The sequence below is a fragment of the Coturnix japonica genome, chromosome 2 (assembly GCF_054131305.1).
Source record: "Coturnix japonica strain WE chromosome 2, WE-NBRP24, whole genome shotgun sequence".
In the NCBI taxonomy this organism is placed as follows: domain Eukaryota; kingdom Metazoa; phylum Chordata; class Aves; order Galliformes; family Phasianidae; genus Coturnix; species Coturnix japonica.
In genome coordinates this window covers 77321667-77431457 of record NC_140664.1, presented here as the reverse complement: position 1 = coordinate 77431457, position 109791 = coordinate 77321667, and the positions used below count along the sequence as shown (strand labels likewise).

General features: G+C 43.9%; 1 protein-coding gene across 2 annotated transcripts; it reads right to left on the bottom strand.

The window, feature by feature from the left end:
• Positions 1-17176: 17176 nt before the first annotated feature.
• On the bottom strand, positions 17177-107019 carry BCL2 (BCL2 apoptosis regulator). Of its 2 annotated transcripts, none has more exons than XM_015854617.3 (3): positions 106660-107019; positions 105051-106368; positions 17177-21986 (listed from the first exon to the last, which is right to left on the bottom strand). In XM_015854617.3, exons 2-3 carry the CDS (start codon positions 105615-105617, stop codon positions 21852-21854), a joined length of 702 nt encoding a protein of 233 aa, XP_015710103.1. In that variant the 5' UTR covers positions 105618-106368; positions 106660-107019; the 3' UTR covers positions 17177-21851. The 2 variants fall into 2 exon arrangements, with proteins under 2 accessions (XP_015710103.1, XP_015710101.1); XM_015854615.3 differs by having other exon boundaries at positions 105051-106499; positions 106660-106952.
• Positions 107020-109791: the final 2772 nt, after the last annotated feature.

Sequence of the window (109791 nt, the reverse complement as noted above, 5' to 3'; positions counted from 1 at the left end):
AGTGGTAGGAATATATGTTTCTAAAGATAATAAAAATAAAATATAAAAAAATATATAATAAAAAAGATAAAAAAATAAGAAATAGAAAGCTCATGGAAGGATTGGATACAGTACTGGCTGAATTTAGATGGAAACCATCAAAGAAAAGAAAGCTTTCATTGTTTCTTCTTAACTTCTTGCAGGAAAAGTACCCTCTTGTATGCAAAGAAACAATTCTGTATCAAGGATATACCTGATTGTGCCATCAGTTTCTCCTTTTAATAGAAATAGGTCTTGTGGATGAATTTTGGCTGACTGCTGAGTCCGGAGGGAGTAATTTACAGAAAATGAAGTGTGAAACATTTTGATTTTTTTCTAGTGATTTACTGTAGTAGGTAACATCTGTGTCTTGGATCAATGCAGTCCTGGATGTTTGCTCAAAGAAAAAAAAATAAAAAAAAAGAAGAAAAACCCAACCAATCCATCCAAGAAAAGCACCCAATGATAACAACCCTGACAACCAAACTAGACCTAAGGTATAAGGTGCCACAACCAGGTCTCCGTGGGGAGATTTCTCCATCTAGACAGTGGGACAGTGGTTCAGTTTGACGGGAACACTGAGCTCCTGAGATCAGCAGGACTAAAATTAGCTTTGGAAATTTTTTTCCTACCCTCTCTCAGTGTTGCTTTCACACTAAGTCTGTTGTTTGCTGTTAGAAACAAGAAGGAAAGAATTTGAGTTGAAGGCTTTCTTTTATTGCTTTTTCTTCCTTGGAATGATTTTGAAATCTCTAGTCTTTTGGATGGAGGTAAATTGAATTTTGAAACAAAGTAATTTGTTATGTGTTGGTCAGTTTCTTCTGTCATGGAGAGAAAAACAGCACAACACCAAGTACTGCTTCAGCAAAAGGAATCCTTACTGTATGCTACTACAAATCCTTCTTATTAAAGCATAGCAAACCACTGTAAGGCTTCTTTTATTTCTGTGTAAGGTAGCCTATAACTTGTTTGGTTGGTGGCTGTTTCTTTCCATGGGCTAAGTCCTTCCCAAAGTCTGCTGAGCAGTTACTTATTTCTGATTTAAAGATCTTGCAGTATGGCCTTCAGAAAGATGGGATTTTGCCACACAATCTAGACTCTGGCTGGGGAATAGGCTGCTTCTGGAACACATCCAAAACACATTGCAGGCTGTGAGGGTGAAGCCTTGAATCCCAGAAGGATGTCATCTATGGGCCCCTTCTTATTTATATCAGCTTGAACTATGGAGCTATAACATCAGCATCTGTAACACTCTGCATCATTACAGCTGTCATTGTCATGCTGACTTTCCTCAAGTCCTGCTGTTACTGGCCACCCAAGCTGCATCTGAAAACTTCATCATTCGTTTTCTTCTTTCCTGTTCTTACACTCAAATGCAAGCCATCATTCCTATTTGCAAATAATGAGCAAAATCAAAATGGCTTTTGAAATCTGAGATTGGTTATGCTAAATTTTTTTCTCCTTTCTGAGGAGTCCTTTATCAAGAATTACATCTATGTTGTGCTGATCTTAAAAGAATCAATCATAGCATCAAGCTTAGGTTGGAAGGGACCATAAAGCCCACTGTCATGCTATAACATGATAGAAAGTAGAGTAATAATACTAGGGCGGCAAAGTCTTTGGCTGCAGCAAACAAGGATGAGCCCAAATGCATCAGCTATGGAGACAGAAATGAAGGAAAAGAGCTGCTTATCTTCAGAAGGCTTCAGGTAGGACAAACTATCTCAGCTCCTTCAACCTGTCTTCCCAGGAGAGATGCTCCAGGCCTCTGAGCATCCTAGTGGCCTCCTCTGGACCCACTCCAACAGCTCCACATCTTTCTTGTGTGGGGGACTCAGCCCTGCCTGCAGCATTCCAGATGGGGTCTCACAAGGGAAAAACAGATCAGCAATCTCACAGAAGCTGCAATCCCATACACCATTTTCTTTAATAGTTTACAGTTTAAATGTAAAAATATTTCAGGACTGAAATTTGGTTTTCAAAGACACTTAGAACCTGCCCAGATCCATGCCTTGCTCTAGAAGTCACACTGATATAGCTTGATGAAGAGCCTCTGTCTTTACCTGTCTGGAGATCTCTTGTCCTGGGCATGTTTCTGGGTGCCAGCTTGTAAATCACATGAAATTATAGCAATAGGAGCTTTCTGGGAGCTCAAGCCACTTCACTGTCTGCTGGCATGAACACATTACATTCCAGACTTCTATATGAAAGTATTTATATTAGTAAAATATTTGTGAAGTTTTATTAACATGGTAGGAGCTTCTTTCCTCTTTTACAAGAGGTAAGAATTATGAGCAGTCTGCCTTCTCTCTCATTTTATCTGCTCTCCCATCTAGTGTTTTTCTTTTCTCATCTGAACACAGATAAAATCCAATAACAGCGGAGATTTGTTTTGTGGTCAAAACGATCAGGATTGGAGTCAACACTCCTGGCAGCCATTGGAAAGGGTTCTTGTCCGTAGAAAATTTATGAAGGCGCAGAGATGCTGTGTGCAATAATGTAGCCTTAAAAGGTATCCAAACATTTTGTTCCCGATCAAAACACACAATGCTGTGGGACTGAGCTATTTACATCTGGACTGCCTGGGGCTGTAACGTTGGCAAATGTCTACACGGTGTTAAAAAGGGGGGGAAAGAGGCATTAAACTTAGGTATCCAGTTCACACCGATTGTCGTTGTTCTCTTTTGACCTCCTGAAAAAGAAATGCAACAGTGGCATCCTGTGGCCTGAGCCGTTAATGACAGGTGTGCCTGTTGTGGGGCAGCATCTGCACTGAGTTCCCCCTTCACTGAGTGGGAAACGGAACGAGTTATTTCTAGAAGGCTTTAAAAGAAATCTGTCTGTAGTATTTCCTGCATCTACACTGTATGCTTGCAGTCTGAAGGAAGAAGCTGAAATCTGCCCGTGTTTTTCACTGAAGGCTTTCCTCTGACTGGGAGATCTAATCACCAATTTATCTTACACTCTTATCTTCCCAGCAAACACTTGGGGTGCTCGGGACAGAGGATGCCTTCAGTTGTTCACCTAGGAGACAGACTGCTGGGCTACAGTCTCGTTCTGCTTTCCTCAGAGAAAGGAATAGGCTGAGAGTGCCTTGTTTGCAACTAACCCACTGTTCAGTGCACTATACTGGGTCTGTAAACGAGTATTTCAGGGAAGCCCAATCAAAAGACCAGCTAGAGTAGTTTTTACTTGCATCTGCATTGTATCCAAGTGCTCACTCCCACCTAGCATGTGTGTGCGTATGTGGGTCTCTCGTGCTTTTTAAAGCCCCAGCCTTTACTTGTTTAACTTGGACGGGCTGCAATTTGCTTACCTCCTTACCAGCAGATATTGGCAGCCACAATCAGCAGGCATTCTAAAAGCTTGTGCGCCTGCCAGAAGGCGCTTTAATAAGGAACATGCAGCCTCACCTGCACTCCTGTGGAGGACTGCCAGGGAAGCTGCTGAGAGTCTCATCTCTCCCTCTTCTCTCCATGGTTTTTCTATCATTTCCCTCTGGGAAAAGAAGATGTTAAGCTGGTGTCTTTAAATCCTCTTAGTTTCTACTTCCTACCTTCAAATTTAGAGGCGTAAATGTTACCAAATGCTCCGCACTGGGACAAAAAATAAGGGAAAAGCAGACCTCACCAGCAAATGAAACTATTTTGATCATTTATATTTTGCTTTTTCCTTTGTCCAGAAGGCTCCAGCCCTGTATGTTCTTGTGAGAAGCAAAACACAGGGGACAGGAAAGGACATCCCTGGATGTCTGTGTGCAGAAGAACCTGTGAGCGTTAAGCTTCCCATTGTGCAGGAAAGTCACTGTGATTCCCTTCTTGGTAATGTCGGAGTGGGAGGTTGGGGAACCAGAACAGCAGTGGGCAGGGGTTTAATTGCTGCCTTTAATCATGAACTTGCACTCATAAGTTTTTCACAGAACTGCTTAGCTGAGCTTGCACCACAGTTTCTCACCAGTATTTATCCCTGGTCTGTCTCTTAAAACATTCACATGCCTGAAAACAAACAAATGGTAAGTCTTGCTGTGGCTCCAGTAATGTTAAACTGTGCTCCTTTTTGTCAGTTAAACTGACAATGAAGATAAGAGAAGCCGGTGTTGGTATCATCTGTTGCATAACAAACCACTCTTGACAAAAGAAGCAGCCTCCTGTCAAACGAATTTCCTTTATAACTGCCAAGGGGACTATTTTTAGTTTCATCTGCCATTCTTTACTCCTTAATCGTCTGTTTTGCTTTTTCAGTTTTTGTCTGTTTTCCTCTTTCCCATCAGCTCTGATACCAGGTGATAATTTGCTTCAGAGAAGCCGCTGGGCTCTCTTCTGTGCTGAAGGCCTGTTCCTGGGACTGGGTGCTGTGAGTACATGTGCACTCAGTTCTGCTGCCTTGCTTCTGCATCCAGGGCAGCTCTTGGGAGGGAATATTCAGAGGAAGATGAGTAAAAATCCAGACTAGGGGTTTCAAAGACAAGCAAGTAAGTTAAATCATCGTTTTTCGGGGCCGAGACCCTGTTCAGAAAACACTGTAAATTGAATGAGGGGAGTCACAAATAGTGTTTAAACAACATCACAGGCAGAAAACTCTTCATATTCCATTAGCAAAGCAGGGCTGAGCCTGGCTTTTCTACTGGAGATAAAACTGAAGTGCTTTGGGAATTATGGTGTTTATTCCATAGGTCTTGACTCTGTAGTACTGGCTGTGTTCCCTTACGGTCTGTTTGACCCGCGACATGTTGTTAGTCCTTTGAGAAGCAAGATGATTCTTGTCTTCTGGCTGAGATATAAAACAGAAGTCCTGCCTATCTGTAATCTATTAGAGATTTTGTGGTGCTGTTTGCAAAAGTAGGAGCATCTTAAGGCTTTGATTGTTCTGGAAATAACACCGCTTTGCGCAGGTTCACATCATAGTTAAGTCAATCTGAATCAAGTAATCGTCATCCTCTCCAGCCCCCTTCTAAAGCCTGGTTCATGTGGGTTATTTCATACCTTCTCCCTCCATGGTGTTTCTGTAAGGTGAAAGTTGCTATAATACTCATTTTATAGCTGGAGTTGAAGAGCCCAGAGGTATGTGAATAGCCTTAAGTCAACTAGGAGGTATGGCAGCATATTTATGTCTCTGTCCTCCAAGCGAACAAAACAGCCTTGAAATTAGTGTACTAACATGACCCAGGAAAGTGACACAGACATTATGAAGAAGGAATTGCCAGAAAAATGATCAAACGTTCTAACCAGAAGTTCTTCCTTAACAAATGAGAGTTTTCAGATGCTATGCAGTGCTTGCAAAAGATGCATTTTGAGAAAATGAAATAAAACTTGTTGGATTAAAACAAAGCAAGTAAGGTGTATGATCAAAATGTTCCAACTTATCTCTTTTTCCTCAATGGAAAAAAAAAAAAAAAAAAAAAAAAAAAGAAAGAAAGAAAGAAAAGAAAAGAAGAAGAAAAGCTGCTGAAGAGAAAAGCAAATCAGGTACCTGATTTCTTAGACAGAATGAGAATACAAATATATTTTTTATGGGAGGAAAAAAAAAAGTACATTGCATCTTCTTCTTTGTGCTTTCCCCTCTCTAGTCTTAGTCTATTCTTCTTTGTTTTGGAATGAATATACCTGACTATTACAAGAGTGGCCAGTTTCCACATACCAAAACCTTGGACAACACTCTTTAGCCAAGTAAAGTAAGAGAGAGTTGGGAAAAGTTCATGTGGCTGATGACAACAGCTTCTTATGTGACTGGCTGCTTTGCTGTCTGACAGGATTAGACAAGGATATCCTCAGCAGTCTTTGCTGGCTCACCTCCTCCCACTGCATGGGTTTGGATTACGCAGTAGCCCCCAAATTAGCGCACCCACTCTGCAAGTCACCTGGTGAGATCCCACCCTGTGCATAGCAGAGTCATTTGGGTATCTCAGGGCTTAAAATCTGAACTACCTCTTGCCATAGAGTACATCTCTAAGCAGTCTATTGGCTAACATAAAACTGTTCCTACTGCTCTTTTCCTCTTTGTTCCATTCCTTTTATCAATGTAACCTTTTAGTTTCTCTCAGCTTTATTTTTGATTCTGCAGTCTTCAGTGCCCTGAATTAGGTTTTGTTTCAGTGGCTGGAAGTGGAGGAAGCACTCGTAGCGAGGCTGATTTCTTAATTTTGAAAATGCTTGAAAGTCTGCCAGTGAGCTGTCAGGTTAGTGATGGCTTGTGACATATCAAAGCAGACAAGTGAAGGTTCATAATAATTCAAGATCTGTTAAAAACAGCATTGAAATGTGGTTAGCAGCGAGAGCTTTTTAAAGAGAAAATAATTACTGTGGGTGTTCAGAGTCGTAAGTATATTTCAACCGTTGCACTGTAAAAGGTCTATCATTTTAGCTGCATGTATCTTGTATATCATTTGGATTTTGCCACTCTCACTCCGATTTTTAGTGTTTTCATCCCAATTTATCTGTCTCATTCCTTGCCCTGGTGCCTGGAGGGAACACTGCTCTTACATGTCTGTACAAGGAGAATCCAGGTTTCCATGCCACCTGTGTATGCGCAGTCTTTCTTCAACCATTTACCGCATTGTTCAGTAGTTCCATTTTCTGCCTCTGCAGCCTTTTGTCATTCCACACAAAGGAGAGGTCGTGTTTTCTCCTGGATCAGTGGCGTGAGAAGTAGCAAGAAACTTCTTGGCCAAGAGCCTAAAAAAAATCATGTAGTTTCCATTGAGTGAAGAGGGTCTGACCTTCAGAATTTCTCACAGCAGGCTAAGAGGTTTTGAGCAAAGATGTCCAGAGGAAACGAGAATTCTGCTTTCAAAATGGATATGAAATGAGAAAGCCAAAGTAAAAGACAAATTTTCCTCTTATACTGTGTAAAGGGCCTCTGCGCTGAAGACATCACCAGCTGAATGCATATAAGAAGTCGCCAGCAATCATTAAGCTCAATTAATCTTATTCTTGCACGCATGATAACAGCTGTGGATTATTTAAACAAAGCAATGGTGGGCAAGCAGGAGAGGGAAACTGAAGAAAAGAGGTTCTGCTGTAAACACTCGTACCACCATCACCCAAACTACACTGTAATATAGAAACTGGGTCAGAGACACCCTTCCCCCTCCAGGCTGTCAAAGTTATTTGAGCTTCTATTGAAACCATCACAATAGAAGAGTTTGGCTCATGCATTCACTGAGCAAAACTGATTTGTGTTTCTTGGTTCAGAAAAAGCTGCTGGGTAATTTTCCATGCAAGTACAATGCAGCAGTTCAGCTGATCCCCGAAAGCTGATTTCTTGGTGATTTGCCTTTCATTTAATAAGGCTCTTCAGCTTTTATTTAGTCTTTCTAAATTCACATGGTGAATCTTTGTTTGGAAGCCTTAAACCTCTCTCTTGCCTGTGTCAAGTTTAGGAACTGCACTGGTAGCCTTCATTCAAAGTTCAGAAGATTGCTGTAAGTCTATTGAGATGCCTCTTGCTCTGTTTTCTTACTGGCGATATAAGTCTAAGTTAATTGGTTTATTTGCTTGTAGGATAATTGAATTAAAATGTATTGTTTAGGAAGCATGGCTTGATTAGATACAAACACAGCTCTTTTGGACTCTTCTCACTCCCCTTTTTAATCCTGTATTTAAGTCTTTCATCCTAGTTTACAGCTGTCCTATTAGCAGTCTCAGCCTTCTGGTGCACTCCGTCTGCTCTGGTTTTTGTGTGTTTTGTTTTTTTGGCTTCTTTCAGGGAGTTTCAGTGGCTTCCTCTTGTCCTGAGAAGAAAACTAGCTGACTTTTTGCTGACAGGCTACAGAGGTTGCCAGCAAGCACAGGGCCTGGGAGTTACGCTATTAAAGTGGCATTATTTGGCGGTGCTCATAAGCCCTTATTCCAAAGGCGTCACAAGTGAAGTGAAATAACAGAGTTAACTAGGTGAAATAAAGCTCCAGTGTTTGAGCCTGTTTTCCAATGCTCAGTTAATATGTTCTCTAATTTCACTTCCCCTCCCTGCTGCCCTGAGAGTGCACTTTCACCAAATGAGCACATGGACTATCACTCTTCTTTCTCCTTATACAAAATGCCATTTGGTTCTTGAAAATCACTGGACGCAATGGACAGTGTTGCTGGGAGGTGTCTGTGTGGCCTGCTTGGACATGGAGCCAAAAGGGCTGTTTAGGCTGTGGCTGCAAGGAGCTGTGCACTCAAAGTAGCTGTGGTGTGTTGTATTGTTGAGCGATGTGCTGTGATGTTCTCAGGAGGTGTGTTGGGACTGCCGAGACAGCAGAAGAAGGAACATCATTTCCTTGAGTACACTTTCCAGATGAGAAGCTGGTCAGTATGAAGCAGCAGTGAGAACTGTTCTATCCATTCACATCCAGCTGCTTCTGAGTCTTCATAGTATTGTGTACGGTAACAAAAGAGTGAGAAAAAGTCCCCCGGTCTGTATGCTAGTTTCAGTGGTGAATGTCTCGAACTAGCCTTCTCCAGCAAGCACACTTACTGGAGCTACCACTGTCCATATGCCTTCCTCACTATCAAGAAGAGAAACAGAAATTCTTGCCATCCCTCCCAGCTGCCCAAATGAATAAACTAAAGAAGTGATTTGAGAAGAATCTCAAGCAGGGGAGCCATTTGCACCCCGAGGTTCGACAGCAGAATGCCTTCTGTTGTTATCAAGGCTTATCACTCTCTCTGGCAAATGCTCTATCTCTAACGATCAAGTCTGTGCAGATGACATACTTCTTTGACAGGACAATATTTCTCAATAATTTAGTAGCATCGCACGCTCACAAAAATAGAGTTATAATTAGCTCTCATCCCTAAAATTGGAAGAGCTTTTCAGTTTGGTGGAGGCTGCTGGCCAACTCTCTTATCTAATTGGATGAAGTTCCTACTTTCTCCCATTTGTATGATGTCTGCTTTTACACAAACTCATTAAGTGCAGCTGTACTCGAAGTTTATAACAACAGCCCCAGTGAAGCCTAGGCAGAAGTTTAATAGCAGATCTGTTCTCTCTTTTTCATCTGGTCTCAGTCCATTCAGATGGTTGATGTATGCCCAAATATCTTTCCCTAGCACCTAATTCTGCCCCATCCAGCTTTTAATTATGAATTATCTCAACAATTAGAAACCAGACAAATTATGTTCGATTCCTCTGTCTGTTTTGAAACCTAACAATTTACAGCTTGCTTGAAGGAAAATACATTTTAAGGCTTTTTTTTGTTGTTGTTGTTTTTCTATGCATATAAAAGTGGTGTGGTTTTTTTCCCCTTTTATTTTAGAGCTGGTGTTAAGGGGCAATCAAATAATCACTACATCATTTGTTAAATCTTCAGCAGCATTGAGCTGGCTGTACAGGTAGAAATCAGCACCAGAGTTAGTGCTTTTGCATTTAGACTTTTTTTTTCCTTTCTTTTTTTTTTTCCCCCTATATATATATAGGGGGAAATATATATATATATCAATATATATCAATATATATTTGCTTTTATCAGGATGACTGCATTTTTCTCAAGTGTAACTATGAATTTGGATTTTCTGGAACTCTGTTTTCCAGAACTTGATTCTTTTCTTCCTTTGTGGCCTTTAGTACAAGCTTACTTTACTCTGCAATTCTGATATAGCAGTTTTAGTAGTTTCAGAACCTCCATAGATTTATACTTTTACTTCCACTAGAGTGCTATTCCAACGTTTTCTGGGGAGCTTCCAGCTGTGTAATATCCTTCCCCTATCATGTACCATAAGAGAGAAGGAAAAGAAGCTCAACAAGACACCAGTGGGAGGGTTCTTAGGCTTGGGACTCCCTCCTAAGCCAAATTCAACAGAGAGGAAAAATTCCGTCTGCTGGTGTCCCACTTCCTTGCATTTGTATTCCCTACAAGTTATAGCGCTCTTCCAGATCAGAAGGTCATCAAAGGCTTGGCCTGTACGAGCTTCACAACACCCTTAGCTCTTTCCAGGATCTAAAGTTGCAAACATCTTGCAAAATCGAAGCCCAGAAGGAGTAGGGAGGAAAGAGGAAGGAGGAAACCCCTCATCTGCATGACTGAGTCCTGCTTGAATTCACTCTGTGCTGTAGTTGTCTCTTGGATCATGTAGTTATAAAAAGATAGACATTTTGTTTCTTTCCAGAGCATGAGAAATGAACAGTGTTGTAACCGAGTCCAAGGTCACTGCTATCAATAAACCTTTATGGCGAAGTGGATGTGTTCAGATTCATTATTCTTTTCACTGGTGACACCAACAGGTGGTTTAATTGATTGTTTTAAGATAAAACTTAACATCAGCATGAGTCATAAACAGCTTTGACTGGTAAGTGTCTATACTAGAGAAATGAAATCTGCCAACATCTCTTTTTTTTGTACAGTTGGTTTTGTCTGTAGACTATTATGTGCTCAGATCGTTTTTGGACAAATATAAGATACAAGCATCCCTATTTAGTGTCCTGTCCCTTTTGTGGTTTTTATATGGGGCTGCTACCTCCAGCATCAATAAGGTAAGCTTCCCTCTGATTCATAAGCAAGGGCATTTAGGCCTCTTCTAACAAGCAGAGAACATTTTTATAATTGACCTCTAGCACCCTGTTGTCTTTGAAACATGTGGGCTTATTTTTCTAGGAAATACTTTATGCATTAAAGGGAATTTTATAACACCAGGACATTTGTTTTGCCAGCTACAGTCGTCATAGGCACATCATGAAAATGACAGCATTAGCTGCTCTGTGCTGTCTAATTTTGTAATGTTTTGACAGAATTTAGGATGTGAATGTATGTTTGTGCTACTAGTCATTGGTGAATCATAGCACTTAATTGGAAGGGTCAACAAGATCAACAGATGTGGTCTTCGGGAAATAAAAATGTCTTCTTTCATTTGTGATTTTGAGCTTGTTTGTACACTGCTTTTGTTGGAAGAAGGCTCAGTCGACGGAGATTAAGGAAAAAGAAGTGAGTTATTTTCCCAGCACTTGAGTGAGTGGTGATGGTTGTTGGAGAATGTGATGACAGAAGAGAAGTGGGTTTTAATTTTGTTTTTGAAGTGGGTGGGGGGTGGGCAAATGGATGCTTAAGACATATTAATGAAGTTATGCTGACAACTGTTAAGTGTGAAGTCTGTCATGTATCTCCTTGCAATGAATGTGTCTTTATGAGCAAGCTGCGTTACAGACATCTGTGCAATTGTCAGCTGTGAGTAAAGGAAAGGATGATTCGGCAGTGGACACACAGTTGAAAATGAAGGACAGGTATTTGTTTGTGTGGGTGTGTATACTTCTGCTTGCCAAAAGTGACATATTTTTGACTGTCTGTTCTTCCCAAGTAGTTAATAAGTGGAAAAAAATGAGTTGAGCCAGGGATGTTTTTAATTTTTATTTTGTTGATTTTTTTTTATTTTTTTTTTCAATTTCTCCTGTAGCAGAGAATTTGAACGATTTGGGGGCAATTGGATCATGCCTTTCATAGTCACTTTCTGAAGACGCATGAAGATGTGAGCTCCAGAATGAGTTGGGAAAGCTTCGGGTAAAATATCACTAGCCAAGCGTGCAAAATAAGTGAAGAAATTGGTAATGCTTAGACCTAAGCACATCTGTGTTTGCACAAACTCTGCTCACTTGCAGTGCATGTAGCAGCTGTGTGTTATGTTCCATTTTTCCAGCACCTTTGTGACTGTATCTTGGTGAGGTTCTCAAAGGGACTTAGGCGTATTGTAAAGGGACAGATGTGTTTTTGCCAGAGTAAGGGAGGAGCAGGACTTGGGATTGTTCCCTGACTCTTTCCAACTGTTTCCTGACTTTTTCCAGCTACAGAGCCCTCCCCCATGGTCAATTTGAGCTTAAGAAAAGCAAAAATATTCGAAGAAAGACATTTGCCTTTCTTAGGTAGTGGAATAACCTTGTGTAACAAACAGTTAAATCTGTTCTGCTGCTACCGGTGGTTCCATTTCAAGTGCATGCAGTAGGTCTTACCCCAGCTAATGCTGATGGGGGCTTTGCAGTAGATAATGGTGGGAATAGTTCTTGAGTTAGATGCATGCTTGGAGAAATGTGTGACGTGAAGAGGAGCCTGGATCCACCTGAAACTCTGAGACTGTCTCATCTCTTTCTGGAGGTAGCTGTATCCTTTTGTTTCTTTTCTTTCCTATATGTGCTTCTTGAGAATCTTGAGCATCTCTGGCTTTGCCTTACTTTCCCCCTCCATCTTGCTGGAGAATAAGAAAGCAGACACAAAGGAACAAGGCTGAAATCTAATTTCACACCTGGAAGCTGTGACCAGGACATAACTGGAAGCAGTGCTGCCTCAGTTAAAGATTGATACTTTTTGTCCCTAATGCAAATACTGGGAGAATGTAAAGGAGTGCTGATGTAGGTGGTCAGCAGCTGGCGTGAAGGGTTTATTAGATACCTTGTCTGTGGGGAGGAGGAGCCAGGAGGAGCTAAAATTCAGCCCCTTTGTTTAAAATACATCTGTTTCTTTCTCATACTCACATTTTTTACGTGTCTAATAACCAGCTTCTTATAGAGCTGTGCTGGAGGAGGCCGTGTGTTCTGCTAGCACTAAATGAATTACCTAATGAGAAGAATGTTTGCAAAGCAGCAACAGCTGCTTTTTTAAGAGCAAAAAAATCCCTCTAACATTTCAAAACCGTAGCAAGAACAGTGATTTTTTTTTAAGACCTGGATGAAAGGAAATCAGTAATGTGTAGGGGGTGCTGAGTGGACCAGACACCTCACCTGCTTTATTCCTAGGTGCAGAGGGAATTTGGAGTTAGACGCCAGATGGAAGGCAAGCTCAGAACCACATGAACTACAAGCCTGTTTCCTTCAGCAACATTAATTTACAGTCTCATGAGAGAACACCTTGGTTTTCTGCCAGTTTTGGCTTCAAGCAGAGTTGTGAGAGGACAGAACAGAGCAGTCAGCAGTCCCTTTCAGGCCACACCGTCTGCGCACTGAAGCAGACGGCACAGGCTGTTAACAGGGCTCTGCTGAAAGAATTACAGAAAGCGTCTGTGCTCCAGTCCCTGGTGAAAATCATCCAAGTACATTAATTATGATGCGGTACCCTGGCTTCTCCTCTGCCTGCCGGGCATTTTACAGGGTGCTGGCATCTTTATGCTACAAAAGCTTGCTTGCCAAAACTATTGCATTGGGTTGTTTGATGTGTTTTGCATTGCTGGTTCCTGCTCTTGGGTTCTTTGTTGTTGAGTGGATGAGGAGCAGTTTGGGAAGAGACTTTAAAGTCATCGTGATTTGCCTTTAACAGTGCTATGAGATCACATCACTTGGGATCACAGTATTGTGATGCAGCCTGGCCTTTTGGAGTGACGCTGCCTTGAGGGAAGTGAGTGGAAATACACTGTAAAGTTTATTTCCAAAATGCCTTATCATGTGTTAGGGCATCTCATGTGATCCTTTGGTTTACTTTCCAATCTCACACTGTTTCCTTTCCAAACTACCCAGAAGTCATCATTATTATTATTATTTTACTACTTATGTTCATATGCATAGGACATGCAGCTCTGTGCATGCAGATTTCTTATTGCATTTTGGTAGCACAGTAAATCTAAGTTGAGGGTTCGTGGTACTCGACCAAAAAAAGCAGTTTTTGAAGAAATGTGATGTGTTTGTGTGGCATGCAAGAATATAAGTGCACTGCACAACCTATTGCCCCAGTGTAACCCCTGCTGGCTCAAGTTGACCAATTATTTCTAATTTTCTGCTGTAGAGATTTACGATGAATGGGATGCAGCCTGTTTGTGTCATTCTAACTAGATGATGCTGAATCAGGTGGAATTCATCTTCCTCTAGCCAGACTAAATACCTTATGTGTTATGTATGAACTGCGTGCTGCTTTGACAGAAACAGAATCACATGTCTTTTTGTAATCAGGACAAACCTTGAACATATACCAACCACTTTCTGTCACCTGTGGCTTTCCAAGGCTTTGCACCAGTTCTGGGCTCCAGATGTACATTTTTGTCTGCAAGACCATGACTTGCTGGAGTAAGTGTTGATTTCAGTGTTTCTCACAGTAATCAAGACACTGCGTTCCCACTGCTGTGGTCCTGTGTGCAGTGGGAGTTTTGGAGGACACATTTAGGAGAAGGCATATCAATACATTTCTCAAGCATATCCAAGTGGCAGAGTGGCAACTCAATATATTTTTAATGAGTTGCTTGGGTTGGCTTCAGAGCAGGTTTCCCATTGAAGGTGAAGAGGCGTCTTCTGGTTGGACTTAGCTAGGAACACCACTCAGTATTCAGAATCATAGAATATCCTGAGTTGAAAAGGACCCATAAGGATCATCGAGCCAAACACCCGGCTCCACAGGATAAAAACGAGTGTGCTTGTACCTTGGGAAGTCTGATATAATAATAATAAAAAAAGATACTGATGGTTTTACTAACTTCTTGTGTTTTTATCCTCTTAAGGTTTTTTAGAGCCATTCTGAATGTTCTTAGTGCTCACACTCAGTTTTAGCAAGCTGCAGTAAACTAAGAACCACATGATCTTTTCTTGTTTGTTTGTGCAAGTCAGTTTGTTGCAGTGCACAGATCTTGACTACTTGGTCTTTTGCCCTGAGTAAGGTCTCCTCAGAGGGACTTTTTGATACCAAATGTTACTTATGAGCAGAAGGCTAACTCCTGTTAGGGTCAGATGTAAGATGAAATTCAAATGGCAAGCAGTTATCCAGCAGCCATTCACACTGGAATAAATTTCATTCTCATTAAATATTGAATAAGCTCGAGAGACAACAGCAGGAACTACTGGTACTACCAGGCTGAGAGCCTGCTGTCTCAGAGGGACTGCAGCACATGGCCAGCAGTGGAACTTCTCTGATGATTTACAGTGCTTGAAACCATTGGTGTATATTTTGGAAAGGGAGGCCGGCAAAAGCTTGCTTTGAAAATGCTCCTACCAGTGTAATTTCCAGGTTGCCAAACCCCTCCCCAGCTATCAGGTCTGATGTTCATTTTGTCTTTATTCTGACCTTTTCTGTTCTTCTGTGCACACTGTGCTTTGTTCCAGTAATGAGGCAGGCATTTACTCACAGGTGCTCGCCTTCCAGCTTTTTACAATAACTGGAATAATCTAAACAGGCAGAAAGAAGAGACTCACTAAAGTAATTTACCTGGGCTTTCTAACTTAGTTTAACCTCCTCAAAGGGACTTCAGCACATGTTCCTTCCTTAGGTTTTAGCTTGAAATAAGACAGTGCTGAGGATACCTTCCTCCAAGTCCCTTCAGTCTTCTTTCAGTCTCAAACAATAGTCAGGGAAGAAATAGCAGTGCATGCAGAACTGCAGATCTGCTTGCCTCCTGACTTGTAAAGCAATTTGCAACCTCGTTCTCTGCTCAGCAGTTCAGTCCTGGAGCCAGGAGGGCAGAATCTATTGCATTCTTCTGCTGTGGCTTCTTTCAGAAAGCTTCAAGTTGTTTTCTTACACCTTCTCTGTCCTCGAGGATGCAGACATAAGGGTAGATGTTTGTGCATGTGTGTCTGAATTGTTCTTGAAAGGGATTAAACTACTAACTTGAGCCACTCACTAGCTGGGCACGCATGACAGCGCACTGAGCATGCTGGGCTGCAAACCCCCCTCAAGTAGTTGGGTACATTCCTAGAGTTAAATACTCATTAACAAATTCAGCTATTATTTTGTATGTGAACTACAGCCACAGAATGTGTGCCGCAACATCTGTGAACTAAGGGTCAGAGTAGCTGAACACCTCCCTGTATCTAAACAGGACTGTGACAAACCTGCAGCAGTAATGAAGATGTTTTATTTTCCTCTCATCCCTCTTGAGATTTGATGATATGCTTTTACAGCTCCTTTCCACTAGGATGGAAAGTAGTTCTGGTAAAGAAATAGAAGAGTCTCATGGCACTTTTAACAAGACGTTGGAAACATGAGACAGAGCGGGTGGCAGCGTCCTCAGGGTCTCCTTAATAGATGATATGTCTGTGTACTATATTTCACACAGCGGCAGCTAATCAAACCTGGGTTACTGTATCTTGAGGCACAGACACCTTTGATGAATGTCGGGGAGTACTGACTGATTGTAGCTTTTTCTGGAGCTTTTTTTTGCTGTCTTCAATCAGCAGCTTCATGAGGTTGTGTCCACAGATGTGATATTGGCTGCTCTTTTTTGGGATCAAGAGAAAGAAGAAAAGTAGTAACAGAACCTAACAGCCTGAGTGAAAGTGAAACCCTGTCCTTTGTCAGCTGCCAGCAGCACAGATACTTCTGATGCATGTCTTTAGTGCATAATTGACACTGTATTCAGAGGGTGCCCACTGGTGCTCTTCCAAGCACTGCCCATAGTAAATCCCATTTAGAAGTGATTTTGTCCCAAAGTATCATTCGAAGCTCAAAGTCCTGGTGAACCTTCCTGAAAGGAGTGACATGAGGTGACAGACTCACTAAATCCGTGGTTCCAGCCAGCATGAACCACAGTAAAGGAAAAGATTAGACTATGTCAGCCTGCAGATAATCTCAGTCAAGGCACTGACTTGCAGCCCTGCAGCTCTGAGTGTTGTAGTGAGTGTGACGGGGTGCTATGAGAGGGAGTTATAGCTAAGGAACATGAAGCACCCAATTAACCAGTCTGTTAATGATCAAAGCAAGCTGAGAGCTCTTCCATCTTCCATCATGACAGTCCAGGCAGACCAAGGACCCACCTGAACTACTCTGAATATCAACTCTCCCCTGACCTTATGGGCAGCCCCTGGACAGAAATACATTAGACCATCAAAGGTGAATGTTATAAATACATTCATAAATACATTCCTGCACATCTATTAAACATTTTGATATTAGCTCGAAAAATACCACAGCATTAAAAAAATAAAAATGTAAAGTTTTGCTTATATTCCTCTGTTGCATAAACCTCAAAGATGTACAGTTTGTCATGTCTGCTGCCATGGAGTTTAGCAAGGATCTTGTTTGTTTTTAGGAAAGCTCTAACTCGGTTGCATTCCCAGTTCCAGGGAGAGCTTTGCAAAATCATCGGATATTTGAGATTCAGAGAACACATGTGGGTAAGCTGTACTTCAACACTGTCACTGTAGCCTGAAGATGTTAACATAGAGCAGAATGTCAACGGAACAAGCAGGAAGGAAACGCCATGTTTCACTGACAAAACTGCCCTCATAACTACTGGAGCCGTGTTTTATCAACCAATCCTAAACAAGTCAAATGCAAAACAAGTAACTCACAGTGTGCTTTATTATTTTTTCACAATATTAACTAGACAGACATGGAAAGTTTAATGGCAGCATGTTCTTATAACATTTTAAAGACAAAGAACGACATAATCATATTAAATGATGATAAACTGACAAACTACGTTACCGTACATACATCATCCAAAGGTACTGGATAAACGATATCTGCTTATGTACATTTATGCTGGTGATAATTAAAATTCAAATATTCAGAAGAAAAAGAAAAAAAAATATGCTAATTAAATTATAAAAATATACATTTTTTTTTCCTGTGGAATTCTTAATGCTGTATAAGTTGCCAAGAAAGGTTTCATTGTGTGATGAAGCTGCATTAACTTAGTATAGGAGTGTGATTTAAAAGAAATACAGATTAAACTGGCTCCTTTGTCTTCCTTTTGTTTAGCCTTGTTTGAAAGAGAGATAGGAATGAAAAACAAAGCTGGGCTTTTGCAACGAGAAAGAATTTTTATACTCATAAATCAAAAGATGTTTAAATTTTCATATACTACCGAGCCATTAACTTGTAATACAAATGAATCATTTTGCTAGCTTGTTTAAAGACAGAGAGAGGAAAAAAGACAGGCTTTAAACATGCTACTTCACTACACTTATAATCAATAGGAGTTCTAGGCTTGTGCAGTCGGATGCAGGTGCATGGCTAAGCATAGTGTCATGCTTTAGGCTCAAAGCAGGTAGTCCTTATGCGTATCTGACTCCCACTGACTCAGCTTGGGAGACTGTATGCTTGGGTGTCCTGGATCTGTATTCTTTGAACCGTACCACATCAACGTTTCCTTTGCACATCTGGTTTCAAAGAAACACTTTTCCATCATTGTTCTCTATTAGTGCAATCCTATTCAGGCTGCGTAATCTCAAATCGCAACGGCAAACAAATGAGCTTTTGTAATGAGTGGGTACTTGTAGAATAATTTAAAAACAATTCTGTAGCTGAACATTCTTAGTAATTGCAGTCACATCACAGTGCACGGGTTTGTAGCTGGTTTTAGTTAGAACTTATTTTCAGGCCATCTTGGGTGGATTCCTGCATCGTCTGAAACTTGAGATTTTCTTACACACCAGTGTCATTCTCCACATCTTCCAGCCCCCTTCCCTATCTGTATATTATTCTCCATTACCCCCCAAGCCCTGTTCCTCCTTTGCTAGATCCAGTGCTTGTTCTATTAAGAAACATCCTCTGTGTCAGCTCTGATTCCAGAACACTGAACTTGCAGATTATTTTCCTCATTTTTCCATTTATTCCCAAGATACTGATCTGTAACAGATCTTAAGGGACTGCACAGATACTTTTTTTTTTTCCTTTCCCCAGGAACAAAACATTTTCCTTCATTATTTTCTTAATAAATGAAGCGGAAAAGAATTAATGACAAATAAATTAAACACAGCCAAATCAAGCATTACTTTCAAATTCCTAAGGATTTTCTGTTACGCAAAAGACTGCCTTCAGCATTAATGAAGTTTTATACTGAAAAATGATCGTGGTGAGTCTGTAATGGGTTACTCTGCCCTTGCATCACCCTTTTTCAAGGGAAAGAATGAAAGATGAACCAATTCCTTCTAACAGTCGCCTCTAAGCAGGGAGATATTTTGGTGATCTCTTTGCTTCTCTCTATTTCTTGGTGTCTTCCTTTGTTGTCCTCTGGTCTTCCACACCTAACCATCCTCAGAAACCTCCCTCTTTTCTTCACTTTCTGCTTTGATGGCTTGGATACACTGGGAACAACCAGGTGTGTGTGTTCACATAGTGACAGAGGATGAATTTTCACTGAAGTGTAGTCTTTGAGCATGCAATTGTCTATAAGGCAATTTGTGGGGGGAAAAAAACCAAACCTCTATGGGAAGATGTGATGAGGAATATAAAAGACAGGAATTATTGCAAAAGAAATGCAAGAGTGAGAGGAGAGGATTTTATTAAAGAAGTTCAAGCTTTTATATACATTCAATGTTTCTACTATGTTTCTTAATAAATGTATTATCAACTACCGTTATACCTAATGCAGCCACAATACTGTACTATTCTGCAGTCAGGATGGGAAAACTCCGTTAGCTCTTTAATAAAATAAAATCATCAACAGTCATTGTGACTCTTCTTTTTGCCTGGCATTAACCAATACACTGGGTAGTCCAGTGAGTAGACACAACAGAACACAAAATCCTCAATATTCATTTAAATGTGTATCATCACGTGTCGTCTTCATATTATTTCTAAAGCAGCTTTAAAAAACTTTTGCCATTGGAAGGTATTAAAAATAAAACCCATTCAAATTATCCTGGTAGTATAGCAGCACTGGAATTGATAGTTACTCTTTTACTACTTTTGACAATGTAAACCTTTAATAAAATAAACAATTTTGAAACAATTTGAGGTCTAATAGTTCATGAACTTTAATGGGCGTATGGGCATAAATTGAAACAAAGACTAGCTTGTGAAATGAAACATCAGCTCGATAGCAGCCAATTCCAGTTTTGAAATCAGCTTCAGACACGTTCAGCTTCGCAGCTGAAAAAAAAAAAACAAAGCCCACACTCGATCCACAATACTTGGTTGCTCCCAATTCAAATATTTCTCATATGAATCCTGCACACATATGCCCACTTCTGACAGAAGCTCCAAAAACACTGCAGGTGCATCTGATTCTATGACATTTTTTCTTTTCTTTAAAATCGATCCTAGTTTTAGTCCCACTTCTGTGATCTTTGAAACACCTCCTTTGTATGTTTCTATGAAATTACAAGTAATTTCAAAGTGGAAAGGTAAGCTCGTTCCATCTTTGCTCACACAAAGTGTAGGTGCCATGACTAAATAGCAGTAAAAATGCTGAGATGTACAACTCTTAAAACAAACAAACAAACAAAAAAAAGCAGCTTTGAAGACACAACATCAACTACAGCCTTAACATTGAACATCTTACATTCCCAAGTTAATGGAGATATTTTGCATATAATGCCACAAAGTTATCCATCTGAAATTCTGAGGTTGAATCTACAGTTTATTCACTGTATTTTATTTTACTTTTTTCACCCCTTATTAGCACTTCTGCGCTGTACGGTACATTACATTCAGAGCTTTAAAACCTTTTCTTTCTATCTCTGAATGTCCATTTACCCACAAATCCCGGGTTTCAAAAGTTTCGTAGAAAAAATAGGAGCGTTTGATTGAAGATGGCGATGTCCATTCAACAGAGCAGTCCATGCAACACACTGGGATTCTTCTGCTTCGTCAGCAATTCCGGCCCCCTCCGAGCACATGGAAAGCCCTGCTTTGACATACATCAACACACCTGGTCTTAGGACACAGGTCTGCTTATAAAAGTGTATACTGAGTATTCTGCATTAACTGTACTTGCGTTGCATTTCTAACAGGGGCAGATGGCTTCACCCTCCCCTTTTTCCTCCACCCTGTTTTCGCTTGAAATGACAGTAGGCACCTGTGAGATCGAGGTGTCAGAGAGTCTCTGTCCAGATAGAGGAGTTTCTTCTTCATCTTTTCTTCAGTAGACAGTCTTAGGAAATTATTAGCATGAAATAATTTTGAGGGCAAGGGGCAGGAGGATAAAGCTCACTTTCTTTCTGTGTTATGAAAATGAACTTGATTTTGGTGTCTGGTTTGAGAAACGAGGATAGTCAGAGCTAATTTGTAACTCAGCTGAGGTCTGTTTCTTGCCAAATAGAATTAAAATCTTTTTCAACTTTCAGGGATTTGGAGACCACATTTAATTGGTTTCAAACCCCCAGAGGAACTCTGTAAGTAAACAGGATTAGTTGCAGATATGAGCCCTAAAGTGGGACGCAGGTCAGGTCTTCAGACTCCAGCTCTGCTCTGTAGAAGCAGGCACTTAAGGTCTCCTGATGTTTCTGTGTCAGTAGCCGTGAAAACTTTTTACTGCTGAGAAAATCATTGGAACAGTAATTTCCTGCAAGCCCCAAAGATTAAACTTCACACATCCATAAAGAAAAGCATTTGAGCTGACACATAGTAGGGTATAGGATGATGCTATCATGACTATGATGCGATGGCACGACTGGTAACTTGAAAACGCATGTCTACAAGGCAGAGGCAATTGCATTTCAAGCTGTAGGGATAGCCAAGTGTCCTTCAAGAAGTCACCATTTTGACTGCATGCGTGTACCATGTTGAGCTCGCAGGCAGGACGGGATTAGAACTTTGTTCACATTGACCTTTTCTTTCAGAGCCCTCTCGGCCATCCCAAAAATTGCAAGGAGATCTATACAATTACACAGCCATTAGCAGCTCAAGTAACTGCCTTCCTAAGTGTAAGCAGGTAGGTCTTTGTCAGTATACTTGCTCTTTCCAGATAAAATGATCCAGACAACTGCATCAATTAAAAAAAAAAGAACCTAAAATGCTTTGGGGCTCTTTAAAGTTAAGAATAACAACATGATGTGATGACAGATACAACTTGCAGAGTTTCTGAAAATAGCAGGTTAAAATGTAAATATATTTTAATAAATAATTTTCCTGCAATGTAAAAATAAATGATATTTCCTTTGGCAGTAATAGCTGATTTAATCTTTAGCCAGGAAGTTGTTTTGCTCATAAAATACCATTGTGCTACAGAAAAAAAATATTATTTTGCTGTTTTGAAAGACTTTTGTAATCCACGATAAACTGGGTGACTCTACTTGTGTCCAAGATAAGCGCCAAGAGTGATGCAAGCTCCCACCAGAACCAGGCTCAGGATGGTCTTCAGAGAGATCCAGGAGAAATCGAACAAAGGCCTCATACTGTTGCCGTACAATTCCACGAAGGCATCCTAGAAAGGGAAATAAAGGAACATCAGAATCACAGTAACTCTTGCAGGGAGGTAGGAGAGCTTCTTCACATGTAGTGGTCATTCAGCAATCACTTTGGTAGAAAAAAACCCCACAACACATCAACGTATGAAAACAGTGATTTGGGAGCTATGTTTTTGTGCAGTGCTTAGCACAAAGTTCTCCTGCCTATTTCTTCACAAACATTGCTGTAATTACTTACAGTCTGTTTTAGGCATGGCCTGTCCAACAGCAAATACAGTAACGGCATTTTTTAAACAGGAGCTAACTCCCTTGTGGCTCCCTTTTGTGTATATACAAAAACACATGAAGGATGGAATGGAAGAGATTGGAACTTCATTCTCCAAACCTTTTGCTTCCACTGGACAAAGGACATCTATTTTGTTGACTAATATTTATTGTGTTCCTTAGGGATAGGGTTCAGAAGACTCCACACAGCCGTCATTGAGATGTTTCTTCTGTGTGAGTTGAAGCTGTTAGGGTGCAGTTCTGTGTTACGCTATTGCTGGCCTTTTATGACTGTCACCAAAAGGGCTGACACCTCAGCCCCGTGTTCCTGATAGCCATTCCTCTGATATAGCAGTGGTCTGTTTTTGTGCTCCACAAATACAATGGGATTTTGACTGGGCTAGTGATCAGATCGGTAACACTCTGTGCTTAATGTGTTTCTTTCAAGCTGCCTGCCATTCTTTACAAACATGAAACCTGAGAACACTCAGAGAGGTAAACCACACTGTGCTGCATGAAAGCAACGAATAATGAAGCTGAATGGCTTAAAAAAAAAAAGGGGGTGGGGGGGGGGGGAGGGTGTAGAAAAAATAGCAGAGTTTAGGACAACTCTATCCTTGTGCAACCAATTAAGGTCTGCACCCAAACCACAGAGATAAACCCATCAGACAGATATCCATTGTGGGGTTTACATCATTCTCTATTATCCTAGGCTTCCAAATTTTTGTAAAAGCAAACATTCTCTACTTATGTTATGTTGCCTTTAGACATTTTGCAATGTTACTATGCTAGGCGGTAACCTGCCTTCTGAAAATGCATACATGTCACGGATCACAGCAAGAACAAAGAGTAACAGGTCTCTGCCCTTCATAGAAACCTTTCAGCCAGATGCATTTCCCATAAATCACACATTAAATAGCCTTCCTCATTAGCCCATTCTAGATATTGTTAAAATAAGTGCATTTATGGTTATACCACGAGAGGGCGTGTAAGGGTTTTTTATATCGTGCCATTTTGACTCCTGTTCACTAGACCAAGTGAGACGCAAATAAATAAAACATTTGTAATCTCCAAATGTGTTTTTATATTAAGTAATATTGGCTCGTGTTGTAGGTAAGAGTGAATGTGTCAGTAACAGAATAGCTAAGGGGTTTGCCCAACAGGTTGACCCAAATTGTCTTCCTCCTGATATTTCTCAATGCTTCTTCCTCCAGGCAATCATTTTCAAACTTGAGTATCCAAGACTATATTCTTAAGTGAAGGCAGTTTAACCTTTGGGGCCAATGTCTTAACGCAAATTGTTCTTCCCTGAGAAAATTCAGCAACTTTTGCATAGCTGTGTTGTGTTTGAAATAGACATTGCCAAACCTTGGCCTCAATATTCTTCTGTGCTGATGAAGAGCCGAGAAGTACAGAGTTTGCTGAGCAGTTCTTTGGACAGCTTCCTTTATTTCTCCTTAAGGCTATGAAGTAACACAATATCCTAAAATGTTACAGACTGGGCTAAATCCTGTTGCCGCCAGTGCAGACTCACTGACTTCCATGGGAGCTTTGTCTGGATAGAGAGTTCACGATCATGCCTTATAAAAATACAAGAAGGGTGAAGTTCAAAACTTGCTGATATTATAATAGGTGGAAAACACAGGAAACGAAAAAAAAAAAAATACCATGGAAATGCAAGTCGTGAAAATATCTTAATGTTACATTTCCATGGTTTCTTTCTGTGGGCTGAGTCTCACTTCTGTATAGTTATGACAGCCAACGCACACCCAGTATCAATTGCAAAATGAGCATATTTTGTGCCTTTCTACCCACGCTCAGCAACATTCAGCCCAGTTTGCCAGAGAGGCCATTGCTAACAATTCAGTAGAACCCCTAGCATTCCCTATGAGGATGGATAGAGGGTTACAGTAGAACTTGAAGACAAGGCAGACCTATGGTATAACGTATGGTTCAAAAGAGGAACACCAAGAAAAAATGTGTAGCATGCAGTACTATTTTTGCTGAGATTATACAACAATAACATGAACCCAGCTTAATGGTGTCTGCACTATATATTACAAGTAGCTCTTTATGATCATTCTCCCTCCCCTTCTCAAACATCCTGATTAGACCTATTTCCGAAGCTTGTTTGAACAGCCTGTCACTATTTGTTTAAGTTTCAAACCTGTTTTAAATAAACACATGTCCATTTTATGTACTAAAACAAGGAGAGGGGGAGGGACCCATTACTGAAAACTATTTCAGCACAAGGAGAACCCTAAACAGAATCCTGACTGTTTCATAGGATTTGTCTTCTATAAACCCACGTGTTTGTCACTGGATTTTTGTCACCTAAATCGGTCTGTTTAAAATAAGAGAATCTCACTAAAACAAATAAGCTTAACAAAATTGCCTCAAACACTTGATGTCGTTTGAAAAACACTCTTTATAATGAAAGCAAGGGTCCCCTTGGCAAATGGACCGAGGCAAGTTTTGGCTTGGTGAGGCCTTCTGGAAATCTCACACGGTTGGAAACAAAAGGGCTGTAGGCCTTTAAGGCCTAACTATTTAAAATTTAATGGAATGTTATATCCTGGATGTAAAATTGTATCAGGGCAGTTAAAAATTATATGGAAAAGAGCTCTTCATTCAGACCTGTAAGTTGCTTGAAAGTAATTTCTTTAGAAGCTTTTATGAAGTCAAGTAAGCTTGTCATTCATTTATGGCCTATATTCACGTTGACCATTTCAGCACAGCAAGAACGATGGAAGCAGTAAAGAGAAGAACATTCTGCCTGAGCTCCTCATGGTCCCCATGCACCAAGGTGCACGCCTCACCCATCTGGGTTTATATGGTGGGCCAGGGGTAGGCCAGGAGCCCCACTACCCACTGAGATGCCCACGGGGACAGTAGGTCCTGTTCAGGCCCTGGTGGAGTTTGTCACCATGGAAGATAAGGAGGCACGATGGTGATGATGGTGTCCTGAGTGGTGCCCTGGCTCAAACCAGCGGCTCCCAATCGCACTACCTCTCTTGTCTGCTGGCCCAAATTTGGCAGTACTGATTCAAGAAACAAATATAATCTTTAACTACAGAAACATTTGTTACTGGCATTTGGATTTGATTTAGTCTCGGTCCTTTTGCAGCTCAGCCTCCATCCCTGTTCGAGAGGCAAGGCCTATCCTCAAGGCTGCAGAGGAGTCAGTACTTCCCATATGCTGAGCCCAGCACTGCATCATTGGCACGAGTGTTCCCCCCAACAATGCCAAGGGAAAAGCCAACCTCAGCATGGCATTTATGCATTTATGGCTGAGGGGGTGGTAGGGAGAGCAAACATGAGGAAGTAAAGACTTCCTTTTTCTACCTGAATCAAACAGCTGTTGAGGAAGTGACTTTATTTCCCTCGTTATCATTGGTTTGACAGGATATCCTCTTGAGCCACATTGTACTGAATGAAGAGCTGGTGAGCCTTCCATTTTACTGAGCGGGAACTGGCTTGCAGCTATTCTCTGCTGCCCTCTCTTTGACTCCAAAACAAACAAACAAACAAACACCAGCTCCAGACTTTTGAAGAAACCTGCCCAGGTCTGAATGACACCGTGCTGCCATCTGTCATGATGGGAGAGGGAATGACATCCGCTCCAATGCCATGATTTAGCAGCTGAATGACTTTTCTCTCACTCCTGCCTCAGTATGAGCAACATAAATTCTCATTAAAGCCTTCATTCCTGCATGGTAATTCATTTCAGAGGTGATTTGGGGAGGGAGTGAGCGAAGAGAGCTGCTCAAATCGTCTGATGTTGTGTTATGCAATGAAACCTCATTAAAATGTCATCTTGAAGCTAAATGAGAAAAGTTCTTGGAACATTTAAAAAAAAAAAAAAAAAAAAAAGCAGACAAATCTATAGCTGTTCTTCTCTTGAAGAGATCACGAGTCCTCTATGGAAACCCAAGCACTGAGGAGATGCAAATCAGGGCAGCTGAGCCCCTGGTGGTGTTGCGCCAAGGCACAGCGTTTCATAAGGCTGGTGTCGTTAGAAAGGCCAGTGTCTTTGTACACCTGGGAGTGTTGACATGCTGGCACTTCAACCAGGTCTACTTCATCAAACTATAACGTGCAGGAAGGGAAGGTGTCACAAACCATCCCACTGACTGCTGGCAGAGTACCTGCCCACTGCCTCGGCTTTGGCGCTGGTACACCTGATCAAATCCTTATACGGGTGGTTTTTTTTAACCCCTCACCTTTTCCTGTGGTAGAAATGGATCTATTCTGGATTCTCTGTTTTCACAATACCCTACACAGTCCTAGAGCTGCAGCTTCAATTAGTTTGCATCTGCACACCCTTTTGTTTCTCCAGTGATATCTGAGGTTTGTGACTTTGGACAAAACTGGTTCTCGTCATAGTGTTCTCAACGTATCTTCTTCATTCTGTGTTCTTGTCATTTGTTTAAATACTTACGCTGATGACCCTATGTACTGGGGCATGTCCTGCTACCCTTGTTAATGCCAGGCTCTCAGTGAAGTATATGTAAATTCAGATCAATGGAAATACTATTTGCACGGGGCTGACTAAACATAGCACTCAGATGGATACATTTATGGGGTAAGGAATAATCGCGGTTACATTTCTTCATACGAACTGACGCATGCGCTTAGAAATACATAAATAAATCTGACTGGTTATTGCAATGGGGGTGACTGTTCCAGTTCATGCTGCTGGAAAGTGAAGCTGTTGGCAGATAGATTTCCTCCACAGCTGACAGAGATGAAGGATAAACCTACGCTGTGGGGAATGGTCAAGCCATTTCTCTTTAAATATGGGTTTAGGAAGGTGTGGATCATTCAGCTTGCATGGAAAGCCATGCAGTGTTCAGACGAGGCTGCATTCTTGTTAAACCAAATCAGCATGAGAAATGTTTCAGCAATTTTGTCTTGGCGTCTCTGCTTAATTCAGTTAGACGTGGCTCTGCACTATGCAAAAGCCCAGACCTAGGGGAGGTTGCCTGGTTTTCTTACTCCTGGAAAGGGCCACACTAAAGTGAAGTGTTTCTGGCATCAGCTGTGCAATGTCACTGCAGCAGTTCATTGGTGGTATTTAATGGGTGCCACTTATGGGGGAGCAATAGTAGCATTAAGGAAAGAAAGAAGGCGAGGAGGCAGTCTGGAGAAAATCTTCCATGTTCAAACAACACAAACAAAGCTGCTCTGCTCAGTCCTTGACAAGTTCTTTTCTGAAGGTTGGTAAGCCCATTTAACCCATCATCTTCTATTTTTAACACTGATATATAGCAGCCTTAGTTTTTACTTTTGGAGTTATACTTGGGCTGAATGGTAGAAGCTGTATATAATTCATACATAGAAGGAAATTGCATGTATTTTCACATATCTCAGTTGCACTAAGAACCATTCAGTTTTAGGCCACCTTCTTCTTCTTCCAGACAAATTCAGCAAACCATTTCTAAGGAGTTTACATTCACATACAGAGGTGGACTTAGGAAATGCCACAGAGATTTGTGGATCACTTTGGAGAACAAAGCAAGCATCGCAGGGTTGGTAAGGGAGCTGTATGGGAAACTGTTAATCACAGCCTGAACTTCTGATTGACCACCTGAGGCAAGTGTTGGGCCAGCTGCAGGAGCACAGGTGAAGGTAATTCAGCTGTGCTCACAGAAGGGGTGGAGCTTGACTCCACCTCTCCTAGATTTCATTTAAGGGCTGACCACCACTAAGGCAGCATCTCTTTCTGGAGACTGCTGCTTTGAGGAGTTCTGGTGACAAGCCTCAATGTTTTCCACCTTGACTGAAGGCCTCAGGGTTGGTGAGTTTTTCCTATAGATAACCTCTGTCTGTCTATTTACCACTATTCTTGCACTATTCCTATACTGTGATGGAATGGTTTCAAGATACAGCAGGGGAAGTTCAGTCTGGACATTAGGAAATATTGCTTCTCAGAAAGGGTGGTCAGGCACTGGAATGGACTGCACAGGGAGGTGGTGGAGTCACCGACCCTGGGGGTGTTCAAGGAATGACTGGATGTTGCGCTGAGGGACGTGGTTTAGTGGGAGCTATTGGAAATAGGTGAATGGTTGGACTGGATGATCTTTTAGGTCTTTTCCAACCTTGGTGGTTCCATGATTCTATGATTCTATTCCAACTGTACATTACTTTTCTTGTGTTATTCCAATTGTATGGGGAGCTCATGCTCTAACATCACAAGCTTGATGTTCCTTGGGGTCCCTTCCAACCCAAACCATTCTATGGCTCTGTGTACACTTTGCAAAGAAACACAGTGTATTGGGACCATTGTCACAGCTTTAGAATGACACTAAAGCAAAAATAATGACAAAATGGGTCTGAAAGACGACAGGCCCAATTCTCTCAAAGTCTTGTCTGAACTCTCAATAATTTACTCTTAATGTGAGTACCTAATTTAAAAGCCCAAATTTGACAATTTGGTTCTGGCAGGTATTTTGCTAATAAAGGAAAATATGTACATGTGCACACCATTGTGTTCCCCACATGCTCCAGCTGCCAGTATCTGTCACTCTCAGGATGCAGCAAAAGAGTTAAATCATGTAACAGTCTGAGAAATGGGAACTGAAAGTAGCTGCTTGTAGAAATGCTCAAAGTGCTTTGGCACAGCTTTTGTCATCAGCCCACCGCTTTGGCAACAGAGGGCTTTGTTTAATACATTTATCCTGCAGTGCAGCGAAAGGGCTTGAGGCACAGGTATTAGCCGAGGTAAACAGGGAAAAGAAAGACAGAAAGAACAAGGGTTTGCCAAGGCAGGGCTCTCTCGGAGTGGTCTCTGCCAGGACAGGCAGTGCATGTGAATGTGGAGGGTGGAATCGAACTAGTCTGAGCAGGTTGTGCCATCAGCTGAGCCACGAGGGACCAGTCACACATTTTCCCTGCTGCTTGTTTTAACATCTCTTAGGAAAATACTTGATCTCCTGTTTGCTGTCTAAACATGGTGCTCTGATCCCCAGGCCCCTTGGCTTGCCTGCCTTGCACTCTGCCTTGAGCGCAGCACACAGAAGCATTGCTGCAGCCGTAGTGCTCCGGCCCCATGCCGGCCAGCACTGCTCTGCTACTCTGGTAAAAGTTCAGGCAAAGCTACTGGCACCATCTTCAGAAATGCCACGCATTCCTCACATGGCTCAAAGCAGGCTTTTGCTGGGTTTTTTTTTAAAAGATCTTGTGACAATCAGTTGATTTACAAGGGGAAAGAAACAGCGAAGGTTATCTGATGACAAAGTAACCTTATGATATATCTGCAGTTCAATAAATAAGTACTAACAAAATAAAATAAAGGTTGAGCAACGTAAAAAGTGCTGTAGGCTTAAATGGGCAGGTAGCTTCTACCAGGGGCCATGTGGAAATTAAGAATTTGTGCATGTGTTTTCTTTTGTGAGCAGCACTTCATTAGCAGCCCAGACCATTTTTGTTCACCTGTGAAAGCCTTATTTGAGGAAGACATAAGGCAGGTAATGGATTTGTCATGCCACTTCCTATATCTACCCTTGTATGCAGTGCCCCAGCAGGTGCTGTAGGAGCAAGCTGTAAGCCCCCTGCCACCGCCCAGCATACAACAGGGGGAAGATCTCTGGCATCAGTGTGTGATGCATTACTGGATCACCTTGTGGGGTTGCTCTGCTTAGTGCTGTTCTTAAAGGCCTCTCAGAATCTTGCTCTACGTTTTCATCCTTTCACAGCCCAGTGGTAATGGGGAATTAACACAAAAGAAGTTCCTGGCCTGCATCAGCTCAGAAGAGATTGTTTTTTGGTCCGAGTGCCTCTGCTCCACTCCTATCTGTTTGTTTACCACAAAACCACAAGACCTGGGAGACCAGTGATGGGTGACCAAGCAGGGAAAGAAGCTAGGAGAGGCTGTGCAGACCAAGGAAAGTGGGAATTCAGACAAAGTCAGCTGCCTGTCACCTGTTGTCACAGTGCACTGAATCCTACTGTCACCCCAAGACAGCTTTATGAGTTGCTTTACCTGACAGGCACTCATTGGGTAGGCTGGGAAAACTTCAAGCTTTCTGTTCATCCAGAAAGCCCTCCTGCGTGTACTATTGGGTAAGAGCTAAGAGGGACCATATGAAAAGAACAGGGAAAATCAGGGTGTGAGGACATGGTTCGCAAACAGATTGAAGGGCTTTGTTTTGCTATTCAGAACAGCTCTTAAATTAATTTGCATGCACAGTTGTAACACCTTAACTACAACCATTAGATTTATTCAAATGCCACCATGCAAAAACAAAATAAGAAGGTTTAATGAGTTGCAAATAATCTCTGTCCCTCCACCTCCAATACCAACAGCAGGCATCCCACAGGAGAAATGCTAAAAATTCCCTTTTCCAGGGCCCACCTGCTCTCTCCTCCTTTCTAGTGCTTCCTCCCACCCAGAAACAAGTACAGTAGGGATGTTTGACAGAGACACACCTTCAACCCTTACACATGCTTTAATTCCTCTGTGCACTCAAAGTCATTTTTACTGTGAAAGAGATAAACTTTGGGCACCAGTGAGGTTTTAAAAACTTAATGCTGAAATCTAAGGGCTGTAGTGGGCTCTTCTTTTCTTTTGCTGATGATCTGTTGTTGCCAATGAAGTAAGCTGGTCTTCCTGAGCTTTGTTGCTATCAGTTGGATCTCCTGCATGTCTTGCAGGGCAGAAGCCTCAGCTCTCCTGTGTGCCAGATGCTCACATTAATTGCTGGAGCAAGTCTAATGCTGCTCCTTACAACCCAGCAGCATTGGCAGCTCAGGATGAGGGTTGAGGCAATTTAGAATGCCAGCCCTCTGAAATAACAGGGCCCTCATGGTTTTCTTTGTAGCCTGGTGCTCCTGAGAGGAGGCAGAGGCTGTGCTGCTGCAGGATGATGGACACGAGGGCGGTCACACTCCTGTCACCAGAGCCTGAAGTACCGCTATCAACAAGTTACACATACACATCCTTGGGAACAGCCGAAATACAGCTCAGCCTGCATTCCTATGGCCAGTCATTCAAAACAGAAACTAAAGGATTTGGTTAACTGCTTTACTTATTTATTTAACGCCTGCGTGTCCTTGCAGATCATTCACAAAGAGCTGAGCATTTATATTTCCTGTTGACGAACTTTGAAAGGGAGAGTGCCAGTGGAAACTGGATCTCTTAATGATCAAGTTCTGTGGACAGCAAGTCAGATGCAAATTCGTGAAGTATTTAAATCAGTTGTTGTGACCTTGAACTAACACTGCTAGGAAGCAGAAGGCCCTTCACTTAGGCAGGAAAGACTGGTAATTACTTGGTGTGCTAGTGTTTCCAAGGGAGCAGAAATGTCATGCTAAAGTTCAGATACTCAGAGGAAAGAGTAAGAAACAAAATCATGAATACCAGCCAAATAAAGAGAAAAAAAAAAGAAAAGAAAAGAAAAATGCATTACCTATGAAATCAGTGCTTGAAAGCTTTCCCACTTTCTAAGATAAATACGACTTCAGAGATTGGAAGCTGCAGATAAAAATGGCTATAAGGTCCAAAATGTAGCTATCTGCTTCTCTGAAAACTTCTACATGCAGGTGGGCCTTTATGGCAGAATGCAGTTCTAAGGAGAGAAAGAGGGAGCCGACCTCACACCAAACAAGCTGGCCCAGGGGCAGGTGTATGGATGCAAGTACTGCAGGTACATAAGAACAGTACTGTAGGCAGGCTAACTATTCCTGCTGTGAAACTTGTGCAACTACTGCTTAGACACAGCTCATCTACCAGAAAGAATTGTTGGCTTCATTTGTGCACAAATACTTACAGCACTGCCTTCTCTGTGCAGCAATGTGCGCAGTGACTCCTTCTCAAGCAGCTGCTGCTGGAAGGCCAGGCTCTCTTGCCCAGGCACTTCCAAGTAGCCTCAAGAATTTCATTAAAGCATTCATCTGCCCTCAATGAAGTGCCAGAGGAAGCGGTTGCAAGAGCTGAGGGATTCATGTCTGGTGGAGGGAGAAGGACCAGATCTGGAAGTAGGTACTGCAGTTATCTAGAGAATTAACCACAAATAACTCCTGTGTGCCATACCTCCTGTGCCTGTCTCTCTTCAGGTGATGAACTGTGTCTGTCTCTTTGCCTCACATTTCAGCTATTATACTCATCCTCTCTGTCATGCTTCCATCACAGATGCCTGCTGCTCCCATCCCAGAGCAGGAAGGCACCAGGATTGTTTCCACCAGCTTTGCAACAGGAGGAGCTTCCTTCCACAGCGGCAACCCTCAGCTGGCAATGTATGGCTGGAATCCAGCATATAAGTGACATAAACTCCCCTGGAGCTGCCTTCATAATCTCCTATAATTAACTGCTGTTGCTATAAGTTTAGACAAACCCAGGAAATCACATGCAAAATTCTGTCTGATTTGCTATCTAATCTTCTCATATCTAGGTTCTTGTACCGCACACATTGCTGTGGTATCTGAGCATCTTGGTGCCTGGATGCAACTCAGTTGAACCATTTTCAAGCTAAGCTGCTGGCCAAACGCTACTCCTACCAGCAGCCAGCTGTCTTGCTATGAACAAACGGCAAAGAAGCATCTTCAAAGGCTCCCCCAACGTACCAGCTTCTCTTGTCTTTCTTTCTCAGATAATGTAAGATTGGGAAACTTGCCAAGCATCACGCTAAACCGAAAGAGACATTCAAATTGCTGCAAGTATAAGAGCCAAGGGAGCCCAGTCTGCCAGAATGTTATTGCAGCAGTCTCAAGGAGCTCACGGCATTAAGACTTCATTTTGTTGTGTGCCTGCCTGTCTAGGAGATGCATCACTGGAGGCCAGAAAAGCATCACTTCCTCAATATTAAATACAAGCGGCTTGGACAACTGCAAGCCATTTGTTAGCTTCAAGCTTTTGAATCAGTTTTCTTTCTTTTAAGACGGGAGGCATTTGATCCTGCGGTTACTGTTGCTTGAAACAGAACTTCTGCTTTCAAGGGGGTTTCAAATAGACTCCTTTCTGGTGAGCATACAATCAAAGCAGGAACGCAGAAAAGGACCAACAGTCAAAAAGGTGATGAAAAGAAGCTGTGTTATTTCTGGATGAGAAATACTAGATATAGGTTTGACTGATTTAAGCCCCAGTAAAGGAAAAGTTCAGAACTTATCTACATTTTAACTGTAAAGAAGCAGTCCTCCCCCCCCAGGATGAACAATTTATACTGATATCAAAGAGTATTCTGAGTCATTAACTGAAATATGTTGTGCTGGTAGAAGACAGTTATATCTGCAAGATTTTGCCTACATAAGGATTTGCACCAGCATAGTTTATATCCCTAAAGGAAGTCAGATGCTGAACCAATACGGGCATACTGTACAGTGCAAACAAGGCCTGAAAAATGGGGACAATTTCAATGTTTTGGTCTGCATGTTTCTGTTTTAAAAGGTTCTGCATTTGTATAATGACAGCAGTTACAGTAAAAAAGCAACCACCTAAAGCAACAAGAAACTAGAAGTAATCTAAAATCCCTTTTTTGTTTTGTCTATTTATTCCCACAGCTTTATTCGCAGAGGTGGTGGGAGTCAGTGAGACAAGCTGAGATGAGCCTATGATCATAGTATTAAGTTGATTTGACTATTAGATAACTTTAATTTAAATGTTCCCCACGGGCTTTCTGGTATTTTTTTTTTCCTTATTTACTTCTTGAGACTATTTAATACTTTGACCTGAAGGAAGAAGATTTTGCGCAAGCAAGAGGATTAAAGGTTCAAATTAGTTAAAGATGAAACAAATCGACTGATTCACCAAAGCCCCGTGTTCCCAGTGTCACCAATAATACTATTATATATTAAACCATTAATATGCTTGAAATGCAGGAAAAAAAGGTATTCAAAGCATAGGTTACCGGTGTTGTTTGCTTAAAGTAAAGCACTGTTCCATTGCACACTTTTTACTGAACTTCTATCCCATCCAAATGGACATCCTATATGTCTGTAATAACCATGGGTTGTTAAATGGGCTCCTGTCATACCTGTTTCATCTGGTATGCTGCTTTTATCACCTTTGTCACTGATAGCCATTCCTAAATTGTACCTCTTAAATTGCATCCTTTTTGTATCTTGGGTTGGTTTGTTGTTCTTTTTTTTTTGCATTCTTTGTCCAGGAACTCACTTTTCATATGTTTCTTCAGCTATTCCTCGTGTGATTCCTTGTTCCCCATGAGGACAGGCTGAGAGCTGAGGCTGTTCAGTCTGGAGAAGGCTCTGGGGTGACCTGATGGAGGCCTTTTAGTATCTAAACGGGGACTATAAGAAAGAAGGGGGCAGACTCTTTAGCAGGGTTTGTTATGACAGGAGAAGGGGAAATCGTTTCAGACTGAAAGAGATGAGATTTAGGTTGGACATAAAGAGGAAGTTTTTTACAGTAAGGGTGTTGAAGTAATGGAATGGACTGTCCAGAGAGGCGGTGGATGACCCATCCCTGGAGACACTTAAGATCAGGCCGGATGGAGCTCTGAGCAACCTGATCTCACTGTAGGGGAGTTGGACTAAATGGCCTTCAAGGGACCCTTCCAGCACAAACAATTCTTCCTTCTATGCCTATGTGACCTTCTTTTCTTCATTACCTGTTTTTACTATTCATTTCCATGCATGTGGTATTGCCTTGCATGGTTTCTGCAAAGCATGCATGCATACAGAAGTTACACCTTTTCATGCTGATATATTGCTCTGCAGAGTCAAACTTAGTACAAACACAAGGTTGTCATTGTGCCAGCTAATCATGCTTAAGCTGTGATCCCAGCAGGTTTTAACTGAAGCTGGATGCCACAGTGCTGAGTGCAACTTAGGTGAATGTAATTGCAAAGTCACACGCGCTGTGAGGCTGCATAGTTCTAGTGGGACTCTTCAAAGTTGTGTTCTGACACAGATGGGAGTTTAATGTGAAGAAGAGCTCGGCTTAGTGCTCTCTGAGGCTGCAACACACATTTTGCATCTAGGATAAAGCTAAACTGCAATGATGACCCTATAAAAGGAGGCAGAGTTGGGCAGAAGTGTTTGAAATCAGGCTTGGTGCCAACATCAGTTGTATCTTGTTTGCTGTGAAGCCGGCAAAACACCCTGTTGGAAAGCAGGAACATCTGGGCACTGTATAGCTGTAGTTCAGCCCACTCAGTGAATACCTAACATACAGAAGATGAAACACAAGCAGTAAACTTTATCGTCAAGCTGGTAGCCTGAGCCATATGATCTCTCTGAATGTTTTCAGTCTCCTGGGTGAGTGAACAGCTTCTAAAGTCCGTCTTCTCTGGTCCTTTTTTAAGAGTAGATTCAGGAGGAAAAAGATGAAGTTGCTCTTTGTTTCATTTCTTAGATAGTAAAGTATGTCCTTATGTAACAGGTTTTTTAAAATGTGAGGCAATACCACCTCAAAGAGATGAAAGTTTTGATCCATGAATGTAAGAGCGGCTTTAATGAATTAGCCTTGTGGTCCACCTGGACAGTAAGATTAGTGAGCCAGCTATTATCAGTTTGTGATTGATATCAGAGTTAAGACTACTTTCTTCCTTTTGGGTTTCACTTTTACAAGATGTTGTTGTGCAAGGTGTCAAGAAATCTCTTCTACTATGTGTTCATCCTGATCTACTTGATCGAGCATAGGGGAGTAACCAAAAGTCCTGATACTACAGTTTTCTTAGCAGCTAAAGTTCAACATTGCTTACTCTGTTTCCTCTTCTTAAGCTGGAGATTATCAGTGAAGACCTGCTGATGTCTTTACTTTCCTGAAGTTGTTAAAATGCTTCTGAATTTCTAGTTTCAAATTTCTTTGTCTTTGGAGATTCAGTTGTGTAGTGTTTGCCTTTTACAGCTCATCTAAATAGTGCTTATGCTATGCTATCCTTCCATACAGCAGTATCTCCTCTGCTTCTATGGACCAGTCTTTCCTTCCTGAACACTTTGTAGGTCAACATAAGGTCACTATAATCTTGTAGCACTATATTTCCCTACTGCCCATTATAACTGAAATCATCCTCCACGGCAAATACTTCGATTGTTCTTTTGCTTTTAAGCTTGTTAAATTTATTTAAATACTTACACTTACTCAACACTTACATCCAATACCTTCCCAGATTTACTGAATTCCCTTTTACGCTTTTACCAAAATTACAACTCTCTGATGATCATAATTGGCATCACGTTCTCTGAATTCACAAGATGCTGCCATATACACAGATGTCTTTAATAGACATATCTGACTAATATGTTCCCCAGATCCTCATAACTTCTGGCTTATTTGCCACATCTACTTCTGTTCTGATTCTCTCCATTTTCTAGGCTCTCCCTTCCCCAGTTATCCCCATTATCTCTCAAAGTAAAATGCCATCTCACACAATCTTTTTGGCCACACTCAGAAGCGCGGAGCTCCAGCTGCCAGGCTTGCATACGAAGCCAGGAACGACTTAGTCAAAGCGCTGTCTTGGACCCAGAGTTTGTCGATCTATCTAGTCAAATTAAATTAGTCCCCAATGAGTCTCCTGTTCTAAGCCAAGTTCCTCTTCTTTTGACTGCATTCCCTGGGATGACTGGGGGTGTTTGCCTTGCTGGTCTCATCTCATTCTGACCGATGGGAAACCATCTTCTGTGATAGCATCTTCAGGAAGGTGATCTAACCCTTGGCTCTGGCTTCTTAAAACAAAGCCTTGGCCAAGCTGTATCTAAGGGCCACCCTCCCCTCCCACATGATGTTCATCCTCTGAGCTTCCTCAATTTCTAACAGACATTTCTGGGATTTCAGAATATTTGAAAGTGAAGAAGCAGAAGCATTGTGAGATCTAAGGTCCTTAACAGAAGGCAACATATTTTAAGCAGTTTCCAAGTCAAAATAAGAATTGCTATCTTTTTGCATTTCCTGCTCTATTTATTTAATGGGAACCAGAATGGAGAAATGAGGAGGTGATAACAGAAAAAAACTTTTCAATGGGAAGAGAGAGGGAACTGGAACTAGTCCTATTGGTAAGCAACCAAATAACTGAACAAGGGGTTCATTGAATAATCAGTTACAGGGAGAGTGAATGTAGATATGGAGCCCCTGCGCTCCCAGTCCTCATGCAAGAAAAAAAAGGTATTTCAGATGCATAAAGGCATGACAAACGTTCAAGGCTGGTAAGACAAAGTTTTTTTTGCACAGGATCTACAATTAGACCATCAGATTCATTGTTACGGGACACTGAGGCAGTGAGTTTAGCAAGCTTCAAAGGAGATGACCTTTCTTCTACAGTGAACAGAACCTTGTAACAGTTAATCCAAAATCATAAAAATTGGAAACCTTCTGCTTGAAGGATTTCATCAATCTCATATCTGAATTCCAGGGATTAGCGTGAGTCCTTCATGAAGACTATGCATGGCAGAGGAGGGGCTGGGAAAGAGATTACATCTGCCTCTTGTGAGTAGATTGTGGGTACAGCCTGTGCTGGCTGCATCACGATTTTCATGAAGAAGGCATATATAATTGTATATTGGCCGGACAGGGGATGTTTGTGTTCCTCAGTGTTTAAAGAGGATTTTCCAAACTTCTTTTGAATAAAAATGGCTCTGTTTGAGACGAAACCTATGGATTCCTCAGTTAAGATTCATATAGACATTTGAAATATAAGCAACATTTTATCCTTAAGAAAAAAAATATACATATAGTTGTATGGGAAACTGTTATTCACAGCCTGAACCTCTGATTAAACCATCTGAAACAAGTGTCGGGTCAGCTGCAGGAGCACAGGTGAAGGTAATTCAGCTGTGCTCACAGAAGGGGTGGAGCTTGACTCCACCTCTCCTAGATTTCATTTAAGGGCTGACCACCACTAAGGCAGCATCTCTTTCTGGAGATTGCTCCTTTGTGGAGTTCTGGTGACAAGCCTCAATGTTTTCCATCTTGACTGAAGGCGTCAGAATTGGTGAGTTTTTTTTCCCATAGATATCCTCTGGCTCTCTATTTACAACTATTCTTGAAAACTAAACAGTAAACAATAATTATTTGGTTATGTCCAAATGGAAGAAATAACAATTAAACATATAGTGAAAGTAGGAAAAAAAAAAAAAGTAACTGTATTAAGAAAAAATGATAGCTTTGCTCTTGATTTATTTGAAAATAAAACTCAACAACTTGTTAATGGATTTTCAGCCTGTGCCAGGGCATAAAATGCTACTCTTCACAAGTAGCTGCCTTCATTTTAACAGTTTCCCATACAACTTAGATGACTGATGGTCATCTATAGCTGGAGTTACCTCCCTGCACAGCATGGGGTCACTGGCTGCAGAGATAACATGTGGGCAGAAAGCCCCAGTACCACCAGTGTCCACTGCGTATCCTGGCCAATGGGATCAGTTAAGGACATGGGGGTAGATAAGGCTTCACCAGGCCTTGGAGGGGCAGCCAGATCCTGTGGGCCAGGGTTAGAGGGGAGTGTGGATCCTCTGAGTGTGGATCTCTGTCAGGTGCTGCTGCTCTCATGGAGGTCATCCATAGGATCAGGGCCCTAGACTGTCTGCCTGTACGTGATGGTGCTACAGAAAATAACAAAGCCACGTTGAAGCCTACAAGGCTGAATCAGTCTTTTGCTGTTCTTTACTCTCCTGAGGACTCCTGCATTTATTTTTGGTTTTCAGACTTCCTTGAATCTCCTTTATTTCCTCTCCTTCTCAGTTCCACACCACTCTATTATGTATTTTTAGATAGATGTATGAGTGTACATATGACATGAAATATATTCAGAGAATATAAAATTTGTGCACAGAACTGTGTCTGCAGTGTGCCAGGGGTAGCATGCTGCTGTCTTTCTCACAGTTGGCAGTGCCTCCCCAACTCCCTTCCTCCCTATGCAAGCACTTTCACTCCTTTCCTTTCAGACCACTAACCAACCACTGCTGATTACCTCTCATACCCCAGCCCACCACTTTCACTCTCAGTCACTTGCCCACTACTGTCACTCTGTCAGGGTGCACCTCACCCAACCCTTGCAGACGCCCACTCCTTATTGCTCACTTCTTGAAGCTTTTCATGCAAGCAGTGATATTAAGCAGGGGCTCAGCGAGACCTGTCAGTACTGTAGTAGATACAGAAAATTCAAAGCACAAAAAGAGAACTGAGGGACAGGGGCACTTGGGGACACGGCATGGTGGACATGGTGAGGATGGGTCAATGGCTGGACTTCATAATCCTAGAGGTCTTTTCCAACCTATGATTCTGAGTGGGGAATTCCTTATCCAGAAGCCTCAGCAGGTGTGGCTGTGTTAGATGAACTGCAGGGGTTCACCCGCTTCAAGCACTTCTGCAGTGCAACAACTACACCCACAGGAAGGTCTCCTCAGGTTCAGTGAATATAATGACTGAGGGTGAGATACTCTTCCAGAAGGTGAGGCTGTTCCAGAGAAGAAGGAGCCTAACATGGGTATCCCCAGCTGCCTCCTGGAGAAACCTCTCCCTCTGTTGACTGTACAGGGAAAGTCCTCGCCTACATACCCGAGTGTGAATGCCCCATGTAATCTCTGTATCTCGGTTCATCACCTGGGGATGGTGGTCATAAAATGCTTGACTGAGGCATGTGGAGGAGTGTTCCTGGAAGGCAAGTGTTACTGCAGCTGTAGATCAGCTCCCACAGAGGGAAATTACTGGTTTCTCTGCATGTGCACAGAGCTGGGAAGTCCCATGCAAAGATGCTGTCCTTGCCTGCTTAGATTAATGGTATACATGAATTTCTCTGTTAGTATGGGAAAAAGGGTCATCGTATTTTCTTTTGCAAGTTATATATCACCGCAAATGTCTTTGGTGGTTTTATATTCCCGCATTAGTTTGCTCCAGTAAAATAAAGACTTCCATTTGCATTTGCATCTCTCATGATTTTTGCATGTAAAGTAATAATGAAATTTCTCAACTGCTCTTCAATCTGAACACCGCTTATCTTTTCCTTCAGCTTGCCGTTAAATTAAATGTCATTTCAAGTTGAGGGAGGCATTATTTGACAGAACAATAGATAGCACTCAACACCTGTCAAGTTAAAGAGTAACTGGAAGTTACTACATTCTGATCCATTATATTAGGTAACTGTTAGGCAGAATCCATATATACTTTTCCATGTAAATAAATATTTAGATGAAGTATTAGATATATATACGTGTATGTATTTATATATACTTACCTTTGTAAAACTGTGTCTATATGTGTTTATTGCTAAACGGTTTAAACAAATAAGTGAAAAACCAAAATCCCTGTAAGGAAAATATTGTGTTACTGTTTTCCCAGCTAATGATCACGTTCCAAAATGGTCTGGTTTGTTACAGTAGAGCTGAACATGGAGTGCTTATAGATGCCATAATTCCATCTTAGACATTGTAAAGACTGAGAGCTGAGTGCTAGAGCCTGCAATTCCTTATGCATTTGTTTTCTCCACAGATTTGATGTCAACAGAAAAGATCTCCCCTGTTTTCATTTGGCTTTGGCCAGGTCTTCAACGAGCTAAACTGAACCACAGTTTAAAGAAAACTCACATCATCTGTGCAGAAGACCCCAGAGCTACGCTTGTTGTGTTAGCAGAGATGTGAGTAATATCAGCAAAGTGAGCAGGCAAATCCTGGTAGAGTTCTGTCTTGCAAAGCTCATGGAGGGTTTCCATTATGATTTTCACATATCACAGCCATCACTCATCGTACTGGTTTATTCGAGCTTCTGCCTGGGACTGTGACCTGACCCCAGACCACTGAAGAACCGATCTCATCCCAGCTAGCAATTGTCTGTGTGAGACCTTACGGTCCTTGTCCTTCACAGACACAAAACTATTGTCAATTAAATTTCCCAGAGTGAGGTAAAGGATGATAGCAGAGTTTTAAATGTTCACGCATTCTCCAGACAGATAGGACGCTCAGTATATATTAAAAGGGAGCTCAGTCCATTCACAACACACAATAAGTGTGCAATTCAATTAACTAATGCAATTCATATTTCATTAGGACAGAAGCTGTTTGTGACCTTAAACGGACAACAATTTCATGACAGCATTGTAGAATTTTAATTAGATAGGAAAATAACAAAGAAAAATGAAACAGAGGGAAAAAGAGCTGCCTGGCAGAATTGTTCCAAGGAACTTAAAAACAAAAGATGCATTTGTTCTCCTACGTCCTCCTCCTCCTTCCCCCTTACTAATGATGCAGAGAACAAAATGTTATTGCCTTTATTTAGCTCTGATTAACCATTTGTAGAGAAGGCTGTCATCTCAGCATTGAGGGCGTGCACCTGGTGGCACCAGAAGACACAGGAAAGAGAAATACAAGGTCCTGCCTTTACCTTTTGTTCACGGCTATCTAAGCAAAGAGCAACTCCCTTAAGAAGAATTTTGTACCAGTTCTATATCAGTTTTTCATTCATGAAGGAAAGTGGTAAGCCAGCAAACAACAGATGCAATTAATAAAATTAATTGTTAATACGGTTGTTACAAAATAGCACACAAAATCACCGTGCATAAAGGGTTGTGATTAAAAGAGAGAGGGATTCCAAAGTTAAGCTGCAATTACTGCAACATTTTTTTTTGTGATACTCTTAAGAAAATGAGGAGGGATTAATAAGGTTAGTTATTGTGATTCTGTAGTAATTTAACATTAAATCCAAAGTATTCCCATCTATGCTGACCCCTATGTGAGAAAAATGGCTCCCTGCAGTCTGTAATTCAGTTTCATCAATTACATATTGCCAAAACTGTGCCTTGTATCGCAGAAACATGAAGGGAAGGTATCCTCTTTGTTTCTATACAGTGCATTTAAAAAGGTGATGAAAGAATGAAACTACCAAGTCAGAGTTCACGGTCGGTCAGATATGACCCCTTCACCCCTTTCCTAGATGATGACTTTTGCTGCTAAGACACAATCAGTATAAAAATTCTGTCAGATTTTGCATTAAAGGCAAGATGCTGAAATAAGGAAGCCAAAGGATAGCAAGATATGTCTGTTTAATCAGGATATCTGTTGATCTGGGTCAGTAACAAGACGGTTATTTGTCCCTGACCAGTGGGTGGCAATGGCAGCAAATGGCTTATAGGAGACAAGGTCTGATTTTGATAAACATGTCCAGATGGGTATGATTTAAATCAGTAAATATATTGCTTTGTGAAAAGAGAGATTTCTAAAAGTAATTTTAAACCAGTGTTTACAGTAAGTTGCTTGTATCCTTCAGTCGCTAAATACTACTGATACGCTCTTAAAATGAAATTAAAACAAGCAATGTGATCAGCCAAGAAAATGAAAATTGCTTTGCTTTCTCTGATCCTAACACTTCAGATGTCTTTTTGCTTTATAATGTATTATATCAAAGTCCAGGAAGTCACAAATATCAATATTATTTAGCACTGTTTTTCTCAAACTCACTCTGAGATAAAACTCATCTCACTGGAATGGACTTGGTTATTTTATTGGCAGTATCGTCAAGTAACTTTTTAGTGCAATGAAAGCATCAAAAAGTACAGCTGTGAGATGAGAGAGATCATGAAAAGGGAGTTTCCAGAACTCACTGATATTAGCTGCTCACCCATACATTCCCTTCCTCTCAAGTTTCAAGATGAGATTATCATTAAAAAAAGGCCGACTTGTTGAGAAAAAAGAAAAAAGAAAGAAAGAAGGAAAGAAACTGTCTGAACAAATCTACAAATAAACCAGCTTGGGGAATTCCCACGCCTGTGCCTGACCTCCACGATCAAAATAAGGCATCCTCAGTTCCATAAAGCATTGCACCATTTTTTCACCCTTCACTCTTCCCCGATGCAGTGTGTGACCACCACAGCTCATGCTTCACCCAAGCTGCACCTGAACTGTGGGCAACCCAACCTCTGCCAGACCCGCGGCTGTGTTGGGAGTGACATCAGAAGGGCCCAGCTTGGGGATGAGGTGGTAACGCTGGCCCTGTGCAGGAGCCTATCCCAAGATATTTACTGAAGGAAAACTGCTGTGCAGCCAGACTGCTCTGCACACCTTCCTTTTGATCTTTGTTCCTGTTAAGTTTTTGGCTTTGCTGTTGGAGGAAGTGCATCCCAGCAAAACCATTGCCTGTCAGCCCTGCTGGCCAGGGCTGACCACGATGGAGATACCACAGAAAGCTGCTGTGTTCAGCTGGGTAAGAAGTACCACACAGGCCCATCAGCACGATTTCATTCAAGCCTTTTTTTAAAATGTTTTTGTACCTTTTGTATGCTTGGATTCACTAATTCAATGCATAGCTTTTCTCAGAGTGTTGCAAAACTGGGGTCAGTCCCTGCTGCAGCATTGGGATCTGCTTCAAACAACCACCATTGCCACCAATGGCTTTTAGATAGAAGGAAACTGAGGCTAAAGAGCGAAGCATTTATTGCCTTGCATTGTTCTTGGACACTATTTCTGGCACACAGGAAGGACTCACAAAATCACTATCATACTTATTTTTGTTAAGCCCGTACGTGACTTGAAGTATTCCAGAGGTGTGCGTCAAGCTCTGAGAACTGATGGCAAATTTAATTCGCTGGTTGGAGGTAGGAAAAGAAGTATGGCACTCCTGGGGCTGGCTGGAAGAGCTCTATTATAAATGGAGGGGAAACAGCCTTCAAACACTACATGAGAATATTAAAGGGAGTAGCTCCAAATATTGTAGTCTAAAATGAACACTTTGATAATCATAACAATGTGGTTTGAAAAGCATCACTTTAAAAGGTCAGCTATAACACCCTCTGACTGCACACTGAAAGCACAGCGGATATATTGAGTCATACATATTGTTCATTGTCATTTGCATTTGGTGAAATCCCTGCATTTTACCCAATTTAGCAAGCAAGCACCGCCTCGGGCTCCCTTGGCAATACTGAGTCTAAATGTTGTTACTGTTTGTTGCTGTTAAACAACATCTTGTCCCACCCCACAACAATAAATCACTCAGCGTTCTTTTGATAAATTTTTGTCATTTAAAGCACGTTAGTCATTGTGCATAAATGGAAAGGGGGGCAGCAGCACACTAAAGCAAGATGGGTATTTTGGGATTCACCTCTGGGATACTTCCGTGCATATTGCTTGGAGCAAAATGGCCATCTATGGCAGCCTGAAGGCAGCTGCCAGTGCATGACAAGGCAATAACCCAACATAGCATTTGTGTGGATAAAGACCTTCTGCTTAATTCTACAGACACCACACTGCACAGTCAGGCTGTACTTCAAGAAAAGGCCCTTGACTTCAGGAACACTTTGAGCATTCCACCATCTTCCTTAAGATGTACTCAGGATTTGACCTCACTCCGCTCTCCTCATTTATGCCTATCGTCAAGACCAGGGACTGCCTGACTTTCCAGCCATCATGCAAGCAATGTTTCCAACCAGAATACGGCGGAAGCTGTCCTCACCCTTCCGGGGGCTACACCTGAAGAGTAAGCAAATTTTGTGGGTATTTTAAACCTTCTTTTATTTTCTATGAGCAATGTGAAGATGAGTCATTTGTGCTTGGGCTGGAAGGTATAGTTGGTAAACATTGGTGGTGAGCAATCCTAGTTCTAGGTTTGTAAATAAAAACAGTTCCTGGCCTACTAGAGGTGTAAATAAAAACAGTGCAGACCGCAGTTCTGAAAGTGATGGGAGTTTTGGGTAGGAGAAGCAGGGAACATTGAGTGGCACGCACAGCTGGGCATAACTGCTAGAGCACACGATCCCAAGCCATGCAGCCCCAGGGAGATAGAAGGGGGGAAAGTGCTCCTCTGTGTCACCACACTGACACAGGCTGTGAAACAGTTCTGCATGAAAAGAAAAATAAAAGGCCTTGTGAGGATGCATGTACGCAGAGCAATGCAGAGCCTAAGGCAAAGGCTACAGAAGCTAAAGAGAGACTTGCATTCTGCAACGAGCCCCGTGCATTCAGTTTACCCTCCATACTCTTTGTCTTAAACTGATGGTTTGTATGTACAGAAAGACCAGCATTCAGAGGACTCTTGTAGACCCCTAACCCAAGCTGCTCAAGCAATATAGAAGGGAAATGTGGAAAGGGAACCTGGTGGCTTGCACCTTCTCCCTGCTTGCCAACAGGAGTGCACAGGATTCCTACTGTGGCAAGACACTGAATGCCAGATGTGGAGCCTTCCCATTTTCCTGGCTTTGCTGTACTGGGGCCACACCAAGGCTGTCCTGCCCGGCAGTCTGAGTCTCCCTGTTCCCACTCAGTGACTGCAGCTCTGTACAACTCCACTACTGCCTGGCCATGCAAAGCATGTGTGAGACCCAGCACATGCCTCCAGTGACGCCAGGTTGGAGTTACCCTGATGAGTAATAGTGTGTAGAAGTCAATTACATTCAGATTCATAGGCGCCCGCTACTTCAAATGCTAAGAGTGGGGAAATTTGCCCTACAGGAATGAGGATGGGGGCAAACTTTTATTAGCCTCATGTTGGCTTTATCTATTTTAAATGTTTCATTATTGTAGGGAGAGAAGTGCCATTGTTAACAGCATTACAGGCAGTCAGCTGCACTCAATTTAAAATTAAAAGGCAAAGAAGAAAGAAATGAAAAGAAAAAAAAAGGCCTGCTTGATGTACTGCAGTATGGCAGGCGATGGTAGCTTGCCCCAGAAACGCTTTATTGAATCCAGCTCTTCTGTACAAAAGAATTTGTTAACCTCTTCATGATGCCAAGTTTGCTAAAATTGGCCCAAGCAAGGCTGCTCCCACATGCCGTAAGGGCTGCATTCACTGATCAGCATTTAGTCCAAGGTTGCATCTATAAATAAATATTGTCAAGCTGTGCACACAACAGAGGCTGTTTTGGTTCTGATGCCCTGCCACTTCCCTGCCTAGGACAGTACCTCTGAAGTCAGGAGCAAAGCTCAGCTGAGGCCAAGGCACAGCTATATGTGCTGGGTGCAAGGATGGCATTTGGGACTGCACAAAGGCCACTGGTGAGGTAAGAGACCCCTCTCCTGCCTTGCCCCTGTGCAGAACCAGTGCCTCCTGTGGGCACCTGATCCTGCCAGGTTGGGTGTACCTGCCTTCAGGGATCCTAATGCATCACAGGTCCATGCCAATAAAGGTAGCTCAGCATAAAGACTAGCAGATCCAGATGTGTTCTGCATGAAAAGTAATATTGCATGAGTATAATCCTTCTGTTGCTTGGGATCTTTACTTTTGGAAACTTTCTTTTACTTGGCTTATAAAGCCCTGCTTTATGCAGCCCCTGGGTCTGCCTCGTCCTGTAGTGCCCATTCAGCTCCCCTGCAGCCTCAGTGTGAATGAAAGAGTCCCTGCTGAGCAAACAGATAAGGGTTTGTAGGAACCGGTCGATATATTTAGATAAGGTGTGACAAGGATACGTGGCAACCCGCGTCTTTGTCAGCTCTCAGTGGTGTAAAGATTACAAGAGTGGAAAATAGAAATCCCCGTGTTAGCTGCTTCAGGCTGAGTCCTCTTCTGCACCGCTGTTAATTGACACCTCTGTAACCATGGAGCCAGCGTACAGTGCGGATAACACAGTGGCATTATTTGGAAACTCAAACACAGAGATACAGCCGGAAAGTCCTAAGCCTCCCCAGCAAATGAATCCGCTGAGCCCAGCTCAGCCACCTGCCCCATCACGTACACTGTCCTTACCAAGGAGATGTTGGAAGTTTAACAATAACTCAAAAGGTGTTAGTCATGCTTGAAATGGCCAAAGGAAGATTGGAGCAAAGCAGCAAAAAAAAAACCAACCCAAAACAACCAACCAACCCAACAGCTTAACTGAACATAATGTGACACTAAATGGTATGTAAATATTTATGTGTAATTTTATAACAGTACAGTATATACTGCACTTGTTCTTCTGCCCACGCAATGATTCCAGTGCTCATTAACTGGAACTTCTTGATGAGGCTAAGAAGAAAAAAACCTAGAATGGCATCAAATTTGAAGCAGCTTTTGAGAGGAGAGCCACTTACGTGATGAAGGCTGTATTCAATTGCCTCAGCTGTTTTCTTACAGGGAAGCAGCTGAGCAGTTTTAAATAATGGAAAAAAAGGGTCTGTTTACAGAACAAACTGGAAATGAGACTCTACCTGCATCTGCAGAATACGTGGCCAAAGTCTCCTCTGGCTACACTCATGCTTGAGTTTATTACAAACCTAAACCATGTTTCATCCTTGTCTTCTATTAGCCATGTGTATATAAATATGTACACACATAGGGCAAGAAGTGCAAGCCAGTTTATACAAAATCCCCTCTATCTTTAGCAGAAAATTTTTCTGCTGTGTCAAATTCAGAATGCAGTGCAAAACCAAAATCTACAGAAGAGTATTTTGAGACCCATTCAGTTTTGAGGGGATTTTTTTCTCATAGATGAACATGCAATTCAGCCTATGAACCTATCTGTCTCAAGTGTAACATTCTTTCACTTGCCTTTCACTGTGTGTTTGTAAGACGATGCATTTAGCACTGGAAATTCACCAGTTACACATTGTAAAAAGGCTGTCGGTAATCAAATTTTACAGAAAAACTTATCAAAATGCTTATGGGGAAAAGAAATTACTAACATCCCATAGCACCCATGCTTGTCCAAATGTTCCTGCTAGCAGTACACACCGTGCTATTACCCACCAGCAAAATGCCAGTCAGCCTGCATCCAAGGGCTGATGTATGAGGCACAATGACAGGTTCTTTTGTCTACCCAGTTTCCTTAAAAACATTTAATAAAAACTATATTGATAGCCTAGGCCAAATGTTCAGCTGTGATTTTGACTTGGGTTTTCATCCACTGAGTCCATCAGATTCCGAGTGGTGTTTAGGCTTGAGGCAAACCTCCCATCCATCTTGTAGGATGGCATTCCAGATGCCACCAATAGGTCATGCTGAACGCTGCAACAGCTGGATCAGGTGTGTGGACCTACTAAAAGACCCATGCATCCACACAGACTGCTGTTAGGATCAGGCCTTACAAAAAGAGGATTTTTATCATTCTTGTGCTACCACTCACGTTCTGATGAGAACCATGGCTCATTCCCACACTGCTCATAGACCTACAAGACTACTCTGTAGGAGAACATCCCTGTATGAGGAGATATGTCTTCTGTTGAAGCATTCCCATTTAAAAACAAAACAAAAACCAATCAAACAAACCCCAAAACATCTAAAATTAGGCACTGGATGAGGATGATCCTACATCTCTCACATAGTCCAAATCAGTTTGCAGTGGCACCCAACACAGCTACCACCAGCCAAACAAAATGGCTTCCTGAAGAAAGAAGACATCTGTGGATGTCAACAGATAGATCCCTACAATCCAGGAAATGATGAGCTACGGTGTCCCTGCTTTGCCCCCAAGAGCCAAGGATACTGTAATGATCATGAGCTTAAATGGAAATCAAGCACTTCTTTTCTCCCCCTCTGACACCTGCTTCAAAGAATCCTAACTTAACTCTAGACATAACAATGATACAAATAGTCTTGTGAACACCTAGGACAGGCACATGCCATCTGCCAGAATGTAATGCTGTGTGCAGGTTTTTCCCCTAGGTAAAAAAAGAAAAACATCTTCCAGCACAAAATCCTGTAGAGTGATCAGCAGCTGCAATAGGGTGGTAGCAACGCCACCTGGTTAGCAAAGCCTAATGTCTAGCTTTGTAAGAACTGTTTCCAGTGATGTGGAGATTTCTGGGGCACTCCCCACACTGATTTTGATGCACTGGATCTTTAGATAGGAAAAAAACCAGCACATCGCTTAACAGATATCATAGACATGCAATAGTAAAGATCCTGTGGAGAAAACCAAGTCACCTGCTGTTCTTCCGCCTCACCTGAAACCCCAAGAGCATCCTTGGACTCTCACATCCCAAGACAAACACTTGAGAAGAAAAGAAGAGCCCAACAGCATCCCTAGTTACACTGGCAGAGGCAAAGGGGCAAACCCTGCTCAGAGAAACTGAGATTTCAAGCAAGTTCCTCCACTCAGGTTGTTTGTGGGGCTGCCCAAGTTGTCATGTTACTGCTTGCAGACAGAGAACACCACACTAAAGTGTGTTTTACCTGCATATCCCAAACACTCTGCATTTGTTCAGCTTGGATGGGTTCAGTGGTTCAGTTCACTTAAGCTCAGGCTAGTCTGAACCTGTTAAGTGCTCAATTATGCCTGATTCGCTGCACCTCTTGCTTTAATTTGTGCATAGCTGGATTCTGCTTTTTTTTCCATGACACAAGCATTTCACCAGCCTCTTGGAAAAGGTGTTTAGCTGAAAAGCACAGAGCGGTAGGAAACTGTTTGCTCTCCGTATGCTTTGACAGAAATAAAGTCAACATGATAGATTAGCACCGAGCAAGTGGAAGTTATTTCTCCCAAGATGTCACACTCATGCTTCAGCAAGGAGTGAACTAGAGCTTTGAACAAAGTACCAGCAACATCGCCACAATATACATCACTTAGAGCAAAATAAATGCCATAGAGAAAATTGTTATAAGCTCATGCTGAGCCATACAAAGCCCAGTAAATGTTGCTTGTCACAGAACAAAGCACGCAGAGGAAATTATGTCTGCACCACAAAAGTGTGTGTCTGGATGTAAAACAAGGTGGACGGATCAGATCTTCATCTGGTGTAAGTCAGAAAAGCTGCAGAGATTTCAGTCAGGTTTTAGATCATTATTCCTAACGAGCTCCTGCTCCATAAATTCAGCAGAGACGCTTGGTTTACAAGGCTACTGCTTTGAAAAATCATAACCTTGCTTTTAGGCTGCTCCACAAGGAATTCTTTATACAGATTTGTTGTTTGATCCTCCACAGGAGGAAGAAAGCGGAATAACTCCCCTCTCGTTTGGCTCCAGCAGACAAATTGACATAGGCACCAAAATTAAAACTCAGCTCAATTCAATTTGGAAATGAAGGAAGAACCTGGCTGGGGAGGGAGGGAGAAAAAAGCCCCCACAACAGATTGCCTCTGGCAGCACTGGTAGGTCCTCCGAGCTGCTGTGCCACAGCAAAGCATGCCTCCCAAAGCAGGGGTGGTGGGGGAGCTTCCTTGAGGGCTGTAGCTGCAGCTGATGAACACGCAACTTCATTAGCAGCTGGTGACCCCATTAGATGGGGCTCTTCATGTCTCGGCTGGGATAAAGCTCCCCAGGGACTGGTGCAGTTGTGTGCTATGCACGGGGACCTGGCAGTTGGAGTGAGGGAGGTGGCTTTCAAAGTCACCTTCAGGAAGGGCTGTGTAATTCAAAAGATCATCCTGTGGACTTAGGAAAAGAAAGCATTTTGTTCTGTGTTTATTTTTATGTGTGTGTGTATGTGTGTGTCTGAATACGGCTGCCATAACTTGTAGAGATACCTATCCTGCAGAGCGTGAAGTTCCCTCAAAGTCCCAGGTGAGGAGCTGACAATGAAAATCACATCAAGCGTAACAATGCTCCTCTGTGTAATTTAGATGTATGAGGGTCCTTATTTATATCATGACTGCATATTCCACATCCCCCTCTCCACACCCCCCCCCCCTTTTTTTTTCCTAAGAAGAAAACTGAAAAACAAAGAAAGAAAATTAGTAAGCAGCCGATGACCTGATGGGCGTAGACAAGCTACAGAAGAGCAACTGTGTCCCTCACAAAGGACTTTTGATACAAATAGCAGTGATTTAAGATGGGCTGGAGCTGAGGGTGGTAATGGCAGGGGACATCTGCGGCAGGCTTGAACTCTTTGGTGATTAGCTCAGTCCACCACAGACTTCACAGGGGGGCTCTCCAGGGAAGAGGATGTTTTAGAAACTGTGACTGCATCCAGCTAGCTGTGGGATGCTGCTGGCAGCCAGCTCTGTCATCTCCATCCTTTACAAAGCAGAAGAGAGGGAAGTAATAATGCTGATGGGATTCTGGTGACCCTAGTGGGATGGATGCAGAGAACTAAGCGTAGTAGGTACCAAGACTAGGAAGATGGTAGAAGTTCAAGCATCTGCTTAGAAGAAAGGAGCTGTAAGAGCAATGGGGAAGGAAGGGTCACAGTGAACACCACCTTTTTCACTATTCAAATCTGCCAGGTCACAGATGCATTTGAGGAGCCTGTGATGCTTTATGTTGGCTTGTTCAAACGAGCACTGCCAAAGCTCTGACCTGAGTTTAAAACTTGGTCACAGACTTCAGCAGTAGAAGTAGCATTCAGCCAAAACTTACAGTGACAAAAAGATGTGGCTAACACTGTGCTGACAGTTTCAACATCATGCTCTGGATGCTTCTGTAAGCTTCCTACATGCATGTGGGAGAGAAAGGAGATATAGATGTTGTCATCTGTACATGCCGTATCAACTGCTGTTCCTAATGCGTTAGTCTGGCATGATTTTCTGTTCCTTTCCTTCAAATTTCCTTTTATGGCTGCCATGCAGTAGATTTGTTATTTTTAAACTACTGCACTTTTTTTCCCCCCCTCTCTTAATACTCATCTGATTGTTCAAAGCCTAACCATGAATTCTTGTGAATACACGTCTGCGTTCTTCCACAGTTTCATACTGAGTTCACTCTAGATTTTCATCAGAAGGATTTCAGCCTGGGAGGTTTCACAGTGTTCATTTGGTGGCTACAGGTGGGAAGCGTTGATTCAGCCATGAGCAAGTTTGAAGGCTGCAAGACAACCTTCTGCCAAGGCACGGGGGCTAAGCAGAAAGCTAGCTGATATAATGGAGTTTTCAGTGTATGGTGTGTTGCAAGAAGTATCAGCCATTTTGAAAGGCTGGTAATAGTTAAGGGTAGTTTTTAAACAGTCCCAAACTTGCACCTCTTCCCACTTTTGCACTGCTGTTCTATTCTGGAAACTTCTGCTGATTTCTTTGTGATGACGCTCTTCTGTATGAGAGCTGCTCTTCAAGGCAGAGCCGTGGCTGAGGTGAAGTGGTTCAGCTCAGTCACTGACTTTTGCTGGAGATGTGCCAGTTCACACCACCTGAGATGGAGCCCTCCGAGCACTTTCAGAATCAGATCTGCTGTATTTAGAAGCAGAAATCGATTTCAACAGTTTCTTAATCTTGTTAGCTCTATAAAATCACGCAGCAGGGCAGGGAATGGCAGCTGGCAGGCATCTGTTACAGAACAAATTTTACCAGTGAATGGAACATCTCCTTAACCATCTGTTTGTAACGCACAGAAAGAGGAATTACCATCAGTGGTGACTTCAGCCTCGGAGATATTTACTGGATATCTTATGTGGTCATTCAAAAATATCTTAGATAGTCATGCACTCAGCATGCTTGAGATAAGTACTGATCTCATTCAGACGGGTAGAAAGAAAAAAATAGTTTACAGCCTTAAGAGTTAGCAGGTGGCTGTGCACAAAGATGACCTTATTAGGATCAGACAGAACGATGCACCAACCAAGGAAATGTACGACACAAACTTCAACAGGTTGGTATCTCAAAGCTTGAAGTACTATAGGGACTGGTGACACGCATTAGCAACAGAATTAGCAAAATATGTTTGTATAAAAAGATGTCCACAGTTCCACAGTGAACTCTGAGAGCACTGTCTAAACACTCCCAAACTCCAGCACTCATGACTGTGCCTACTGCCCTGTGCAGCCCATTCCATGTCCACCACCCTCTGGTGCAGACCCTGTCCCTCACCCCCAGCTGCCCCTCCCCTGACACAACTCCATGCTGTTCCCTTAGGCCCTGTTGCTGTCACACAGAGCAGAGCTCAACGCTACCCCTCCACTCCCTTTGAGGAGCTGCAGTAGCCATCAGGCCTCCCTTCAGCTCCTCTGCTCTGTGCTGAGCAAACCAGGGACCTCAGCCGCTCTTCACACACCTTGCCCTCCGGACTCTTCACCATCTCTGTAATCCTCCATTCAACACTCTCTAACAGCTTTATGCCCTGCAGCGCCTAAAACAAGGCTTATCCAGAAGGGATGCCTCACATTTGGGAGCCACACAGATTGCCCAGGGTAGCACAGCACCATGCTGATAACAGAGTATTGCTCCAGGACAGGAGTGGTGAACATCTCTGTCCTGATCTGCTCATGTTTTTGAACCCACAGCTAGCCTTGAGCTTGAACAGCTGTCCCACATATGCATGATACACAGGCAAGTAGTGTGGATGAGTTAACAGCTGCTACATCCCCAGTCTATACAGACCTAAGGAGAAGCGTACTCTTCCCCACAGATCAGAAACACATGTAACTGCCCTCCAGCCAGCTCTCTCCTGGGCAGTGTGCAGGTGGCAATGCAAGACCTCCTTTTCTTCTCATAGCAGAAGTCACTCAAAACCGCACTGTGGTAAGTTCAATGGCAGAGGAACTGCATTCAGCCTCAGCAAAACCCTGAGGAATGATGGCTGGAAGGTACTTAGATACAGCTGCAGTATCATGTCAGAAGCAGATAACTTTTATTTGTCTGCATTGCAAAAACCAAGTCTGGTATTTACAAAGCACACGTGAGTTTAACAAGCTCTGCTGCCCCACAGAGTCTCTGCAGGGAAAGGAGGCCACGTGCTCTTGAGGAGAAGCATATGTGGGGCATAGGATCTCTTGGAAAGCATATGAAGATGTCTATCATCATCAGTTTGCGTAAGACAGATTGCACCCCTCTACATCCACAGGGGAAAAAGTCAAGAGAAGAAGAGTTTGGTTGTGGCATTTCTAAGGAGGAAGAGTCTAGCAGATGCTGTAGGAGCTTGGGTATAGCCGCTGGGCTGGCCTGACAGTAAGGTTTGGGAAGGGGGAAGAGTAACACATTTTCACATCTGAAGGCCAAAATGTTTTTGACAGCCCAAAGCCCCACATGCACTTCTCCACTGGGGTAGAACCTAGCTAAGCCCATGTAAGGTGGAATGATACAAAAATGATAACAGATATTCAAAAGGTTATTTATGAGGAAAAATTCACCAAAATGGATGCCTTCACTGGGAAATGCTGAGGCAATCTCCACCAGGGAGCAATTTCCAAGAGATTCTGCCTTAGTGCTGGTCCGCCCTTAAACGAGGTCTAGAGGAGGTGGAATCAAGCTCTACCCCTTCCAGGAGCACAGCTAAATTACTCTCACCTGTGCTCCCACAGCTGACCTGACACTTGCCTCAGCTGATTAATCAGAGGTTCAGGCTGTGATTACCAATTTCCCATACAGCCCACATGGGATGCCAGTGCTCCTCTGCTCAAAGCAGTAGGAATCCAAAACATGTAAGAAAAGATGTGGGAGAAATCATCTGGCTGAGTTAGCCCAGATAAAATGTGGGAGACAAACCATACCCTATCCTCATTTCAAGGCAGCAGCCGTGTGATGTTGGGATTGCGGAGTGATGCCTTCATCCTGGGGATGCTGAGATGCCTGCATTTGGAAGCAATTACTTTCCTCCTAGGACACAAACCCAGAGGCCTGCATACTTCTCTTCCTTACCCCCCTGATCTAACCAAGAGGCTCTGGGCTCACCCCATGCTGTAGGGAAGACCTGAGATCATTTCTCAGCCCAAAGAAACAGCAGCCTGCTACTTGACTTTGCTTACAACTCAGCATCATGGGTTATCCTGAGATGATGAGGTAGCAAGCTCCTCCTGCTGTGGTTTCCTCAGCTCACAGCTAATTTAGTGAGACAGAGAAGCAATCCCTGCGATCCAGCAGCAAATGCCCTCACCCAGGAAGAATGAGGAGATCCAGGACATACAGCACTACCACAGTAACATGAGAAAGGTGCCACTTCTCCCTACAAATCCTGCCCTCCTCTAACGTGAGTGTTCACCAGGGTAAGTGGCAAACTCCAGATCTCTGCATGCCCTGCATGGGACCTCAGGCTACACACATGCCAAATTATCACTGGACCAGTTCCTTTAGAGGCATGCACAATACGCCTGCCTTACTTTCTTCGAAAGCCAGCGTGAACATTTAAAGGAAAATGATTCCTTTACACTTGAAAACAGAAATCAACTGTGTCTCTAAAGCTTCAGGTAAAACCAACACAAGCTCTGAAGCAGTGAAGTAAGAGGGGAAGGTAAAGGAATTAAAAAACATTGGAAAAACTAACCATTTTCACGCGTGTTTGAGAAGGATCATTTTATGTGTTTGTTTCTTTGTGGCATGACAAATGTGTTGTGTTGTGTGACAGTAGATATGAGCAGCAGGGTTTGCTTAGGTTTTTGTTGTTGCTTTTTAAAAAAAGACTGTTCTGGATTTGTTAGGTCTCCCCACTTACTTCCTATTGCTTCACTTGGCTTAAAATTGGAGCTATTGCACTTTGACCTAGGACTGATTGCTTTTTCTAGACTGCTGCCCTAGATGTTCGTAATACAACAACCCAGGTTATCCAGTATCTAATTAAACACAGGTGGAGGTTGAATTTCCTAACGGGAAAAGAACAGAAACCAATCTCAGCAGCCTGAAAGAGTCAAGGATGCATTAGTACGGAAGTGTGGAGAACATAGTGGGGAAAGGCAGATCACTTTTCTGCTGAAGTCAGTGACGGTGGATCTAAGCCTCTTCCAGAGTGATACACAGAAGATCAACTGCATCTTCTACTGCCAAGTATGTGTCTGAATATTATACTGGTATATATTAAACTGCATGAGGATTATTATTTTTTTTTGTATCGCATCAAGAATTTCTTTGTGGGTGAAGGGCTTTATCTGTAACCTACAAGCCTCCCTCCAGTACTCACTTGGAAGACAGAGCTAGCTAACCCTCAATAGCACCTGTTTGTTTCTGAGCCTTGAATGAACTTTGTATTAGGTTACCACTCCTTGTAAAAAGCATTATGTTTCCCACCTGCTGCCTGTAACTTCACCATCAGCAAAGTTAATTTTGAGGCCAATGGCAGAGAAAACACAGAACCAGCGAGTTCTCTGTGCCCAACTCAAATATGCGGCCACCTCGAGGTCAGTGGCATGGTGCTGCCCTCCAACAAGCATGTCCCATGCCAGCAGTTCCACACTCTACCTCCAGATGCATCACACAACACCCTCATCAGCACACAGTCCGCACGTTCTTGCCCCTGCCACAACCAGTTCCATGGCCCATTTCATGCCCCCTTTGCTAGGACTGCCTCCTCCAGGGCACGGAAGCAGCAAGAGGCGGCCAGTTGGAGGCAGCACTGCTGACAAGGCGCTCAGCTCCCCAATGGGCTCCCAGCTCGCCTTTAGATGAGAAGTGGGAGCACGCCTGTGCCAAGCAGCATGCAGGGCGGCAGAGGACAGAGGCAAAGCGGTGCTGGTGGTGGCATCCGAGGTTTCTCCTCTCATGTTCCCCTCTGTTTGCCGCAGGAAGCCTCTCGGATGTGACAGCGACGCTGCGCCCGCCTCCGCTTCTCAGAAGCCCGGCTCTCACCACTACCGGCCTTCTGCGAGGCCGGGGGCTGTGGCTCCGCTGGTGGGTACCCGCCCCTTCTTTTCACTGGAATCCCCTGGTTTTGGCTATTTACAGCCTTTTCTTAGAGAGAGGCAGGAAGCTGAATGAATCAGAGCCATCTACGGTTACCTCCTGCACCACGTGCTCGTGTTATGGGGCAGAGGCAAGACCAAAGGGGCGATGCACAGAAGTCTCTTCCATTCTGGGGCTGGGAACTGCAGATTTCTGGGGCAGGGAGAAGCCCAGCTGCACTCTCAACCTGTGGGAGACTAGAACCATATCAGCCTCTCCAGAGGGAGATGGAGAGGAGAGGTCTCAGGGCAAACCTGTGTGCTCTCCACCTGTGCCAATGCTGAGCACATGGGAACACAGGTGGGAGGGAGGAAGTGCTTCAGGGTAAGATGGGCTGTTTCCACAGAAAACTAAAAAGCACACATTCCTCAGAATGAGCGCTCTGTATACAAAGAACAGCGCGTGTCTTGTCAGAGGAAGCGTATCCTTTGCTCTTCTCTCACAACACCTGGTTTACACGCAATGCAAAATGCTAGCAAGCCCTGCGGTGCTTTCCTTGGGGACAGGCCTTCTTTATGCCCAAACCTTGAAGGATACATGAAGGAGGCAAGGGCAGCTTAAAGCTACTTCTCCCCAGCACAGACACAAACCTGCAGAGCAAGGATGAGCTCTTCCTTTGTGCAAGGGAATCAGGGTTAACATCTTTGCTGCCCATCAGATAGAAGAGGCCCCCTCTGAACTGAAATGATGCATCTGTGGTCTTGCTTCTGTCAGCCCTGCTGTTCAGACAGATGGGAAAGCAGGCAGGGGAAGATGAGATGACTGGTTAGCATCCGAGCAGCACAGAAGCCACGGGTAGCTTTCGTGAAGGTGCTCGGCCCCTGACACCCAAATGGGCTACACAGCTGCCAGGAACCCTCTATCACAGGTACCAGGCCCAGCAGAGAACCAGAGGCCTCTGCAGCCATGCGCAAGCTACAAGGAGAGCCAGGTCCTTTGTGCCAACACAAGGAGCCTACAGGTGTGCTGGGAGGACTAGAACAACGCACCCTTTGTGTGTCTCATGTGAAATTGCAAAACAAAGTGCACGTCTTCTCTTTTCCTTAAGGGGAAAAAAGTATCTGTCAGTTACAGCAACAGGACATCCAAAAATACCTTCTCCAAACAGAAGAACATAACATTTGCAAAGGCCAGTGCACCAAAGATAGAAGATGCCAGAACTGAGGCTTCCGTTCAAGCCCAGTGAAAGTGGGCAATACCAGTGAAGGACAGACACTGTATTTCATTGATGGAGAACTGGATTCACAGGTCTCCTCTGGCCCCTGGACACTGCTATGGAGTAAAGAACAAATCCAAACACTTCCTTCAGCAGCGGGGGACTGGTAGGGAGAGGTGAAGGCAAGCAGCCTTCAGTGGACTTCAGTTCAGTGGACTGTGGCCTCTCTTGTACCAAACCTGCACTTGGTTCCAGCAGGAAAAAAACCCACAAAGCTCAGCAGCCAGTTTAGTACCATCTTACCTTAGCTTTACAGCAGTTCAGCTCCACTACTTGAAAGCAAGCAAGCACTTCCCTTATGCATCAGATTGTTTTTTCTTTTTTGAGAAGGGAAAATGGAAAGAGAAAATGAAATACTCTTTACTGATAACCCATAGTGTGGAGGCATTTTGTGGGAGTTACCGTACATAAAACACAGCACCAAGGCAATGTTTTGGTCCTTACTGAGGAGATGCAGCAGAAGATACATCTCATTAGCTCCAAAAACATCAAGCTATATCATTAAGAACTTGCATTCGCATATTTCTGAGTTGTGAATGCAGTCAAAATAGTTTGGGTTGTCAATTGCTTGGCCCCAATACTAATTGTGAAACTAAATATCCGTGCTTACAAACAAACCAAAATATTCTGGCAACCCAAACTCATGCAGCTACGCAGAGTGTACACCCTTTATTTTCTTAATCTAGCCTGCCTCCCAGTAACCAGCTGCTTCAATAAAAAGGTGGCTGGTTTGAAATTCAACATGACCGTCCTTCTGGAAAAGTGTACGTTCCATATGTGGGTCAAAGGAAAGGTTTTGTTTTCAAGTTTCATTTCTGTGGTTTCAGTTTATCACAGGGTGTGATTTATTAGAAAAATACAAACGGTGACAGAAATTAAAGATCCGATGACCTTTCACTGCAAGCAACAGCAGTTTCACAATGCATTCCTGATTAGAAAGGAACATCAACTGACCCTCATGCTGGTAGCTGAGCAATCGACAAAATCATGGGATTCTTTTTCACTTAAAAAACACCACACATAAAAACATAAATACAAGTCTACACTTGTGTTCCCAAGTGGAAAATGTCTAAGGACTTTATTTACTGACTCAAAAGCAAAGGAAAGATCCCGTACCCTTGTAGCCAGTTTTAAGAACTTTCAGGTTTTTCTTGGCAAAAGCTCAAATGCAACACCGATGCATTGCTTTAGTCAACACGATTTCTGTTAGACTTACCTGCTTCGTGAATTGGGTAATTGTTTGGCCTTATTACTACCAAACAGTTATTTTAAATACTAATCCTTACAGTTAACGAAATGACAGCAGAGGCCTTGGCTTAGATATGCACCAGGAAGAGAGCGTTTTCTTAGAAAAGCATAGTTCTCAGTAAATGATAAACCACAGAGCTACTGCTGTGCACATTAAACCACAAAGCTACATTCATATAGAATTAAGGGTCTTAAATCCCATCTCCACCTTTGTTTCCCAGATTCTGCCGAATCATCCAAAAGCATGGATTTACATCTAGTATTCTGACACCCAACGCAACCTCTTGACCCTATTAAGCATCCACCTTACAGCCACATGGGATGTAAGACCTTTTTCCATATGCCTGTTTAATTTAAGGCATCTGAAATGTCTCCACCACATATTATTACTGATCTTTTAGGTTACGGTTGTGCCAAGAGGCCCTGCTGTGCCAGAGTCATAGCAAAGTAAGAGTCCCTGCCTGGCAGGGCGACAGCTCAGTGCAACCACAGAGACACCAGGAGTCAGCCAGAGGAAGCAAGTGTTGTGATCCAAAACACATATGGGGGAAATAAATCATTCACCAAAACAAGAAACCATCCCAGAACACAGTTCAGGAACACATTTAAAATGCCCCACATTTGGCCCTGAGAAGAGACCACTGGGACAGGCGATCTCCCCAAGCCCTAGTTTGCCTGAGCCACGCACTGTGCTAGGCTGGTTCGGACATTGTGGGCTCACTTGTTTTCTTCCAGTGGAGAAGTATGAACAGTGTGCATAGTGTGCTGGCATCCAAAGCCAGGTCCCTGTGAGCTAAGCTGGTACAAAAAGCATTTGACAAAGCAGCTTCTGTCCTGGTTGAAGGGCAAGGCTCGTCAAATGGGACAGAAAACAACCCATGGAGATGTTTTTCTGCACTTAATGTAACAAACTGCCTGTAATATTACCTTTGTGGGTTGTTTTCCCTATTTCAGTTGGGCAAGAAGAAATGGGACTTAGTAGCACTGCACCTGTGCAGTGTGAACCATGTCCAAGCTCTGTACACAGAGAAAGTTCTCAAGAAAGAGACTTGTGGAGCAGTTCACAAAGCAAACAGTAGTTTTCCTCTTCTTAACCCAAATGATTCAATGGGGCAACTGTTATCAACCAAAGTCAAACACGAAGGCCTGGGCTGAAGGTAGAAGTGGTTGTTTGACCAAGGTTGAACAGGCCAAAATGGTCCATACTGCAATTTCCAGACTGCAGAGGAGAGAGGCAAATGTGAACTAAAAGTACTTAAATGTCCCAGTGTGGAAATAAAAAAACATAGCTCTGGTACTGATGACTTCTGTATTAATAACGTATTAACTGGCGGGAGGAGAGGAACATTTCTGTCACATATCTAAGGAAAGTGGGAATGCAGCATTATGCTGGAAATACAAATGCTGCTTGAATAACCCTTGCTACACTTAAAGGGATTTCTGTTTGGGCTAATTAACTAACTTTTTCCCCCCAGGCACTGACTTATGTAAGTGCTTTCAATAACATAGAAGACAATGAGTGAAACAGTCACTGTGCTCTGTAAACTCACATGCCCTATAACCTCCTACTATGAGACATTTTGGACAAGTTTTATTCCCCGATTTGCACATGCAGCTCCCACTGAAGTCAGCGAGAGCCCAGTTTATGCTCCTCAAAGAAGATTTTCCCCTATAGCGTCTAACTGCAATGAGTGTGAAACAAATCCATACTTTTAGAAACTTGGTGACTGGAAAAATGCACTAAGTATTTTTAGAAGGCAGCTGGGAGGACGCTCCAAATCTCTGGGTTTAAAGTGGCTCAGCTCTAATTTATGAAGCAAGAGTCTGGCGAGAAGAACAAAAGCACGTGGATTTACCTATTGTGCATCTCGTGATTAGTTTTTAAATGGAAAAACAGGTGAAAGATACTGAATTTTGGAATCAAACTATTCCAGTCAAGGGTTTACACAAACTCTATGGATCTTGAAATACTTCAAGGCATTATTTAACATGAAGGTGCTGCTCTAACGTTACATTTCTATACACTAGGCAGCTATCATTAAAAAAGTAACTATCTGCCTTTTTTGATTCTGCACAAGGGAACATGGCCATCCCATTTATTCAAAATAAATTAGAAGGAATAAAAGAGAAAGGACCGGAAAGAAACCAGAAATTAAAAGGTGGGGAAAGAAAGAATAAGACCTCCCAGTCGTGGCTCCAACACTGCATGTTGCACAGAGCAGGCCATGGGAGCAGGAATGTCTGTCGACAGCAGCTTCAGATGATGGAGTAACCAATTACTCTGCCACCCTGATGAGCTGGCATCTAAGACATAAAGTTTAATTGCTGCATCCAATTAGGGGAACTCCCAGATATAAATGTAAGAGTGGCTTACGTCTGCAGAAGGGTTGAAATGCAAGTGCCTGGGAAAGTGACAGGTTCCTTTTCAAGACCTGGGCTTAGGCAGAAGGTATGTAAAGAAATGTGAAATGGAAAATACCAATGGAATTGTAACGAAAGCCCTCCTGATGAGATCAAGTTAGCTGCAGGAGTAAAACCACTACCACTAGATGCATACATTATTTCACAAGGCTGTAACCGATGTCCTTCACCCTCTGTCAGAATTGTTTCTAGTAAGAGCTTTCTCTGCAATAGATGAGTAGACACGAGGGAGCGAGGTACTGGTACTCAAATGCTCCCACTACCAAAAGTGAATGCATAACATAGCAGAGGAGTTCCCTCTCATGCTAGAAGGAGGCAATTTTAATGAAAGCCACCGCACCAAAAGCCTTTTCTGTGAATGGTACTGATTTTGCACAGAGCCAAGGAGGTGATTTCATCTCTCTGTTCAGGTATTAACAGAGGGGGCTTCTGGAGGAAGAGCTACCCAGGCATAGCTAGAAACCTTAGCGGCTTGGTTTTATTCCACCCAGTTCTCCTGGTTCTGAATATTCCTTCCTTAACCATGCTGCTGGCTGTGTGTCAAAAACTGCATCTCCTGGAACTGGGGCAACCAAAAGCCCAAATCTGTATCCCTCCCTCCGACTCCACTTTGCACTCAGAGTACATGGCTTCAAGAGTGTTCATGAAGGGATTTTTTTTCCTCCTCTGGCTTACACAGTGAATGGCAGAGCTCCGAGTCTGAATAAACAGTGTGGGTGGTGACTGCTCTGTGAGGCCCATGTAAAGGATGCAATCATTTTCTTACTCTGTTCAGCATTAAATCATGTGAAACTAGCTTGATTACCACACATAACATTGACTCTGTTACAGACTATAACGTACCATGTATCCTTTCCTAACTTTGCAGGGGAAAAAAAATAACAATTAATTCTCCCAGCTTCAAGTGTTTAATTGTGTATAAAGTTCATTGACCTCACTAGTTGCTGTCAGATGATCTTGCTAAGGCCTGTGAAAAACATCCCAGGAATGCAGTGATGTGGGCAGAAACAAAGTGAGTTCATGCCACAAAATGCTTTAAATGGAACAAAATCAGCAACCATCCAGAGAGAGACTGCACTGAAAACAGAACTTCGGAATAATCACTGCTTTAACCTCACCTAAGCACTGCTAGTCCTTAAAAAGGGGACTGTTATAAATCATGCCCTTTGAAAAATAAATCCTTCGTGGGTCCTGCATGTGACTACATGAAGTAACCTTGTTTACTGGTGAATATCTGCAGCTGACTGGGAGTCAATGCTTTGGAATGATTGGGACACGCAGGAGATAAGCTGGGAACAGGGAACCTGTTCTTATACTGCGTCCGATTCCCACCAGACATGACCATAGATAAGTCATTCAGCCACCGTGCGACTCAATTTCTTCTTCTATAAAAATGGAAAAAGATAGGACTGCTTATCTACATGCATGTTTGTGATGCTATTTTTTTTTTTTTTTTTTTTTGCAGGGAAACCACTGTCAACAGGAGGAGTTATCACACATTTGACAGTTTTCATACTGCATTGTTTTTAACGGCTCTGCTGAGCTGTAGCACAGGAAGTCTCTTCCTCAATGGCTCCAAAGCAGCTTGTTGCAATGCCCTATTTCATATGATACTGCTGAGGAGTAAGTAAAATCAGTATGAATTCTGTAGGTTGTGCCCATTAAAACACACACTGCTTCTGTGACATGCTTTTCACAACTGACTTATGCAATTTCAGAAGGATGTCACAGCCGAATTTTCTCAGGAAGCTGTTTATGAACCACTGATTAGACGATAGCTTTCCTTAAGCCCTAAGTCTTAGCAAAAGTCTAAAGCACATCTGCCGAATCTCTACTAGTGATGTCTTTCTTTGAGACAGAGGCTGGGACTGCCTGTATGCTTGGATAGAATCCTGGTGGTCTCTGCTGACCCTCGAGGTGATGCAGGTGAAAGAGCCTTGCATCCCACCAGGCCTGCCAGTGTGGCAGTCAGTTGAGCAGAGTTTCCTTCTGCAGAGCTCGCGGTGTTTCTGGTGTTCTTATTGGCACTTCTTGCAAAGCCTCATCATGCAAACTGAGCTCAGAGTTCATCCAAGTGAGTCTCACAGCAGAGAAATTCTTCAACACTGTCCCCCCATTCTCTTTCCTTCCTCCTGCCCTGTCCCTGGATGCATTCAAGGCCAGGCTGGTCTAGCAGTTGGTGACTCTGCCTGTGGCAAGGGGGTTGAAACTAGATGATCATTATGGTTCTTTTCAACTGAGGCCATTCTATGATTCTGTGATTCCATGATTCTCTTCTCCAAGAAGGAGCCATGAGGACATGAACAGGCTCATGGACAGCAACAAGGTGACAGAACAGCTGGCCTGAAGAGATGTGCTAGGAAAAGACCCTTTCTACTCTGAAGGGTAGAAGAGAGATCTAGACAAATTAGAGGGCAGGGCAATCACCAGTCACATAGAGTTCAACATGTGCAAATGCTGGATTCTGCAATTGGGACAGAGTAAACATGCATATATTTACAGACATACCACAAAGTAAGAAGAACATAAAGCTATTAGAGAGTATCCAAAGGAGAACTACAAAGATGGGTAAGGGTCTGGAGGGCAGGATGTGTGAGGAGCAGGTGAGGTCCCTGGGTTTGTTCAGCCCAGAGCAGAGGAGGCTGAGGGGAGGCCTCATGGCGGCTGCAGCTCCTCACAGGGAGCAGAGGTAGAATGCCACAGAGCTGTGTCATTCTTAGGAGTTGGATTAAGAAATGGTTCTTCACCAGAGGGCAGTGGACATGGAACAGGCTGCCCAGGGAGGTGGGCATGGACCCAAGTACCAGAGATCAAAGAGCATTTGGACAGTGATCTCAGACACAGGGTTTGGACTTTGAGTGGTCCTCTGTGGAGCTGGGAGCTGGACTATGACCCTTGTGGGTTTCTTCCTTGGGATATGCTATGATTCACTGACTACACTGTAGTATACTGTCTGGCAGCAGCTGTCTTTAGTTTTCTGGGGAGACTTCTGGGGGCATCATGGTTCAAATATACTTCTGATACTTTGCATTTCTGGTGACAGCCACAGAAGATAAGCTCCTGAACAAATAATTCCAGTGAGATTATTTTCCATTTGGTTATTTGGTTCATTTTGGTGATCGTAACAGGCTTGGATTATAACTTCTACCATCTGGAATTTAATCTTCTTCACAGACAGATAAAACCAGATAATAGCCATATTAAATTGTGGATTATGATTTTTCTCGGTATTAAGTTCTAAAGTCTTACCTCAGAGAGGTACAGGATTAAGGCAAACTATACTATTAAGTGCATTGGAAAAGATGTAGTTCATGATTCCATCCATTTATTATCAATGATAATAGTGGCCTTTTAAGAAAATACGCCAATCAAACTCTGTAGCCAAAACAAAGTGTATGTGGGAAAAAGGGGTTTAATTAATTTTTGCTTTTCTTTCCTCAGCTGCAAGTGTTTGGGTGGGAGGGGAGGGGGATGGGGAAAGAGGAATAAAAACCAGAACATGTGATGCAACTTAATGTTTATGGGAAAAAATATTCAGAGGACAAGATATCTATGAAATCAATGGGTTCCAGGCCACAGCCAAGTGTTTCATGCTTTTCACAGATGCTGACATATTGGAATGTTCTCTCAAACAACAAGACTACAAAATGGGGTTTCTGCAGCTGCAAATAAGTAAGAAAACTGTAACCAAATGCCTGAAAAACCTACAAAATACAAAAGCAATTTTAAAGTACATTTTAGAGAGCGTTTGAAAGAAAATTACATACCATCCTTCTGGTTTGCATTTTTTGTAATAATAAAGCAAAATACCTAAGCAGCAATAATAAGAAATAGGTTTCTGAGCAACACCCACATATTGAAAGGTACCCACAAAAACTTGGGTTTAGTTCAATCATTTCCAAAGTTCAAGATAAATATTCTGAACAAAGGACTTAACGTAAGCACAACCCTATTTTATTACTCAGAAAACTACGCCCCACCAGAATAAACCGAGAAAGAATTCCTGGGTTTCACAGTTAGTAAAAAAACCTGAGATAACATTAAACTTGCTTTAGAGGAACATATATTGGATATCCCTACACACACACACACAGATTTCTTCTTACCTGAATATGTCATTCTATTTCATTTATGCCTGAAAAATACTGTAGTAGATATCTACCTATGAACAGCTGGTGAAAACCAAATAAAGCTAGGAAAAGGTCTGCATATGAACGAAGAAATTCCTGCCACATCACTCCCTTCATTTACCTTTATCTCAGGAAACCTAACTGATCCTGGAAGCAAGAGTTTAATCTCAAATAGCAGTGTCCTTCAGTCACATTTGATGCCAAAGAACACTTTGATGCCTATCATCTTCCACCTCTCCTATCTGCTGCAAAATTCCAAAGTGACTTGTGCAGCCCACTAGCTAAAATTGCCTACTTCACTGGACTAGGCAATCGTTGCTTTGTACCATCTGAACACTACGATTTTGGACTGTATGAAGAACAGGCTGTTATATCTAATTGTTCCTGACAAAAAGGACAGCAAAAGCATGTTAAAATTCAAATTAAGATGACAAATATTATCTATACATATAGAGATAAAGACCTTTATTTGTATAAGTTTAGTACCCTCAGATTTTATAGAGCTGGAATATTGTTTGGATACTGCTGCAACAATATAATCTTGGTGTTCTCGTGGGATACAGCATGTGTTTCTATCCTGGGTGATTTATGAACTATTGGACCTTAAAACTCTCACTGCTTCTCTCCTCCAGCAATGTTTTGCTGGCAAAAGTCCAGCTCTGAATACAGCAAGTCCTCAGCCTTCAACTGTTAAGCATGCTCCATGCCTCCTCATTTTGAGGTAATGGACCCGGAAAGTCTGTACAAGTGACTCTGTAAGGTCAACTTATGGATGTGCGTGTGCTGTTACACCACGTTCAACAGTGCTTTACTGGCTAGAATCCCTTCAATATCTACACCACAATCCCATATTAAATTTTGGTGCTCCTTCAACGTATTGAGAATAAACAAACAAATAAACTCTGAATTCCCATTAAGATAAAGATGTGAAATCACCATGAAATGAAGGGAGATATTGCTGTCACTTCCAGAAGTGAGGATTAAAGGATTCCTGTCTCATCAGATAAGACTCTGGATTTTCTTGTCTAGCACTCTTGTATTAATCCATTTTCCTGTTCTATATGAAATGAATTATAGCGAGATCTGCATAGTATTTAAAGACATAAATCTATCCTACCAAGTATTTGAATTTAAAATATACACAGCCTAATATCTTTCATGCCTGAAAAAAATGGAAGCAAAGTCTCAGGGGGAACAGAGCAATTACCTATTTCAGTCAACGTGTGAAGATTAGTCAAATAAATGGGCTAACAGGCCCACCAGCTGGAAAAATTAAACTGAAAGCCTACTCCTGAATATATGCATTATATCACCCTTAGCCAGAATGGCTTTAATTATTCTTAAATATAGCAGCAGAATGAGAAACAGGAAAATCTTACAGACCTTTTCTCCCACAATGGAGAAAGAGATTAAAAAAAAAAAAAAAGCCATCATCATTTTTATTGCCTTTAGATAGATGGGTAGTCTTCTCAATTCTGGCAATACTTCTTGGTTTCATATATCATCTGTTTTGCCCAAGGATACATTTTTTTAACCCTCATGAATTCTGTCACTCACCCATCATCTGCTGGGTATGTAAAAAGCATTGGACCCATTCTGCAGGTGGGAATAAACACCACCGTGTCAGCTGCAAAGCATGATCGCTGGCTGAGCTGTCACTGCCAGCTCCTGCTCTATTAGGCCACTCAGACGAAAATTCAAGTGACGTAGGGTAAGATTCATTTTTCCTAGCCTGAGTTGTCTTAAAACTACAAGTCTAGACTGAACTAATCGCATAGATTTCTCCCCTGGATGAATCACCTAGCTTCACACTACCTATTTTAGGACAAGATGAATCACCTTCTCAAAGTGTCTGCCTGCTGGATGCCTAATTTTTAGGTAGCTCAAGTCCATCCTGCGCAGAGAAGCAAAATCATCTCTAGCTAGTAAACAGTTAATAAATGCTATAATGGATCTACCTACGGCTAACAACATAATGGGCTAACAACATAATGTCCTTTATCTTTTATTCTTTGAATGTAATGACAAAATACTGAGCTCTTAATTTTCATAATCTCAAAAATCTCTCCTGAAAGAAAACCAACAAAAAGCCGCTATGTTTCAACACAAAACACTGCAGAAAATACTACTTTGTCAGACACACCGCACAATTGAGATGAAATCTCTCAGTCGAGATGGTGAGGAAGGGAAAACAAACACACTGCCAGACATCACAGCAAGCTTTGCCTTCTTCCCTAGTTCTAGCTTTTTGACATAGGTTGCTTCATCCATTTTTAACGAGGGGCTGAATTTACATTTGTATTTTCTCTGTAGTCATCTGTCAGATGGGCTCATCCTTAAATATGTGTTGTTTTGAGAGCTAGTTTTGCCTGAAACAATACAGAGGATATTCTGCATCAACTACACCTTGATGCTACAGCTGGACACAAACTTCTGCTGTCCACAGAAACCTGTGTCTATCGTCTACTTACTCTTGGTGTCCAGCACCAAAGAAGACAGCAGAGCTCAGTACAGATCTAGTTGTAGGAATTAATTGCTTTAGGATGACACAGATGACAGAGTTTCCCCTCTGGAAAACTCCCTAGTGAATTCCCACGTGAGAGCTAAACCCAGCCTAAGCCATCAGCTTAAAAATAACAAATTGGGTTTGGAAAAAATGTAATTCTGGAAGGGGGGGAAGGGTTATGTAGCCTCTGTTTTTGACCCTTTAAGGCTGCACAGGGGCTGAGCTTTCAGAGAACTTCTCTGCAACCAGCTCCAGGAGCAGAGACCTTAAGAAAATTAGTCAGAGCGACACTCAGCCCTTTAAGACGTGGCAATACTGCCAATGTAAATGGCAGCCTGAAAAGGCTCTGAAACCCAAGAGGCCCATCTAAGCGGAGTTACAGACACAGTGCGTCTCTGATCCCACTGTAACAAGTGCCTTGGAGAAACCAAAGGCACTTAAAACAGCAAGTCAACAGACAGACTGCATCAAATTCAAACTGGTGAGTCTATTTCACAACTGATTTCACTCTTACGGGTAATCCCCAGGGTAAAAAATTCTCCCTGTTTAATGCCAAACTGCTACCAATGGGTTTTAGGGAGGTTGTGCATAGCTTGGGGATTTTTCTTTAAGTATTTTAAAGCCCTATATGATGGAAAGACACAGTGACTAAAACTGAAAGCATGGGCATTCTGCACTATGTGCAATTGTCGCAGAAAACTTCAGGGTTTTAGGGTTCACAGCTGGTAAATGATGATCTTCTTTGCATGAAGATGCAAGCATTTAGCACACTCCCACTACTGCAACATTCATTTTTTGATTTCAGAAGCAGAGAGAACTGAGGTGGCTTTTTTCTTCAACCTGTTTCCCTAAAACCTTTTTAAACCTCTGAGCAGAAATGTATTGAGTGGATGGGCAGAGATCAAAGAAGGACATCGTGTCTAGTCCCAGAGCGTAGTTTCCCTGCCTTGAGCAATCAGTCAGCTCTTAGATGTCTCAGTTGCAAAGAAAACCTTCTGAATGTGACCTGATGCGACACTACTACTCTTGAGCCTACCAGCCTAGTGGTGGAGAAAAGATCAAAGTTTTGGGAACCTCTCCTGTTGGGGACGAGTTAAATGATAACAGCAGCAAATTATTGCATTGCTGATAATCTTAATGGAATAATCACCTCTGCACATGTGAGGGCAGAGCAGTGGTTACAGGTGAGCTTGAATAGAGTTGTACAAAGTCTTTCCAGCTGACCTCTAACCTTATATTACCTCCAGCTGACAAGAATACCGAGGCCCTTGGATCTTATTCTCCTTAAGAAGTGAAATCATGGGAAGAGGTCACATAAGCAAGGAACTGTTTTACCTTTTGATGAACTAATTCCACCTGAGCATGTCCATACCAGTGCCAGGCTTCTGAAGTGTAGTTTCACCGTTAGGAAAATGGGTAGGAACACAGAACACAGTTTGCTGCTAAAGAACTTGTTTATCCAAGAAAACAGCACAAAGAGGGTCAAAGATCCCAAAATACTGTAGTACAAGTTCTATTAAGATATGTATGGAAGAAAAAGCAAATAAAGGGTTGTAAAATTGGAGGCACTTTCTCTCTTCTGGGTGATGAGATTATTTGGGATTAACTTCTGTATTGGATGGATGACTCTGAGTACACTGTGGGTAAGGAGGAAATAATACACATTTTTGTGGCTACAAACACTAAACCAAAAAAGCTAAACCGTCTGGCTTCAGACTGCTAAAGCACAGAGTTGTGGAAACTTTGCTAAACTTTTGTTGCTACAGACCATTGTACTGCTCATTGGACTGTCTCTTTCACAATTTCTTTATCTCATGCTTCATCTTCCATTGACTTTCTGTTTTTCTCCTTTTCCTTCCCCTCCTCCTCTGCCCATCAGCATTTATTTTCTTTTCTCCTCAGGTAGAGAAGGGTCAGTTAGCAAGGAAATCCTGACGCAGTGGTGACGCTTTCCTGTCAACCTTCACTATTCACTACAGCTATAACCATAATGAACGATATCATGATTACTAAATAATTGCCCCCCTCTGGCACTGTCCCCTCTGGCAGGACTCTGGCAATCAAGGTGGGCAGCTGCTTCCAGGAGTTCCTTTAGAAGACCTCCTGCATCCTCTGCTTCCCCACACCCACGAGAGGAACAGGAACCACCACAGCTTCACAGCTAGCATCACGCTGCTGACACTCAGCAGAGGTGATGTCCCTGCCCTGGGATGTGAATGGAAACATCCCAGGGAGCAGCATGAGCTGGTTTGCGGCAGCCCTTTGGGGCAGTGGGGATTGGGGCTGGGTGGGCTTTAAGGTTCCTTCCATCCTAATCCATTCTATTCTTCTATGATTCAGTCTGTTTCAGTCTATTTCAGTCCATGCTGGCATGTACAAGCAGTGTGTTTGCACCTCTGGAGGTGCTGAATTGGAACTGCTGTGTGCCACACGCAGGGGAAACTCAGTCCATCTGTGGCCATGTGCCAGTCCCAGCCAGATAAAATCTGGCACTGTCACCTAACAAAGTCTTCATGGCAGGAAAAAAAACACACACTGAACAAGCTGTCAATGGCATGTCCAGGCTGTGCATGTTCTAAAGCAAATGAGTCCAAGTTCCCTTGTCAAGCCCACAGTCAAAACATACATGACAAATACCTGGAGCAGAGAAGGCAGAACTTTCAGAGCATCCTTGAGTGCCGAGTCTGAGAGCAGCCAAAGTCTCCAAGAACAGTCAAACCTCAACCAAGAACAACTAGACTTCTCTCAGCTCCTCGTATCCCCCCCATAATAATTAATCAATGTCTGTACAGAGTGGACATACACACCTCCCTTGGAAAACTCACAGAAAGACATGGCAGCTGTTCCAGATCCTTTTTGATGTACAAATCACCAAATGCTTCCATGGCAAGTTGTTATGCAGACCAGTGCTTGATGGAATTGGGACTAATTAAACAGTCTTATGTCAGAGTTGGACTCACAGAAGAGCCTTATATGGGTACCGAGCATTGCCCTAACGAGCACGCACCCTGCTAGCACTCCACAATTAACGACTGAGGGGGCTGATTAGAAACAGCCAGCGAGGCTTTGGGGTTTGGGGGCTGTCGTACCCCATAGCATGTGGGGAGCAGAGGCAGAGCAGGACGCAACACAGGGAAACACTACAGATGTCCTGCGGCGCTCCTGCTGCGTCCCGGCACAGTTAGTGCACATTCAGTTAAGTTGTTTTCTGTACACAAAGAGGATTTCAGCTGCTGCAAGGCAGATGGAAGGCACTTTTGGCTGCACTGAAATGTTTTGTACAGCCTGCACTCAGAAGCAGGCATGGGGCAGGAACAAAACGGCACTACTGTGCAATTTGTCTGGTAAAAATCTAATTCAGCACAGAGCTGATGAACGACAGGAAAACAAGGAGAAGCAGTGGTCTACACTGCTGCTCTTTGTGAGACAGTGGCACAGGCTGCCCAGGGAGGTGGCGGAGTCTCCATCCCCGGAGCTCTTCTAGAAGAGGATGGATGTGGCACTGAGACACAGTTAGCCCGACCCTAATGATTCTATGACTCCACTCTTCCCATCCCCTGCCAAGGGAGCAACTCACCTGGTCAGGAACCAAGGATCACACAGGAAAGTGAGGGCAGTGACAACACCACACGGGCATGGGCTTCAGAAAGTCTGAGAATGTCTTTACTGGAGCAGCATGCTCATACAGTGAAGGTGATTGCATCATTGAAATATCTGTTTGCTCAAAGTCTTAATTGGGCAAGTGCTTAAATTTGCAGGTCTCTGTGGATTTACCTTCCAGTACCCCCAGCCTGTTAAAAATCTTTCTCCTGATCCGTTTTTGCATGGTGCTAACATCAACCCACATCAAAGTCCGCAGGAATGCTGCACATGTGAATCCAAGTTTAACCAGGAAAAAAAAGGGCTTGGGTTTTTATTACGTGAATTTTATTGGAACATTCCCTTCATGTCCCTACATACAGCAGAGCGTCTGGATCCAGTTACAGCTGCACTCACTCCTACACATCTGCTCGCTCATTGTTATAGTTACCTTTTCTCAGGGGATTTAAGGAACTCCAAAAAAAGCCCTTCACCTTTAGGTAGGCGAGGAGGAAGATCAAACAGCCTCCGGCATTCCTGCCTCGTGACACTCGGTGTGAATTATGCTTTGAAGCTGTTTAAACATCACCCCCAACTCCTGCCTTCTTAGCTGGGCTGCTGCCATTATTGCTGGCTCTCCACAGACCCACACAGACGGTGGGCCCGTGCCACGGGAAACTCTCCCTTTCGGTCCCCATAGGTGCATGGCTGTTACTAACACAATGAGTGTGTTTCACCCTGACAGTCATAACACAAGATACAGTGCAGTTCCCTAGCAACAAATGCAGAAACACCACAATATGCCCAGGAAGTGTGGGGCTTCAATTATTGCACAGTTGCTCAGCAGCCTGCCTGATGAAGAGCACTGCAAGGACAGCTCTGAGTGGCGCTGGGTCTGCTGTCTGATGTCCACGGGTTAACAGGTATTCAGCTCATAAAAACATAAGGAGATGATGGTGGCAAAACCATATTTTAATATATTTTGCTCAAGTTTTACCAGCTGCTATGGTATGATGCGAGACTCATCCCTACTTTAAACACTGACCACACAGCCCCTCCACAAGGTTTCTGTGTCCATCTCCAGCTGAAGGGAAACTCTGGTTTATGTCAGCACTAACAAGAGTGGGCATTGCAGGGATTGCCAAAGAGGATGCCAGAGCCATGGGGCTGCGGCACCACAGCAGCACACAAAGTGTGTCCCTTGGGACAGGGGAGAGTTCTGAAAGGTGGTGAAAGGATGAACCACTGAGCTACTGCAGTGATGACAGAAGGCATGGCTGTCACTGACATGGGCACAAAAACATGAAAAACACAGCCTGTTCTTGAGCGCTCACATTAGCTGGTTAAGGCCAGCTAGCATGTCCTTGAGGTTGCAGATTGAATGGATCTGGAGACCAGCACTGCTCACTCTTCCTATGCAGGAAAGCACGATCCAGGTCCCAGCAGCAGTCACTTACACAGGAGGTGGTTAAAAACAATTTTAACTATGGATGGATATGACTTAGAAGAAGCAAACTGGTGAACTGAGAAATACCTCCATGGCCAAGATAAAGGCTAAGAGAAAAGGAGGCATCACTTATCCAAACCATCTCCTAATAACTGTTTATAAGGTGGACAGTGATAGGAAAAGGGAAAATGGTTTTAAACTGAGACAGGGGAGATTTAGGTTAGAGATTAGGAGAAAGTTTTTCACTCAGAGGGTGGTGACACACTGGAACAGGTTATCCAAGGAGGTTGTGGTAATTTCCTCCCATCCCTGGAGGCATTCAAGGCCAGGCTGGATGTGGCTCTGGGCAGCCTGGTTGAGTGGTTGGTGACACTGCACATAGCAGGAGGATTGAAACTAGGTTGTCATTGTGGTCCTTTTCAACCCAGGCCATTCTGTGATTCGATGGTAATCACAGCAAGGACCACCAGGACCCACCACACCATGCAGTTGCGGTGGTGCTGGCTGCATGCTGTCCCGCTTGCAGGTGCTCCCCAGGACGATGTGCATGGCCATGCCATTGCCTTGGCTATACAGTAGCAGTCCTATCTAGCCTTGTGAGCAAGGAGAAACAGCCTACTCCCCAGCTTGTAAATTAATTTAATTCCTGGAGTGCACTTACAGAGTAATGCCTGAGGCTTATGAGCACAAAATGGAGCGAGAGACAGCACATTAGTCTCTGGAGAGACACACCAGCTGTTTCACGTCCCGGCCCCTCTGATGGGGGTAGGGTGGAAAACAGAGCTGTGCAGAGGCTGCACCATCCATCTGAAGCGAGAGCATTTTCCCCTTACTTTCCCACACTATTTAATAACCATAAACCCAAATAAATATAAGAAATAAGCAACTTCTTGGAAATGCATAAAGTCCAAATCGTGCAGTACACTTGTAAAATGACATGCTGGAATAAGAACGGCAGGCTTCTCCTCTTACAGAACATTACCAAGAAATAATGATTCTCTCTGATGAAGAAACAGATTAAAAGGAAAATTAAACTACAGATTTAATTTCAATAGCAGCGCACCCCAGTCAGCCTGAAAATAAGCCAATCGGGCCATCTAAATTAGGCACCAGCAGAGAATTAATGTTGACCTATAGGAAAATGTTAAGCCCTAAAAAATAGTGAAGAGTGGATGCCTGTCCCCTCAGATACAAATCTACCACCAGTCTTCAAAAAAAGAAATGGAAATGATGCCTGGCAAATTAGATTTAAGAAATTTGCAAAGGGTTTCCATCTTAACCAAAGGGGCAGGGATGGGCCCAACTCTGGGGTCTCAATGCTCCATAACTTTGCATGGGCTGCTTGCAGTGCCCATACGCAGATTTAGGACTGTGCACTGTGAATACACTTCCCTGAGAGCTTGCATTTGGCCACCTTACCAGGTTGCTGCACCCCAGATGCTCAGAGCTCTCCCCAGGCCTTTCCAAAGGTTTACAGTAAGTAAGTGCTGGGGGTTCTCTCTTGGGCGCTCTCATTTCTGCCTCCCAGAGGGTGGCAGTTTGCACAGCCTGAGTTGGAATATCACAAACGCAGCTCAGCTCAAAGCAGCCAGGTAAGTCCAATCGCCTGGAGCACATAATTACAGCGTCCCTGAGCTGCTCACAGGATGCTGGCACTGACAAAGTAGGAAAGGCTAAAAGCATCATATTAAAATGTCATAAAACATTAATTTTGCATGATTAGAGAAACTGGTAATTAGCATTTTTGTTTTAGCGCTCAACTTTTTATTCCAGCTTCTCTAATCCAGCTTCTTTCTACAGCAATTATTGCCAGGAAAGCTGAATTTGGCATTCTTTCCATGTCCACTTTAAAACTGACTCCGTAATCTGTCAGAGTGGCCTCAAGCACAGCATTTGAAGAAAAGTGAGGAACTTCTTTCCCTGCTCAAATTATGTCCACTGTAAACTTCAGTTGTTAAACACTGAATTGTAGGAATAGATCCATACTGTATGAAACAAATTATATAAATATGCTTATTCTCTGTTAGACTCGCCAAGGCTGAAGCTTTGTGTAAAAGCACTGACCCCAGCAGCGCGTATCTCAAGCTGAATTAAGGAAAAGAAAAAAAAAAAAAAAGTAGAGCCATATCTAAACTTCCCAAGAATAATAGGATGTTGATTAAATTGTTACAAAGTTAAATAAACAGGGGATTATTTTTTTTAACTGTCTTTTGAATGCCTGCGACTCTCTGCTTGCCCTGGCTGTCCCTCAGGGTGAAGAGACGACACAGACCATTGTCGGAGTGCGAGCAAGTTTCAGGAGGCAGTTCTCTGCCAAAGCTCTTTGAGTGAATTTGGGCAAGCCACTGAAGCCTGGAGCATTTCGACATGTAATTTCCATCCGCCTAATTGAGTTGTTGTAGGAGTAAACACACAGTGGAGTGGGAAATGCTAGCAGAAGAATGGCTTCATTCTGTGGGGGTACCACAGCTTCTTCAGACAGCTTGTACCAGTGCCTCACTGCCCTCTGAGCGAAGAATTTCTTCTTCCATGTGAGCACGGCACCAAACTCCAGGTTCTCAGCAATCTTGGGGCCAGTCTCACACTCATGTTTTTCAGAGGTTTTGGACAGGAACTGGTTCAACCTCCAAGCTGGATAAAGAGATGAGCACTTGATTACCTGTATCCCTTCACAATGATCCACTATCTCTTGAAAAACAGCACACACTTCTCATAAATGCCTTTTAAGACACCTCAACTAACACTTTTTAGTCTTTCTTGAATTCTTGCAAAGCAATCAATCTCTTTCTGACAAAGAGTTTCATTTTTTTTCAGTTCTTGCAAAACTGGGCATAAACAGGATTGCATCTCTTGGCTTACTGATAAGTTCATAGAGGTAACCCTATTTCTTCTGCTGCATAATTTATATTTTGGTTTGTGATTTCATATTATAGGAAGGCATGATATAGATTGGCATTGCCTATTTTATTTCCCTAAAAATGGCACATTATATATTTTTTTAGATATTCATTATTATTAGCTATTCAATTAAATACTCCAATCACCTTTCTGGTGATAAAATTCCAACTAGCAACAGCAAGCAATAAGTGCTCTTCTCTAAGTGCCAATAAGAAGTACCAGTATTTTCACACATCATCAGAGATCCTTAATATTGGAGAAACTTCAAAAGCTGCTTTTATTAGTTTACCTACAAAAGGATCTTATCAGTATTTGAGAAAGAAAAACAGGAAACTCTAGATGTGGAGTCCTCAGCATAGGAGAGAGGAGATGTGAACCTGTTGGAGCACATCAGAGGATGGCAACAGAAATGATCCAAAGAACAGAACACCTTCTCTGTGAAGACAAGGATGAGAGAACTGTGTCTGTTCAGCCTGGAGACGAGAAGGCTCTGGGGAGATCCGAGAGTAACTTTGGTACAGTTATACAATTACATAGTTAATAGGTAGACAGAGGTTAAACAGATGTTTTGTATGAAAGACTGTTGTGATAGAAAGGTAACCTATGATAAATAGAAAATGCTCACCAGTGCGGAAGGTTTACAGTAAACTCCACACAGGAGTAAACTCCAGAGAAAGTGATCCTGCCTTAGTGGTGGTCAGCCCTTAAATGAGATATGGGAGAGGTGGAGCCAAGCTCCACCCCTTCCAGTAGCACAGCTGAATTATCTTCACCTGTGCTCCCACAGCTGACTCATTGCTTGCCTCAGGTGGTCAGTCAGAGGTTCAGGCTGTGATCAACAGTTTCCCATACAGGCCTTTCAGTATCTAAATGGGAGGGCTGTAAGAAGGAAGGAGACTGAATCTTTAGTAGGGTCTGTTGTGATAGGACAAGGGAAATGGTTCCAAATTAAAAGATATGAGATTTAGACTGGATATAAGGAAGAGGTTTTTTACAATAAGGGTGGTGAAGCACTGGAACAGGTTGCCTGTAGAGGTGGTGGAAGCCCCATCCCTGGGGACACTCAAGGTCAGGCTGGATGGGGCTCTGAGCAACTTGATCTCACTGTAGGTGTCCCTGTTCATTGCAAGGGAGTTGGGCTAGATGGCCTTTAAGGGTTCCTTCCAACTCAAACGAATCTATGAATCTATGATTCTATGAAAATCAATACCAAGAAATACAAACACAAACAAGGAAGATATTAAATTAAGCCACACTCGAAAAGTTTCCTACTCCAAAGAGTACATGATGTCCAGCCAAAAAACTATTTACATACTACAAAAATATTTAAGTGAGCACATCAGCAGCAGGCTTCTCTGGGAACACGTACTGTGGCTCCCATTCACAAAATGTATGCAGGTAAGGCCAGGTTTAAACAGCCAACTGAGCACTATGAGACAGTGTTGCCTGCTGTCCACCTTCTCTGTTACATACAGCTTTGTGAAGCAGGTTTTGGCTGTCCGCATTTCCAACACCTTCATACGTATGGCTGTGGATTGTCCTATTTCCTCTCTGCTTTTCCCAGACCACAATTTCCAACACACCTGTTTTTCCCACTAGTTTACCACAGCAGGCAGGCAAGAGCATTTCTTGCTGCCTAACCACACCTTCAGCCTGTCAAGCCTATCTGAGGCCATTCCCTGCCTTTTTGTAAGCCTTCCCTTCTGCAGGACTGACACAAAGAGCAGGCAGCATCTTGACAAGAGAAATGACTCTAGTCTAGCCGAAAGTAATGCAGTGCCCATTCTGGGCAGAACCATCTCCTGTCCTCAGATGTAAAGGTACAGTACTCTGCTGTATCCAGCAGGTAACAAAGCAAAGGTGACATCAGACCTCATAGCTGGAACTGGAACAGCAAAACCTTCCCAAGACTCAAGTCTGAGCAAAACCAGCCCTTTCAGTCACTCCTCTCTCCAGCTCACAGAAATGGTGTGCTCTGTAAATGGTTTCAATCGGCTGCGATTCCTTTTGTGCAATTATAAATATTTTAACGTATGACATCAGTACAGTATGTTTTCATTGTGTTTAGATCTTTTTAATTAGGATGGGGCCGGAGTTCTCCTTGCTGCCTTTGGTACTTAGACTTGGCAACTAAATTTGTTTTGTCTCAACTTACTGATCTTTCTTCCAGCGCGGGAGGAGCAATGTGCACTTTTATTTTATTTATTGTTCTTGATAATTGGCTTCATTTTTAGTCAGAACTGATCTGATCATCATGGAAAAAGAAATAAAACACATAAAAAAACCATTAAGGAATATTTATCTCCAAGTTAGAAGGGCAGTGAAAATAACCAGAAGGATGAGATAAGTGGTATTCCTAATCTAAAGGATAAAATCCCCACTTAAACATCTACAGACGACAATGCAGCTTTCAGATGCAAGTATTTATGTCCTTTTATTTCTGGACTTTGCACTTAATACAGTGGTTAATTTATAGCAAGCAGAGGCTTAATTTATGGGATTGCAATGAGCCTGAAGCACAACCCTGATATGGAAGAAGTCAACAACATCCCATCCACTTCCCTTTCATCACAAAGGCTGCACACATGGCCACACCTGGGCAATGTCATTGGCCACCATCTAGGGTACCAACCTTGGGGTGCTCCAAGAACCCAGCTCTTCTTCCCTTTGGGCTTTCATCAAAGAAAAGAGAGCCTCATCCCATCCTGCCCTAGCAAAAAGTTCTCAACGTGCTCCCAGGGCCAAGTCCTACTTCCCCGCATCAATGCTGGGAAACACAGGGATTGTTCACCCCGAGGCTGGAAGGCTTGTGTGCTGCTTCATAATGTGAGAAGTACCAGTGAAGGGTGCTTTCCATCACTTGTTTAATGTTTACTGGCAATTGCTCGCCATGTACACGAGGCCAGAGGGGCCCAGAGGCTCGGTGCTGCTGGCTGGTTAGCCAGGGGCTTGGCGAGCGGCGCGGCGCAGGCGGGAAATTTCTGTTTGGGTACATCCAAGTACCAGAATTAGTCTGCAACTTTTGCTTGCACATTTTGTGGTCATCGAAATTACACTGCCACACCGCATTATTAGTCAAAGCAGATACTAAAACGACTGAATCGCTAGAACATGGAAATAAGCTAGTTAGAGCGGAAGATTACAAATTACTAAAGTACATGGAGTAAGAATGCAACTCCCTTTGTAAGCCAATATGGCAAGGACAACCGTTTTTTTTCCCCCTAAGCAAGCTAATAAGGAATGTTAAGCAGGGCTCCATTTTCTCCCAGGAGAGAGTCTTTTTAAGTAGATTTAAATGTATTAACTAACATACCAAGATGCTTTATGAGAAATCCTGGCAATAGAATTATGGAGGTTGACAGCAAATTTGAAGTGAAAAATTAAATCATAACTGGTACGTCCTGTCTAATCCCATTCATTTCAATCAGTGTGAGAGCAAAACTTGTCATCGGAAGAACGAGAACTAAATGAACAAAGTGCTCAGGGACTTTCTGGCTCTTTCCTTGATGCCTGTCAGGGACATGTAGAGTGGGTTTCACCCCATGATTCAGCCAACTGGCCGAAGACTGCAGCATTTCATAGAATCATAGAATGGCCTGGCTTGAAAAGGACCACAATGATCATCTAGTTTCAACCTCCCCTGCCATATGTAGGGCTGCCAACCACCAGACCAGGCTGCCCAGAGCCACATCCTGCCTGGCCTTGAATGCCTCCAGGGATGGGGCATCCACAACCTCCTTGGGCAACCTGTTCCAGTGCGTCACCACCCTCTGTGTGAAAAACTTTCCTAATATCTAACCTAAATCTCCCCTGTCTTAGTTTAAAACCATTCCCCTTTGTCCTATCACTATCCACCCATGTAAACGGGCATTCCCCCTCCTGTTTATATGCTCCCTTCAAGTACTGGAAGACCACAATGAGGTCTCCCCAGATCCTTCTCTTCTCTAAGCTAAATAAGCCCAGTTCCCTCAACCTTCCCTCACATGAGAGGTGCTCCAGCCCTCTGATCATCTTAGTGGCCCTCCTCTGGACTCACTCCAAGAGCTCCATGTCCTTCCTATGCTGGGTGCCCCAGCCCTGGACGCAGTACTCCAGGTGGGGCCTCACAAGAGCTGAGTAGAGGGGGACAATCACCTCCCTCTCCTTGCTGGCCACCCCTTTTTTAATGCAGCCCAGAACACAGCTGGCCTTCCAGGCTGCAAGCATGCACTGCTGTCTCATATCCAGCTGCTTGTCCACCAGGACCCCCAGGTCCCTCTCCACAGGGCTGCTCTCAAGACGATCGTCCCCCAGTTTGTATAAATACCTGGGATTGTCCCAACCCAAGAGCAGCACCCTGCACTTGGCCTTACTGAACCTCATTAGGTTCTCATGGGCCCATTTCTCTAGCCTGTCCAGGTCCCTCTGGATGGCTTTCCTTTCTTCCAATGTATTGATGGCACCACTCAGCTTGGTGTCATCCGCAAACTTGCTGAGGGTGCACCATTGTCTTTGTCATTGATGAAGATATTGAAGAGTACCAATTCTAAGACTGACCACTAAGGGACACTGCTTGTGACCGGCCTCCATCCTGACATGGAACCATTAATTGGTCACAACCCTTTGGCTGCGTCCAGCCAGCCAATTCCTAATCCATCGTACAGTCCATCCTTCAAATCTTCACCTCTTCAATTTAGAGAGAAGGATGTGGTGAGGGACCATGTCAAAGGCTTTGCAGAAGACCAGGTAGATGACATCCATCACCCTTTCCCTGACCACCGAAGCCATCACATAGAAGGCCACCAGACTGATGAGGCAAGATCTGCCCTTGGTGAAGCCATGCTGGCTGTCTCACATCACCTCTTTGTCTTTTATGTGCCTTAGTGTAGCTTCTAGGAGGATCTGCTCCACGATTCTCACAGTCATAAAGGAGAAGCTCACTGGACTGTAGTTCCCCGGTCTTCCTTTCTCCCTTTCTTAAAAATGGGAGTAATGTTTCCCTCAGCGAGCAGGAAAGACAAGGGGAACCAGGAGGACAAGTCCAGGTCTCCACACCAGTATCATACCACTTTGGTTTTTAAGCCAAGATCAACTGGAGATACATTCATGGTTCTGGTGGCAGGGATCAGGTCCCAGACAAATGAGTTGGCCTCTAAACTCATGGGAGGGTACCCTCAGCACCAGGCCATTTCATGGCAGCAGACATCTCAGTTTGTGGATACATCTCTGTATAAAAACGTACCAGTGTAAAGAGGCACTTAAATGCAAACTAAGAACCAGATTTCAGGCGCAGGAGCTTAGACTCAGCCTTACACCAGCAAACTGAGGTAATTCCCTGCACAGAAAGAAGGCTCTGGAGATTGTTACCCTTCAAATGCAGAGGCTGAACTTCCAGAGGTACTATAAATGACGCAGGAAAAATCTTCAGTACGTGTGTCTTTGAAGTGCCACTGGGAGGATCAATCCTATTACAGTCCTCCCGAGGAAGTGTTAATCTTCCAGACAAAGAAACCAAGGCTCACTCTTCACGAACTGACATGCAGTTTTGATTGCTTCTGGCTTGCTTTATTTGTTTAATGAAGGCACATCAAGCCCAATCTTTTTCCAAACAACTAAGCCTACAGCTCAAGTGAAGGGTAAATGGAAGCTGCTAGCTAACATCAGGCCACATTTTTTAGGAAGGGTGAATTTATGGGCCCAGATTTAACCATTCCTGACGACATGCTGCCCTTATGGAAATCAGTAAAATACCCCATGGACAAAAACGGCACTAGATTTTGCTTTTGATTTAGAAATTGCTAACTATTGGCGAAAGACAAGAAGAGCAAGTTTTGAATGTTCAAAAAAATGATGTAAGAGAAGAGGCGGAATGCTAGGAGATAAGCTACACTGATAAAATGTAATCCTTTTATGTTGGAATTAAAAAGGATTCCAGGTTTATATGCCCAGTGCTTTAGACTACATTTATCATAAATAAGCCTAAGTTAGTACAACATGGTGGCATAGTCTGTTGGGAAAAATTTACAAATTAGCCCCTTTATGAGGATTACCGTTACTACTTTGAGGGCACTCAAATCCAAACTCAGGGCTTTTTTTTATCTACCAGAGACAGACGAACGGCTTTTGGTTGGGGATTTTTTTTTAAAGTATAAAAACCAATTACTGGTCTTGACTGAAGCTGAATTCAATTCCTTTTTTGATGTTCTGCAGTGTACTTTTGAGCAGCTTTTGGAAGCTATGAGTATCGTACGGCATTTGCAGTCTCTCCAACAAAAGAGAAAATATATTTGTAAGCTCATTACTAGTGGCGTGGACACAATTCACGCTGTTTGTTCTTGCAGTGGTGATGAAGAAAATTCCTAGTATGAGCAAGGGGAAAATCACAGCCATCATCTTCTGATTTATTTACTCAGAATTGTTTTTAACGCTTAGGTGTAGATTCGTCAGACTGGATGTTTTCCACCACTTGCATCTTCTTGAAGGCAAGTCCCAGAGAGCAGCATCCTACACAAAGCCTGAATTTGCTTTTCCATTGTATCGCTCATGGCACGTCATTTGCAAGCTGACCCTGGTTGCGGCTGACCAAGGCATGGGTTGCTTATGGCTTGCCTGCTGATTTCTCGTGGAGCCAGCCTTGCCCCTGGTCATCAAAATACAGAGAAGTAGAAAGATTTGCCACCTCCAGGAGGGCTCCATCTAGTATCCAAACCAGGATTGGGACTGAAAATGTGATACCTGTGTTTGTTGTGGAGGTAATGCTGCTCTGCTAATGCATTACAAGCTGCTCCAGTTGGATATTAAGAGGGAAAAAATGCTCCGTGGAATTGAGCTATTACATTAATTTGATTTTGTTGAACGGAAACGGGGAATAAAAAGAGACATACTAGAGCAGCTTCAGACATAAACAAGGAGTGTATCCCATTTTGGACGGCCTCACGCGCTGTGTATGGCACAACATGTAGTTTTCTTCTTGTTGTTTGTTGTTTTCAATTTAGGTTTTATCCAATTATATATCTATTGTGTGACAGGCCTGGCATGAGAGATTCCATTTACAGGAAATATTTCTGAGATCACGGGCCCTGCAGGCTAAATGCAAACACTGGAGCAGATGGTAACTGATCCAGTAGAGCCGTACCTAGGGGTGCTGGAAGGGGAAAAGACTTGGAAAGTAAAGCTGCTAACAAAATAGCCTCACGTTATTAAGACTTAAAACCAAATTGGTCCAGTGAGCAGCGAGGGACCTCATTAGGGGTGCCTCTCACCACTGCTCGCAGTGATGGGCCACGCTCTGAGCAGAAGCCTGAGAGCCAAGCACAAGCCCACCCTTTCAGGTGGTGGCTCCCAGGCTTTCCCCTGGGCATCCCACAGGATTCTGGGGCTCACCCTGCTCTATGGCCTGGGTGTCAGGCATGGGCATTCACTCAAGAGGTGGGTAAGTAGTGCATAGAGGGGTGGCGTTGGCCAGCTTGTAGGGGATGGACTGGGGTGATTCTGAGAGAGGGTGGCAGTGAAGGAAGGAAGCTTCCAGCAATTCACTCCTCACCACTTGCAACAAAAACACTCTTTGCATGATGCTGGGGAGGTTGCAATTATAAAACTGCCACGATGAGAAATCACAGCCCTAAGGAACTGCACTGAAGCAGGAAAGCAATTCAATAACAGATCTGCAAAAGTAGGTGCTCTGTCTCCCCATGTATGTAAGTAGCATCTATTACAGTGGATTTCTAACCTTGGTGCTATGACAGCTTCTCTCAGTAAAGATGGTAAATGCAGTTTTTTAAACAAAAAAGTGGAAGTTCAGAGAGACTGGATGGTAGATTTGAGATTCCAGACCAGTAAACTGGAACAGCTGACCAAAACCCTTGAGAAACAGTGAATCATTCATGATCAGTGTTTTAAAGGTTGGTAAAAGTTACATCACTTCAGAAAGCGGAGTGCAAAGTATTGGCTCCAGCAGCTTTACCTACTTTGTTTGCTGCAAAGGAGGGACAAGCCGAGTTCATTTACTGACATGACTTGTACTGTTTCATTACTAAAAATCTGTGACAGCTTCATTACATTAGAGGGGACGCCTATGTCGTCTCTGACAATCCTGCTCTTGTATCCTTCTGGTTCTGGGGCTGCCACAAGACTTACCCTATCATCCTTTAGTCCTTCTGTGCTTTCACAGACCGACTGAGCAGACTTTGCTTTGATTCTCCCCATGGGCTATGTTCCCCAGGAGCATGGGGGAAGCCTTCGGACTCCCTCACAGATTTTGTCCAAAACTGGACTCAGTATACAGCTGAGAATTTACCATCATGAAGCCTCTGTATTATGGTTTCTTCACACATCCTACAACTCACTCCTGTCTATACACCTCTCCAAGTGACTCCTTCACACTCTGGAATGCAACAACAGGCCTTGATTTACACTAGCCATCCAGTTTTACCAGAACCCTCTAATACCAGCCTATGTGCTGCTGCAGAAATCAAGGGCCTTCACACAGCTGAAGACGTCTGACAGAAAGATTGGGATGTAACTGTCACAGTTATTACAATTTGGTAACATTTAGCAGCTGTGATTTTTTTATTTTTTTATTTTTTTTGCTGTAGACATCAGTTTTCCAGTCGAAACTGTTCCTTTAATTTTATTTTTTTTTTTTTTCTTTTCAAGAATGTTTAGCTATTTTTTTTTTTGTCTTGTTGTTTCCTGGACTCCTAAATATAGCCAAGTGGAATAACTAGCACCTCTGTAAACTGCTTGTTAAATGCCACGGTAAGTTTCATTTTGCACTCTGGAAGGCCATTTAAAACACATCAGACTTGTACAGCTCAAAATTTAGGAAATTATTTACATTCAGGGAATAGCTTGTAACCATTTCCTCAGGCTTTTCTGCCTTTAATACATGTTAATGCCATTCCCACCAAATAAAATTGTGGCTTGAAAAATATCAGGTGTCAAAATAAACGGCACTTCAAAGTTTAAAAAACACAATTGAAAAATGAAAAACGTAAAAGGTTGCTCTGCTGCCATGAGGTGTTTCATTGCTGTGATGTTAAACAACAAGCTGATCGCTTTGGACTTCACAGGTAATTTCAGGCAAAGCGTTAAGAGGCAAACTCACTAGCAGCAAACGAAGCCACTGCTGCACTTAACCCTATGGAGCTGAGTTCATCAGTGTTATCACTATTCAGTACAAAGAGATACTATTTGAAAACTAAAAACATGGAATGAAGCGTTCATCTCTGCCCAAAAAGGAAGTAAGAATCCCACCCATATAGTGTCTACGTGCCACAAGACCTAAGATGGCAAACGATGTGGCCCTGGAGACAAGAGATGAATCCTTCACTCCATTCTCACACAAAAAAAAACCCCACATGTGCAACATCAAGCTGAGGTAAAAGGGTCAGTATTTGAAAGCACACTAAGTCCTCAATGGGCCAGAAGCCCTTACTACATCCCTTGACTCCTATCACACTTGAATGGAAACTCCGGAGTTCCTTCTAAAATGAGAATGCCTGACCAAGAGAGATTAAAAAAATGCTTATTTGTTCACTTCATTGTCAACATTTCAAAGGAACTGTTATCCCCTTTCTGCAGAAATTAAGCTGCTTGCCCAAGGTGAAAGAATGAATTAACATTAAACTAGATTACAGAATATCATGGCGCACATTCCTGCAGTCAATCAGCTAGCATATGATTAGGTCACCCCAGTACATTTAATTTTAAAAGAATGTTGAATCTAACACTCTGCCTAAGTGCTCAGGCCTTCAATAAAAAGTCATGTGAAAGTGAGAGAGGGAACAATAAACAAGAAGGCTGCTTAAACCTTCGTAACTTGCAAACCCAAGGAGACAAAGAGCAATGTAATGTAATGTATGAAATACAAATTTAACTGCAAACAGTCTCAGTCTTTCTGCACCACTGCAGCATTGGGTAGGTTCAGCTGCTGTTTTCTGCCTAGCCCAAGCAGTCCAAGCAGTTCCATGAAACTACTGCCTCCACAGCTTTCACACAGATATCACAGCCTGGTGGAGAGGAAGGCATCATGACAATTAGGTGCCATGAATCACCTGTAAATAGCTACCTACCCCAGCGAACTGCACACTGTGCCTCACATATAAACACCTCTAACCTAGTACATTTAATATCCTCAAATCAACCTTCAGCTCTGAAACTGTACTTTGAAGCAGTAGGGAACTAACATGGATCATGCAAAAAATATATATTCAACATAATTTGTTGACAATTCCAAACATCAAATAGCATTCTGTACCTGGTTATTTAAACAAAGCTTGTTCAGTTTGCCGGCCAAATTAAATGTTTCTGAAGTCCTCTTTCAGACAACCGCTAGGGAACATAAACTGCCAAGATAGGTCTTCAGAAAAAATAACCAAAGCATCAGCTGACTGTCAATCCAAATGAAATACCGTCTAGCCCAACACGAAGCCTTGCAGCACAACCACAGAGCTAAGTGAAAGAAAGGAGCTTGTATTTACATGGGATGGCTGAGGAGTAGCTATTTCTGAATCCCTCCATGAGTTGACCCTCTTGCTCTACACTCAGAGTGCTTTGTTCCTCTTTAGCCAAAACCAACTCTGCAATGCTGTAAATACAGGAGCAGTTACGGCCTCTTTCCAACAAAAAAAGATGACTGGTTCACAGACTCCTTCAGGAATAGCTGCTCTTCCACACTTGTTTCTGAAAAACACCACACAAGCAGGCAAATCCTGAGAAACCTGTGTCACCAAACACGTCAAACTAGGGACTCTCGCAACACGTTAGCCACCTACGCGCCAGTTGTTGGGTACCAAATTTGAATAGCAGATGTTAAACCAGTGAACTGCCTTGGATCAACTGTATGAAAAGCTGCTTGTAAATAGAAGAACGGCCACTATAAAACCTTAAAAATAAAAAAGAAAAGTGTCTGCTGGCAGAGCCACTGTGGGTTTCCCAAAACACTTGGGTGGAGCTACCCCTGTGGCACCACATTCTAGATTGGATAGAACCACATCTCTGGAGAATTTCATGACTTATCACTCTGTGTTCACACAATCCATCACAAACAAGTCTTTTAAGACATGAAGTGGTATTCTTCCATGGAAATTAAGCCATTTCTTTTAACTAATAAGTTCAGTCTTCATGTAAAAAAATGACAGGCAAACAAGTCCAAAAAAATTAGTGTCATGCTTTCTAAATTTAATTCTAAGAGCACATTGCACAAGAAATAGCAGGAAGACATACTGAAGTACAATGTACATAGGATACTACTTTCTGTTCCTACTTTTGTCTCTCTAGTGACTTCTCCCATATCAATGGAGATAATACACTTTACTTCAAAACATCCAACAAAGGCCTCTTAATGTGTAATATATGCACAAGATGTACCTCCCATAAGTAGCACAAGTATGTATAGGGCTTCATTTCAGGGAAGGGAATTGTAATTATGACCTAAAGAAATCTTTCTTTACAAATACACAGAAGTGAAAAAGAACGTATTCATTCATCTATGCAAAGAGGTCTCTGACCAGGAAAATCCAGTGAGGTCCCCTAGTTGTATGGGAAGGATGCCTTTCTTCCTGTCTGCTTCCCCTTGTCTGCACACCTCTGAAACTACCAACAGGGCTCTAGAGCTCTGCCAGTAATTTCACCAACCAGTTTTACCAGCCCTCTCCTTTGACTCCCACACAATAGCAGTATCCAGCTTGCACCCAAGTCTTGTATACTAGCATGGAAGAAAGCCTGAGAGCTACTTCTACACCCACAGCTGTTCTCCATGAATCTGAAGAACGCAATCAGCCAAATTGTTTCTTTGAAGATAGACCATCCTTTTCCTGTGGCCTAATTTAGACTGAACATTAAAAGTACATAAAGCTAAAGGTGGAAAATCACTCATCGCTGAGCTTGTAAAGTGTAGATTCCATTTTTTCATGAAACAATTTTAAATTCTACTTTTTTTCTTATACAGACAGCTTCCTACCTCAAACAGACAACACTATACTGGTGGCCTACTCCATTACAAACTCCAGTGCTTCTGACCTGTAGAGAGTAGGACACAAGACAAGGTAAAAAAGGATGGCTTCAGATCTCCTTCAAAGCATCCCAAGGTCAAGTGAGGGTCCTCTGAGAACGGGCTCATGCCAGCAAAATCTGCAGACCTTCCGAGACAAAAGCAGTACATGACAGAAGAGCATAGAGGCAATTGCAGGAGGCCAATAAACATTGGCCTTTCCCTGAAAGTAAGCAGCTGTTGGGTGTTATGATAAGCCATTATAATAATACTGTTTACTGCCAGTGAGTAAGCAGCTCAGAGTATGCTTACGATCAGGGAATGCTACACTAGCAATGCTAACAATTTTGAAACACAAAGCACCTCCATTCAAGAGAAGCTGAAGATGCAATATACTCAGTTACATGTTGGGCACAGGCCTTTGAGTCTGAGTTGTGCCCAGCCAGCAATGCGTCCTCCAGACAAGGACTGGTGTGCAAGGAGCCCCCAAGGAAGAAGTCTTAATGGATCCTCACAAATCCTAGGAACTGTGCAACCCATTCTTCAGCACCATCTACTGGTACCGCACCTAGCATCAAACTATTTATTTGCTTGCAGGCCACAGCTAGCTGTCCCTTGCCCACTCCTATGAGAAAACCAGGAGCCCCATCAGGTGTAGGATCCCTCTCTCACTAACCGCAGCCTTTCCCTCATGGTGGATATGCTCCAATTATGCTTCTGGGGCTTACCAAACTCCTTCCCATGCCAATAAACCAACAGCTTAGATTTGATCCAGCTCATATGGTACCAGGGGCATGCCTTAAGGCTGTTGCTGCTCAAGAACTGAAACAACATATTCCCATAACCAAGACATTGCTGACTATACTTTCAAGTGTTGGCCTATAAATACCCTCAGATCTAATGGCCACAGAGTGCTATTTGATCTTTTTTCTTCTCCAAGCCTCTGTCACCTTCTGCTTCTGTCAAGCCCAAGTGGCATCCTCACTCTGTAGTGCCTTTGACAACACTCTGTACAGTCACGAGTGGCTTAGATGAAGCAGAAGGCAAAGCAGCATCCCAAAGGATGGTTTGCATGCTAAGCGTACACAAATAGGCATGCTTAGCACAGGGGAAGAGCAGACAGTCCCAGCTGAGCCTCACTGGAGCAGTAAGGTGTTTGCTTCCCACCACATGAGCTCTGAGTAGCATTTGAAAACCAGAGCCCAGCAATTACTGGCAATGCAGCTCACAGCTGGTTAGACTGCTTCTGGAAAGCAAAGGAGCTGAAGGACATGCTCTCATTAATAGAAAGAGGCTTTTTTTTTGAGGTAGTGTGGACAGTTCTGGAGACCGGAGGCAACACAATGCCCAGGCTCCCGTCCCTGCTTCATAGTCCTCAAGCCCTGTTGGTTTCACTGTTTCAGCTGAATGTTGAGGAAGTGTTGACAGGGGTTTCAAAGGGAAGCTTCGAGTCAAAAAACACTACTGAATCCAAGCTTTTGGTAGCTGTTTTCTTGCACAAGAGAAAGGAGGGAAAACATGAAGAAAGAAGCCCATGGCAGGCACTGTCCCGGGGCACAGGCGCAACCACAGAGAGCTGAAGCTGAGCGCTGGAAGCTGCTGGTACCATGCCATGCCCACCCTCCAGCCCCTCAACATCAACACCACCAATCCAGCCAGCATTGCTTGTTTAAGCTACAACTGTGTGGTAGCTGTGAGGCATCACTGCTCGCCAGGCAGCACAGCAGATATTCTGCTGCACCTGGTGCCAGCCCTGGCAGCATTGGGCAGCACACCCCGTACAGAGCTGCACATAACGGTAGGGCACTGCCAGGGATCTTGGCAGAGCACAGAGGATTAAATCACAGCTGGCAAGACAAAGTCATGAGTCCCAAATGGAATTTTTCACCCTGCTCTGGGAAGATGCAGCACGTGCAAGGACAAAAATCGCCTTCCTTATCTTCTTGTACAGGGCAGCATCTGTGGAGACTCAGAATGAATTTGCCAACAGGAGGAGGACCAAAATACAGATGATAACTGCCGATGTTCCATTTAAGCCTGATTTTTAAGTCTGAACGCGGCATTTCAATATACAATACGTACTGTAGGCAGAAATTATTTTCAACCTCTGCTCTCCCTGCTTTTTACCCTACTTGGCTCAGCCATTTAATGGAAAAACTTTCCCCTTGAACTCTAATCAATTTCGAATGAATTATTAAAAATCTTGACTTTACAAGCAGTACACAAATAAAAGAGGAAACTGATTAAACAAGACCGTGGCAGCACTTACTTGACAGCACGCTCTGTAAAAACCAAATGGCGCACGTGTGGTGTGTGTGTGTGTGTGTACATCTGCCTGGGTGACAAGGGGTGGCTTTTTTTCTTCAGGCTTCTCATTTAGAATAATCATATTCTGGCATTTTTAGTGTGAATGCATTAAGCTAATCATGGTTTATTTATTTTTCATTTAAAGTTGGTAGTGCCTTTTTAAAGAGAGAAAATATTTCAGCTTGCTTTTATATTTTTCTTTTTTTTTTTTTTTTCATAAATTTCTTTCAAATTAATGGAGCTTACATCGCATTCTTGAAGGGCTTGTGTTTCAGCTCCAAAAAGTCTGAGTAATTTGTGAATACTTTACTTACTTCTCCTGCCATCTAGATTATATTCATCATAAAAAAAAGGGATGCTGCCAGCTCTCTTTCGAACAGCCATGGAAATAAGATGTCTACACTTTGCTACTTCGTGTACTTACTCACGACTGACAAAAGACTTCTTTTGAAGTAAATTATAAGTGTGCAGCACCTTGAAGTGATTAAAAAGAAGTAAAATACTCAAATATGCCTATTTTGTGTGTGTGTGTGAGAAAATGATAATGCCTTTAACAGCTAGAATGCAGAGCAAATGTGAACAGCTCTCCTGCAGCTCAATGTGATGAAGCAAATCTTTCTCAGGATGGATGGGGCCCGGGTGCTGTGAGCCCCCCCATCGCTCTGCTGCGCTGAAACACCCACAGGAGGAGAAGCAAGAAGGAAGGATGTATATTCGTGCCCTCCTGCCACCTCCTTGGGCGCTTCGCACGCCTGCTGCCCTTCCACCAAAGACCTTGCCAGAAAGAACAAGAGATCCCAGCATGCTGCCCATGAGCCAGGCAGTGCTCATGTCACTTCACGCTTGCCCTGCAGCGTGCTTTTCAGATCCTTGCTGCCCATTTCTGTGGAGGAGGTACGTATTCACTAATTTGCACATCTGGCTTCACTAGATACGACTAGCATATGACTCCCATTAAAAAATGATATATATACATAGGAACATGGACCTAATTAGGTTCATAAATAGGAACAGAAAAATCACAAATTCAAGCAGGAACATGACAACAAGATGACTTTTTGAATGAAAATAGTACCAGAAAAGTCTGAGCCTAAGGAATGCCTCCTCTGATACTAAGGGCACAGAAAACCAAAGCTGACATTTTGACGTTTTCAATTGAACTATGAATCTCAGTCAACGTGGCTACCCAGAATGACACCAGCTACCTCTGCAAACCTCCCCTGCTCTTCAGAGGACAAGAGCAAGCCCACGCATCACACAAAGGCCAGCTGAGGCTTCCCAGAGAGGAACCACAGCTCTGCTGCTGATGCTGTGCACCAAATCTCAGCGCTGGGCTGAATTCTGCCCAGCATGAGTGACTGGAGGGACACGTTCCCAAGCAATACACCAGAGAGCAAGCAGCCAGGTCACGCACTCAGTTATGCGCTAACAGCATAGGGGAGACAGCACGTAGCCCCTCCAGCATGTGGCTTCACGACCTCTAGTGACGCTGGCGTCCAGAGCCTCTTTGCCAATACACTGACTGCTGCACCAGGCCCTTGGGTCGTACATCAAATGTTCACATGCACTGACAGATGTTTACGTTGGTCATCCTGATTTAATGCCCATTACATCACTTACCAAGCTGCTGATGGTATCATAAGTGCTAAAACAAGGCAGCAAAGGAGACTCAAATACGAAACTGATTCCCTCGTGGTATGAGGGTATTACACCCTAGGCTGCTTCTTGCTCTTGAATTAAATTGAACAACTCTACCAATCCTTTAATTCATTGGAATTCTGTATGGAAAAGAGCCTTTTTGTTTCAGAAGACTGATTTCATTCATCGTTTGGCCTTCACAGGATGAATGAAAGGTATTAAAAGGTAATGTGGGAGAGTCAGACCTCGGATCACAATCCACTAGGACAGAACTAAAATCTGTTCTATACTTTAATTCAGGCTGGGATTCACATTAGCTACGTCCATTACTGATTGCCCCTTTACCTTAGCACTTCCAGCCACTTCTGTTTTGTGTCTGACCAGACTATTTTAACATACTGAAAATCAGCTAGAAGTTGTGAGAGAGCAAAATTAATAAGTGCAGGAATCCCTCAATCTATTGTGCGTGTGTGCGTAGCATGTTGGCTGCCTACCACAGAAGTACAGCCTTATTATCAAATATAAGGGGTTAAATTTAAACTCCATGACAGCCTTTATGTATGCTTGCTTGCTGTAGATGTGGGGAGGGAATAGGAAACACTTCACACATCTTGTTTTCCGCTTCTAATACATTTTTGAGTTTTCTAGTATAGCCTTTGCTGGGATGTGTAATCACTGTGGAATGGCTACTATACCCTCGCTGCACTGCATAATACTTTCCCTTCCTCCTTCTGTAGGATTCCTCATGAAAATAGGCACTTTGTGCTTTTGGCCCTAAGGACAGAACATAATGTACTGTCTCTAGGAAAAAGGAAAAAAAATCATTAAAACATTTTCCACTACTTAAAAAGAAAACAACACATGAAGTACTACTGTATTTCTTTTATGCGCATGACCTCATAGATACATGCGTGTGCATCCACACACACACAAATGCATTCAATTTAGCTATTTATAGAGCTGTTTAATTTTTCCTGGCTGAAGTTTTAGCGAGCTTCTCCTGATGGGGTTCAGTTCACATGGTTTCCCAGCCCGTTCACATTGATGGAACATCCCCTCCCAGTCCCCGCCTCATCCCAGGATCCTGTTTAGCATTTTGCCAGTGACACTGGCCGCTTGCTTTACTGGATTCACTGGGAAAAACAGAGAGGTTTTTCTTTCCCAACAAGCTGCGTGTATTATGTCACTTTTCTTTACGGTCTCCTAGAGGCACCTCATGGGTGTAGCCTTGGACAAATGTCTCTGTTTTTCTAATTGAATATTCAACGCTTCAAGAGGGTCTTAGAAAAGTTGTATGAGCCATTGGACCTTGACAGGCACCCATGTTGCACTGACTGTTTTCTCGCTCCACTTGCAGTGAGATGAACACAGACACCTCATGGCGGGGAAAACTTTCTCACCATGGAGCTAATCTGCTGTTTGGTTCCCCCATACTTCATCAAATGGACTTGCCCCATGGTGAAGGGTGCCCGTGGCTGATGCGGAACAGTGGGTTCTGCAAGGTGCTGCACCACGGGAGGTTCAGATTGGATATGAGGAAAAATTTCTTCCCCAGATGAGTGGAGAAGCAGTGGCACAGGCTGCCCAGGGAGGTGGTGGAGTCACCGTCCCTGCAGGTGTTCTAGAAACGTGTAGATGTGGCAATGAGGGATATGGTTAGCAGGCATGGTGGGGATGGGCTGACAGTTGGACTAGATGATCTTAGAGGTCTTTTCCAACCTGAATGATTCTACTTCATGCCTTCCCTTCTGGCTCAGCCCAGAGAGGCAAAGCCTTCACAAAGGGCCGAGAGGCACAGCTCAGAAAGTAAAAAGCTATTAAAGCAAAAACCCACGAGGCAGATTACAACTTATGCCAGACTTCTCCAAATTTAAGTGTTGATTGTTCAAAATTTATGTCTAGATTTTTCTTAAGAATGCAATTTCCTGGCACATGGTACAAGCTGCTCTAGACCTGCATGTCAGCACAGCAGGCATCCTGTTGCAAAGGTTATTATGGAACTATTGAATGTTTTCATGCCAAATTTGTCCAAATTAAACCGAAGGGACTGGAAACACTTTCCCTGGATAGGTGGTGGTTGTTTTAGGTGGGTTTGTTTATAAGGAGAATGAAAGTTACAGCTAAATATAACAGCAGATATATCATAATATTGTCTGAGAACTTGAATAACATGTCATTCAGCCTGTGTGCTGTGGAAAGAACATTAAGGTCAAGTCTAAAATAAGATCAGTGACTGTTTGACAATAGAAACATGTAGGAGGTAGAACAGGAGAATTTTCCACATTTTTTCAAATGACATTTTTCAGTAGAAAAAAAACCCACTTGCCTGTCTTGCTACAGGTCTGATGTAAACCCCATTAAACTCAAAGCAAAACACGCCTTTGGATGCAGCATGTTTTTGCTCACCCCCTGACAAACCTGCATTAGTCATTTGTGCCAACTGTTTACTTTTTGCATTTATACTCAGTTTGGAAATAAGAGGAGGCTTCTCTGTTGCATTTTTGTTTTTAAAGACTTTCACTTTCTGCTTCAGTCCTCTGATTCTGCTCCCCTGGAAGTCGATGACTTCAGCAAGGCTCCTGCTATGTTTTAAAGGTAAGCACATCTGTGTTTGCAACATTGGGGATCTAGCAGAATTCCTGGCAAGGTCAAAAAGAGGGGGTAAGTAAGGGAATAAAAGGCCCAAACTACTCCTTTAAGTACATTATAAAGCACAAAGTGGCCTTTTTCACTTAATTCATTCACTCAAACCTGGGCTAAAGGTATGACTTCAGGCACCTGGCATTTCCAAAAGCAAAACACCAGCAGGATGCCAGCTCCTCCAGGAAGCCAAGAGCCCTGGGCCCCAGCCTCCACAGGGACACCCAGCACTCTCCCTTCTCCATCCTACCTTATAGTCTATTCACTTTTAAGTACAGTTACAGCCACCTACACAATGAACCTTCCCTAACCACCTCACTGACATGAGCCCATGGTTTAAAAGCAAAGGCAGAGCTAGGAACAAATCCAAGGCCAGGGGCTGATGGCAACGCCCACTGCCACCATCTCACTGCAGTGGCTCCAAGGCCTCCAGGAGGAGGGTCTGGGGCATAAGATAGAGGTGCATAGAGCACAGCATCCTCATGCCTCCTCAAAACCACCTATAAGCCTGGCTGCAAGGCCTGGCTGTAAGAAAGTGCAGGAGCAGGAGAGCAGCGAGGGGCCGGTGGCCACCTCCAGCCTGACCTCTGAGCGGACACAGCCAGAATTAGTATCACACTGAGGGCTGGCACACGATGGCTTTGACCCTTATCTATCCTGTTGGGAGCATAGCATTGTTCTGGCTCTATTAACTATAATTTGCATGTTGTCTAATGGCCCCGGGAGCGAAAAATAAAAATAAAAAGGGTGGCAGGCCTTGAGGGAGGAGAAGAGGAAATGGGAGCGCTGCCATGTTTTTCTGAGAACTGGCAAAATAAGAAGGCTGACTTTCCTACAAAGCCAGAAGTAAAACTAGTCACTGCAAAGTTATTTCATACCTAACACATCACTCACCCTCCATCATCGCAGTACAGAACCTGGGCCTGCAGTACATCACACTGAGAACCTGGGCCACTCAGCTGCATAGAAACGCTTCTGTCCAACCAGCCTGGCATGGATTTCGACCACAGGATGCTTATTCCAGAGGGACCCTGAGCCTCTCCCAAAGGATGACGAGGATTCATTCCGAAAAGAAGGGCCTGAGCTACAGGGAGAAATAAATGGGACCTCTACACACCATGTTCCTCTAGCTCCCTCAGGGCTTTGCTTCTAACAGCAGCCAACAGCACCAAGTTGCCCTGGTTTCTCCTGTTTTTGCTGAGAGGTCTTTCTTTAGGGATCAGAATGTCCTTAAAAATAAATGCTGGCTGTCCATTGCTTCCAAGGGAACAGGTAGTTTATTCCAGCTGTCAGCGACAGCAAACCAAACAGCTCCTCTCTCACTGTCAGTTTTAGCTCTAGGCCAGTTATTAAAATTAAAGAGTTTCATTTGTGAGAATGATGTATTTGTGTCTGCAGGGGGCAGAGAAGGCAGCGGAGAGGGGGAAAAGAGAGCGAGCTTTCTAAAACAAACCCTAAGTCCATTTACACAGCATAATGGCATGCCAATGCTGCGTCTTCGCTCAGCCCATTGAACTGTCACAGCAGCCCCAGCCTGCAGGATGCGCTACCATAACCCAAACATCCTTCTCTCTAGGAAAAATGGGGAAAAAAAGCGAAAAAAAAAAAAAAAGAAAAAAAGAAAAAAAGAAAGCAAAAACATTTTCCCATTGATTGCAAAATAAATCGCAACTTCCCGGCAAAACAGCCACCCCCAGATGATAAGAAGAAAGGAACAAAGTGATGCCTCAATGGGTTCCCCCACCACTCGTAGCACATGGAATGGAGGTTCTGCCCATGTGCTGTATTGACATTGGACACTACCATGTCCTGGAGGGAAACTTTACCACACTGGAAAAATATATCTGTTGGCTGCAATGAGGCCAGGATACCGTGCGCTCACTCCAAAGCCAAGCAGGTGATTCTTTTACTGCAGGACTATTTGCAGATAGCCTTGAGCCACTGCAGAAGCCTGAGTGCACTCCAGGCTTGTTATCTGCAGTCTGACTGCCACCTGACAATTTGAACAGGGGGTGTCATTTCCTCCCTTCCCAGTGTCCCCTGATGCTGCATTCCAGCTGGGAATGAGGGAAGCATTTCCCTCTGCAGGCTTCAGAGCAGCACTGCTATTTATTGCTTTGTGTTAGTGGGTCTGGGCAAGTAAGACTGGAACAGACCAAGCTAAAATTTGTATAATACACATGCTAAGTCTCCTTCTGGGCTATACTTGGGACCTTTTGCATCAATCAGCAGACTGGAATTAGGTATTTAGACAGCATAATTTAGTGTGATTTGCTAGATGACATCAGTCAAGTGTCTTTGGATGTGACTAGCTGAACTTAAATTTGCAGACACTTGGAGCACAAATGCAGGATTTACTTTCATTATTAACCAGGGAGTTTTCTTACTTCAGGTTTTTCAGTGTTTTTTACTTGAGCTGCGCGAAAAATCTTGTCAAGAAATGTTACTGATGTTTAACACTGATTATCTTATTCTGCCAAGTACAATACCAACACATTTAGTACTGTATATGAATCACATATGGCCTGGGTTGAAAAGGACCACAATGACCATCTAGTTTCAACCCCCCTGCTATGTGCAGGGTCACCAACCACCAGACCAGGCTGCCCAGAGCCACATCCAGCCTGGCCTTGAATGCCTCCAGGGATGGGGCATCCACAACCTCTCTGGGGTTGTGGATTCTCCTCTGAATACTTTTTAATTCTTTTTTTCACCTAGAAACAGGATCCTCTCCTACATTTTAGATTACATGCTCTGACTCCATGATGGATTTTCTTAAGTTCTTTCCTTAACAGACAAAACTGACAAAAACTACTCCCTCCTGAAGACACAACACAGGACTCCTGGTACCACAGAAAGAGGCGTTTCACTGGCCTCCAGCCCAAGGACCTGTCCTGACTTCCCAAGGACTCATGGATGTCTCCTCAGAACATGCAATAGGAATTTTGTTCCATAAGCTTCAATTCAGAAGGACAATTCAGAAGTTCTGAGGACAATTCTTGGTCAAGCCGAAAGGTTTGATTACTTAAAAAACAAAAACGCAAACACACTGCTTTTTTCTGCCCATATCTGAATGCTTACTGAAGCTTGCAAATGGAAGCAAAGAAACAGGTGTGCACAGAGACACTTTGCATCTCTGTATGCAACACAGCTCATTGCTGCTTCCTCTGAGGTGCCATAGATGCTGTTACACAAACATTTTATGGGAATGGAAAAGGAAAGAAAATTTCTTCCATTAAATGCCAGATGAACTGTGCTGAAACTAAAGCTGTATATCGCAATTCCTCATGTTGTTTGTCCTTTTCCTGAATAGGAACTACAGACCAACAGCTGAAACAGATCTTTTTAATCTGTTTGCTTCACAAGCACTCCTCAGATATATCCAAACAGCAGATCAGAACAAGTTCAAGTCTAAGTTCCATTTCATTTTTAATTCTTTCTTCTTCCTTGCCTCTCTGGTCAAACCTCATCACCAGGAATTTTCACCATTGGACTCACTTTGGTCTTTCCTAGGCTGTAGAGCTCCAGCAATGACAACATTCAATGTTAGCCAATTTGAATACTGGCACCCAGTTATATTGATTCAAATATTACTTGAAGCCTAAAGTTACCATGGCAGGTATTTTGCTCAACATTGTATCTTGCATGACTTTCTTTCCTCCAACTAAAAAGCATCAGCCAACTCATGATACCGTGGTGATCAATGCTGTATTTCCCAGACTTGTAATGACATATACTAGCAAGATCACTCATTTCAAAGCTAGGCTGGCTGAAAAAAAAGAGCCCTTAACAATCTGCCCCAAATCACACAGTTCACTCAGTGCTAGCACCATGTTGAGTTTTGACTCTCAGCAGCATTCTCTAATTACTAGGTGTCAGCCTCTGAATCACCGCACGGGGAAAACTGGGGCCTTTTCTTCTTGACTGTAGCTGGCACACATACTTACATGACTCACTGAAGTACCCCCCAAAGCCCTCCAAGTTGGCTTTGCAGATAGCAAAATGGAATCATTCTTTTGGTTCCTCTGGTAAAATAAAATAACAACAAGATTATGCATGCCCTGAAAGACGTTGACCATTTCCTCTACATAACAGATCCTCAGTAAGCCAGTGCAGGAGTAAATGCAGTGGTGTGCTTAATTAATAGATAACTATGAAATAACATGCTCTGGAGAAAGGCCTACCCTCAGCACTTAGTGATCCAATTTCACCAGCTAATGTTAAATTTATCCCGTTTCATCAAGGTGTACAATCGCCCTTCAAAGCACTATTATTATTCAAACTAAAGTTCAGACATTCCTCTTACCCTTATAAATACCTAAACCTTCCTTTAACCCAGCTTAGTATTTTCTCCCAAAAGCCCTCCCATGGAAACAGCTACCAAAGGTTAACCATGCATTGCAGAAAAGGCTATATTTTTGTGTTACTTGAAAACCTGTGGCTTATTCATTTGATCTTATTCTTTCTTGCTGCATATACAAAGTAAACACAACTACAATTGTCCAATTAAGTGCCTTTTCCTGTTCCTACTGAAGTTAATGGCAACACTTTCTAAAATCAGGTTTGTTTTCTTACTCCTTAGTTTTAAGATCAAGAAACCTGCAAAGAACTTTCCAGGGAGAGGAATTTAACTAAGTCTACCAATACGCAACCATTGTAAAAGCAAACCAGTATTAGTATAAAATAACAGAAAATAAATTCCAGACTTTTAGATGCATTTGGAAAAGTTATCTGGTTACACAGTCTTTCATGAGCCAAATAGAAAAAAAAAATATGAAAAAATGAAAAAAAAAAAAAGAAGAAGAAAAAAAGAGAAAAGCCATCAGATTGTTAATGAAACTAAAAGCCAGAATAAAATAAAAATCCCTCAAATCTGTCATCAGCATTCGTGTTTGCCAAGAAGGCCTGGATGCTATCTATCTGCGGAAGAGAAGATTTATGGCACCGCACACCTTCATCTATCCTATTATTATATATGAAATGGAAAATAGAGCAGGCCAGCACTGCCCTCAGAAATAATCAGTATTTTGCTGCAGCTGAGGAACACGTGTTATCATCATTGCCAGGTCACCAGGTACGAGCTGCCGTGAGGCGCTCATACATACATTAAGACCACTGTGTGCTCCGGTGATCACCTCATGGTGATCCAGCACTGGTGGAGACGATGGCAAGCACAGCTGCAGCTTTACATCATGGCACCAGCAGTGCATACAGCAAAGAGTGGAAGATCTGGGGGGAAGGTGGGAGCCGCCAGCTGCAGATGGAGCAAGAGCAACAGAACAGGCAGACGACCAGAAATCGGCTGAATGAAACTGTGCACAGAGAGCAGGGAGCTCATTCTAATAGCTCGTGACCAGGCAGCTGCGCTTTCATCAGCACAGTCACATGCTTCACCTTCACCTGCATTACTAAATGGGATGAAAACAGAATAAGATCTCAGCTTGGAGATCTTCAAATACCACCTGGATATGGCACCCTGCTCTGAGTAGCCCTGCTTCGTCAGGTGTTGGAACTGATGACTTCTAGAGGTGCCTTCCCACCTTCATCACACTGCAATTCTATGACAAGCTCACGTTGCCATTGGAGACTTGTTATTTAACCCCATCTATCGTGCCATGTATTAGTCATGAGTCCCCTCTGCCAACTCGCATTGTGCCCACCCTTGCCCTAGGCCAGAAGGTGCAGTGCATGTCACCCTCACAGTGGAAGGCCACCAGCAGCATGGCCAGATGGCACTGAGGCCTGCAGGCCAGCCTGAGCGGGTGCCAGTAAGGCCAAAAGAGAACATACATGCAGAAAAGCCGGCCTGCCTGCATGCCAGAGACCAACCATTACACAGGACCCAAGCCACCGTGGAGGTCTTTAAATGACACCCAGGCATCGCTTCCATCTCTTCATCTACCGCTCTCCACCATCCCAGGTCCAACAGATCTAAAACCAGTGCAAGGACAAGCCACTGGTCTTCATTCTGCTGCTACCATGGGTGCACAGCTCCTGCATCGCATTAGAGAGACCAGGCCCTCCTACCTGTCCCCTGAGAAAAGGCTCTTGCTCCACGCACACATTCACACACCGCTGCGCCTGCCTCGGGCCTCCGAGCACTCCTAATTTCAAGAGCAAAATGAAAGAATTTCTTTTTCAGCAGAGCCAAGGCAGAATCTCAAGAGGGGCCTGCCCCAATGCGGACAGACAGCTGACTTCTTTCTCAATACTGAAAGGAAAGCAGAAATTTTTAATAGGATTGCTGTTTGAACTTCAGGGTTCTTTGCAAGATCAAGGCAAATGACATCACCTCCATAACCGAGACCAGAGGCTCTGAAATTTTAAAGGTCACAGTCAATACATCTCTGAAAAAAATAATAAAAACACACACAAAAAAAAACTTGAAAAAAAAAAACCAACTATGAGACCACTGAAAAAATATGCAACTTAACATTGTTACACAGAAAGCTGTCAGAGCTGAAAGAGACCAAGAAACACCAGTCATTTTCTCTCTCTCTCTCCTGGGTTCTTTCCTCCCTACTGCCACGCAGCTCCTCCGCAGAATGGATTTCTCTCCAGCAACAGCAAAAAGAAAAATATTTTGATAATATTTTGAGAATTCGATTATAAACCCACAAAGCCACAAAAACTGGCAAAAGGACCCAGAAGGTGCAACACTTGAAACTGCCAATTCATTTACTTCACTCGGCGGATTTCAGATCGCTTCCTTTCGACAGTCAAACAGCGACTTGGGGTTAGCCCCAGTGGGGATTCAGCCAAGGCAAGGCTTCTCGCTGCCACAACCCGTGGCACCTGTGTGGCCGTGGGGCCCTGCCACGTGCAAGACAAGGAGACACACAGGAAAAGCAAAGCTGAGGTGCTGAAGACCAATGCGGGATTGGTACTCATGCATGGGCTTCAGATGGTCACCTCAGAAAGCACACCAGAGCACGGCAGTCAGACATCCGGCCTCTTCCTCCTCTACCACGTGAAATCTCACCCTTGCAGAACAAGGAGCCCTGTTGACTAATGGGAAGACATATTGGCAAAACCACCAGTCATCTGTCAGGTGAAGCCTCCTGAGATGCTGGGAATGCAGGTGTTAAATCCCATAGGCTGCAGGAGGTCTAACAGGAAAACCTTGAGAGAGGGCTCTAGTGATGGGGCTGCTAGGCAAAGCGGTGGCTTATCCACAGCCACATTTGTGAATGATGTTGGCATGCATGTGATGATGGCTGGACTCAGAGGATGCCTCATGGGTTTGGGACATCGTAGTTCTTGGGAACCTGTGCTGTTCCATGTGCTTCCCATCTCCAGCTGGCTCTGGTAAAGACTCACAGGAACATGAGGCACCTAGTGAACTTACTGGCCACCTGTGATCCACTTATGGGATCCAAATCCTCCTCTCTGTCTGCCCTGAACTGTGGAACAGAATAAAGAGCTGCAATCACAGAACAGAATTGGATGGAAACATACAGCTATCACATCCCTGGTTCAAATGACATGGGATGGGGCACCACAGATTCTCTGGGCAGCTGTGCCAGGGCCTCACTGCCCTCTGAAGGAAGCTGTGCATTAGGCTACCAGACCCCTGAGAAGGGCTAGCATAACAATGTTGTGTGCTCAAAGTGGGAACCTGTAACTGCAAGACAAATGCAGCTAGTACCCACTGCACCAGCTGCACCACATTTCACATTCCCTCCATCAACATGGAAGCCACAACATGCGCTAGTCCACTGCAAAGCCTGCAGTACTGCAATTAAGACGTCAGGCAGCACAAAAGAAAACGAAGCTATTAAGGTGTCAGTCAGAAAGCACGCAATATTCTGGGGACCACAAAATTGAAGAGTTGAGCTGGTCCTCTTATTTCTCTTGTAACACCAGGAAGATGTTATTAGGCCAAAGTACAATATTGTGGCATCCTGACCTATGTGAAAATCTTTGAAAGCTGCATTTATTCGCCACCAGAACCACAAGCTCGTAATACAGCCTTCAAACAGGCACTCTCCGTCTGTTGCTTGTTCCAAGTTCTGAACAAACCCACGGTGCTGTGTGGGCGCCATCAATCCCCAGGCACCACCAGCAGTGAATGTCTCGTGACTGCTGAAGTAAGCACTCCAACAGTTACATCCCCTTCCCACCTGCACTCCCATGACCTTTTTTTCCTTACAGATCACTGTAGTTCAAATCCCTTCTCTATCTCCTTGGAATACAAAGGATTCATACCCTTCTAAAAACAATATCCAGCAAGTAGCCAGAATGGATTCAGAGCAGGCAGATTAGCAACAAGGACACCTCAGCCTGACATCAGAGATGGTGTAAGCCCCAGGCCCACACAACACCCTAAAAGCACGTGCTGTCCAACTCGCTTGCTGTGTAACATGTGAGTAGTCATTGCTCCTGACTAAGTGTGACGTTCTCTCCCAAAGTTACATCCTGCTGCCACACAGCCTCATGACCACACACTGCTCCTCAGTATGACAACGGGCTGCCCCGTGACCACAGCAAGCAGCAGTGCTTGCTCCAGGAACCCAGACAACATGGAGGTCCTACAAAACGCGGTCACCTATTAGGTGAGCTCAAGAGCAGCCACTGATACAATGCCATCAGGTTTGCCTGCAGGGCATGGTGCAAGTGCCAAGCAGACGACCGAGAGCTTTATGGCACTGTACTAAAGCATACTTTCCCACTGACGTATCCTGAAAACTAGAAAAAGAAATAATCCATTGCTGTGCCATCCTTGATTTCTTCAGGCTGTGGACAGGATCCTAAAGGCTGTGCTTGCAACTTTGTTTCAGTCTTTAACTCTTTGTAATGAACCAGAAGGCTCCGCATGTGCTTAGTGAATCGCTTAACTTGGAGGTACGAACCATTCAAGGCAAAAGCTGCCACAGGGGAGCAATTTGCACATCTTCCACACGTACCCTGCAAGTAACACACAGCAGTAAATGGCATCACACGTGAATAAGGAGCTTTTGTTTATAAGAAACCTCAATAAACAGCGAAACAGATAGGAAGCACTGTTGCCTTTTAAAGGCATTTAGTGTTTCCAGTCTAAGTTGCTTCTAAACATCCAGAATTAGCTCCAGCCTTTGCCTGCTCTGGCCAATGACTCCTTGTAACACCTGCCCTTTCCTGGTCTCATTTTTGCTCATCATTGACGTTTCCCCCCACACACTGCACCCTCAGGACAACATCTTAGCCTGACCATAGATCGGATCCAGAGCTCGCTGCAGTCAGCAGGATGACTTCACTGGCTCTGCAGCGAGCCGAGGGCCCCAGCTCCGTGCACAGGCTTCCAGCCTGGAGTGGGACTTATGCTCGAGTAAGGCATCCCAGCCCAGACATGCAAGCTGGAAATCCCTAACCCTTTCACTGCTCGCGTTGTGTCTTAACCGGCAGAACTCACTGGCAGCCTGAACTCTTTACAGATTTATTTTTGTTTTCCTCCCAGTGTCTGCTTTGTGAGGAAAACAACAGCAAGCAGCAAACCCTTGGCACACTGATGTCCCATCGCTCCTGTGCCTTGGCTCAGGTGGGCTTAGCAGAGGGAAGGCAATGCATTTGATGTTAACAGACGGCCAATGTGGGCAGCACATTGAGCCTAACACCAACCTAACAAGGAACCGAGCACTGAAAAGTTAACTCTTTGCAAACACTGGCCTTACAACCATGCTAACCGGGCCACACGCACTGTGTTCCTTCACACATACCATGAAACCATTCTCCGATCTGGCTGTGTGTTCTATAGGAGAACACCCCTAGAGCACACACGTCCAGTGCCAGGGGATTGGCACTCACTCCAGCTGTATGCCAAAGGTTCTCCTTCAGTACAGATGTTGCTCATCTCCCCAGAAAGGCACTGATATCACAGCCTTCACGTGTTCAGCGGGCTTAGTTTGTGGGAGAGCAGCTGGGACCACATTTTGTCACGGTGTACCAATGAATACAGGAAAAAGGAAAGAAATACCCTCCCACTTCCAATGGGGTTATTTATTCTGGAAAGAGAGAGAGAAAAAGGAAAGGCGCTTGACCGACCACAAGCATAAAAGCTGTCCATTTTCCATAAGTGGAAACCCTCCTGTTCTGGAGGATGCTGAAACCAGCCCCAGCCAGAGGAGATTTCTATACTGGAAACTCCGCAACAAACACCAGCTTTTCCAGAACAATCCCATGGACACATCTCCCAGCACCTTTGTTTGGTGGCGAGACAAAGACAGGCTTAACACCGGGCACAACCTCCAGCTGCCACTGCAGCACTCACGGTCTAGCACTGGTCCCCTCTCTTGTTGCACATTAGTGTGTCACCCCAAGGACCACACGGGGATGATCGCACACCTGGTCGCTATGCCGGGAACCCACCACCCCTGGCGCTGTCCTCAGCCACAACGGAACCGTGCCATGCTGGGACCCCACCACTGCCAGGCTCACCAGCAGGCTGGGAGAGCAGGGAGCTCCGATGGGGCAAACTTGTGTGCCCCAACTGAAGTGACCCCAGAGCCCACCAACCAGAAGAGCAAAGCGCAGGCACGTACCCATCCCCCGTTGTCCTGGATCCAGTTGTGCAGGTGCCGGTTCAGGTACTCGGTCATCCAGGTGGCAATGTTGTCCACCAGCGGCGACATCTCCCGGTTGACGCTCTCGACGCACATCACGCCACCGAACTCGAAGAAGGCGACGATCCGGCCCCAGTTGACCCCATCACGGAAGAGCTCCTCCACCACGGCCACGAAGCGACCGTGGGCCGTGAAGGGCGTCAGGTGCAGCTGGCCCGACATCTGGGCAAAGTCCCTCTGGTAGCGGCGAGAGAACTCGTCCCCGGCCTGGCGCAGGGCGAGGTGGACGCCTGGAGGTGCGGGGCGCAGCCCCTCAGCTGGGGGCACCTCACTAGCAGCAGCCGAGCCGGGGGGCTCGGGGCGGTGGTGGGAGGAGGCTCCAGCAGCAGCCACCGCGGCAGGAGCAGCAGCAGGAGCCAGGGCCGGGGGCACAGGCGGCCTGTCCTCACCGGCAGCCCAGTCATAGCCCCGCTGAGAGAGTTTATAGTGGATGTACTTCAGCACTATCTCGCGGTTGTCGTAGCCTCTTCTCCCGGGGTGAGCCATGGTTTTCGAGGGGAAGCAGCGAGTGGGAGGGGGAGAGGAAGGAGAGGAGTGGGACGAACCCCCAAAAGTAAAGCAGCCAACGGTAATAAAATTAAGAACAGCAACAATTATAATCCAGTTAAGGTGTGGGGCACTGTTTCATTCATCGTGAGGTGGGGGGCTCTCAGAGGGACGTGCGTCTTCTCGGCGTTGCCTCCTCAGATGGAGATGCACGGCATAAATACGGACTAAAACACGGCGAACGCTTTACTTCCAGATGCACGTTTATTACTTATTATAAATCTACTTGAGCGATGCTTCCTCCTGGCTGTCAGAATACATGTCAGAGGGTGTTACGCCCGCCGGGAACCAGGTGCATGTTCCCTTGTGCTGAGATCCCACGGACACAAAGGGAGCGGACGGATGCGCTCCGTCTCAACGCCGAGACGGGAACCTCGGCATCGCTCTGTTAAGTTACACAAACTAAATTTGCTCTGAAAAGTACTTACTCGGGGCTATAAATACGTTCCTCTGTCAAGTTTCCTCCGCAAAAAGACAAAAACAAAACAAACCAACAACAGCAACACGAAAACCCAAACATCCCAAGTCTTCAGGAACGCGATGCTTTGATGCTTCGGGTCACCGTGGGATGGGGACGGGACCTAGAGGCGGTCAGCACGCTTCCCAGTGTATTGCCCGGCGATCTGTCAGAGCTCAGCGATCCCCGGCCCGGAGCCCAGCCGGGCGAGAGGCCCCGCGGCGACGGCAGATCCTGGAGAGCAGATGGGGCGCATCTGAAGGCAGGCTGCTGCGGCCGAAGCGCTCCGCTCGTCCCTCCAGCGCGACGCACCGACAGCTGCATTTACGTAGTTTCATTCAGACCCTGATCGCAGGAGCCCAGCGCTTCCACACGCACGCACGCACACGCACACACGTTAAAAATAAAAAAATATATATATGTAAAAAAAAAATTAAAAAAAAATCAAAAAGAGAAGGGACAGATTTAAGAAATTAATTATTTTTCACCGAAAAGAGCCCGCTTAAAAAAAATAAAATAAAAAACCAAAATGAAATGGCAGATCGCTTCCGACTGCGGCTCCGGGCAGCGGTGCCATTTCCCAAGCAGCTTTGTACCGCCGAGCAGGGCCGGCTGCGCTGCCACCGCTGCGCCGGTGGGGACCGCGGCCGCTGCCCGCCCGCCGCCCGCGCAGCCCCGCGCACCGCCGCCTCCGGGCGGCTCCTCCGGGCGCTCCGCGCTGCTGCTGCCGGCGGCGGCTCCGGGCGGCGGCTCCGAGCGGCGGCGGCGGGCGCGGGCGGGAGCTCCCGGCGGCGGCGGCGGCGGGGGGAGCGGAGCGGAGCGGGGCGGGGGCGGGGAGAGGCGGGGAGGAGCGCAGCCCGAGGGGGAGGCTCCGGACCCGAGCGGCGCAGCCGGGCGCGGCGGTTTCCTAGAGCTCCGCCTCACGCTTCATTCAAGAAAAGAGGGAAATAGGGAGGGGGTGAGGGCGGGCAGGGAGGGCGCTTATAAAAAAAAAAAGGAAAAGGCCTCGGCCCGCCTCCATCGCTGAGCGAAGGGGGGCGGCCGCCAGCAGCACCCCGGGCCAACCCCTCCCGCAGCGGGGAAGCGGCGACGCGGGTGGCACCAAGTGGGACGGGAGCGGAGAGATGGAGCGCCTCTCCGCGCCTCTCGTGGGGGAAAAGAAGTCCTCGGAGCAGTCCGAGGAAGGCCGCCCGTTTGGGGCTTAAAGCGCCTGCACCTCCCGCTTCCCTCCTCCCCTCGCCGGGTGCCGGCCGCTCCGCTGCTCTGCTGGGGCCCGTGCGCTGCTGTTGCCCCCCAGCGGCTGCCGCACGTCCCGGCCTCCAACCCCCCCACCCGCCTCCCTCGGTTCCTTGCCGGGCTGAAGGCTGCGGCCCACCCGCGGGCGGGTACGGCAAACTTCACGAGACAGATAGTCCCTTTGGAACAGATTGAGTAAGGAGGCTTTGTCCTCACTGGCTCAGCGCTTCCCTCTGGCAGTGACAGATCCCGGCCTTCTGAAAAGGCTGATGAGAAAATAGCCATCGCAGTTTGCTAATACCAAACGCAGCTGAGGCTGTACCAAAAGACCAGAGCCTCAAGAGAAAAGCCTAGGAACCGCTTACTTGAAGGGAGGGCATGAAGGGTGAGTCATGGGAAACAAACTGTGCCTTGAAGACTGACAAAGTGGACTCTGTAAAAAAAAATAATAGCAAAACATGATGACATACAGTGCTACAGTCTTTCCATTCCTAATTGCATCTGACCTGCCTTAAAAGCAACAACGCTGCCTGACTGGGCAATGAGCACCTACTGAAGTTTCACAAGTTTGCATTGTGATGCTGCCTCTTACCTTGCCTGGATAAAGCAACAGCTAAAACTACAGCCAAGCGAAAGGCAGTACACAGCGCAAACCATCACGAGAGGCTCAGGATTTGATAAGGAATGTGGAACAAACTCATAAAGTGAGCCAGGGAATCATTGCTGTGCCTCAATGGTACCTCTAGGTACCTCAGAGGCAGGAGTGCTCGCTCGCACTAGGCCTCAGCCAGGACAGATCAGTGTGGTGAGGTGCTATGCTGGCCCAAGGGCCTCACAGAAAACTATCTAAAGAGGGGGCTGTAAGAGAAGGGGACAGACTCTTTAGCAGGCTCTGTTATGGAGGATGGTGAAGCACAAGAACAGGTTGCCCAGAGGTAGATGGTAGATGACCAGGTAGATGGTTTCTGGGGATACTCAATGTCAGGCTGAGTTCCCTAACACCATCAGCCAGACAGCAGCCAGGATCTGTGGTATAAAATGCTTTCTGAAAAGGTTTCCCTTGTCTAAAAAGTACACAAAAGAAAAAAAGCATTGACAATGCATTTTCCCATTCTTAACCAGGACAGGGGCAGGTTAACTGGAACAAATGAGCACTTCTTCACAGAGCACATTCCTGGAACAGGAGATTGTCTTTCATCCTCCCAGCGTTGCAAATGCTACAGGTGTGGAGTGGATCCTTCTTGCCTGAAGTGCTTGCAAAGCACAGAGTGCTACCGTAAGAAGTTTGAAGCCTGCTGAACCTACAATTAGGGTTTACTTGATTGGGGCCTTAATTGTGCTTTCCAAGAAAGGCAGCAGCACGAGATGTTTAGATAGCATCCAGCAGATCCAAACAGCAAACAACGCCTGACTTTCAGCTCCTTTTACTCTACTTATTCCTCAGCCACCTTTCCTCCTATTCAAGCTTAAAGGTGGGAGGGATGCAGAATGGCCGTGCCCAGCTCAAGCTAATAGGCACCATGGGCACCTCTGGAAAGCCTCCTCCTCATCACTTGTCTTCATACACAGCAGCAGAGTCAGCTTTAAAAAGCATATTTCCCCAGCAAGTAAACTGCGAGCTGCCTAAAGCATTGCCAAGTCTTTTGAGACTTGCTGTTAAATACTGTCTACAGCTGCTACCTTCACAGATTTAACTCTTCACTTTGACCAAAGAAATTGCTTCTAGGTGCTTGGTAGTTACCATGATATTTGTATTTCTCTAGAAGCTCTACTACAGAATGCGCTCCTAGATAGAACTCAAAAGGTTTAAAATTAACTCGGGGATTTCCCCCTCAGCTGAAAACAATCTTGTTTTCAGCTTAGAAAAATCAAGTCTCAGACTGCCTTGCCTTGGTGGCACCGTACAGCAGAGCAGGTTTGATACTGTGATCCTCATTCAGGATCCCACCAAAAACAAGACTACCCAAGCCAGCTTTGCAAGATGCTTTTCTTTTTCCCTTTCAAGTCTGACATGCAACATTTGGATTAAAAATAAAACAACCAACCACAACACTTTATTTCAGTGCAAGTTTCTGCTCAAGAAGCAAATAGCATTATTTCCCCTCCTCCCAGCCCAGCACCTGCTGATGAGTAAAGTCTTTTTCACCAATTTAGTGCACTGAGGTTGGAAAGCAAACAAATAGAGGATGGGAGGTGTGGCTCCCAAGCAGACACCTCATTTAAAAGGTTCTGGTTTCATGAGAGTCTCCCCCAAGCGACAGAGGAAAGCAAGTGACAGAAGGTTTTGCTGTGGGCTCTGCAAGGACAGCCACCTACTCAGTGTGCCTGGTACTACCCCCTGTGCAAAAGCAAACCAAAACCAACCCTAGCCAGGTAGTTTGGCCTCTTCGCTGAGATCAGAAAGGGTGTTTTTTGTTTGCT

Excerpts from the sequence above, each read along its gene's own strand:
- BCL2 (XM_015854617.3), bottom strand. The coding sequence starts at position 105,617 with ATGGCTCACCCCGGGAGAAGAGGCTACGACAACCGCGAGATAGTGCTG. Across the intron at positions 21,987-105,050 it reads TCCAGGACAACGGGGGATGG|GATGCCTTCGTGGAATTGTA; the intron begins GTACGTGCCTGC and ends TTCCCTTTCTAG.